General features: G+C 38.0%; 9 protein-coding genes across 15 annotated transcripts; 7 read left to right on the forward strand and 2 right to left on the reverse strand.

Annotated features, from left to right (window-relative positions):
• Window positions 1-324: 324 nt before the first annotated feature.
• Window positions 325-5127, reverse strand: coa3b (cytochrome C oxidase assembly factor 3b). 2 transcript variants are annotated; one of them, XR_013328912.1, is made up of 3 exons: window positions 4934-5127; window positions 4470-4631; window positions 325-386 (listed from the first exon to the last, which is right to left on the reverse strand). XR_013328912.1 is itself a non-coding variant. In XM_077734726.1 (2 exons), exons 1-2 carry the CDS (start codon window positions 5079-5081, stop codon window positions 4525-4527), a joined length of 255 nt encoding a protein of 84 aa, XP_077590852.1. In that variant the 5' UTR covers window positions 5082-5127; the 3' UTR covers window positions 3882-4524. The 2 variants fall into 2 exon arrangements, 1 of the variants encoding a protein (XP_077590852.1); XM_077734726.1 differs by lacking the exon at window positions 325-386 and having other exon boundaries at window positions 3882-4631.
• A 447-nt stretch (window positions 5128-5574) lies between these two features.
• On the reverse strand, window positions 5575-8902 carry nags (N-acetylglutamate synthase). The gene is made up of 8 exons (XM_077734827.1): window positions 8579-8902; window positions 7850-8121; window positions 7256-7469; window positions 6967-7147; window positions 6777-6816; window positions 6573-6704; window positions 5952-6128; window positions 5575-5803 (listed from the first exon to the last, which is right to left on the reverse strand). Exons 1-8 carry the CDS (start codon window positions 8879-8881, stop codon window positions 5635-5637), a joined length of 1488 nt encoding a protein of 495 aa, XP_077590953.1. The 5' UTR covers window positions 8882-8902; the 3' UTR covers window positions 5575-5634.
• A 6851-nt stretch (window positions 8903-15753) lies between these two features.
• Window positions 15754-17617, forward strand: LOC144208847 (homeobox protein Dlx4a-like). The gene is made up of 3 exons (XM_077734884.1): window positions 15754-16148; window positions 16799-16995; window positions 17315-17617. Exons 1-3 carry the CDS (start codon window positions 15848-15850, stop codon window positions 17555-17557), a joined length of 741 nt encoding a protein of 246 aa, XP_077591010.1. The 5' UTR covers window positions 15754-15847; the 3' UTR covers window positions 17558-17617.
• Window positions 17618-23214: 5597 nt separating this feature from the next.
• On the forward strand, window positions 23215-26252 carry LOC144208749 (intercellular adhesion molecule 2). Its single transcript, XM_077734751.1, has 4 exons — window positions 23215-23363; window positions 24151-24423; window positions 24832-25164; window positions 25663-26252. The coding sequence occupies exons 1-4, from the start codon at window positions 23309-23311 to the stop codon at window positions 25914-25916; spliced, it is 915 nt and encodes a 304-aa protein (XP_077590877.1). The 5' UTR covers window positions 23215-23308; the 3' UTR covers window positions 25917-26252.
• A 155-nt stretch (window positions 26253-26407) lies between these two features.
• LOC144208947 (hsp90 co-chaperone Cdc37-like) lies at window positions 26408-30803 on the forward strand. Of its 3 annotated transcripts, none has more exons than XM_077735049.1 (9): window positions 26408-26529; window positions 27384-27536; window positions 28195-28476; window positions 28544-28649; window positions 28722-28837; window positions 29284-29406; window positions 29477-29659; window positions 29738-29809; window positions 30179-30803. In XM_077735049.1, the coding sequence occupies exons 2-9, from the start codon at window positions 27429-27431 to the stop codon at window positions 30338-30340; spliced, it is 1152 nt and encodes a 383-aa protein (XP_077591175.1). In that variant the 5' UTR covers window positions 26408-26529; window positions 27384-27428; the 3' UTR covers window positions 30341-30803. The 3 variants fall into 3 exon arrangements, with proteins under 3 accessions (XP_077591175.1, XP_077591174.1, XP_077591176.1); XM_077735050.1 differs by lacking the exon at window positions 26408-26529 and adding an exon at window positions 27178-27228; XM_077735048.1 differs by lacking the exon at window positions 26408-26529 and having other exon boundaries at window positions 27168-27536.
• Window positions 26472-26859, forward strand: cmc4 (C-x(9)-C motif containing 4 homolog (S. cerevisiae)). Its single transcript, XM_077735051.1, has 2 exons — window positions 26472-26529; window positions 26620-26859. Exons 1-2 carry the CDS (start codon window positions 26472-26474, stop codon window positions 26754-26756), a joined length of 195 nt encoding a protein of 64 aa, XP_077591177.1. The 3' UTR covers window positions 26757-26859.
• Window positions 30804-31220: 417 nt separating the features above from the next.
• tyk2 (tyrosine kinase 2) lies at window positions 31221-41744 on the forward strand. Its single transcript, XM_077734316.1, has 24 exons — window positions 31221-31370; window positions 32092-32290; window positions 32864-32987; window positions 33051-33189; window positions 33256-33419; window positions 34077-34437; window positions 34516-34686; window positions 35312-35469; window positions 35556-35673; window positions 36281-36464; window positions 36690-36805; window positions 37261-37428; window positions 37511-37598; window positions 38168-38295; window positions 38376-38511; window positions 39133-39284; window positions 39360-39510; window positions 39767-39858; window positions 39939-40128; window positions 40596-40714; window positions 40790-40962; window positions 41035-41152; window positions 41231-41341; window positions 41418-41744. The coding sequence occupies exons 2-24, from the start codon at window positions 32104-32106 to the stop codon at window positions 41511-41513; spliced, it is 3444 nt and encodes a 1147-aa protein (XP_077590442.1). The 5' UTR covers window positions 31221-31370; window positions 32092-32103; the 3' UTR covers window positions 41514-41744.
• Window positions 41745-42165: 421 nt separating this feature from the next.
• On the forward strand, window positions 42166-51377 carry raver1 (ribonucleoprotein, PTB-binding 1). Of its 2 annotated transcripts, XM_077734318.1 has the most exons (15): window positions 42166-42574; window positions 43463-43529; window positions 43924-44393; window positions 45196-45387; window positions 45737-45857; window positions 45947-46047; window positions 46660-46731; window positions 47618-47696; window positions 47775-47953; window positions 48119-48200; window positions 48679-48815; window positions 49260-49331; window positions 49442-49564; window positions 49741-49803; window positions 50782-51377. In XM_077734318.1, the coding sequence occupies exons 1-15, from the start codon at window positions 42197-42199 to the stop codon at window positions 50926-50928; spliced, it is 2283 nt and encodes a 760-aa protein (XP_077590444.1). In that variant the 5' UTR covers window positions 42166-42196; the 3' UTR covers window positions 50929-51377. The 2 variants fall into 2 exon arrangements, with proteins under 2 accessions (XP_077590444.1, XP_077590445.1); XM_077734319.1 differs by lacking the exon at window positions 46660-46731.
• An 8135-nt stretch (window positions 51378-59512) lies between these two features.
• On the forward strand, window positions 59513-100848 carry pde4a (phosphodiesterase 4A, cAMP-specific). Of its 3 annotated transcripts, none has more exons than XM_077734397.1 (15): window positions 59513-60440; window positions 87426-87611; window positions 88661-88697; window positions 88785-88855; window positions 89290-89339; window positions 89886-89998; window positions 94977-95070; window positions 95179-95342; window positions 95440-95538; window positions 96274-96438; window positions 96514-96613; window positions 97222-97376; window positions 97453-97575; window positions 98117-98299; window positions 98974-100848. In XM_077734397.1, the coding sequence occupies exons 1-15, from the start codon at window positions 60130-60132 to the stop codon at window positions 99451-99453; spliced, it is 2331 nt and encodes a 776-aa protein (XP_077590523.1). In that variant the 5' UTR covers window positions 59513-60129; the 3' UTR covers window positions 99454-100848. The 3 variants fall into 3 exon arrangements, with proteins under 3 accessions (XP_077590523.1, XP_077590524.1, XP_077590525.1); XM_077734398.1 differs by lacking the exon at window positions 59513-60440 and adding an exon at window positions 86552-87188 and having other exon boundaries at window positions 98974-100847; XM_077734399.1 differs by lacking the exons at window positions 59513-60440; window positions 87426-87611; window positions 88661-88697; ... (1 more) ...; window positions 89290-89339; window positions 89886-89998 and adding an exon at window positions 91953-92487.
• Window positions 100849-101258: the final 410 nt, after the last annotated feature.

Below are 101258 nucleotides of genomic sequence, written 5' to 3' on the forward strand. Positions count from 1 at the left end.
TTTTTTTTCCCATCAATGGAACGATTCATTTTGGTAATTGGATTCCATGCATTGAAAATGATTTTACAGCTTCAGTGTGCATACGTTTGCACACTCTTTCAATGCCCGTTGGCCTCGGAGGCAAATGTTTTTACGCAGCAAAAGATCAAGGGGGCTAAGAGGAGAACCTGGTGGGATACCTGGTGGGTTTACTGCTTCCTCAGAAACCAGAAACTCATACTGGGAGTTTACTGTGTGTTTGTGTGAAGTCAGCAAGAGAGAGTAACACATTGGGCCAAATGACTACGTTACCAAAAAATATGGCAATTTGTTTTTATTACTCACTTGATTCCTTGACCGAGTTTTTCAATTTTTCAGCTGATTTGGATCATCCGAGTACTCTGCCACTAAAAAAAAAACAAGACAAAGAAAACACACAATTAATAACTGAAAAACTTTGGGAAATGATTTGACCGTTTGATCATAAAGTTTGCATTATTTTCATTAGCAAAACTACAGTTTAAAGAAGCAAAATGTAGGATTTGTAGGCAAAAATGGTAGCACAAACAGATTCAAACTATGGAATAATGATTGGGTAGATTTAGATTAGATTAGATAATTTTATTCAGTGCATATTCGGGAAATTTCACTGTCACAGTAGCAAGAGGGTGAGAATACAGACACAGCAAAAGACATTTTAGACATAAATAAATAGGTAATAAAAAAGTTAATAAATAATAAATATATATACACACATACATACATACTAATATTTATACACATACACACACTAATATATATACACATACACACACTAATATATATACACATACACACATACTAATATATATATATACATACACATACATACTAATATATATACATATATATACATACATACACATACATACTAATATATATACATATATATACATACATACACATACATACAAATACATATACTAATATATATACATACACATACATATACTAATATATATACATACACATACATATACTAATATATATACATACACATACATACAAATATATATATATATACATAGTACATACAAATATGCATACATACAAATATATATATATATATATATATATATATACAAACATAGTACATACACATACATACATACATACAAATATATCTACATACACATACACACAAAAATATATGTACATACACACACACATACATATTATTATGTTAAAGAGGTTGGTGGTTGATATACTTAGTACTATATATGTATTTTATATAAGTACATGCAAGTGGTAGATAGGCATGAAACTCCTGTAGGTATCAAAATGTATAGAAATAATTTCATGTACAAGCATTATCCGATTTCAATTAACCGCATCATATTAAAATCATATTTTACAATATTACAGATCTTTTTCCAATGGGATATTTTGCAAATTTTGCATTCTTTCAGTAAACGGCGGTGAAATACGGCATGTTAATTATCTAGTAAGGTAGAATATAAAAAAACAAACAAATTGTGCTGAGGCGTCCCTGCCAGTCCAGTATACCCTCCTAAATGCCTTTATGGAGTAGTTTTTAAAGGGCCCCCCTCAAGCATTTTCCAGCATGACATCAGGGGGTCCCCCAAATAATTTCTTACTTTCCTTTCTTCTCTTTTCATGTCCCTCTTTCTTTTGCTCTCAGCAATTTTTAACCAGTCTTTCTGTCCATATTAGAAGCTTAAAAAAGCCAATTAATGTAGTGTTGTGGTGCTGAAAATCTCAAAAACTGCTGGTTCCTGTTAGCACTTAGCCACATTAGCAGGGGGTGTTAAAGAAGCAGGGGCAGAAATGCTTACACTGAGTACTGTTTTGAAGTTTTATTGAGGTCTTTTAAACAACACGTCTGGGGAATTCCTTATAAAATGCTTAGGTTAAAGCAATTTAATTTTTTGTATGTATAGAAGCTGTTTTTAACAAATGATGTGAACTAATTATTGCTAATTATTGTTCCGTAAAATGACGCAATGTGCTTTTATAGTTATTTTATAGTAGTATTGGGAGATATTCAGTTTTACTATTGACAAATAGTTTAATTTTGAATTTATATGTAGTACTGTAACTGTTTTCGAATTCTGGGTCTTCTAATAATTTAATTAAGGTTTTAGTTCAAGTGTTAAGTTTAGTAAATTTTTAGGAAACTGGGAACTTAGATCATTTAGTTTTTAAATATTTCCATAAAGCATGTGTTAAACATGTGTTCTGGTTGCCACGTCAATTTGTCTGGCCTGTTAAAGTAAATCATATGCAATGAAATATTATATTAAAATTTAGGTTTAAAAAAAATTGTAGTACATTAAGCTGAAAAGTAAGTAAAAAAAACTCTTGCTTTATTATTAGTTTTCCAAGTGTAATCTTCTGTATTTCTGCATTTTACATCTTTTGTTGCCTTGAATTATGAATATTACCTTTGCTAAACATTATAATTTTCTATTTTTCAATGTGAGCACCTGCAAAAATATTGTTTGGCCTTGAAATTAAAAAATATCCAGTGCAAACGTGTCTTTTTAAAAGTCCTTAGCAAGTCAAGGACGTATATGATTTAAAACCCATTTCTGTAGACATATGAGGGCGGAGCATAATTTTCAGGAGGCGGGCTTATTGATAGTCTACGATGATGATTGGCTACTAACAATAAAAGCTGAATACTATTGGCTGCTATGCTGTTGGGTCATTTTCAGAACTACTGGAATTACAGCTATGATGAGATCTGCAGAAGATGAACAACCCAAGTCAAAAACTGTACTACTTTCCTTTTTTTTTTAATGCTAAACAGTACCACGAATGCTAATCCTCAATGCAGATTTTTGGGATGGGAAATGGGTAAAAGTCCAAGTCAGTCAGTCCCTCTAAAATGGAGCACATTTCATAATACTTACCAGGATTTAGTTTTTGACGGAGTGGCATGTCATATGCTGAAAATCTAAAATAGACGGTATTTCAATGGAGCAGATCAGCTGAGCAGTTGTATTGCTGTAAACAGGAACTAGATAATAGTCCTCGCTAATGTTCAGGATGACAACATGAGATAACGTACCCTATTTTGGACGACAATTATTTGCTCAAAACTAATTTGTAAGGCAGAAGGCCAAGCAAAATTCCTACTTTTAAAGTCCATATCTTGTAAAATTGTTTTTTCTGATACATTTGAGTTCATAAAAGTAGTTTTCCCAACCTTATGGATGATACTTCTATTTTTGGAGGCACATGCATGTTCTCTGTTTAATTTTGGTAGAAAACAACCGTTTTAGCGGGCTCTAGCGGCCTAACTATGTAATGTTCTTCCCCAACCAGAACTCCCTTTCGTACACATAGACCCTGCTGCTCCTCCATTTCAATGACTAACCTAGTAAGTGCTTAAATTGTATATAAATACACATATAAACAAGTAAATTCTGAAAAAATAATATATAAGACATTAGATAATAATTAGCAATCACTTTAGGAACATATGTTGTGTCAGTTAAGAGCGAGGGAAGGGAAACTGATGGCAAAGTCGTGGACTAAACAAGGGGGCGTGGTTTATAATAGGGCGGGGTTAGGATATTTTGGCTGAAATGTGCCTTCAGTATCGTAACGATGCATTTGTAATGTTGACACTTAATAATGGAACATGATTTTGATAATTAATGGTGGTGGATATCTTGAAATGTATTTTGATCAATTTTTGGTTCCCCAACAAAGAGGTTGTAGGTTAGATTTCTCCAGATCGGTTGAGCTTTGAGGAATATTGAAGCAAATGAGGAAATTAAGCACTTAGAGTATCATAAAGACAGAAATTTGTTAGCCCATTTCCATAGCAAAATCAGGAAATGTTAATTTTAAGAGCTTGGGGGATTTCACTATACAACAGCGCACACTAGTGGTATCATGTGGGAAAACAGTTAAGCTAATTCTCTGGCAGTGCGCATTATGGGAGTTTGATAGTGAACAAAATACAATTGTTTTGGTCGCTGGATCTTTATTTTTGCATTTAGTTTGAATTTGTTTCATCCTACAGATGTTAGTCAGTACAGGATTTGAAAGGGGAATCTGATCATGATCGCTTTACATGCATAAATAACAATTAAATGGAAAAACATCCCGTATGACAATGTTTTCATTAGTGGATAGCGGGGTGAAAAGTTTTTTTTGTTTCCGTATAAAACCAAAGCTAACAATATATACTTAATTTTTGATAGATCCGTATATTATTATAACATGAAACATAACATGTCAAATGTTTGACATTGACAACATCAATTTCACTTACTTGGAATAAAGTGGATTCCATTTCAACACAACTTTTCTATTGATGTCCGTATGTAGTATAGTATAGTTTTTATAGTTTTCAGTAATGAATGTTGCCTATAGTGAGTGATATTTTAAATGGAACGTTATCATACAAGCGCCATTTTGATAAAGGAAAGTGGAGGTAGCCATCAAAAAATATCATTAGCTACCAATTGTATCACCTTGTAAAGGACACTTGTACAGATGGGGATCCCTTGTCGGGCAGAAAGTTCTTGTTCAGGAGTTGGCACCAGTTCTTGGACCTCTGATGATGCGATTCCTGGCTTCATCATCTATTTCGTCCAGGATCCTCTCTTGCTTGACGGACATGATGGTGTAACCAACTGGAAAAAGTATATTTAAAGAAAAACATGCACATGGGGAAAGTGCCAGAAAATGGGTGCACCATTTGCAACCTTGTTATTGGGTTTATATTGATTATTTAGGGGAAATCTAAAATCTTAAAGATGGATATTAGCGATCGGCTACAATCTTACATATATATACTCATTGACATCAATAGAAATGTATGTTTATTAGTATGTGATGTCCCTTGTTAAATAAATCAAACTAAAATGTATTGCTCTATAGCGTTTGGCGTTCCGACACTGAATAATTAAGGGCATTTAGGATTAAAAAAGGATACACATCCCGATCACAAAGGCACCGATACACAAACCGGTCACAAGGTTCTTGCTGCGGATCCGGGATGCATTCTTCTTCCAATAATCTAGTCTTTGTCTTTCCGCGTTTAATACCTGTTTCGTCGACCTTGTTGCTTCTTCCTCCGGCATGGTTAGTTAAGATGACGGCGCGTAATGATGACGTAATTTAGTGGCATGCATTGTCATTGGCTGTTTAAATAAGCAGTGCCGAGAGTTAAAAAGATGGGTTTTAGCGCTCCCTGTGGATGAATAAAAGAATTCACTTTGAAATTGACTGTAAAGAGGGCAGTTATTTTACAAATAAATGTATTTTTTTCCAATGAATTTGTATATTGACCACTGGAAACGAACATAATTCCCCAAGCTTCAATTACTAACAACTAAATAAGACTAGTATACAGCCTGAGAAAAGAAAATTAGCAACATTTGCAACATATCTCTGATTTCTAATGGATTAGCTCATCATTTACTCAATATTAATTTCTCTTGCTTTGAACCAATCACTGAGTGCAGTACATCAGTGAAGAAATCCAAGCTAAAAATAGTCAATATTTTATGGCATTGCAAATTCTTAAAACACTAATCTTTGAGTTCAGATTACAATATGTGCAATGAAAAACTCTTTTAAAATAGAACCATCAGCAGCTGAACATTTTATGCAAAGTGAGCAGTTACATGGTCTTCATGATGCTTTCAGATTATGACTTGGCAAGAGAGGAGAAGCACAGAAAGAGTCTGGCAGATTCTTAGCATACTCCACCAGCTCATATGACTCCCGAATGTCTGTCAGGCCGCTCCAGAAAACGATCCATTCCCCATTTGCAAAACTGCCTTCACAATGCTTGTAATACCTGAACACCCAAAACAAAGAGAAGAAAGAATTTGAACAAAACTCAAAATTACAAAGGCAAATACGTGCAGTTCATCTTTTAATACTCTAGGTAGGAAATTAGTGTTGTATGAAAACATCAAGGTGAACATGTTTTTTTTCATATTTACCAGGGATTAATTTTGTTGTTGGTTTTGGATCTCCAGAAGAGTTTCCCCAGATCTTGTCTCAAACACTCCCACATGAGGTGACCAGTTCCCTGGCCTTGTTCCGTCGTGCTAACCACTAGTTTATCAAGGTAAGGCGTGTTCGCTACTTCCATAGTGACAATAGCTGCAGCGGTGTAGCTGAACACAAATAAAAACAAGCATTTCAGTCTTTACATTCATTGTCCACTAATTTACATTTACATTCTATAGAACATTAAAAAAATTAAAAATCATTGACAAAACATCCCCAAAAAGTGTCGGTGAAAAGAGCAAGTCTTGTATTATTTTAAATTATCTCACTATACTTACAGATGTTGACTAATACTTATTTATGTTGACTACAGTAATCCCTCGATTATCACGGTTTCACTACTTTTCGATTTTTTCCGCTATTATTATTATTTTTTTTTTTTTAAAGTTTATTGAATTTAAACATCCATGCTGAAACTTTTGCTACTAGGACTCAACACTGAAGAAAATAAAAGTTATAATAGGAATTACCCTACTTGTTAGGCCATGTTTCGTCTACATTAACCGCAATATTCCAGGGATTACTGTATACTAGTACACAGTGTCACTCACCCTTCAGATAAATAGACCGAATGCAGCCTCCCTTTGAGAGAATCCAGATAATCTCTCTTCAATGTTTTATTGAACGTTTTGTTAATCAGCGCTAAAAGGCGATCTGCATCAATCCCATCAAAGGAATTATACCTACAAAAAATGCATATAAATCAAAAGATCAGCCATTGAACTTGTCATTTTATTAAACAAACCATGTTTTACCTATGTATTGGTTCTCTGTTTTTAAATAGTGACCCAGATCCTAAAAATAGAAGGATATAGAAGACACTCAGAGACTCAATGCAGTATAGCAATATGCTAAAAAGTAGCTATAGGAAGGAATAGCAACTGAAAGTTGTAGTGTATGCGCTAAAAACCAAAACAATAATAAAAACCATGAGCTACTCATTACCTTTGTGGCTAAAAAGCTCCGTCAGCAGTGTGTCAGCAGAGGTGATGACTGCAGAGGACTCTGTAGGTAAACAGTTAAGCAGTCTAGCTATTCCGGTCACTCTATAACGCTCTTTAGCACTTAGCCACGGAGCTGTAGACAGGTGAGGCAGGTCGCCAGGTAACGACACGGTACCCAAAACCTGTATGGCAAAGAAACCCTCGATGAAAACCAGAGTAATGCGAGGAGTTTTTGCAATATTTTCGACCAAAATACAAAACTTGAACCATCATAATGCAAAGAGTGGTGCCTCATTTTCGCCGTTTCGCAGGCCTCCCATGTCGGTTAAAAACATGACTTTGTGGGGTTGTAAAGCATGAGAAATGGCCGCCGTCACTTCCATGGAGTCTAAGATGACTGAGCGGCCTTGCTCGTCTTTGCCCACGGGGCAAACTAAAGGAATCATCCCGCAGTTGAGAGTCCATTGGAGGAGGCCCGTATCAACGGAGAGGGATGATAGAGCACTGCCATGACATGAAAAACTGCACTTAAAATGGAGTGTAGATATAAAATACAGATTTATTTTTAGGTCATTTTTATGAATTGTAAGTTGGAAAATTTCAAGCAATTTTTTCTACGGTCATAATTAATTTGGACATGTATACATAGATACAAATTAAACAGAATACAACTATTCCAGATGAAGTAAAACTTATTGATTTGTGGTTTAGAATAAACTCCTACCTCAGAAACATTTATTTCAAAGTTAGCATCTTAAAGTTGTTGTTTTTTTAGGCTTATTTTTTTCTCCAGGCAAAATATCCCCCAAATTGCTGTCAAAACAAATTGGAACATGTACAAACAAATATGAATTGATCAAAATAATGAATTGTTTCTCCCTCACCTGCTTCCATATGGAACTTTATGCCGCTTCAGGAAAACTTCAGCTGAGAAAAATGGCAGGACAGAGGCCGATTGTTGTTGAAGAGCCTCGGTCAGCTGTTGACTTTGCTCTACCGGTCCTCGGGAGCTCGGTAATTCACCTAAAGTGAGATTTTTGTCATCCTGAGACATGCCCATTACCACCAGAGGCTTCATGTCCATTCGCTGTAGGAATGAAAGTCCAAAGGCCAGATTTTGGACCATTTCCTTGCTGTTGAATACAGAACTTTCCACCTGCATGAAAAGGACAGAAATCATTCATAATTAAATATATTTATGTTTTGGGAGAGAAGTTGCTTTGTTTTAATACAGGGGTGGGCAAACTTTTAGGCCCGGGGGGCCACACTGACTTTAAAAATTTGACAGATGGGCCAGGTCAGCAAAAGATACGATACATATAAAAAAGTGCATCTGTTAACAGTACATTTGAAACATAAACAGAAAAATTGACTAAAGTATTAACATACTCATCACTTATCATTAAAGTAAAAAGTATAAAGTACAAAGAAAAGTAAAAAGGAATGCATTAAGAAATACATTATTTGGACAATGTCGACGGACCGGATTAAAAAGCCTAACGGGCCGTATGTGGCCCGCGGACCGTAGTTTTCACACCCCTGTTTTAATATCAAATTGTAGACATGCCCCAACCTCCCCTCCAAAAAATAGAAATAAAAAAACATAAGCATACCTCTATAACTGCAAAAGGAGAATTGCCCGAAGCAGCCCTCTGAAATTGTCCAAGCCAGTAGCGAGCTTCCCGGGGGTCTCCACCAATTTGACCGAGAAAAGCTTTCACGTCCCGGTAGATCAAGTTGCTTTTGGCCGAGGCAGAGAATGGACGAGACGCGGAGCTCGAAGCACGCGCCGGAGGGCTCATCGTCCTCGGTTGAAAACCCTTGGTGGTCGACGCCTGGGGGGACGTTTTAGACAAGTATTTACCAGCTAGAACCACGGCTCGACGTCCGGAATGTCCGCTATTCACGTTGGCCATGGTGTCCTGTCTTCTGACGGGACTGGGACAGTCCCACTAGTGACACTCGCTTGATGGGACAAGAGGACAAAGGCAGGGTAGTGGTGGGAGAAATAAGAAATAACATTTATTCATATATATGTGTAATAAAAAAAGTGTATAAATAAATAAATAAGCAAGCGTGTTGCTGGGAAATATATATACATATATAATATTTTCAATGTGTTGCTGTAATTTCTAGTTTTTGTCCATAGATGTCACTGTTGTCCCCTTTTCGATTTATAATACATTAATCTTACCTACCACTTTTTTTTAATGTGTGACAGTTTTAGAAATTACAATGTGTACGTATATGTTTTTTATGTGTGACAGTTTTAGAAATTACAATGATTACGTATATATTTTTATGTGTGACAGTTTAATAAATTACAATGTGTATATATATTTTTTTCAATGAAAAAGTGAATCAATTGTATATTTAAATGCCAAAAAAACCTGTCATACAATATCAAACCATCAATTTCCTTCCATTTATTTTCTTAAAAGCGTGCCTCAAACAAAAAAACATTTGGAAACCCCTAATGAGTCATTATATCCTACATGTACAAGATTATAATTATATATTTGTGTTAATTGGGCAGTTTGAAGATTAATGCTTTTCATATTTGACATCAGGTTTGTGGGTGTTTTTTGTTTTGTTTTTGGAAGCATGTGAATGAAGGTATGGCGTCCGAGCACATTCCCAACAAAATACGCCGTTTCAGTTTTTTCGTGATTTATTGCTGTAGAGCAAGTTTGTTTTGCCCCAGGAAAAAAAATATGAATCTGATAAAGTTTCAAGCCCCCCTTCAGCCCCCCCATCAGGCCAACCCTGTTTAAGGTGTGCATGGGTGTCTCACACTTGATTACAGGTTCAGCCTTAAATGGGCGGAGCTTTAACAGGTGTTGGAAATGTTAAATCTAAACCAGTCAGATCAGAAACCAGATAATGTTTGCAGGTTATTTGATTCCAATCAGATTTCTCCTCAAATTAGATTTTTTTTTTGGGCCTGACCGTTTACATACTACCCGAATCCGATCTGGTTCTGATCCGATTTGGCAATGTGATTGACATATGGTTGGGTTTCATGGCTAAACATCAGTAGAAGTGAGTAAGGGTACATATTGGTAGGAAAAAAGACCCCCAAATCGTCAGACGGCAAGCATCTGGCTGCAATTAGCTAATAGCGTGGGTTAAATTAAAGGCAGCCAATCAAACGCGGGATAATTATCTGCCAACGTCGGGATGAAGCCTAAAATAGCAGTCTTATTTGCACTAAAAATACCATGTCATTTCAGCTTTTTAACATTTGACCTTTGACATCAGACCCTGTCCCATAAAGGACAAAGGTCAGCCATCTTGGATTTTGATGTTAAAAATAGAAGAGCCTTGAACCTGATTTTTGTTAAAACCATCATAACATAGTATTTAGTAGTATTTCCCTTTTATAGTATTTTTCCCTTTTGTTAAACTGCCATTATATTCATAGGGGTTGGAATATATTTTTTAGCTATGTATTTGCAACAATATATGTATTTCTGGTACTTATTAGCCCATTATGGTTCTTTGAAGGTTTTTGGGACATTAAAATAAACCTGGAGAAAACCAACATAAACCTGCTAACTACTAAATTTACCACCTGTTCACCAACCAAACACTCTACTTCACCATTTTACCACCAAAAAAAGCTCCTGACCCTGACCTATGATTAGGATATTCTGCGATGGACCCTCAAAACATAGCGGATGCTAAAGCTGGAAGTCTTTTGACCTTTGTAATAAGCTAAATCCAGATGTGGCGTCAACACATAGGCCCGTGTGTTAGCTCAAAGTGGCTAACGAACCTCGACCTGAATATAAAAATGAACTAAGAAGCATTTATCATGGCAGAGTTTTAAATGCGTGCTAAGCAATGAACAAAGTAGATCTTTGTAGAACCAGTTTTCACAAAAACGAGTGAAGCAAGTCACAAATTATTGTACATAGCTATTAGCCTCCGGCAAAAAAAAATGTGGCTAGCAAGGAGTGGCCACTACAGAGAACGTATTTAGTTGAGTTGGTTAACGCTATACCTATACATCGACACACTTGTGGCACCAATATTTAAAAATTAAAACACTAAATTATAGCTATTCTCATCATTTAACCTTTTTGACAGAGAGAGCCATAAAACTTCATATTTTAAAATTAGTTAATATCTAAGTAATGTCTAATATCTAAGCACTGTTTAATATTTAAGTAGTGTTTAATATCCAAGCACTGTTTAATATCCAAGTACTGTTTAATATCTAAGTACTGTTTAATATCTAAGTACTATTTTATATCTAAGTACTGTTTAATATCTAAGTACTGTTTAATATCTAAGTACTGTTTAATATCTAAGTACTGTTTAATATCTAAGTGCTGTTTAATATCTAAGTACTGTTTAATATCTAAGTACTATTTAATATCTACGTACTGTTTAATATCTAAGTACTGTTTAATATCTAAGTACATTTGACCAAAAGACCGGCGACCAAACGTCCGGTCATGAGACTCACACCCAAACCCATACTTAGGGGCAATTTAGAGTGTCCAGAGTACCCAGAAAAAAACCCACGTAGAACATGCAAACTCCACATAGGTGTATGTCACCTGGATTTGAACCCAAGACCCCAAAGCTGTGAGGCGGACTGATTGTCCCCATCGAGTGCAAAAAATTCTTGCAACTTGGAACCCAACCAAAAGCCACGTAAATACCGCCATTACTTGGCATTTGAATGAAGACACACATTATGTTGTCAATATATCCACATTGTTATAATTTAGAGCTGGCTGATAAGCGGAATGAATAATTGCCATGTTGTAGGAATGAAAATAGGCAGATATTGTTTTTAAAATGATTGCAGTTTGACGGAATGCCGTCTCAATATCATTTCCCCCAATAAATGGAATCCTGGCATTAAGGGTAATTTCAACCCGTGTTAAAACCTGAACTAGAAACTTGAAGGTCATCTGATCTGAACTTTGTCGTCAAGCTCGCGTGATGTGAAAAAATGTAAAAAGGAATCTTAAAGGACTTGCCCTTCCCTCCAGTCACAACTAATTAGTACTTGCAAATACTTCTTTAACATGAGTCTGTATATTTGTTTTCAATAACATCCTTGTTTTTGTCCTTGGAATTGACATGCGTGTGACAGACAAGTTACAAGCTGCAATTAAAATGACAGAAGATTTGTTTTGAAATTTTCCGTTTCATATTTTTCCAAAATAGGACAATATTTATATCGTGTTTATAATTTTAAGAGAAATGTTGAATCGTTTACGACGTCGTTGAACATCCTGGTGTATTATGTTAAAAATGTTGATTGGTGTGATTAAACACTGTATTCAAATAAGCTAACAAGTTTATAAAAATTGTTTATTACGCCAATAATTATCATTATTATAATTGGAGATTAGCACAGTTATACCATTGATAATTATACTTAGTTTTGACACTGCTGTTGAGTTATTGAAAATGCCTTTGCTTTCACCACAGTATGTATTTGCAATCATTTATTTTCTGTACCGCTTATCCTCACAAGGGTAACGGGGGGTGCTGGAGCCTATCTTAGATGACAGTTAATGTATACCAGACATGGCTGCGATAATGGAAAAATCCCAAAGTAGTGAATTTTCAATAAGTGAAGACACAATAATTGAGGGATTACTGTTGTAAATAAGTACAACTCAACATGTGTAAGTATATATATATACATATATAAATATACATATAGGATATATACATATATAAATGTACATATAAAATATATATATACATATATAAATATACATATACACATATATACATACCTATATAAATATACATATACACATATATACATACCTATATATAAATATACATATACACAAATACATGCTTATATAGAAATATACATATACATATATATACATACCTATATAAATATACATATACACATGTATACATACCTATATATAAATATACATATACACAAATACATGCTTATATAGAAATATACATATACACATATATACATACCTATATATAAATATACATATACACATATACATGCTTCTATATAAATATACATATAGACATATAAACATACCTATATATAAATATACATATACACATACATACATAAATATATATAAATATACATATACACATATATACATACCTATATATAAATATACATATACACATATATACATACCAATATATAAATATACATATACACATATATTCATACCTATATGTAAATATACATACATATATATAAACACATATATACATACCTATATATAAATATACATATACATACATACACATATATACATACCTATATTTAAATATACATACACATATCTACATATATAGATACAGTTAGTCTTAACATTCACACTCAATATTTATTCCTTTGGTTACTTAGTTAGTTCAATTGATTTTTAACATTTGATTAGAGAAAGACGAAAGAAACTGAATTTTTTTTATGTTTCCCCAGTAGATCCGATGTATGACAACAGCAAAACAAACAAACAACACATGTAAGCAGGTGTGGTCGACTTGGATGCCACGCTGTCTGCGTTATGTTAAGGAATAGCTTATTAACCAGGTTCTGAAAAGAGGCAGCGACATAAACGCTCCTTCCATTGAAAACTTCATAAAGGCACTGCATAATTACAGTCTTTGCATCACCAAAAGGGCGCTTAAAGGGATTTCCTCAGTGGAAATGTCTTGCTAGTGGTTCACTATGCTTGCACTCCATCACAAACATGAGAAAAAATGACATGACAACAACGCATTTTCATCATTGAATTCATTAATATTTGATTCAATACTAAAAAAAATACCATTCGATAAATAATAAAATTCATAATGATAATTCGGGAAATTCCATGCTTTTATATCGTGGGAAGGAACCAGAATACCCAAAGAAAACCCACACAAGCATGAGGAGAACAAAGAAAACAGTTTTTTTTTGAAATCGCATGTCGTGAAGGAGAAGTTTCCAAGTGTTCTTTCCTGCTTTGTTATTTGCACATTTGCAAATGAGGCGTTGTAAGCGGATTTGTTAAACGTCCAAGACAGCAACACACTTTCTTTCATCTGAGTCCAACATTCCTGCGACTAACTACCTAGCGACAAGGCACGCCCTGGTCGATGTGCCAATGTGAGATTTTGACATACGTCGCCTTTTTCTACCTCATTTTCATGGCTGAAGGTGAAAAGGTCAATTGGGTCATTTGACTCCAGACTTCCCTTTGCACATTAGACACTTCCCATCACTGTGCATTTCAAAAAGTGGTTTGAAAATGTACTTTTATTTACTTCATGCATGAGAATCAACTCTTTTAACGATGCCCAGTTTGTCCTTTGTCTTATTTTACTTAAAAACTTGAAAGCTTGACCAGATGATTGGTCGCTGGTCAATTGTACTTAGATATTTAACAGTACTTAGATATTAAACAGTGCTTAGATATTAAACAGTACTTAGCTATTAAACAGTACTTAAATATTAAACAGTACTAAGATATTAAACAGTACTTAGATATTAAACAGTACTTAGATATTAAACAGCACTAAGATATTAAACTGTACTTAGATATTAAACAGCACTTACATATTAAACAGCACTTGGATATTAAACAGTACTTAGATATTAAACAGTACTTGGATATTAAACAGTACTTACATATTAAACATTACTTAGATATTCAACAGTACTTAGATATTAAACAGTACTTAGATATTAAACAATTCTTAGATATTAAACAGTACTTAGATATTAAACAGTACTTAGATATTAAACAGTACTTAGATATTAAATGGTACTTAGATATTAAACAGTACTTAGATTTTAAACAGTACTTAGATATTAAACAGTGCTTAGATATTAAACAGTACTTAGATATTAAACAGTACTTAGATATTAAACAGTACTTAGATAATAAACAGTACTTAGATATTAAACAGTACTTAGATATTAAACAGTACTTAGATATTAAACAGTACTTAGATATTAAACAGTACTTAGATATTAAACAGTACATACTTAGATATTAATGTCTCTCTTAGATATTAAACTCTCTCTTATGAATATAATTTTGAGAGCTTTTTTTCAACAATAAACTCTCTGTCACCAAAAGACCAGTGATGAAATGTCTGAGCACTGTGGTAAAGTGGTTCACTCGCCTGACTCGGGTAATGGTGTCCACGGGTTCGATTCCCGCAAATGATCATTTGTCTCAGTGTAGGCCCTCCAATTGAGTGGTGACCAATCTTGGGTGTACTTGGTCTGCCTTTTGAGGAAAATAAATGAGTTTTAATGGTATTTTAATGATAGTTATTGAAATTTGTTTGTGTCACGATGACATGAATATATTAGACTAAATATTTTATCTGAATAGATAGGCCCTTCTTAAAGTTCATTTGAGGTTAAAATGAAACAATGACAGACAGAATGAAGGGCTGGCAATCGAAAGCAAGCACGATTTAGTTGGCTAATTATAATTGCTCGGCGAACATTGGAATTTAAGTGGAGATGATTAAAAGCAGTTCTTTGGAAAAGCTACCTGTGAACCAATGAGGGCGCAGCGTGTGCTTCCAAATTGAGCCGCCCTTCCCACACACGCTCACACACTCCCTCACTTTACCTTGACGCATGCATGCAGACGCACCACAGCAGTCGACCCGATGCAGAATTAAACCTCCAAAAAAGCATTTTTTTAAACATTTTTTTACAACTTTTTTTTTTAATTATTACCCTCCTTCCCCCAAAATTATCACTAGAAATTCTAAGGATTCCAGCTCTGCCATTGAAGGACTTTTAAGCCACATTTATATGCCAAAATAGCATTTTTTATTGTTAATTTCATATTAAAAACCCTTTTTATTATATTTGTGGTGCTGTTTTACGATCGACTGTTGTGATTGGCCGCCCAATGATGACTATGAGCTCCCTGGCCGAAACTTTGGTCTCCCCCGAGCCTTCCAAATCGGCTTTTTTGGAATTTGGCGGCGGCGGTGGCAGTCATGGTTACCCTGGACACCAGCAGCCTTCCTCGGGATTGGCCCATAACCACTACCCGTTCCACAGCCTGCACGATGGTGCGTTCCAATCGTCGGCTCCCTCCTATGGGCGTCCGCTGGGGTACCCGTCCTATCACAGCTCCATGAGTGCCCAGCAACCTGGTTCTTATTTAGCTTACCCGCATGTGAGCCACAGCAGACCACAGGAAAAAGGTGGGTTTATTTTTCACTATTTTTGATGCATTACAAATAATGAATAAAGAAAATAATTAAAAAATGTCCCAAAAAAGGTGGGTTTGCTATTTGCTCCTTTTGGTGCATTAAAAATAATGAATAAATAATAATAATAATTTTAAATTCCAAAAAAGGTGGGTTTAGAGTTCACTCCTTTTGATGCATTAAAAATAATAACAAAAAAATAATTTTAAAAGATAAAAAAAAGTTGCTTATATTTTGATCCTTACAGAAATCAGATGCATCTTATATTATAAATTATTTGAAATGTGTGATGATGAAATGTTTGCAATATATTGTCAAAGAAAAGTAATAAAACTGGAAATTAATTGAAATCAAGAAGAAATATGAAAATTGAAATAAGTCTGGCCAGTGTGTAGTTTACTATGGGTATTTTTTTACATCTCTTCACATTTGATAGTTTGAATGAGTAGTTTTCCCCAATATTTTTTACTATGTAGTATTGTATCAAACATAATCTGTGACTAATAATAAATGCTCACTGTTGTGACCACTTTACATTAAGTGGGTAAAATACTTCAAATTAAATGCTGCACAACTCCTCAGTCAATCTATATTTAAAGTCATTTTTGCTCACCACTTCTTTGCTTCCTTCTTTCTCCGACCAGAACACGAGAAGCCCGCCACCATATTAGAAAATGGAGAGCTCCGACTCAACGGTAACGGCAAAAAGATCCGGAAACCTCGGACCATTTACTCCAGTCTTCAGCTGCAGGCCCTCAACCAGCGCTTCCAAGAAACCCAGTACTTGGCTCTTCCAGAAAGGGCTGACCTGGCTTCTAAACTGGGCTTGACGCAGACACAGGTAACACATAATCCTTATGAAGCATGATTTATGGGTGTATGTTAAGATTCTCTCGCTACGTTTGTCTAAACTGTGCAACATAGATAGTTGAAATTTTTTGCAATAGTCAGAAACAACTGTCGGATCCCAATAGACACTTTTTTTCATAGTGAGTATGAAAATTATAGTTATATTTAACTATAATATTCCTTCCCTGTCCTGAAAAAGTCACTTAGAGTTAAAAGGTCATTATTAATAACAGTTATTCTAAGAAATATATCTAGTTTTAAGAATGCTGTGGGGCTCCATTTTCATATTTGTCTATTTTTTTCATTTTTAGGTTAAAATATGGTTCCAAAACAAACGATCAAAGTACAAAAAGATCATGAAGACAGGTCCTTGTGGGTCAGACGGAGAACCCAGGTCCACCCCACACCAGTCCGCCACCTCCCCCTGCTCTGTGTGGGACATGAGCATGCCTTCTAAAAGCACACCGGTCCAGTCTGGGGTCTATGTGAACAATTTTGGCCCTTGGTACCCAGGACACCCTCAGGAAGCCATGCCTAGGACTCAGTTGATGTGAATCAAAACAAATGAAAAGGTTGTTTTTATTATTCATCACCATGAAAAGAACTCCCCCTTATCACAGACATTATTTACAGCGCGAGATCCATTTTTGGGTCAAAATGACTCCTTTTTTGGTTGAAATGACTCATTTTTGGTCAAAAGGACTCTTTTTTTGGTCAAAATGACTCATTTTTTGTTCGAAAATACTCCTTTTGTGGTCAAAATGACTCCTTTTTTGGTCAAAAATACTCCTTTTGTGGTCAAAATGATTCCTTTTTCGGTCAAAAGGACTCCTTTTTTGTCAAAATGACTTTTTTTGGTCAAGCATCTGTAAATATTCAGAGATACAGACAGGTACTGTACATAGATTGCTTGGTGAATGGTGTATCTTTGAGTATACTATGTGCTTATGGATACATCATTATGAACCCAAACAATATTTATTAAGATGAACCAAAGTTGACATCATGGCTCAGATACAAAACTTAAGATATTGTTAGCCAAAGTATCAATAAATAACATCATTAAGATAGCAAAATAATTTGCACTGACGCTAACCTCGTTAGCGTGTTATGAAGTATGCCAAAATGTGAGTTTTTTTTCATAATGAACTCAAATGGCCTTATGTCTATGGACCAAAGGATTTTTTTCTACTAAAATAGTGCAAAAAATACTTTGTACAAAACATACACCTCAGGTTTTCTCTCTTCTTTATTTTTTTTTAAAGAAAAAACTGTATAATATATTTTGAGTGGGATTACATGGCACAAGTTTTGGTGGAAAAGGGCTTCCTGCAAAGGTTTTTGTTTTGTTTTGTGAAATTCAGGTTTTGGTAAAGTGTGACAAACAAATCTAGTTTAAAAACAAATTGATTTTTTTTACCCACTTTAATAGCCATTGTAAAGTAATTATTTAATGAAAAAGTGGTATAGTAATTGGACATTTAATGAGAACATTTATGCTACAATTTTTACTGTCATTACCATTTTTAAAGTATTATGTTTCACTTAAAGAACAAGACTTAAAATAAGAATGTCATTATTGACAAAAAAATTTAAATATATTTTTTTTGTTAGTTTGTCCAGTATTTGGACATTTTGGTAAAAAAAACGACAAGATTGTGGCAGATTGGATTGTAAAAATAAAAATAAATACTCACTACTTTACAAGAATAAAGTTGCTGTTTTTTGGTATCAAAATATTTTCACTTTTTCTTTTCTTAACCAATCAGAACTCTTTGCTCTTTCATTAATTTGAAATGTCTTTTGATTGGCTGCAATTGACACCGCTGAACAAAACAATTAGCATAACAACATATCGTAAACATAACTTTTCAAGCTCTCAAACGAAAACTATGCCTCCAATTACAATATACACGTCGATTTAGTGACAGCTAAAATGTAGCACTACATTATAACACATCATTCAATAACAATTGTATCTACTTAAACCAATTAAAACATCCCAATCGTTAATGCTAATTCTCTGTCATTAGCCTTCATCTATTGTCAAACTATTTCTCGTTGTTTTCAAGTTAAACTGCCATTAACATGTTGCTCATCAATTAGCCATTAACGTAACTCGTAGCTTAACATCAGTTTGACGATTATTGTGACACGATGTTAACGAGGATGGAATACAAACTAATCATACATTTAAATTAGTATTTTTCTTAAAGGCACTTAATATACAGCATGTAATAATACTTAAAATTGACTGTCTGGAAAGCAGATGAAAAATGTATAGATATTATTTAAATGATAAATCAAAAATTTGCCATTGAAATGTATTGAAAAAAATACTATATTTTTTTGTATTAGTGATTGGTACAGAAAAAAACCTTCTAAAATGAATCAAAATTGCTAAATTTTGGATAAATTACCAAAAAAAACAGTAATTCTGGGCTATAAACATTATTTTTGAGTGGCCATAAGTACATCCAGTACAATTAAAAACAATTAAAAAAGATATATATTCACATGTGATTCATATTTATACTTATTTGTGCTTAAAATTTGAAAAAAATGATCAAAAATCCTTATATTTTACTGCTGTTTAAATGAACAATTATCCTCACTTAATCACAATTCCACAAAAAATCAAATAAGAAAATAATACTGCATCACCTATTCCCATGCATAAATTATGACTATATATTTCTTTTAACCCTTACAGAGCTCTTATTTTATAATTCAGCTACCATTGACTTCACTTGATGTTCATTTTGACTGGGATTGTTGAACAAAAAAAACAACAACAATAAATCTGCATGAAACGGTTAATGACGCCACTTTGAAGGTCAACCTGTGGGTTTGGTTTTGTGAAACATGTCACACACAGGCCCATACCTGATCACACACCCAAGCACACACACACCCAAGCACACGCACACCCAAACATACGCATACACATATACACGCACATGAACATGAACACACCTCCTCCCATTTCCAAACGTGTACCACATGAAACAACACCGTTTCACTGGCGTGTTATTAGCATGCCAAGACTCCAGAGTGTCTGTTGTGCTGACACCACCCAAAATCTGCGGTATAAAAAGAGCGCAAGACGTCAAAAAGCTGAATATTTTCTCAATTATTTCACCAAAAAAAGGCAAACCAAAAATATTTCAACTGTTGTACAAAATATGACCCCAAAATTAAACACTAACAATAAAACATCCTCACATGGGTCGCATGGGGTGCTGGAGCCTTCCCCAGCCAACTCAGGAGACTTTGAATTGGTAGCCAGCCAATCCCAGGGCACGAAAAAGACAGCCAACCAATCATAGATAGAGTCAATTTATAGTGTTTAACCAGTTAGCCTAGCATGTTTTAGGATTGTATTTACCAATAGAAAACCCCCATGTGGTACCTACGGATTCGAACCCTTGATCTCAGAACTGCGAGACCGACACGCTAACCACTTACCCACCGTGTTACAGGTAAATATCTTTGACATAATCTAATTGAATTGAATGCTTATTTTGTCATTATATAAGTAGAATGAGATTTAAAATGTCACTACAAAGTGCACAAATAAGAAAAACAAACAAATAAATAATGATTTAATCAGTGATAAAGAATAAATTAATAAATAGGCAGTCTAAATAATAAGTTGTAAAGTAGGTAAGTGCAAAAATAGCCACAGCAAACAAATGAATATGTAAATAATTAATAAATAAGTCATAAATACATAACTAGTTTACATAAAAAGTAGTCAACAACATAATTAAGTAGTCTTGAACAACATAAATAAGTAGTAAACATCATAATAAGGACGTAATCACATAAATAATGTAAATATAGACATTTATCTGACTAGCATTTGCTCATTATGCTAATGTTCATTTTTTTATGGAATTTTAATCAATTAAAAAGGAAGATAGTGCAATTTTAATATTTTTTAAGGTTAGTTCAAGCAGTCTGGAAGCTTTTAATAAGAAAATAAGCTATTGTGTGACTTTCATTTGAAAATGAACGCAAAATATTGTGAATGTTGTCATGGCAACGTAAAAAAAAACATTGCTAAATCATCTTTTCTCTGCAAAGTGTCATTGTCTTACCCCCAAAAATTCTTGTTCCTTTTCCACAAAAAGGCTTACATCGGAAATTGTGCAAGCAAATTTGAAATTGTGAGTAATAGACGACGGCGGAAAAAAAAAAACTAATACAATAGCACAGACGTTGGCAAAAAAACATGCCGCTGTGCTTCAAAGATAATTCCAAGTAAATGCATCCTCATACCTAAATGACAAAATAATTACACCGTGAATGACACCACCTGAAATCTTAATTGTTGTAGAAAGTGAAACATTTTCTGAGTTTTCTGTAAGCGCCCTTGTTTTTTGTTTAATGAGTGATGACAAAGTCATACACCTGGATTTTCGGTTTCTTTAAAATGGGCTTAACGTTAAAAAAAATGAATCAAATGAAAAGTGGATAGATGGCATGCCTGTCAAATGTGTTCATACTTTCTCACATTAATTAGTCTTAGCTTGATGAGTGTCTTGAATTCTGCGCCCATGTTATGCTGGTATGATGACTTGGAAGATGACTCAGAGTTCAACTACAAACAAAAGTCATAAAATAAAAGTATTTTGCAAACTTTAAAGAAGAAGTTGGGTTGGCGGGCCAAATGAATGCCAACTAGATCTTTTAAATGGGTCGAACAGGTTTATTTTTCATTTTTTTTTAGAGTTTTTTTGCAGTTTTTTTGTACTATTATTATTTTTTATTATTATTTTTGGCTACCAATAGGTTACTAAATTCTGGGTCACTTATACTTTCATTTTTGAGTGACTTTTTGGCATATTTTTTCTTCGTTTTTCAGTTCCTGCTGATTTTTGCACAAAATTCACAGTTATTTTTTATTAGTTTTGGGTTATTTCAAGGTTCCTTTTTACAAACCCATGGGCCAGATCACAACCTTTATAGGGGCCCATTTCCAGCCCACAGGCCGCATGTTGACATCCCTATTTTTTGGGACACTTATTTTTTTGGGGAAATATCAGTTTTAATCTATTCTGCATTGATATCTTAAATAAATAAAGTAGGCTGTATCATGATTATTCATGCATAAATGTGCCAATTATATTTTCTGATGCATATTAAGGTTAAATATTACTATTATTAATACTATAGCCTAACTATATCAAACCCACTGAAATATAAAGTATGCCTTAAAGCACAAAAACATATGAATATTAAACTATTTTTACGAAACTTGGGCTTGAACTCAAAACCTGTGATGAAGAATTTGCATGCCCTCTACAGGCTAACTTGTATACTACAACTAAACAGAAGGCTGCGATTTAATCAGCGCAATTTAGTCGCCTACGATTTTTATATCCCAGAATGCAACTGGCAAATGTGTTTTTTTTCTCTGTTCTTCTTCAAATCTTGCTTAACAAGACCAAACTTACTGTACTTGGTATACAATATTTCTGTGTATAATACATCTCATCCTCACTAGGGTTGGGGAGGCACTACATGAGTATTCTGTCTGCTCATTGGTCACAACGCAGGACGTTTTCTTCTTATATTATAAGTATTAGTTCATTCTACCAATCGGATAATGTTTCCCAGTTTTATGGTTTTAAGAACAATATATTTTTCTTCCCGAAAATGGTCCGATTGGCTTTTTTTTTTTTTTTAAAGGGACAGTTGGCAACCCTAATGGCAACCTTTTATTGGCCCCATTTTGGCCTGCCGCCGCTCTCATTCACTGGAAGGCCGTGTTGAGGCTGCCATACCAATTAGAAGTGAATGTAAAGTTCGCTTTACTCCACTTGCATTTTTATTTACATTCATTCCATAGGAAATCTTAACCAAACAAACTCAGTGGGATATACGTCCAATCCATTGTGGAATAACTTTATTCCACATAGACTTGAGAAGTGGAGAAGGCTTAATTTAAGCTTCTTGTGCGTGCCATATTCAATAATATGCTCATATATGATAAAACACTGTACCAGAATGAGATTTTAATGTAAAAATGAGTTCAAAATAAGACAATTGCTTAACATTTTGGTCACTTTGTCTCAAATTCTTCTTTGCTGAGGCCTTCCACCTGTCAAATGCCCCTTTTTGTCCCCTTTTTGCACCCCCACCAGCCATTGCACACACATATATGTGCACTCACACACACACACACTGAAGTCAGCTGGGATGAAGGAGGCCCTTGTGTCCAAGTCGCATTGTTCCCTGCAGAGTTTGCCAGGATTGTGCAACTTGGGATTTCTCTTTGCTCCAAGCGGCAAGTGAACATGGCCAATGTGGATTTTTTGCAGTGGATTGCGACTCTCTGCCTATTTTACTCAGGTAAAATTTTCTTTCATTCCTTCAGTCCTCAACCATAACGTTTGCGCATGTCAAAGAAGAGTGACTAATGAGCATTTTGCATATTCACAGCCCTAAAATAGGCCCTTATAGCAAGGCCATTGCTTGTAATACTGACTACATCGGGGGTGTCCAAACTAAAGCTCGCAGGCCAACGGCAGACACGTGTTCAGCTGTTATTGGTCTGCAACAAATGACGCAAATTTTATTGAATATGGCCCGCACAAGAAGCTACAGTTTACATGCATTCTGTTGTGCTTTTAGCTAGGCTTAGTAGCTTCAATAGTGCTAACTAGATGCTAGCTCAAAGCCTGATAGGTTAAAAACAATGTAGAAATGTAGAATTTTAGAGTTTTGTTTTGCATATATACTAGATTTGTATATACATATTTTTTTTCCATTATAATTTTTATATATATTTTTATTTTTTTTATTTTATATATATATACATATATCTTTATTTAATTTAATTGTATTTTATATACACATATATCTTTATTTAATTTAATTTAATTTAATTTTATATATACATATATCTTTATTTTATATTGTATATATGAAAAATAATAATAATTTTTTTTACACATATGTCTTTATTTAATTTAATTTAATATATACATATATCTTTATTTTATATTATATATATGAAAAATATATATAGATTTTTTATTGTTTTATTTTAATTTAATTTATTTATTTTATTATGTATGTATTTAAAAACCTTATCTTTTTTTTGTTTACCCAATCCCAATTGGTTATAATTTTTTAGTTTCAGTGTCAGGCGATGGCTGCTCGCTCATCATCAAGCCAGCCCGGGCGGTGGTAGGCTTCGGAGAGCCGGTGTCCGTCAGTTGCGAAGCCACCCGGCCAGTGCGCGTCCTGGGTTGGGAATCGGCCATCAGTGCCTCGCACACCCAGCGAGGTCCCAGCGTCCAGTGGAAGGTGGACAGCCTCATTGACTGGATCGAGGAGCCCATTTGCTACGGGGTCTTCTTCACGGCGCCGCGCCAATGCGAGGAGAAACTCAATCTAGTCCTCTACAGTGAGTTCTGATAACCTTTTAAAGTTCATTTTGTTTTTTAAATTTTCATTATTTTAATTATTACTTCATTGATTTGAGCATTCATTTAGGCAAATGTTGTATTCAAAATGTTATATATTTTCTATATATATATTTAGATATTCTCACTAGTTTCCTATTACTTTTAATAGTACCATTACTATTACTTTGATTGCACTTATTTTTTTTACATTCAGGAATTTTAAATATATATTTCTTGATATTTTTCTAATTCTAATGGTTTGTATGATGTATTTATTCAACAAATTTCCGTCTTGTTTTGATGCTGAATTACTTATAGTTTTAAGTGATGAATTCCCAATTAAATTTGTTTTTTTTTTCCCGATATTGATTTCAATCACTTTATTTATCTAATTTTTTTTCTTATAGAACGTCCAGACAGCGTCACCATCAAAGTGGCAAACCACACCGGTCCAATGTTGGCAGGAAAGGAGTACCATCTGCTATGTGAGGTCCAGAACATAGCTCCTGTTCAGTACCTCAACTTGAGATGGTACAGGGGACGCAGTGAGGTTTACAACCGCTCCTTCACCGACCTGACTTCTCCCTCGCCCGTCCAAATATCATCCATCCTCGTCATTACGCCATCCGGAGACGACGACGGCGCCCAGTACAGCTGCGTGGCTGAGCTGGAACTCGGACCGGAGGGGCCTCAACCCTCCCCAACCGTGACCTCTGACCCATTGAAAGCCTCCATTTATTGTGAGTCATTTTTCCATTGGATTTTTGTCGCCTGATTTTAAAGATCTGTTATATTTTTATCTAATAATTGATTTCATTTGTCCATAACCATGTCAATTTTTTGTCATTTGACATTTTTTTACACATGGGTGGGGGTTTGTTGTCATGTCAAAAATGATTGGATGTCGACAATATGCGAGTAATCACGAAGGTTGTTGGATAGCGATCAGGCTGCATTAGCAATTTCTTAAGCGTCCTTCCAGGTCTGCATTCTGGGGTAAAGGTTAGTCCTATCTTCCAGTAAACAGTCAACAAATTGAAGAAGCTCTCATACGAAACTGATTAAATGCACACAGACATAATAGTATTACAGAATAACTCCAACAGAGTCCTATTTTTTCTCATCTTCCAAAAAATGACATGGTCAGGACTGATTTTTCCAATCATGTGATTAAATCGAGGCTATCCCTGAATTCTGTAGTATGGAAAAACATAATCCATTATATTTTCCCATTGCAGATCCACCAATGTTCCAAAATCCCAATGTCGAAATCATTGAGATCGAAGAAGGCGGCGAAACAGCGTTGAACTGCACCGCGGCGGGGAAGCCGACGCCCATCTACAGCTGGCAACCGGAGATGGAGGATGGCCATCAAGCTGTTCTGGCATCCTCTTCGCTGATACCTGGAACGTACACCTGCACGGCATCTAATGTGATGGGGAAGAACAGCAAGCAATTCATTATCAAATCCAAGAGCAAAGGTAGACAGTAAGTGTACAACAGGAACATATTTTTACAACAGGTGCAGTATTTATGTCAAATTTGTCACAATTTTAACATTTATAGTGAATGGTAAGGTAATTTTAGTTGATTTATGTGACAATACTATGCGTTTTTGCTTATAATATTATTTTATTTCCAGTATGTGATGCTAAATTGTTTTTCATATGGATGATATCAATCTGTGACACATGATTTTAGATTTTGTCAAGATAGTAGTCAATGTAAATATCACTTATACATATTTTGTTAATTAACAACATGTTTGTCAATGTAATCCTTTTGTATGGATGAACGTTTGTTTTATTAAAAATAGGGGGAACCAAAAGAAGAAGTGGGTGTGTTTGTTTGTCATGATTCATGTTATTTCATATTCTGTCATTTAGAAAAGTATCAGTTTACAATGAAACACTGTTTATGTACTTTGACTGCACTCAATGTCAACCAAAGTATAAATCCTATTGGCCCACTGTGCATCACGTGACAACAACATTGCTGATAAACCCGGAAGCAGAAGTCTCCAGTGACATTGGGTGTTTTCTAAGCGATGCCAGAGAAGGATCCTTGTCAAAAGCAGGCGTGTGCCATCCAAACGTGTTTGCAAGGTATATTTCTGTCAAAATGTATGGTAATAAACGCTGCAGAATGGTGCAAAACGACGTGTTAACATAACTAGCGTGGTTACCTTCTGGCAGCTAACAAGTACGTGGCGAGTATGTGCGAGGATGTGATCGAAGATATGCGGCGGTGTTGCCGGACGCATGGCGCAAACTCCATCTGCTGTTCTGGGTTTAAAGACCCCAAAGACACAAAACAGAAGCCCAAATCGTAGCCCACTATGCCACATATGTAAAATGTATACGGGACAATGACTGGAACAACAGACAACATGCAGACTGCATCATTTTATTAAATAAAGTCAATATGTTAACAAATTCGGTCACGTTTCATTCTTCTGGTGAGTCCTAATTTTAAAGTTTTAACGTTAAAACAGGGATAAATGTTCCCTTAAGAGGAGGAGCATCAAACACTGTAACCAAAGTTGCCAGATTGAATACAATCTTTTCACTTTCAGTCCCCCCATTTGCTCACATTTTTTTCTGGTTATATTCCGAAAATTAGATGAAACTTATTATATAGAATTTTAAGTACTATGGGCCATTTTTTGTATTGTAATATGTTTATTTTACGACATGCCTTTGGTCTTTCGACTTTTCCAACTCGCCCAATCTGGCAACACTATACACGACGTATACGCACGACGTGCGCCGGAAATGTACAGCAGTACTTTCTAGAATTTCTCTGTAAGCTATCGTTAGCTTCTTCCTATTATTAATTATTCCATCAAAAAACAAAGAAAAAAACAACAAATTCAGAAGCAAACACAGTGTTTAGCTTCTATTTTCCTAATTTGTGATCCTCAGCTCAACTTCCATTCAACCCTTTCGTTCTATCCCAGCTAGCCACCAGGCTAACTCTCTACCCGCCTTGTGAGTGTGCAATCATGTCCAAAATAGACTACAGCGTGTGGGACCACATTGAAGTGTCTGATGATGAAGATGACACCCACCCAAACATCGACACACCAAGTCTCTTCAGGTGGAGACACCAGGTACACGGTTAATATTAAGATAAGACAAGAAAAGTGCCGATCTCGTTGCCTTTTAACGTTACAATGATTTGTCTTAGATGTCACGAGCATTGTAGTCATCCATGATGTGTCGCCATGGACGATTAATGTTGATACACAACTAGTACTAAGTCGAGTACATTAGTGCCAAAAGTTTTAAGATGCTTTCTCATTGCAATGGATAGGGAAGTGTCTCAAAACATTTGCTTTCGACTAAAGTGATACACATTTTAACCCTTTCATGCCCGAATTATCTCCCAATTACAATATTCAATTGCAGTATTAGTCTTGCCCGAATGGGTAAAAAAAAAAAAAAACGTTCAATTGAAGGAGCCAGTTTTCCGAAAAAGTCATTTAAAATGCAAATGAAGCAAAGAACGAGTATAAATGTAAATATATTTCAAATGAATTTGTCTTAAATATGAATTCAACTTTTCAACTTAACGTTTTTAACTAGTTAATTGCTATTCTACTCTTTTTTTATGCTTTCAATTGAAATTCTGATGTCATGAGTTCGCATTTAGCTCATGCTAACGAATAGCTAGAGCTGATTTGCATGTGGTTTATGTGTTTGGGAAGTGAAAAAAAAATTGTAAACATCCACATCCCGTCAAAAGCCATCATCATGTGTCATCTCCAGGCCCGCGTGGACCGAATGGAAGAATTCCATAAGAAAACAGAAGACCTAAATAAGGGGGTCTCGGAATCCCGACGCAAGGTGACGGAAGCGCAGAAGAAAATCCAGGAGATGAATCTGTCAGGAACGGACGACAAAAAGGCCGACTTGAGCAAAGCGCAAGCGGAGGAGAAGAAACTGAAAAAGGAGCAGCGTGACTGGGAGAGAAAGCTGGAAGATCACTGCCGAGATGAGAAGAAAATGCCGTGGAATGTGGATACGCTCAGCAAAGAAGGCTTCAGCAAGGTTAGTAAATTTTGACAAGATATTTTATCCCATTAGCACTTAATAAAAATAAAAAATGTGTTTGCAGAGTGTCGTCAATGTCAAACCTGACATAGTAGAAGACACCGAAGAGGACAAAGAGAAGAAGCATAAGACCTTTGTGGAGAAATATGAGAAGCAAATCAAACACTTTGGTGAATATCGCTGCCTGGCTTGATGCTGATGGTGTACTTTCTGCTAAAAGTTGTGCTAAATCATTCGTTTAGGTATGCTACGACGTTGGGAAGACAGCCAGAAGTACTTGTCTGACAATCCTCACTTGGTGTGTGAGGAAACCGCCAACTACTTGGTCATTATGTGCATTGACCTTGAAGTTGAGAAGGTATGTGCATTGGTACCTTGATTTTAAAGGTTCAATGTGGTCACTTGTGATATACTTCAGAATTTGACTGCTGCTAGATGCTAAAGGTTAATTAATATGTCAATATACAGCCGATTTAATGAAATATTTGTTATTTAATGCTCAGTTTGGGTATTTTTTCTTAAAATGTTGACTATACATGGACTTTTATCGAGAGAAGAGTCAATATGAAAGGATTTTTTAGGTTAGTTTAAGATTCGCTGACTTTGCACCCTCTAGTGGCCAATATTATAAAAGACAGAAAAATAGAATAAGGTCCTTTTCTAAATGAGCATTTATACAATGTGTTTCTTGACTTTTGAAAATCCAACATTGGTTGACATCTAGTAGAGTCCTTACAAATAAAAGTTTTATTAGATGCTAGCTAGCTATTATACAGGTATTTTAGTGTTTTTTTTCTCCCATAGAAACATGCGTTGATGGAACAAGTGGCTCATCAGACCATCGTCATGCAGTTTACTCTGGAGTTAGCAAAAAGCCTCAAGGTGGACCCCCGCGGATGTTTTCGGCAGTTTTTCGCCAAGATCAAGGTGCGTTTAAGTACTACCAAAAAAAAGAAGTAGTTTGGCCACTCAAATAACCTTTTGGTGTCCTCAACAGACATCAGATCAGCAATATCAGGACGCATTCAACGACGAGCTGGAGTCCTTCAAAGAACGCGTACGTGGCCGGGCTAAAATCCGCATTGAGAAAGCCATGAAGGAGTACGAGGAAGAGGAGCGACAGAAGCGATTGGGACCGGGAGGACTTGATCCCGTTGATGTCTATGAGGGCCTACCAGAGGTCGGTTTTTCACATAAAACAAAAATGTAAACACATTTTTTTTGTCATCCAGTAACATTTGTTTCTTTTCAAACGCAGGAGATGCAAAGGTGCTTTGACGAAAAGGACATCCAAATGTTACAAGACGTAATTAGCAAGATGGATCCAACGGTAAGGGAATACTGTTTTGTATCTAAGTACTGTTTAATATCTTAGTACTGTTTAATATCTAAGTACTATTTTAATATCTAAGTACTTTTTAATATCTAAGTACTGTTTATTATCTCAGTACTGTTTATTATCTCAGTACTGTTTATTATCTCAGTACTGTTTAATATCTAAGTACTGTTTAATATATAAGTACATTTGACTGGCGACCAAAAGGGACCAAAAGACCGGCTACCAAACGTCCGGTCACGATTTTTTTGGCTCAGATGAAAGACAAACATTTCTCAACACATTTTTGATAATATGCGGTTCTGGAAAGGTTAAATTCATCTTGCTTGCTTTGTTTTTGTTGCATTTTGCCGGGTGATCCAGGTGGCTAAGGAACACATGAGGCGCTGTATCGAGTCCGGACTTTGGGTCCCCAACTCCAAAACGGGCGACGGGGATGATAAGGAGGAAGATGCCATTTACGAGGAAGCTAAAGAGGAGCTGGATGAAGGTAAAGAGGAGCTGAAAGAAGCTAAAGAGTACTGAGGAAAAAGGGAGACCATTTTCTGTGTGAATGTACTCGACCCACTGCAAGCTCATGGCAACCCTATTAGGTGTGCGACTAGTTTGCCATGTCAACAAAACCAAGAGCTAGACACGCTTACCCTTAAAGGAATGGCTAATTCCTCAGTTGTTGATAAGTTCTGCTTGGAGAAGTAACCACCGCTTTTATTTTGAAATGCTTTTTCTTTTGACCTGACTGTGGACACAAAAACATTGTTCTGTACACACGAGTATTATTATTTACTCTTAATTCCTCATGAACACAGGTTTTCTTTTTCTTTTTTTTTTAAATGTAGGCTTTCCACGGTTATTGTAGTCTGTAATTTCCCTCAGATTTTCTATAAACTGTTTACCCAATTTCTTCAGACTTTTTATTTTTGCATGTGGTACGTAGATGTATGTCTTCCAAGTTATTATGTATTGGAAATAAAAGCAATTAAGTATATGGGGGGTTTTAATTGATTTTTTTTCTTCAGCAGGTTGAATATTACGGGCATATTTCAGGAACATCTAAATATGTTGTTTGTTAGATATGGTAAGGGGCTTATTATTCATGTGAAACATTAGCATAGCAGCTAACGTACACAATAGTGTTACCTCGGGTGTTGTAATTAATTAGTAATGCAAAAATTCAATGGGTGTTTGAGTAATATTTTATTCCGTAAATTAAAAAAAAACATGTATGTATATTTAGGTATTCCTTTTCTAGCTTGTGGAGACAACTTTGTAATTCCTTTGGGTGGTTAAAAATACTGTAATGCTTAACAATTTATGGTTATCCTGCATGACCTGTTGTGTATGCGTGGGGGGGAGTGGTTTGTCTACGTCACTTCGAGACTGTTGGGGCAACGTCACTTCCGGACTCTGTTTAAGGAAGTGAACTTCAGCGAAAGAACGAGACGTACAATAATATTGTATTTGTGACATACCGAGTTTTAATTTTAGATGGAATTATTGATACAGTTTACAACACTCATACCGGGATAGCCCTTTAAACGTTCGTCGTTGAACGGTAAGCCATTAACTTGACATTCGTCATTACGGTGTTACAACGTTTACGTCGAAACTGACGAGGCCTGATACTGTAATTTTTTTGTTGATACACAATATATAAACCGTCATGCTATTTTGCTATTACGTTTTACCAGCTCCTCCTTGTCAAAGTTTGTGGATACTGCCACAAGGCAGTCTATTTTTTTAAATTAATTTTTGTAACCCTTTAGTGATTGTAGCATGTGACTGAGTTTGTTTGTATTTTTATATGATTCCTGAATTCACATTTGCACCAAAGCCATAGTACTCTACTTAGTACTTGTAATGTGAATATTTTTCCCCTTAATTTTATTTTTCAATTACAATCTTCACCTCATAGTGGAATTATAAAATACATTTTGTAAACTGCTATCATTCCCCCAAAATATGTATTATGCAAGGAGTTTTCGGTTGACGAGCTTAGTAGTTCCCTTCCGAAGAATGTGTATTTAAAAGTTGGAACGGGTAGTTAACACTTTCCACCAACCCACGCAAATGCTGGAAATAAGTGATAACAGCAGTTATTTTGACAAAAAAATCTTTATCTAAACCAAAAATGTACATGACAAAAAAGAGGATTAACAGATAAATCAAGTAATAATAGCATCAACGACTATGGGCATAACATAACAAGTTCTTTAGTACACAATTGTATACACTAGCCTAGATTTGCACACGTCACTAATGTATTTTCTTGTCAGGTGTCCATCGTGATGCCTGGCCGGAGGTGGCCCAAGCTTAACAAACAAAAATCCTTAGCGGAATCCTTAAATCCTCCTGAGGACAATGGCATCCACGTGTACCTCTTCTGGACCCCCAGCGGAGAACGCTACTCATCCCATACGACTGCAAACGAGATCACCGCAGAGCAGCTGTGCATTTCAGCCGCAGAAGCTGTCGGTGAGAACAGCAACTTTAACCCATGTGAAAAGAAATGGCGTCATAAATTAACATATTTTCTCACATATAACCCATTTGCAACAAAATAATAACAACTGAATCAAGTGTACATCTTATATGTGCACAAAACTTGGATTGGATAACTTTACTCATCTCGTATTTTGAAATGTTGTTGCAATACTCCTTTTAACCAGTAGAGGGCAAAGTAACATTTACTATTTCTGGGTTATTTTCTGTTTTGCAGTAAAAAAAATTACTGGATGAGTTATTTCCTTATGATATTAACCCTAATGTGCTTTTTTTGATTTATAAAGTATCTCAGAAATACCACATGCAATGATTTTTTCTTAAGATTTTCCCTTCCAAGTAACATATTTCTACTCCTATTAAAACCATGAATATGGAGGTGAAAATTCTGAATCAGGAGGCGGCTTATACCCGAGAAATTGTAAAATTCAACGATTTTAAGCCAATTTTAAGGGTTTACCTCATACGTGGGGGCGACTTATATGCGAGTATATACAATTTGGTAGGTTATGTGACATGTGTAACCCAATTATTTGTTTCAACCAGGGATTACACCCCTATTCTCCACATTGTTTGCTCTTTATGACCCCGCGTCATGCTGCTGGTCCAATCCACAAGATGTTTTTCACCCAGAGGAGGGATCCCGGCTCATTCTTCACTACCGAATGAGGTAGGTAATATCATTATGGCACACAAAAGGCGCGGCCGTGTCACCTCGAATTCTTATGTACAGGTTTTACTTTCGCAATTGGCACGGCTTTAATGAAAAAGAGCCAGCTGTGACTCGTTTCGCTGTCAAAACCGAGACAGACGGTAACGCCGATGGCCTGCCGCTTCTGGAAATTAAATCAGTGGAGTATTTATTCGCTCAGGTAGGTGTCGGACATCTTGGGGTGTCTTGCCTTGTCAGTATAATAATTGTGCCGACTTCCCGATAGGCGAAATACGAGTTCGTCAATGAACTCATTCCAATGGAGAATGGCAGTTCGGAGGAGGAGCTGAATCACTTTAAAAATGAAAGTTTGGGTTTGGCTATGCTACATCTTATGCACCTGGCGTTGCAGACGGGTAAAACTATGCAGCGGGTGGCAAAAAAGACAAGGTGATTGCTGTGTTTGCAAAAAAAAAACATAATTATGTTTTTATTGCATTGACATTGACTGTGTATTGTAGAAATATATGTAAATGTGAGCATTTTTACTTATAAAATGTACTGATTCATTTTTTGAAGAACAAGTTTAAATGATTAAATTAAAGAAAGATTTTAAAAAGCCATTAGTAGTAGGAATACGTCTAAATTAAATTTGTGAAAAATATTTAAAATACATAAAAATCCAATAAAAAAATTTAAATAAGTAGTATTTTGCACTGGGATTTCATTTTAGAATTGGAGAAATATATGTAAATGTAAGCTTACTTACAAAATGTACTGATTCATTTATTGAAGACCAAGTTTAAATGATTAATTTAAAGAAATATTAAAAAAGCCAATAGTACTAGGAATAAGTCTAAATAAAATTTGTGAAAAAAATTTAAAATACATAAAAAGACATTAAAAAATGTAAATATGTAGTATTTTGCACTGGGAATTACTTTTTTTTAAATACCCTGTGACTTAATTGATCTAAAAGGTAAAAATCACAGATGTATATTAATAATAATAAGATAATTAAGTCTAACTAGTAGATTTTAACTGCTACATTTCTTTATTTCAACTTTATAGTCATTTATTTTTTATCTTCCCTGTGTGACATTCTAGTTTTGAAAAGTGCATCCCCAAGTCTTTCGCCAAACACATTTCAGAAGACAAAGTCCTCACAAAACTGCGGATCCGGTGGATGTTTGAGCGCTCCATGCGTACCTACCAGCACAAAATGGAAGCAAAGCGACCGGACACCAAGCAGCTCATGTGTAAATACCTCTGCGCTCTCGAGTATTTAGCACCGCGTTTCGGCACAGAGACCTTTTCCGTGCGCCAACTCCGAGTGAGCCAGGACGACCAAGACGGGAGTCTCAACGCCTCCAAAGGCGACGGGGGTGCCGCAGCCATAGCCACGCACGAGCTGATGGTATCTGCCATTCACGGTCTTCAATGGAGAGAAACGACATGCTGCGAGAAGGTTTTTGTAACATATTCGCAGGAAATACTGCTACTCCTTTACTCATTTCCCTTTTGCTCATTTTGTTTCGTGACTCAGGCTAACAGCTTCCCAAACGGTGACTGCAAACGGAAATCGAACCAAGAACCAAGCCCCCCGAATGAAGCTGCTCCAATTCAGTGGATGCCATTTTGTGACTTCCCTGAAATAATTCACATCGCCATCAACAATGCTAATGTTAGCATTAGCACTGAGGACAATAAGTGCATGGTACTACATTTTTTTATATTTATTCTAAATACCAAAGATACCTAAATGGTGGTGTGCTTCTATTGTTTTGTATTTAGAAACATGATGTCCAAAAAAAGAATACACATTTTTCAGATTTCATATAAACTTAGTCAGACTGTTGCACTTCTCAGCTTTAACACTAGATGGAGATTTAAACTATCTTCATTATCGCCAATACGTGCAGAAAACCAGAATGTCACTACAGTAATCCCTCGAATATCGCAGTTAATTTAGACCAAACATGGCCGTGATAATTGAAAACCCCTATTAATTTTTATTACCGTATTTTCACGACGATAAGCCCACACCACATTATAAGGCGCACCCTCAATGAATGACATTTTTCCATATATAAGGCGCACTGTATTATAAGGCGCACTGTCTATTTTGGAGAAAATTTAAGACTTTTAAGTGCGCCTTATAGTCGTGAAAATACGGTACTTGATTATTTTTTTCTTTAGTGCTGAGTCCCACTATCAAGAATACCTTACGCTTATGAGTTTTAGTAGATTTTCACATTTTAATGAACTTTGAAAAAATATATAATAATTAAAAAAACAAATTAATAGCAAAATAGTGAACTGTAACCCTTATGTCCATATAGGAGGTTGAAATGATCTCCAACAAGGTGGCCCGCTCCTTCATCTCTCTACTCGATGGATATTATCGACTGACCGCCGACGCCCACCACTATCTTTGCCGTGAGTTGGCGCCCCCTAAGGTGTTGCTGAGCGAGGCTAATGGACTGCACGGACCACTGCAGTGAGTTGTTGTTGTCACCTACTCTTTGGGGCACTCTAGTAGCTCTCGGGGAACATGTTATATCACCAGTGTGCTGTTTTTTGCAGTGATGGCTTTGTGCTACACAAGTTAAAAAAGGAGCTAGCGGAAGAAGAAGCTTGCCTCGTACGTTGGAGTGTTCTTGACCATAACAGACTTGTCCTAGCCGTACCTAGTAAAAGTCAGGTGAGTCATGCCTTCTTAAAGTCACTACACTATCCCAGTTCAGCTTAAAAAATGTTTTTTTTTACTTAGTCAAAGCCTTTATTAAAGTATTTGGATCAAATCAACAAAATAGGTGACTTCCTTCTATATGCAGATGCTACCTTAGTTTACAAAATCGTCCAAAATAAAGCTCCTCCTACTATGCAAGATTATATACCAAAAAATCCAATACGTCAACAAGGGCTGGCTCTAGAGGTGACTGTGTACTTCCCTTCGAAAAGAGTATTTTCTTTCTACATACCTGGAGCTCAATACCAATTAACAAATGTCAACTTATGTCAAAATTGCGATCACAAACCTATCTAAAACTGTGCTAGATGTGTGTATATGTGTTTAGTATGGGTCATCGTTTATCTTACACAAGGGACTAAAAATGGAAATTAGCCTTTGGCTACAATCTTACATATTTACATAAATATGTTTATTAATATGTGCTGTCCCTTTATTAAATAAAATCAACTTAACTTAACTCAACATTAAAGTCAAAACACCCTTTTTTTTAAACCTGGACTATTGCTGCGAGATATTTTTTTTTTAATACTTGTGTTTTCTCTTCATTGGCCCACAGAATGGACCAATGCTGAGCCAGAAGCTGTTTTGCATCCAACATAAAGGTTCCGTCTTCGCCCTGGATGGATGGCAACAGGAATTCACCAGTGTGAATGAGCTTATAGACAACCTTAAAGACTATATACTCAAGTCTGACACTGAAAGCTACACCATTAAAAAATGCTGTCGACCCCAACAAGGAGGTTCGTGCTCACTTCAGTTCAGCTCTGTTTCTCTCATTGAATGCCATATATCTACTTTTCAAGGAATTAACCTTCCAAAATCACTAAAAAAGACAATATTATTGTAATGCGATCTACTAATAGTTCTGTAAACCTCCATTGGTACATTGCTGTTTTACTTACTTGATGGACGGCATCATTCACTGCATATCTTTTGCTACTAACCATTTTTTTTTACTTCCGTAGAACTGTCCAACCTCCTCGTGAAGAGGCACGGTACACAAAACAAAGCAAACAGACGCCTGCTATCCCCTAATAAGTTAGATCTTTGCATCCAGATCAAGTACAAAGACATCCTTCCGGTGAGAAGACTGCTCATTTTTGCCCTCGAAGCTTTGTGAGCTTGTCAAAAGAACTTCAAAATACATTTTAAAGGGTTAAAAGTTACAGCTCTAGATTGAAAGCACTATTGCAAACTACTCTTATCTTCTCTGCGCAGCAGCAATCATATGGCGCGCAGTAAATAAAATCCAAACATCATTTTTTTTGTACCCTTTTCCCCATGATGGTGCTGTTTAAGTGCCAACTAGTGGCAGTAGCTCTGTCCAATCTTATGTTTTTTGTGTTTTAGCGCATGTTTTACATGAAAAATTAGAAGGAACATTGACATGCACCTGCTTAAGGCAAGTGTGATACTGGCGAGTAATGATGATGTCACTCACACTGGTACTCAGTGCGCTCATTGAGGTTGTCTTTCTGCCCAGACTAATGAAAAATTAGAGGGAACATTGGTTGCATCCATTTTTTTTACGGACAGGGACACCAGCATTTAGGGTTTGGCACACGGACTCACGTCTACTCGGCGCATTTGCAAGTCATGGCGGCGGCCAATGAGCTGGACGATGACGAATTCAACGGCGATAAACAAAAGAAGGTTCGAGTGGTGCTTAAGGTTCTTGAGGAAAGCCATCAAGATATTACATTTGTAAGTGCACGTGACATGGCTGTGGGTCTAGGGAAGCTTTGGTTATTGGAATGTAAATACTACTTTTATTTGTTTATTTTAGGCTTTCTTCGAGATGGCGAGCCTCATGAGTCAGTTGGCCCACCGCCATTTGGCAATTGTCCATGGTTTGACTGTCAATGGACATGAAAGTGAGTTCCTCATCACATATAAACACCAAAAGTTCAAATTCTCTATTTTAGTGTAGAATTTAATTCAAGTATTTGTTAAATCCTGACTGTTATCCAAGCTTGGACTCACCATGTACTTAAATAATATAATAAAAAATATATATATATCATCAAATCAAGTACATGCTAACATCTTGGATGAATTACGTATAGCATTACCTTAATTTAGCAGTTGAAAAAAATATTTCTGTGACCTAAATTGAACTATATTTATATATAAATTCAATTGAGCAAATGTTAAAGATGTTTAAAAGATTCCTAATGAACACTTTAGATAATTGACACCAAATTAAAATGTTTTAAACTCAGCCTTTTGTTTTCCCTCGAAAACACAAAGATTTCCAAAAAATCCCAAATGTAATTCTTCACAAATTTGTATCATAGTACAGTTTTTATTAGGGGAAAAATATCACATTTGTTTTAATTCACATTTCAAATAAGTTTGGCAATATACGGTTAAAATGCATTCATATTTGCCTCTCCGAAACACAAATGTTTTATAAAAATAGCACTTTTTTATTTCTTCACAGATATCATGGTAGAGGAGTTTGTGGAATTTGGGCCTTTGGATGTTTTTCTTCGCAGAGAAAAATCCAAACTGACATCTTGGTGGAAATTTCTTGTCGCCAAGCAACTTGCCAGTGCCCTAAATTACCTTGTAAGTTCCATTTATGATCAAAATGTTAATACTACTTCTACACCTAAAGTTTATGGTGCCTGCAATTTGTATTCTTATAGGCAAATAAAGGTCTGGTTCATGGCAATGTCTGTGCCAGGAAGGTTCTTGTAGCCAGGCATGGTCTGGGGGAAGGTGCTTCTCCTTTAGTCAAGCTAAGTGACCCGGGGATACCTGTCAATATGCTACTCGAAGAAGGTCAGAATCACAAATGGCAACCATGTTTGTGTAAAAAAATGTTTTGACTTTGTTTGAGGTCAATCTCAAGTGTTTTTCTTTTTTTTAAGTGCATGGCTTTCTCCACTAAATCTGTCAGATTCACTTTAAAGTTTCCATCTAGTGGATTTGAAAAATAGCTATCTACCTGCTATCTAGGCCAGTGATAGGCAAACTACGGCTCGCGGGCCATATCGCGGTCCGCTAAGCCTTTTAATCCGGCCCCTCTATTTTTTTTAAATGACATTTTAATATTTTTTGATACATTCCTTTTAACTTTACTTTGTACTTTATACTTTAATAATGAGTGACGAGTATGTTAATACTTTAGTCCTTTTTTAATGTTTATGTTTCATATGTACTGTTAATGGATGCACTTTTTTATATGTATCGTATCTTGTGCTGACTTGGCCCATCTGATATAAATTTTTAAAGTTAATGTGGCCCCTGGGGCCGAAAAGTTTGCCCACCCCTAATCTAGGTTAACAGCATCCAATCAATTTAAAATGGGACAATCTGACAGTCTAAATGGTTTGAATGAGCATCCCTACCAATGGCAGCAAATTCTAAACTTGGCTATCCCTTTTACCGTCTGGGTTTCAGAACGTCTGGAGCGTATTCCCACCATCGCTCCCGAGTGTCTGTACAGTGAGGCCCCCATCACCCCCGGGGTGGACCAGTGGAGTTATGGCGTCACACTTCTGGAAATCTGCAACGATGGTTGCCTACCCTTAAGCGGCGCCTCATTGAATCAGGTCCAGTTTTCCCTCTGTCCATCCTCTCCGACCTCTCGGACAGCAGAATAACCTCCGTCTACCTTTCCTCCACAGAAGAAGGAGTTTTATCAGCAAAAAAGAAAGTTGTTGGACACATCCTCATTGGGCTTGAGTACCCTCATCATCAGCTGCCTTTCCTATAAGCCCTTGGAGAGACCTTCCTTCTGCTCTTTGCTCAGGGAACTCATCGATATCATGAACAAAAGTGGGTCTCCAGAGATATTAAAATAATAAATTAAAAAAATAGCCGCCAGTCCTCCATAAAACAGCCATAAAAGTACATTTTTGGCAGAGGATAAAGAATACTATCTAGCTATATATGTGTTCTTTCCCCATTTATGTTAGACTATCCATTCCTTTGTAGGTTATCAAACTGTGACCATGATGCCTATGCTAGCCTGCACTTGGCTTTTTGACATATCTGTTAGCATTTAGCTATGTTTATTTAACCCTCTGTACAGATCCTAATATTGCTCCCAGTGAACCTGCGCATCTAAGTCAATCTACAGTGTACCTCAAGCGTTATCTGAAAAAGAAGCGCATATTAGGAAAGGTGAGTAACGCTTCCCGCAGTTTTTTTTTGGTTCCCCCGTGTCGCTAAACACACAGCTCAGTCGCCTCATCTCATTTCAGGGTAATTTTGGAACCGTGACTCTGTACTTGTACGACCCTACCAACGACGACACGGGAGAGCTGGTGGCGGTCAAGTCGTTGAAACAAGAGACCAGTCCTTCGTCCAAATACTGGATGAATGAGATTGAGACCCTGAAGTCCTTGGATCATACCAATATTGTCAAGTACAAAGGTTGCTGCACTGAAATGGGTGAGTGCAGCTTTTCCAGGATTGCAAGCGAGGGCGTCCATATGAATTTTTGGTGCTTGGACATTTGGTCACCGGTCTTTTGGTCGCCAGTCAAATGGTGACAGAGTTTACTGTTGATACCAGCTCTCAAAATTATATTTATAAGATAGAGTTTAATATCTAAGAGAGAGAGATTTTAATATCCTAGTACTGTTTAATATCTAAGTACTGTTTAATATCCAAGTACTGTTTAATATGCAAGTACTGTTTAATATCTAAGAACTGTTTAATATCTAAGAACTGTTTAATATCTAAGAACTGTTTAATATCTAAGTACTGTTTAATATCTAAGTACTGTTTAATATCCAAGTACTGTTTAATATCTAAGTACTGTTTAATATCTAAGTACATTTGACCGGCGACCAAAAGACCGGTGACCAAACGTCTGGTTTACGGAATTTTTAGCCACTCTTCCCATGCCTTGACAGGAGGGAAAGTGACACAGCTTATAATGGAGTTCCTACCACTCGGCAGCTTAGAAAGATACCTTCAAAAGCAGGCGCAGAGTACAACCCAGTGCCTGCTTTTTGCTCAGCAGATCTGCCAAGTGAGTCAATGAAGAAAGTTGAGCATATTTTAATAGAAAATTGACAAATTGTGTAATTCCTATTCACATTTCTAGGGGATGGAATACTTGCACTCAATGCGATACATTCACCGGGATCTCGCAGCACGGAATATTTTAGTCAAAAATGAAAGTTTGGTAAAGATCGCAGATTTTGGACTGTCCAAATACATCCCAGAAGATGTCTCCTACTACCGCGTCAACGAATCTGGTGACAGTCCAGTCTTCTGGTAAGATCGTGACACACAAGTGCATCAAATATTCTTGAATATAAAACTTCCTTTGCAATTTTTATTTTACAGGTATGCCCTTGAGTGCCTTCAAGAAAGTAAATTTTCATTTCTTTCGGACGTTTGGTCTTTTGGGGTCCTGCTGTATGAGATCCTGACTCGTTGTGACCCGAGTCAAAGCCCACCACGGGTACACCATGATTCACAGAAAAACACACATTTGGGTGTACTTTGATTTAAACACCACATCTTTCGTTTTTTTTTGTAGAAATTCGCCGAAATGGCGGGATTGCCTTCCAAAGATATGAACGTGAGCACGCTCATCAACTTGTTGCAACGGAATCGCCGATTGCCTTGTCCCAGGGACTGTCATCCTGGGGTAAAGAATATGATTGTTATGATCTATTTTAGAACTTTAGTATTAATAATAATACACCATTTTCTTTTGCGGACAGCTGAGGATCATAGTCGAGCAGTGTTGGCATCAAGATTCTGCAACAAGACCATCATTTCAATGCTTGTATGAGAAGCTCGAGGGTGTCCGAACATAGAATTGATTTTTTTAGTCGTTTACTTCATAATAGTTCTTTTTTTTTTTTAAGAAAAAGAAGAACATGGGGGAAGCCCAGTAGGCTGAAATTCTGTAAATTTGTAAGTACAGTGAATCCTGTGAATTTTCCAGATTTCTGACTACACTGCTGTGTATGTTGAGAGTAGGATTGTATTGCTTTAATGTCAGTTACACTGCTCTTTTGTAACTTTATTAATACATTTGACATAAATATGTCGTGTCATTATTGAAGGCATTATAAGACTTGGTTTATTTGAGGCCACCTTAACATTCTGTTTGGTATTTGGTCAAAACAAGACGATAATTGGTACTCAAAATGAATAGAGTATTTTTCTTTATAAGGATTTATAGTAGTATTTGATTATTTTCATATTATAAATATATATGCCTGGATTAAACAGTCTTCTCTAGGCAGCTAAAACACCAAATCAGATGCATTGAGCAAAGTAGAAACCCAGAATGTTTATAATAATCAAATAAATGATAACATTTTACTCAAAAATTTAATTGAGAGTCCCCAGCTCATGCCCGTCACATTCATTGGTAACATTGAGTAATTTCCGGATTGGGCCAAACAATGTAGCCCCGCCTACTGACGCAATGCATCTTTCCTCCAATCAGAGACACCGTTTGGTCCATGTGTGTATTGTTTAAACTGCTCAAATGCGGCTGGCTTTTCCGGAGCAAACAAAACTTCCACCAAGTCGACTGATGGCGTCCGCCGTGTCTGTGAGCGCTAACGCCAAAGAAAAAAGCACAGACACAGCGATCGGATTCGTCTCTCGTCCGCTTCATGATAATTACGACCTCGCTACACCCGCTGATCATGAAAAGTGGAGGCCCGGAGACCGCTGGCAGTCGGAGCTCGATGCCGGTGAGGGGGTCGCGACAGGGGGACGCGAGGGTCAGCGGAGGGCCGGCGAAGACTTAACGCCACTGAGCCCACAAGAGATCCGGACTCGCTTGGAAAGAACTCGGCGAGAGTTCTACAACCGTAGGAAGATTATCATTAAAAATCTTCCACCTGACGTCAGCAATCAGGTAAGCAGAAAAACATTTGGGTGATTGATTGACTGGCGTCATTGGCTCATGTTAGCTTAGCAGCCAGTGCTGTGCCACGCTAGTCTAATTAGCATTTTGCCCATCTAACGCAATAATTGAGTCATGTTAATTAGTTCCTTATTTAACCATAACTACCCGTTACACAGGCTTACTTAGTTTTACAAAGTGTAAAGTAAGTAGTTTAGTGTGTGCTTATGGGTGACTTTTACTAAACTCTAGCCGGCAAGTGTTAACTGTCAAATGTGGCCTCAGCCGTCAGTCAGGCCTCACCAAAATCAATCCCAGCTTTAAATACATTGAACAACTGTCAGTCACACTTGACATTTTAATGGCTTTTATGATGAATTGGAGTGATCTTTGACCATATAATGTCGTCTAAATTATACCCTTAATTCCATAATGCCTGCCCTTTCCATCTCCCCCTTACTTTGGAACGTGACTGACCCATTGGGAGCGGTGGGGCCTTAGGGCGAGACCATTGTTCAGAAACAGGGGTGGTAGTAGTTGGTAGGGTTTCGAGATGCGAGTTTCATTCTAACAAAAGGTGGAAGGTGCGTGGACAAAACGCTTCAGAAAGTGCTCGACAGCATCGCAGTTCGTATGTGAATGGACAAACGCAGCGTAGAACAACCCCCCCTCACAACAAAGAGCCAGTCATTGGCCTGGGTACACCCCCCATGCCAAAACTCCCACAGGTGCACTTTTCCAGTTTGTTGTACACTGATCATGAACCAATCGGTGACATTTGTACTAAGGACTCAAAGGCACATTTGATTTATATAGTCATGATTATCTGTGTTTGTTGTTGAAATGTCATATTGGATTTTTGTTATTTTTATACTTGATTGTACAATTTTTCTTTTCTAGGAGGTGCATGAGATGCTGGGAAACTATGATCTGAAATACTGCTTTGTCGACAAATACAAGGGAACAGGTTGGTTATGTAGTGTATAAGGTCAAAGGTTAATGTAAGATTGTTTATACAAGTGGAATTTTACAAAGCAAGGTGGGGTGGAGTGTTTTTTGGCATCTATTAGTTTTAGTCTTCTGGACAAAACTGTTTTTTTTTTTTTTCACATTTTAGACAAATATTTCCTTTCCAAAAAGTACTTTTCAAAAAGCTTAGTTTTTAAGATTTGCTTCATTCATCACATGGGTTATCACATGAATAAACACCCTGAATCAACTTAAGAAATGTAGTATATTGGACAATAAGCCCATAACATGATCAGGCGAATAGGTTTTAAAAAGTAATTAAAATAAAACAATGTCAGTTAGTTCAATGTTGGCACTGTTGACCAATAACAATTTGTCATCTTGTCTCACAGCTTTTGTAACATTGCTCAATGGCGAGCAGGCGCAAAGTGCCATCAAAGAATTCCACCAATACGTGCTCCGCGATCGGGACATCTCTGTCCAGCTACAGCCCACCGACGCACTGCTATGCATCGCCAACCTGCCGCGCTCCTTCACGCAGCAGCAATTCGAGGAGCTAGTGCGTCCATTCGGCAACCTGGAGCGCTGCTTCCTGGTGTACCGGGCGTCCAGCGGTCATTCCAAGGGCTACGGCTTTGTCGAGTACATGAAGAAGGACTCTGCGGCCAGGGCCAAGTCAGAGCTGCTCGGGAAGCAGCTGGGCTCGCGCATGCTCTATGTTCACTGGACTGAGGTGGGCTCGCTCACGTACCCCCTGCTGCACTCAAAGTGTATCTGTGTGGACCACCTGCATCAAAGTGTATTGACCGCCCAAGACCTCTGCAATGCACTGGCTGATGACCCCCCGCCTGTTTTCTGTCAGGTTTGAGCTTCTTTTAAGTATAAAAAAAACACATTGTATTTCTAAATGTGACAAAAACTTGCCATAATATTTGAAATGACAGGCTGGTAAAAATGGCGACTAAAATAGTTAAACAAAATCACAATTATCGTCCATAAAATGGAGGAACCCAACCAGACTAACAATATTCACATACTTTCTGAACTGCCTGTGTTACAAAATAGCTGTATTACCGTTTAATTAGCACTTCTACATTTTTAAAAAGCTTATTTTTTGGGCATGGGTGTGACACTGCCCCAAGAGGCCAAGGTACGCACTGCAGCATGTTTTCTTATAGTACTTACAGTATTTTTAGGCTATCCTAAAAGTTAACTATTAAAAAAAATGCCTTACATTAACATAGCAGTGTGGAGCCATTTTCGGTAATAGTGTCTCATACTGGTTTGGCCTGCATTTAATTAGACTGCTAAAGTAAATTTTTATGTGCACACATTTTTAATTAAGTACATTTGACTTGGTAGATTAGAATATTGTGGTTGTAGGAGGGGAAAAATCAATTCATCGGTCAACCCTCACTGCTATTCACCTTTAGCCCAGATTTGGATGTGGCCAGCCACCCAGGTCATTGCTGGTTTCCACGGTGATGACCACCTGACCCACCCAGGTGGTGTCCCTTAGCTGACAGTTCTGGAATGACAGAGCGTGTGCCTCTTTTAACCACATGGAGAAAGCTGGACAAAAGTGGAATTAATGTTTAGATTTTTTTTCCTTTTTGAAGAGGAATTTCATAATGGATATTCTCCAACCCCCCTATTTATTATAGTTGGCTCAAGGACAAGATGGAAGTTTTCGGCGCTTTGCAGTGTTGGAGTTTGCCACGGCTGAGTTGACTGAAGAGGCCCAGCAATTGTTGGATGGTTGCTTGATGGGTGGCACGCATATCAGGGCATCCTTTTGTGCGCCGGGGCCGCCTGGACGGAGCATGCTTGCTGCTCTCATTGCAGCACAAACTATGGTAATTTTTAATTTTTTTTTTTTTTACATTGTTTTTTTTTATGGTGTGATGCCTTAGAACAGGGGTGTTAAATTCAGGTCATTAAGTCATTTTAAAAAGGGGAAAATTAGGAAATATAATGTACATCTATAGCCATTTGAATTTCATCCTAAAACAGAAAGATGTACTTTCTCGGGCCGCACAAAATGATTGTGGAAGGGGGCAGATTTGGCCCGCGGGCCGCGACTTTGGCACCTATCCCCTTAGAGGTCGATTGTTGTTACTACTTTCTGTTAGTGCTTGTGTATTATGCTTGACCTCCCACTTGTTTACCTTTCCATCATAAAACCAATGATCCGTCATTCCCCAGTCTGTGAACAGGGGCAAGGGTCTCCTCCCGGACCCCACCGCCATGCAAATCCTGTCTGGCCTCAACAACCCGGCCGCTCTCAAGATGCTACTCAACCCACTGTCGCACGGCCACAAGCAAGGTCAGCAGCGCATCTGGACAATTTTTCTTTCCCGTCTGCTCGGCGGCCAACTAAATTCCTAACCCTAACCCCCCCCCCCCGCTTGACAGGTCTCCTCGGAGCAGCCCCCGCCATGCCGCTCCTCGCCAACCCCGCCCTCCCGGCTGTACTGCTACAGTTACTCCTTCAGAATCAGGCAAAAGCCCAGCAGGTACTACCTTCATTTCCTATCAAAACATCACTTATATGTACCGTATTTTCACGACTATAAGGCGCACTTAAAAGTCTTACATTTTCTCCAAAATAGACAGTGCGCCTTATAATCCAGTGCGCCTTATATATGGAAAAAACTGACAACCAAAAACAAAAAACCACCACTGTTGGATATTAAAAAAAAAAACACAAACGCCTGAACTGAAACAATACTGTTAAATATGCAGATGCCATCTTAGTTTACAAAATCTTCCATCATATAGCTCTTCCCCCACTGCATGATTTTATACAAAAAATCCCAAACATCAACAATGGCTGGCTCTAGAGGTGACTGTAAAGTAGTGAGTGCTTCATACCTGGAAGTCAATAGCAATTACTGTATTTTCACGACTATAAGGCGCACTTGAAAGTCTTACATTTTCTCCAAAATAGACATTGCGCCTTATAATACAGTGCGCCTTATATATGGAAAAAATGCCATTCATTGAGGGTGCGGCTTATAGTCGTGAAAATACAGTACTCTGACCACTTTTTTTTTTTCTTCCTCTCGATTTAATTTGTTCATACTCATCCTTTCCTCTCATTCCCACTTTTTATTTTTTGCCATCAGCAAGTATTTCTGGGAAATCCTCTCCTTTGGGCTCAGGTGCTACACACTCATGAAGGCCCGCTTGTGCCCTGTGTGAGTGCTAATGGTGTTTTATGACTGTGTGAAGTGTTTTCTTTCTGTTCACACCTAAAAACACCTTCCCACATGAAACTAGAACATGTACTAACCTGCCGCTTCATTAACCACAATCAAGATAAATAATGAGATCAGAAAGGTGAACTGTGACAAATAGATCTTTTTTTTTTTAGAATGGTGGTGTTTTGTATGTATAGTTATAGATTGAAATGGGCTTCATATGGCTTTTGCTGGGTGATTTACCTTAATTTAGTTTCATAATGAGAGAGCTATAATATTCAATCATGAGAGTCATGGTGGCTTTTGAATATAAATTGCCTCTTAGTTAGAGGTGTCAAAATCAACTTTGTAGATGAAACGAGATGGATGATTGGGTATCTATTATTGTCAATGTCACTCAATAAGATGATATCAAAGTATATATATATATATATATATATATTCTTTAAATTAAGACAAATAGAAGAACAAAAAGCACTACCTTTTTAAAGTTTATTTTTTGTAGTTTTTTGGTAGTTTTTTGTGTTTTTTTTGTAGTTTTTTTGTGTTTTTTGTATTTTTTTTTGTAATTTCTTTGTAATTTCTTTGTATTTATTTTGTAATTTTTTTTGTAATTTTTTTTACAAATGTTTAAAAAAGAAAAATACACTTTTCATTGAGAACTACAGACATTTCACTTTTCCCAAAATGTTATGGGCTCAAAAACTGGCCTTGATATTTACACACCTTATAAAGTGATGCATGTTTGACGTGTTTGCTGACATATAACTTACGACCGCTTTACTACTGCTGCTTACCCACTGGAGTGACCTTCCAGCTCCATTTAACGTCTGCTTTTTCAACAACAACAAAAACTATAATAATATCCCCCCTACCCCCACAGGCAGGACTCTTGGCAGAAAATCCTCTGGGCCCACTGCCCGTCCAGCAGGGAATCCATATGCTCGGCGAACTGCCCCCAAGTATGCAACGTCTAGAATCTTACCTACTCCATTGAATTCCTCCTTTAAAAAAATGCCTTTTATGTGTTTTAAATACAGCTGGCGCAGTCTCGGGTCTCGACCCATTACCCCCGTTGAAAGCGGCACCTCTGAACCGAGCGATGACGAGGGATCAGGAGTCTCCCGGCTTCCCGCTGACTCCCTCTCCCACTTTACCGGGTTTATCCGGACCCCTGCTGGGTGGCATGATGGGACCAGACGGCTTGGCGGCACAGGCGGTAAAGACACCGCCGTAACCGCACCCCACGAGCCGTCACGACTCATTTGGCTCTTAATCTACCGTTATTCCCTCATTTTCGGAGTACAACTACCCGAGGCGGCTTCAATTTAACATGAAGACTCTGAAGGATTTATATGCTAATACTGGGATTCTTTTTGTCCAGGTGTCTTTCTTAGGAGACCCAACCAAAGATGTGTCTCCTCCCCAGGGTTCGTTTCTCCCGGTCAACAATGGGTTTCCTTCAGGTTTGTATTGCCAATTTGGCCCAGTGGTTGTTTAACCCATTATTGCTAGGGTGTCAAAGATTGGTTTGCGGGCCGTATTAATGTCAATTCCATTTCATGTGGGTCAGACCATTTTAGATATAATATTTAGATATTATTTAATGAGTAGAAATGGATAAATAGTCAGGTTTTTTTAGATCTAAATGTTTATTTGAGTTTTTTTTAAATAGATTTTGTTCAATATTAAAGTGGGAAACAGAAAATATTTTGTAGATTTATTTTTAGATTTTACCAAATGCTTTGTGAACTAAAAAGAAAGTAAAAAATTGATTAAAAAAATGCAATTATTGTTTTTAAAAAGTGGAAATCCAGGAAATTTATATATATCTAGACTCTTCATTTTAATTTGATCCTAAAACAGAAAGTTAAATTAATTGGATGGCTATGATTGTCAATGGCTGCCAGTGAGTTATATTGGCTTTATCCACACCACCTCCAGAAACCACCTGCAGACCTCATCCGTATAGGAAGAGAGCTACGCTAACTAATGTGTCCAACCAGCATCCCAGCATGCACCCCAGCTGCAACCCGCGCTATCAGGACTCCTACAGTGCCGACTATCCTCATCTACAGCAGGTAAAACTCACTTTCAGTTTTAACATCATCCACATTGTTGCCTACTGTCCTTCAAAATCAGTAATCTGGAACCTCAAGTGTCATAAACTAATCATATTTTCAAATGTTATTCATTGAGAGCCATACTCAGAATTTAAAAGAAAAAATACCTGAAATGTGTGCATTTTTTAGTCATTTCACCTCTTTTAAAGTACCAAAAGTCTAAATTCTTTGGATATAACATTGTCATGCTATTGTTAATCAATGAGTATCAATGAGAGTATGCATGTAGAAAGGTCAAATAAAAAAAAATGTGATTAAAAATACATTAGATGTCATGTCAACACTCCTATTGGTACGTCTCATCAAAATTTTCCATATTTTACTCATCAAACGAGCCACATATGGCTCCCGAGCCATAGTTTCCCAACCCCCCCTGTTCTACATGTTTTTGTTTGTTGTCAGGATCAGATGCAGCACATGTACGAAGAGCAAGAAAACCACCACATGGGGGACTTGACAGCTTTCGGACAGCAGGTATTCCCGCACTCTAATTATCCAAATGAGATGAAATGGATGGGCGCTCGCCTTGGTGGTGTGATACAATTGTTTTTAATTATTTTTGTTTTGTTTTCTGGTTCCCACAGCTCGCTCGTCCATCAGATTTGAGCCAAAACCATTTCACTTTCCCCCCTAGTATACCAGAATCCTCATATTTCAGCTTGGACGGCTCTGCTAATGGCTGCCTGCCTCCAAGCCAGCTCAACAGGGTGAGTCCAAAACTGATGTCACTTTTTTTTTCCCCCCTAAGCTTGTATCACAGTAGTATTGATTTTTTTTTATATACATTGTCAGCGTAGGAGGGAAAAAAGCAACCTTGTTCAATGGCTAGTGCTGATGTTTATCTACTAAAGTGCTTACCAGGAGAATACTGTTTTGTCCTCAGGCCGTAGGGATGCCTCCAGTGAGTCACACTCCTGCCTTTCCTACAAGTCTCGTCAACATGAAGGTAACTTATTTTTGGATAATGATACAAGAGGAAACACCTTGGCCTAAGGGTTTAAAAAAATGCTTAAATAGTTTTTGATGGTGAAAATGACAACACCTAGTCACTAGGGATTGCAATCAAGTGTTTTGGCAAAATAAAAGGCGATGTTAGGAAGTAAAATCAGGTTTAAATGAAAAGGTGGAGTTCATTTCTAAGATAGAAAATTCAATATTTAATGTATTGAAATAGGTGATTAATTTTTTTTAATTGTAAGGTATACAAAATTAGTTTTTAAGGCTGTTTTTCCATTCATTTCTTTTGGTCTACTGCTACTCGTATGACAGATAACTGATTATAAAGTCACAGCATAACTTTCAATACAATGGTGTATAAATACAGTTGCGTTTATTAAAAATATTTTATATATATAATTTCCCCATGTTGAAGCACTTTACATTGATACTGTATTTCAAACTTTTAGTGATAGTGGTACTGAGAAAGTCAAGTACTTATTAAAAATATTTATATATATATTTTCCCCCCATGTTGAAGTACTACGTTATACTCTATTTCAAACTTTTAGGTATAGTGGCCCTGAGAAAGTCAAGTACTTATTAAAAAATATATATATATATATATATATATATATATATATATATATATATTTTTTTTTTTCTTCTCCCCATTTCGAAGAACACTACGTCAACACTTTTTCAAACTTTTAGTGAAAGTGGTACTGACAAAGTCAAGTACTACTCTAAACTGTACTTTTACAGCCATAATTTTAGATGTCTGAAACATCTATAATCAAAAATGTACATTTAAGAATCTTCACTTATTGCCGTTTAAGCAAAACCTGGAGATGGAAAGAGATTGCCAACATGGCATTCAGCATTGCCACTGATTAGAATTGGCCAATATATATAGGAGGACCCCCCCACTATATTCTTATTTGGTTCCACCGGGTGTCAACGCCTACCTTCCCTAACCCCACTTTAGACCCCAATTGGGAGCCACAAGCGTGTTTTCTCCCGCCTCATCCCGTCTCCTGAACCCAGCCCCGAGGGCGGCTACGTCGGCCAACACTCGCAAGGCCTGGGCGGCCATTACGCCGACTCCTACCTGAAGCGCAAGCGCATCTTCTAAAAAAAAAAAAAAGGGAAAAAGAAAAGCACACAAAACGGAATCTCTTCCTGCAGGGAATGACTGGCGTTCCTTCCATTTTTGTCTCCTATGAGATTTCTTAAAGGTTGCCTCCGTTTTTTTTCTTTTCTGTAAGTGTATATAATTTTAGTGTGTTTATACCTTACTTTTTTTGTTTGTTTTTTTAAAATAGCTCTTTTGAGAAATTCTTGTTGGATGTAGTTCATCATGTTCACCAGCAGGGATTTTAAACCAAGTTTAAGCTTAATCAAGTCACATTTCTTTTTAATTTTTTTCCCTTTTTTTATTTTTTATTTTATTTTTTTCCTTCTTCTCCGTGTGGTGTGTAAACAAATACTTTGGCCAGTGTTGTATATCATATTGTCACTGAAGTGACGTCTTTTCACACCATTCAAACAAAGGGATGCCTTTTTCATTGTCATAATCCACCACTTCATTCGCGTCTTGTCATTTTAAAGACCGCCCACTTGTTTTACTTGTGGTTTTTTCCACTCTCCCTCCACAGCTAAGAATCACATGTTTAAAAACACCCCCCAAAAAATCCACATCTTATCTTTTGATTCGCACAATGGACTAGTCTCTAAACACTACCTTCTGCTTCCACTGTTTTGGAGCACAATGATCTCACTACTAGTGCTTTTTCTGTCTTTACATGTTCAAATCTGCTTCCAATGATGGTCCGAACAATGCAATGTGTTTCAATCTTTTTATTTTTTTGTCATTTTTTTTAACACCTCTTTTAGTTTAAGTGAAAAGTTTGAGTATGAAGAAACCAATACCTCCTTGCAAGAAAATAACTGACTAGCCTGAGCCTTAACGCCGTTCCCGCCCAGCGTTGGCCCCGTTATGTCTTGCCGTGTAAATAGTTTGAACCCGTTTTTTTTTTTCTTTCTCTCTTTTCCTGACCATGTCTGTGTCTTTCGACCAGAAAGTCTTTGGTCATTTTTTTGTGATGAATGAATTTGCAGCTCCTCGTTTTATAGAGTGAGTGATGGTGGCCCCCACACCCCCCCAAAAAAACGCTCTTGGTCAATCAATTCCATTGACTTGATTGTAACTATCGTCTTTTCCACGATCACTGCTGTTTGAAAAAGGATGGAGAGAAAGTAAATGTTATTTAAAGTCATTCAGCTGTCATTTCATTTTCTTTTTGTGCTTGTTTCTCACATGGAGGGAAATTCTGAACCTGTATTTGGGCAGGAATGCTTTTGATTGACAAGGGATGGGTAAGTGGGATGTACTATAGTTTTCATTTTAATTTGGCAGGCTTGTTAGCGCAGTTCTCTGGTGTGTTGAATTAAGATATTCTGTTTTTTTTCCACTTAAAAGCAGCGTTAAGCTTGTTTTTACCCACACAATTGTCTCTCAGCAAAAAACATGTGATTAATACTAAGGACCAGAAATGAATGCACTGTTTTTACATTGACTATGAGCTAGCTTTATGTTAACACACACTCAAACAATTTTAGGGACAATTGTGTCTCAGCAAAAAACAAGATTAATAGTAAGGAGCAGTAATGCCTGTTTTTACATTGATCATGTGCTAACTTTATGTTAACACACACAATTAATTCCTAGTGCTAATTGTCTCTCAGCAAAAACACAATTAATACCAAGTAGCAGTAATGCATGTTTTTACATTGACCAGGTGCTAGCTTTATGTTAACACACACTCAAACTATTTAATTAACAATTATCTCATCAAAAAACAATTAATAGTAAGGAGCATTAACGCATTGTTTTTACATTGCTCATGCGCTAGCTTTATGTTAACACACACTCAAACCCTTTTAGTGCCAAAGGGATTTGATGGATCACATTAACCCTTTCAAACTGCCTTAAAAAAAACCTAAACCAGTCAAAATGAATTGGGTGTTTATCTTTATTAGTGGAAGAGGACTTAAAACCAAATTTACAGGTTTTCATCTCATTTAAACTGGAAGAACTGGCATTTAATGCTCATTTTTTTCAGTGCCATCGAGGAAAATCAGTCAGGGCCTTTTTAAAGATTTAAATTGTCATAGAGTCCTAGAAAAACATCTGAACAGTAAACAACTGCTGCTCCCGTTTAAGTCGAACATCTGTTTAAGGTGCCCTTGCCCTCGTTTGCGCGCCAGGCTTACCACCCTGTTATCAGGCGGGGGGCCCGGGGCCACCTTTAATGGGGCCATTAGCCGTGTGCGTTCAGGGGGGGGGCTGATATGAACATTTAGCAGCTTGTTGCAAGGATAGAAAATTGCCTACAATGACGATAACAAGCAGCGTGAGCCTTTAAAATGGGAAAGTCGGGTTGAATTAAGGTTTTTGTCAATATTTTTTTATTAATTTTAGCCTGGATTGGATGTCTAAAACCAAGATTTTAGCTCGACATGAGCTGTGTGTTGACATGTGTGACATGAGGAAGAAGCCCCAAGAGCGCCATGGCCCGTTGCCCCCCCTCTTTCAAGGAGGTGTTGATGGGAAAGCGAGTTGTTCTTCCCGGCGGATGAACGATTTTGATTAAGTTCTTCTGCAGGCCAAACTCGCTCACACTCGTCATTTTCTTTTTTGGCAAATAACGTGGAAAAATGAGACAGGTTGGTTTATTTCCAGACCGGCTGTCATTAGCTTCTCGGCGTTACCCACCCCCCACACACACCCCTCTTGAGCTTTATATCTGTAGTATTTGTCAGCTGGCGCGCTTTCATACCTGCCGCGGTAGCTCGGAAAGACGCAAGTCAGACGCATTGAAATTTCTTACATAGTGGCGCCCACGCTGAATGCTACTCAAGGTCAGGGTTGTCCCAATGCTTGGCTTTTTTTTTTTGTTGAGAAGGTAGCAAAAGTGAGTTATTCACGCCAGGCCTTATTTTTCACAGGGATAGATGACGATGAAAACCTCAAAAAAATGCTGGAAATGGAAACAAAGCGGCGTATGTGGAGCGCGGGGTGGCTGTTTATAGCAGCATTAGTCAGAGGGAAGCAGCCCACTTGCCCTCAGTGACAAACACTCCATTAAGCAGCACAGCGTGGAAGGTAGCTACCGTACGCTCTTTCGCATCGTCGGACTCCATTTGGACTACTTTTAATGATGTTACATTTAATTGTATGCCAGAGGGCTCATAGCATTCTGCTCGGATGACAATGCAGCAAAGCGATAGAAATTAAGGGGTGGAAAAGCATCCATTGGGATTGTTTTCAAGAAAGACTACTTAAAAGGGGATAGTCTATTTTTTGATATAATTGACACCCGCCGTCCACTTGGCTTTCGATCCAGTGGCGTGACGTCACTGTGGGAGAATTAATGGATGTGAAAATACGTGCCCCAAGCAGCATTTTTAGCTCATGTAAAGTGGCAGTCTGGATGTTGTCAGAGATTGAAGTGGGAATGCGTAGAGATGTGCATATTAATTTTTTGGTGACTTTTGGGGTTTTTTTTGGACTACGTTTGACGTTAATACGACACTGAACTCGATGTGAACCGCACGTGACAAGATTGAACTGCAAACGTTTCATTTGCATTCTTGGGCTGACAACGTATAGGATTGAACCATCAGCATTAAAAGGCAACTCAAGCGCCTTACCTTTTAAAGACTGACATAATTTATTACACACATGCTTTGAACATCTAGGGTCCCATTAAGTCATTGACAGCACCGTTAATGGTGATCGATGAACCAGAGCTTGCTGTAAAAACAAAACCACACTGTTATTACATTAACCACACGCTCACGTTAGAATGTTAACACACACTCACCAACACGCTGACGTTAGAATGTTAACACACACCAACAGTCAAACCCAAGAAACATGTCAACAACATCCCTCATGCACTAGCTGCTAAAAAACAGTTTTACATTGACCACACACTCACGTTAGAATGTTAACACACACCCACCAACACACTGACGTTAGTATGTTAACACACACCAACAGTCAAACCCAAGAAACATGTCAACAACAACCCTCATGCAGTAGCTGCTAAAAACACACTGTTTTTACATTGACCAGACACTCACGTTAGTATGTTAACACACACTCACCAACAGTCAAACCAAAGAAACATGTCAACAACATCCCTTATACAGTAACTTATCCTACAATGCTATCCATTTCTGAGCTATTGAATTTGCTCTCTATCAAATATGAATACTTCATGGCAGACATTTTATACCCCATTCTGTATTTTCAATACAAAATATATGATATAAACACTGTATGTTACAGTCTTACATTTCCATACGAAGCTGTCTTGCTTTCTAGAGAAAAAAAACATTAATGCAATACAGTCAAATGCCGCAAAACACACCGACGCAAACGCTTCTTGAATCTAAATGTATTTCCCGACCCATTTTTGTTATCTTTTCCAAGCACTTGAAGCTCAAGTGTAGACACCCAAAGATTCTCCTTAAAGTACCTCTCATTGTCATTTCTCAGCCTGCTCGATAACAGTCTCCACTTTCCTTATTTTTTTTCATTTCCTCCACTCGTCTGGCACCTGATCAGCATCCAATTACCCGATATTGTCAAAGCACTGGGCGTACTTGCTATTTTTGGTAGACAGCCTTGTTTTCATTCTACATACGTAAGAACTCGGCTATGAAAAACCGAGGCACGTCACTTTGTCCAAATACTTTTAAAGTGCCTGGAAAATACAAGACGTCCTGTGGCATTTTTTTTTTTTTGCGGGAATCCTACTGTTTTCTTTCAACTCTATCAGCTGTCATAGATTTTTTTTCCCCTCAATCTGCTCTTGTGGAATTGAGTTTCCTGGTGTCCTGTGACCGTTAATCGTTTGCAGAGCCTGCAGGGGGAAACGACCATGTGGTCACTCAGACATTTGGCCTCCCTCTTCTCGGGTTACCGCACTTTTAGTTGGCTGATGCCATTATCGGCGACTTTCTAGGGGAAACTCTGGAAACCAGTCGGGGTTCGATGTTCTTTTAGGCCTCCAGGGGGAATAGTGGAACCTCTCCAGCCCAACGGGTTTTAGGAAATGGAAATTTCTGTCACAACCTTCAAGGGAATTACGTTATATAATAAAACCTTGCATGCATGGAGTCAATTCACGGACACCAAATGCCAGTTTTTTTAGTAAAATAACAGTTTTTAAGACATGTTCACAACAAGATAGTCCACAGTTTGCTTTCTTTTCACATTGTAATGTTCAAACATTGTCAAATTAGAAATGGTAAGATAGAGACGTAAAAAAAACATCATTTTTAATATTTTCCAGCTAACTTTTCATGTTACCGCCTGCTACAATCTCAAATACACATTATGTTTCTTCGTTACTTTATACTGATGTATGTTAAGCGCAATGCTGCTTAACATAGTGATGCCAACCATGCATCATTTCCCATAATGCCTCTGGTTATGGGCCAAAAAGTGTGGTGAAATAACACACTTTTTGGCCTAAAGCCAGAGGCATTGTGGGAGATGATGTTCACACTGAGGCCACCTTGCATGAATACACTTTTTTTTTTAAAAATGTGCCATATGGGAGTTTGGTATCACAACTGGAGAAAAAATCATTTTTGGCAAGACATTTGTTGTCAAAATGGAGTGAAATTTTAAATGCCGTCAGTGAGTTAAATAAGGGAAATAATTTATGTAACAAGCCGAAGGTCGACGACATATGTGGGGTAGCATGAATTTTTAATGAGTTCAGATCCATTCCTGGAATTCTTAGCATTTGACGGTAAAACGTACAAACTGGAATTGACCGGTTTTGAATGAAGAGGGACTATATTTTCTTAGCGGAAGCACCCAAAAAAAAATAAAAAAATAAAAATAAATCTGACATGTGAATGTATTATTCATAGGCTTAGAAGGAGGAAGGTTGACTAGAGGGCAGCTGAACTTGCAGGTCCACTTAAAACCTCCGTCAAGACCCCTCTGTCCTCTTGGCGTCCCCCCGGCTACGTCGTGACTCACTTGATTGAGTTGAATCGGCGAAGATATTACTCATAACGGAGTAGACGGGGCCACTTCACAAATACGAAGGCCGCTTGACATTTCAATTATTGCTGGACCACACCAGCAGGAGACATTTTGGGATGGTTGTAAAGAATAGGGGGGTGCTTAAGAAGTGACTTCAGTGAGTGTCATTTTTCACTTTGACTGGGGAAAAGTTCCAATGAGCCCAAAAATCAACTCTGGGGAATTTTCCCATCGACCCTCCAAATTTTCTAACTTACTTCTAGTTGAGTAATTTTGATAAAAAATGGAAAATATGTTTTTTTTTTTTGGGAATCACCCATAAAATGAATTTAAAAAGACCTAAATACATAAAACAGTGATATTTTTAATGATAAAAAGTTCAAAAAATATGAATAATTGACTAAAAAATTAAAAAAATATTTTTGATGATATAAATAAGTATAATCAGTTATAAATGTTTCAAAAAAATGTTACTTTATGGAGCAAAAAATGTTATTACATGTAGAAAATAAACAGAATTCCATTGCAAGGCTTCAATAAATTAAAGCTATATTAATAATGCCGTTATATAAACATTTTTTTCTATCCATACACATAGTTGATAAAAAAATTAACACTATATGTGGGATGAATAAATGTATAAAGGCCAGTTAATAATTTTATTTAAATACCCCAATGTATTATCCAATGAATTACACTGTTTAATTCATTTAATTATAGTTTTTTATGACTGTTTGTATTCTGTATATTACACAAAGATTTTTCCTTCCCTACCCAAATAATGACGTTATTTTTTTTCTTCCCCAAAGTAGAGAACAAAATGACTTTGTGGTGTAGAATCGATGCTTTTGCCTGGCATGAGGAAAATAGAAATAGAAATAATGATTTAATTTGTAGAGTGGAGGTGGCAAATGACAAGAATGGAAGGGGAACAATCCCTCCGAGTGTCATTTGTTAGCTAAGGACATTAATTACAGTGTGGGGGAAATTTGGGATTTAATGCTCGTTGCACACAAAAATCTGCAATAAATGCTTTGTGTATTCCAAAAAAACATATTAGTACTACTATATCGTGTAGAAAAAGGGAGTTTTTACCTTTAAAACTTGATAAAACCATCTTTTAAGTACTACTTAGGTTCTTATTGGGTTTTTTTTAGTGGAGTTTTTTAAATGTTGATGTTTTCTCAGGGTTAAAGATTAAACACAAGATATGGCATAGGTTAATTATTATTTTTTAGCTATTTATTTTTGTCTACTATGACTTAGTGTTAGTTTTAGTGGTGAAATACTGTATTATTTTTATTGGTGGAAGCAGAATCTGTTTATATTGTGTATAAATGTTTTGCAATCTATTTAATGTTTTTTTTGTAGTTTTTTGTTGTAAAATGGACCAAAAAAGTTTTAAAAAATGGTTTAAATCTCATTTTTATGTTGGCTATGAAGTTAATTACTGCAAGTCATGTATATAGGCTTTTTTTATCCATTTAGTTTCATTGTTTTTTATTGTTGTTGTTGTTGTTTTTTCAGAAAAATTCAACTATATTACCAGAAATTTGGTTCAAACGTGAAAATGCTTCTACAAAAACACTGCTGACATAATAAGCCTCCTTTTTCTACCCAAACTGAGTGGATTTTGTGCATAAAATGACGCGGGGCAGCCGGTAAGTCCACTTTTTTATTTCAATTTATCACCCTTTAAAAACCACCAGTCTCAACTACACTTTCCCATTGAGTCAAACATCCTTATAATACAAATATAGTAGTATTTATTGCACAATTTCAATAGCCATGACTCTGTGTGAGTCTTGACAATAGAATTTTAATACTCTATAACAACATTAATACAATTTAATTAGGCGTAAAAACCTAAAAAGTGGGCGGGACTTTGTCTATTGCTGTCAGTGACCCTGAATGAGTTTTGCCATTTTTTTAGTGTTTTTTTAATGGGAAATATGCTTGAAAAACATATTTTTCACGTCTCAAATAGTACTGCTTTTATGTTTTATGATATATTTCACTGAAATTTTGGATTTATGCGACTTTCACGAAAGAGAATGATCAACTTTTATGGTTCAGTGAATGTATGTGTTGAGTTTTTAGGCAAAGTTTTGGAAATAGTTGCATTTTGGGATGAGGAATACATTTTTTTGCGTTTATTTCTCCAGTAAATGCTCGTTTTTTTATTGTCGTCCGCCATGTGACTTAGAAATTAACGTTACGGACATTTTTTTGCGCTATTTGGAGGGACAAAGAATTTCTCAAATGTCCATTTGTGACCATTTATAGTCCATTTGAACCTCCCATTTCGAAATGGATTGGACAAAAAAAAAACATCATGGTGAAGGAAAATCACTGCCAGAAGTGATTTCCTGCCATGTGCTTTAGATGTCACGGAAGCGCGCCTGCAGCCGCTCGCCGTCGACGTCATTTCAGCAAAATTTTGCAGTGCGAGGAAGAGGAGGAGGAGGAACGAAAAAAAAAAGAAAAGAAAAAAAAATACAACCCGAATGGATAAGCACACAAAAGCTCGAGCTGACAAATCATGGACGAGAACAAGCAGGCAACCAACCACCACCAAGGCCAACAGACAGACGGGGGAGGGAAAAAGAGAGAGAGAGAAAAAGGGGGGAGTCAGAAAAAGAGAGAGAGTGGAAGAGGGAAAGGCGATCCTCCAGGAGAACTCCAGCAGTGAGGATGAGGACGACCAAGTGATGAGACCACACTGAAAAAGAACCTCCTTTTTTTTTTTGTTTTCTTCTCAGAGGGGGTTGGATGTGAAGAAAAGGGGAGCCGCATGGTGTGGAATAAGAGGAAGGTGGCGCTAGCGGGTGGGATGGAAGTACGTTTAATTCCACCTTTCGTCCAAATAGGAATATCAGGAGCTTCAATTGCGCCTCCTCAAGTGGGAATTTGTCGGATTCTGCTCTCTTCTTTTCCTCATTGAGAACTACTAAAGTGTCTCCTGTTTTTTTTTTACAAGCCTTTTTCCATCCGCCGGTGCGCTATGAAACAAGCGGAGGCGTTAAAGTTGAGAAGAAGCGGCTCCCCCCTCAGCCCAATGAGAGAAAAAGACACATAAAACGACTTGGGATGATTTTCCAAACGCCAAAAGCGCTACTCCAGTATTCCCATTTACGATTTAACGGACTTTGAGCTCCGGTGTGGCGACATGAGGCATCGGAAAGAAGCAGTCGTCGCATAGCGCTTGAACTTAAACCTTCCTCTATTGAATCATCTTGGCTGCCTTTTCCGCCGGCCACGATGATGGAAGCGCCCACGCCGTGCTCCAAGAAGAGCTTGTCCCTCTCATTGCCGGTACCCCGTGAGGGCCAGGCTACCCTGAAGCCCCCGCAGCATCTATGGAGGCAACCAAGGACCCCCATTAAGATTAAACATCGTGGTTACTCGGACACGGATCGGCATCACCATCAACGACATATGGAACGATCGGACGCTGTGGACACTGGAGATCGTCCCGGGTTGAAGAAGACACGCATGTCCTGGCCGTCTTCTTTCCATGGAACCACCACCACCACACATACGTCCATTGGGAATTGTGGTGGAAATAGACGGTGAGATTTGGGTTAGAGTTCCAATGCGTAAAATGGGGGTCCTAAAATTGGTTTAATTTTCTATGTACCGTATTTTCATGACTATAAGGCGCACTTAAAAGTCTTCAATTGTCTCCAAAATAGACAGTGCGCCTTATAATACAGTGCGCCTTATATATGGAAAAAACTGAAAACCAAAAACGAAAAACCACCACTGTCGGATATTAAAAAAAACACAAACGCCTGAACTGAAACAATACTGTTAAATATGCAGATGCCATCTTAGTTTACAACATCTTCCATCATATAGCTCCTCCCCCACTGCAAGATTTTAGACCATAAAAATCCAAAACATCAACAATGGCTGGCTCTAGAGGTGACTGTAAAGTAGTGAGTGCTTCATACCTGGAAGTCAATAGCAATTACAGTATTTTCACCACTATAAGGCTCACTTAAAAGTCTTAAATTTTCTCCAAAATAGACAGTGCGCCTTATAATACAGTGCGCCTTATATATGGAAAAAAAAGGCATTCATTGAGGGTGCGCCTTATAATGTGGTGCGCCTTATAGTCGTGAAAATAAGGTAAATAACGCAGTGTGAGCCTAAAGGGTTTATTTAGTAGACGTGAGGGATTTTTTTTGTCCCCCAAGGAAGAGGGGGCGCGTGGGTTTAGTCCATTTTTTTTTTTATGTTATGCGTAATAGTGTGTGTGTGAGTGAGTGTGTTTTTTGTGTTTGGCTGGCAGGTGAAATCCGCCAACTCATATCTTTTTCTGTTCTAAGCTTTTCACCTTGATTTTTTTTTGTTGTTGCTTTTTTTCGGACTATGCGGAGGAATTGGATTCGGAAGAAAAATTGGAGTTTAGTAAAGTGAGGAGGGGTTTTTGTGGAGAAAAGTCATTAGAGATACATGTTGGAATGGAATTGGGGTTCGTGTTAATCGTGAGATCGGGATTTTCCTTAAGTGGGAGTCAGAAAATGATGCACTTTTTTGGTACAAATATGTGACCGGATCTCCATTGATTCTATTTCAAATAAGAACTGCTTTTTTAGTTGGACATGTTCTCAACTTGTGTAAAGTATACTTTATATAGTACATAAAGGCCTGGATATTATTGGGGCAGGGGTGTTCCCAACTATGGAATGGTACTTGGCTCGCTGCCCAGTTATTTTTTCCCATAGCAAATATAAATTGATTATGGCCCGCACAAGAAGCTTCAATTGAGCCTACATTGTCTTGTACTTGCCATATTTAGCACTAGAGGGAGCTAATCATGTAAACAGTACTTGTGAGGTTGGCTTAGGGCTCAAAACCAGGCAACAAGTTGAAATCAATTTTCAGTGCTTTATTTTATATAAAACCTGTGTCAAAGTGGCGGCCCGGGGGCCAAATCTGGCCCACCGCATTATTTTGTGTGGCCCGGGAAAGTAAATCATGAATGCCGATTTTCTGTTTTAGGATCAAATTCAAATGAAGAGTTTAGATGTATATTAAATTTCCTGATTTTTTTCCCCCCTTTTAAAACAATAATTGTCATTTTTTAATATTTTTTTTCTGTGTTTTTAGTTCAAAAATCATTTTGTAAAATCTAAAAATATATATACAAAAAGCTAAAATAAACTTTGTTTCAGATCTATAAAAAAACTGAATATTCAGGGATTTTAATCCAGTTCTTTTAATCCATTTATGAAAAAAAAAATCTAAATATTATATCTAAAATGGACGACTGAAAGTAGTAATATTTTAAGTTGGCCCTTGCATAATTTGATATTTGTCAAAGAGACGCTCAGAGGAAAAATGTTTGGAAACTTTATCTTTTTTTGTTGCTTTTTGGACCGTCACATTTAAGTCCAATAATTACTGGTTTACAGGCAAAATATAATCTTATTACCCTTGTAGTCTGTTCAGTGTGTATTGAGTAGTCCACAGATAGTGTTTGTCACTTTTACTGGACTTAAGCCTACTGGCAACATTTAAAGGAGTGTGACTTATAGTATTATCTGCAGTGGTGTGCAAATCTGGACCAAGTGAGGAAACATTTTGGATCGTGTGTTAGCAATTTTGCTCACATGAATGCTTTGCCCCACTCCAACAACCAATTCCATTCGCTGCCTATCACAGCCGACCCTCTCGCCCCCTTTAAATCGACACATTTGCGGAAATCCATGTGCGACTCGAGCAATATCATCGCCATAGGCAACAGCAAATGTTCTCAATAATTGAGTTTGAAATGCCTCAAACAAACATTTTGGAGTATTTTTATATGCCGTCTGACTAAATTATTTTTTACTTAGATTTAAGCATGTAAAATGGAGATATTAAACCAGGGTTGGGCAAACTTTTGGGCCATATTGACTTTAAAAATTTGACAGATGGGCCGGGTCAGCATAAGATATGATACAAATAAAAAAGTGCATCCGTTAACAGTACATATGAAACATAAACAGAAAAAAAGGATTAAAGTATTAATATACTCATCACTTATCATTAAAGTAAAAAGTATAAAGTACAACGTAAAGTCAAAAGTATAAAGTGCAAAGTAAAGTACAAAGGAATGTATTAAAAAATATTAAAATGTAAATAAAAAAAGATAGAAGGGCTGTAAAACACGAAAAACAAATAAAAGTGGACAGAGCAACTGCCACTGGCTTCCGCGTGACAGCGCCATCTTGGGGTAAAAAAATAAATATTTGGACAATGTTGGCGGACCGGATTAAAAAGCCTAACGGGCCCATATGTGGCCCACGGACCGTAGTTTGCCCACGTCTGTACTAAACCCAATAAGGCACATTTTCCTGGAAAACAGCTGTAAAAGATAGCCTCCAGAAAAGTAGATACTAGCTGTAAAAATAGCCTCGGCCTTGGTTAACATCCCTCCCGCCTCCAAATCAGGGTGATTATTAACCCGATAACAAATCCCACAGAGCTGCGGGAGGGTTTCTCCGACGGCTGGGTCGAAAGCAAGAGGCCCCTTTTTTTGCATTACGATCTTAGGGACACGCCGTGGGGGGTGTCGGAGCCCGCCTCTCTCCTCGTGTGGGTGGTGATCATTTGATTCCTACAAGCGTACCGAACTGAGTTTGTGGGTGTTGGAATGGAGGACGGCGCTTGAATGTTGCAACGCTAAGAGCTAGGGTGTGTGGATTTGTTGACGAGTGGGTGGGCCGGCGTCTGACCCTCGGACCGCCTGGACCGACCGACCGCCAAACGCCTGGTGTTGTTTGTCTTATCTCTCTCTGGAAGGCCGTGGGGGATTTTTTTTTTTTGCCTCGTGTTTTACGCGCCATTCATTCGTCTCCCGCATTTTTTACAATAAGCGTCTACGCCGCCGCCTCCTCCTCGTTCACATTCGGAAGAACGCCGCCAGCCGGACGCTTCATCTTCTCGACTCTTTTATCGGGGAGCGGTCGCCGGGTTGATGGCTCGGGGAGCGTGGCTCCGGGCGAGGCGGATTCGTGAGAATCTGCTGGCACTTACGCTTCGATGGTCGTCGGCCCGTGGGGGGCGTTGGGGGAGGGTTAGGGGGGTCGTGATGGAGGCAAGGCGGCGGAAGGGGGGGGGGGGGCGATGGACTGTTGTGCCTTAGTGACAAGGTTCATTGGGCGACAATGTGTCCGTGAAGAGGCGTTTTGATGTGAAAAAAAATCACTTAGATGACATTGTAGAGCAAGGAAATGGACAAAATGCATTTATTTTGTCTGAGGGCGGCACAGTGGTTTAGTGGTTAGCGAGTCGGCAGCACAGTGGGGGACTTGGGTTCAATTCCGGGTTGGAGTTTTTTTCTGGGTACTTCAGTTTCCTCCTACATTCCAAAGAGATGCATGGTAGGCTGATTGGACACTCTAAATTGACTCTAGGTATGGTTAGTTGTCTGTCTTCTTGCGATTGGCTGGCTACCAATTCAGGGTGTCAGTGACTGGACGATTGGTCGCCAGTCTTTTGGTCGCCGGAGACAGAGATTTTACTATTGAAACCAGCTCTCAAAATTATATTCATGAGAGTTTAATATCTAAGTACTGTTTAATATCTAAGTACTGTTTAATATCTAAGTACTGTTTAATATCCGATTACTGTTTAATATCCAAGTACTGTTTAATATCTAAGTAATGTTTAATATCTAAATACTGTTCAGTATCTAAGTACTGTTTGATATCTAAGTACTGTTTAATATCTAAATACTGTTTAATATCTAAGTCCTGTTTAATATCTAAATACATTTGACCGGCGAGCACCCAGGGTGTCTGGCCCGGCACCCCCCGGGACAAATGTGATGATAAGCGATATATAGAAAATAAGATCTGTGAGATGAAATGATGTATTCCCCCATATTGTGTGGATGCTTGTCGGACGCACGTGGCTACTCTTATTGTCTATTTCACAAGCGTCTGGCCTGTAAAGATTAGTGTGAGTCTCCGGGGTGCGACCTACGTTGTTTTCCCCTTTACGGCGCTTCCTCCGCCCGTAAATCGCCTCAATTGTTATATCCTCGCTAGTTCTTACGAGGGAAGTATTGTATTTCAACTATTTTGCCTTTCTTCTTATACATTACGGCCCCCAAAAACAAAAGCTTTAGTCCCTACCCCCCAAAAAATAGTAATTACCATGGTAACAAAGGTCAACATTATAACAAGAATGGAGAATCGAGTTGTGTGGCCGTAATAGTACGCTTAATGTACAACTAAATGCTAGTTAAAAAAAATAGATTTAGGTTTTTAATCCAATCAGGTGAATCAACATGCTAACGCTGAACATATGTTAGCATTTGGGCTTCAAACTTTTGTTGTATTGGGATATTTTGGTCCTTAAAAATGACAAAAATGAACCTGGAATGTCTGTTATTGCATTTCAACTCTGTATTGCGACTCATTTCAGAGGATGAACATCTTTTCTCTTTGCCACTTCCAAAGACTCCCAGTGCAACGCGTGCGTAGACGCATTGTTCTCGTATTAACTCAAGAGTGCGCAAGATGGAGTGAGCACTTGCCGAGAGGAAAGTAATTGCTCTTGAATCGCTCCACTGCCGATCGACCTCCCCGTATAACCTCACTCCGGCCACTATGGAAGTCCGTTCCATCATTGGCTCCGCCCACTTTCGGTCCAGACCTCATCTAAAGCTCACCGGCATCAAACCGGGAACCACGCCGAGGCCAAAAAATCCACTAAACGTTGGATTTGCGAGATTTGTTTTTGGGTGGGAAGGGGACTAATCATCTTTGACAAAATGGCGCCCCCCCCCATCCCATCTTCCGCCGCGATCCCCCCCCCCCCCCTCTTTTGTTCGCCACTTGGCGGAATATGCAAATACCAGCGCATCAGTCACAGCGTCCCGTGGCCACCGCGCCGCAGGAACTTTCAAAGGCGAGTGTGTCGATGTACCATGGCAAAATACGACCCCCTCCCCAACTATTCTGTTGCCATGGTTACATCGATTTTTTTTCACACTTGAAAATCTCATTGAGGTACCCCCCCACACCCCCCAAAAAAAGCTCAGTGGGATCATTTGTCAAGTTTGTGAATCATAAAAAATGGTGTAGGACGTGAAATACATGGATCGAGATTTAGAGGGTAGGCTTGCTTTGAGATATGAGTATTAGAGGATTTTTGTAGAGGATAAAGAATATATTTAGTGCGCGTAGTTTGGTTTTAATGTTTGTTTTTGCTGGATTTTTGTGCTGTCTCTAGATATTTTTTCTTCGCTTTGCAATGTTTATTTCAGGAGTCTACCTATAAACTTTTATGTATACATATATACCATATTTTCTCGCATATAGGCTGTATTTGTCGCCCCAAGAAATGATGACCCAATCCAGAGTAAAATCAAGGCTTATATGCAAAAAGTATTTTGACATCTATGATGAAAATTCAAGAAAAAAATATCTTGCATGAAATGTTAAAAAACAAACAAGACCGCTAACGTGACTGGACGTTTGGTCGCTGGTCTTTTGGTACTGTTTAATATCTAAGTAGTGTTTAATATCCAAGTACTGTTTAATATCTAAGTACTGTTTAATATCTAAGTACTGTTGAAACCAGCTCTCAAAATTATCTTCATGAGAGAGAGTTTAATATCTAAATATCTACTGTTTTCAACAGTACTTAGATATTAAACAGTACTTAGATATTAAACTCTCTCATGAATATAATTTGAACTCTCTGTTTACAAACCGGCGACCAAAAGGGACCAAAAGACCGGCGACCAAACGTCCGAGCACCGACCGCTACACACACACACACACACGTCCTGGTTGTACCGCTCACATGACTTCCTTTTTGAATTTGTCTATATGCAGCCAACACATAAATACGTCATAGTATTTACATTTGTTTTTTCTTCACCTGATTCCAATCCTCTTAAACCGACGTGATTGGTCCCGATTTCTCACGTCCAAACCCTACCGCAAATCTCCTCTTTTTGCTTGCCTCCCGGGCCAGCTGCCATCATTAGTTAGCTGCTAATGAGTTACAGTTAATTAGCACAAGCTCGGCATTTCCTTGTTGATTTATACTTGAATCGACACGGAGGAGCACGACTCTCTCCGAGTGAGCGTTTGGGAAAACTACCCCGACAAATGCCAGTCATTTGTGTACCTCGCGTAGCCATCTGTTGACGCCACGCTCTGCGCTAATTAGCTTCCGGAGGGACGGGGATTCCATGGGATCTGTCCAAGGTCCGTCTTTGGTGTTTGCTGCCGGCTCTCGCTGAGCGGCTTTCAACTTGGATGGATGGCGTTCTCACGAGCTCCGCCTTCCTTCCTTCCTTCTTTCGTGATGGGCCTCTTAGCTGCCGTGCAACCGCTTTGACTTTGTGCCTCGAAACTTGGAATTCAAACCTTTCCAGCAGTAGGAACTGTCAGAATGCATATTTTCAGCTTTATTCGCTCCAATACATTTCTTCAAGTTCTATATTTTTCATCTTGCGGCGTACAGTCAAAGATTTGGGTCTGTATTTGTGGGTTTTTTTTTATTTATTATATCCAGTATATCTATTTTTTGTTTGTCTGGCAAGTACTACGCAGATTCATTTATTATTTATTTGCCGAATGTTTTTGAGACGGTTGGCTGCCGCAGTCAAATATGCTCAGACAGCAGTGTTCACTCAATGCCAGCCTTCCCATTCCAAATGGATTTGATTGCTAGGACTGTCAATGGCAGGAAGTCAGGGAATTATTCCATTACTGGGGAACATTTTGCAGGAAAAAAAAGAGAACATGTCCAACAACAGCAAAAAAAAAACAAAACAAATAAATGAACAAAAACACCAAGACAATAACAACCTAGGTAGCCCAATGGATTATTTTTCTAATAACTATATATGTATGTGTATATGTATATATATATATGTATACATATGGACATCTACTCATATACATATGGACATATATACATATACATATACGTATACATATACACATACGTATACATATACATATACATATACATATACATATACATATACATATACATATACATATACATACATATACATATACACATACACATACACATACAAATATACATACACATACACATACATACATACACATACACACAAACACACACACATGTACACACGTACACATATACACATATACACATATACACATATGCACATATACACATATACACGTATACACATATATACATATATATACATAGATATATACATCTATATATACACATATACACATATATACATATATATATACAAAGATATATACATCTATATATACACATATACACATATATACATATATATATATACATAGATATATACATCTATATATACTCATATATACATATACACATACATATACATAGTACAATTTCCTGAATATATTAACTTTGCTTATATTGCAACGAAGCAAACGGATCATTTCATTTTTGATATTTTCTTTCCCCGAGCTCTCTAGCAATGAAAAACTGCAACTATTAAAAAAAAGATGAATGCGTTATATTGCAGACTTGCGGCTTGTTAGACTCCCTCCAAAACGCTATACGTACCCAGACTGTAAATGAAGGAAGAAGGCACCTCTGGATCTTTTCAAGCAGAACAACTTGGACAAAGCCAAAAAGAATGCGTGGCTTCACAGACACATTTCTAGTTCGCCACCTCACAAATACTTGTTTCATTTCACACCTGATAGCCGAGCAAAAAAAAAAAAACTCGGAAGAATCCAGCGTCTCTTTATACGCTAACATTTACGGCCATTATAGTACGTTACGCTTCAATTGCCAATACTTGGATTTAGCAGTAACATGAAAATAGACCAAAAGCTTCTCCTTCCTTTTGTAATTTAACGATGTATCGTAAAGGTGGTCTCGGCTCACTTGAACAAAATGATTTTTTGTTTAGTGGCGCCGGAGAAGAAGTGTGACTGGGCCACAATCCCGGCGAGAGGAAACAAAAGCATAAAAAAAAAATCACAAGCCAAAGCCACCTGTTCCTCTAGAATTTGCTTTGGCGTTATGGCGCCTTGCAAATCCATCCTATACGACACGGGTTACAATGGCGCCATAATACTATCCAATAATGAGACTGGACCGCTGCCTTTTATAACTCGCAAAAAGGCACTCGGTGTGATTGCCCGGGCACTTTGTGATCATTTGGATTGGGCGTAAATGACTGGCATTGATTACAGCGCCTCTCGCGTTTTCTCGCCTCGCCGTTCTATTGTACGTCGTCTCGTCTGCTCGCTCGGCGGGATCTTCCCGCAAGAGCTTTGTTCTCGTTCACGACTGCACGCCATTAATCACCATAGAGCATCACAGTCTTAATCTGTGATTGGATTTAAAGTATCGTCATAGGATCTGAAATTCATGTTGGAAAACTTAGCCTGACTCAATCTGCAAATTTTCTTCTCTGTTTTGTAAATGCTTTTAAAAACACACTTTCATTTTTTTAAATTTAGGCGTGGCAAGAACTAATCCGACCCTGAAATAATCAGTGACTGGACGTTTGGTCGATGGACGTTTGATCGATGGACGTTTGGTCGACGGACATTTGGTTGCCGGATTCACTCGCTCTCAAAATTATAATCATGAGAGAGAGAACTGTCCGGGGACCAAGTGTCCGGGGACCAAGTGTCCGGGGACCAAGTGTCCGGGGACCAACTCTCCGGGGACCAAGTGTCCGGGGACCAAGTGTCCGGGGACCAAGTGTCCGGGGACCAAGTGTCCGGGGACCAAGTGTCCGGGGACCAAGTGTCCGGGGACCAAGTGTCCGGGGACCAAGTGTCCGGGGACCAAGTGTCCGGGGACCAAGTGTCCGGAGACCAAGTGTCCGGAGACCAAGTGTCCGGAGACCAAGTGTCCGGAGACCAAGTGTCCGGGGACCAAGTTTCCGTTGACCAAACGTCCGGGGACCAAGTGTCCGCTGACCAAGTGTCCGGTGACCAAGTGTCCATCAACCAAACGTCCGGGTACCGAAACAATCGATCAATTGGTAGGATGAGCCGTCACGTCAAACGCGTCCCAGATGGAAGACGCTCTGAGCTGCTGTCTCTTCACTGAGGCTGCATTTGAGTGACTGAGGCTGACAAACATACCCGCGCACGCATCCACATCCACATCCACATCCACACACACACCCGCACACACACGAATCAGCGGCGCGGAAAGAACAAACGGCGTACACCTGTCGAGCACGGCGTCCCGTCACACTAATGTGAGCCGTGTCAAAGCAGAGCGCCAACTTGAGCGAATGCTTCAAATCACGCTCAAAGCGCTCAACACAAGCCCCACCTCCAAAAAAAAAAAATACACAAACTCATTGGCTCCCTGTCAAAACAGATTGGACCTTTTTTAACAATTTCGTCATACGCAGCCGAATATGATGTCGAGTCAATTATGATGACACAGCCTATGTCCAATTATTATTAATATTATTATTATTACCTCCCATTGCCATGTTGGAAAATCTACAATTGGCCACCCGCGGGTCGCCTATTGGACGCCGTTGTTGGATAAGGTCTTCCATTTTGCGAGGACGCCTTGAGCCGTACACGCGCCGCCGCCCAAAATGAGCTCTTCAAAGATTAGCCACAGATGGCGCCGATAGCGGCAGACCTCCCTTTACACGAGCGCAACCCAATCCAATCACGCTTTGTCCGATTTGTTCACCGGGCGCGCTCCGATTCCATTATTTATTCTTTTAGAACTACCTCAAAGGTCAGTTGGCCTTTTGTCTGTGAACCGAACACACCCGACCTCGTTCGATTCCCTCCATTTTGACCCACACTATTGGACAGGTAGCAATTTAACACTTTCCACAATAGCAATTTGGCGACGATTGGCAAATTGGAAACGACGGGGTGGGGATGTCCGACAAGGGCGCCCGCATTCTTCATTTTCATCGTCAAACGGGGCTCTCAGATGGAACATATCGCCGACGTGGCGGGAGATGATGCGCAAATGAGCACAAGTGGAAACGTGTAGGAGGAAATGATGATACTGAGGAGGAGGAGGAAGAGGAGGAAGGCCCTGAACGTCACCGCCGCTCGCGGCTAAAGCTTCCTGCGACGGAGCATCTGGGAGCGATTGGAGCATGAAGAGTACATCAACCTTTGCTGGCATAAAAAATATATAAATAAAATACGCAACTCCCGCTCTGTCGATTTTGTGGCGTCGAATTTGGATTTCAGATGGCAACGACCTTTTTTGGACGCCGAGCCCACCGGCGGTTGACTTCATTTTGTTTGGCCGCCAGAGTAAATAAACTAGGGCCGGATGCCAGGTTTTTATTGGCTGACAGCGAAGTTTTTGGAGGATTTTTTGGGGATATGGCCCGCACATGAAGCTTTAGTTCAGGCTATGTTGTGTTAGATGTTATATTGATATTTAGTTTTACATATATAGTACTTATATATATACTATATATTTATATTATTGACATATCAAATAATGGTCCAATGTAATGAATTGAAATATTTTGGTTGTGAGTTTTTTGACGTTTTTTTTCTGGTAATTTGCTCTTTTTAAATATAAATTAACGGCAAATAGACGTCCAATCTGTTCTGATTAGGAAGTTAGCAGTGATTGTTCGATTGGTCGATGGCATTTAGTAGATTAACATAATTTAAAAATGTGAAGTTCGTTGACGTAAAAGGATTTATTTACTAGATACTTTTATTTTTCATTATTAAATATATTTTTGGTGCATTAGAACGGCCAATTTCATCAAAAACAATGTAAAAAAATAAAAATATAAACGGAACATACTCTATGATAACTATTCAATTCCAAATATGTCACGTTAACCTCAATATGTTATGCTAACCTCAATATGTTATGCTAACCTCAATATGTCATGCTAACCTCATCCCTACAAAAAAAATCACATTTTCTCCTGACTTATTTAGAATTTCTAAACAAGCATTTCCCCAAAAAACAAATTCTGACTTCATCCCCCTTTCCACTTCTAAATCCTATAAAAAAACCAAAAAAAACTAACTACTATCTGCCATTTAAAACAACAACAATAACAAAAGCAAGTACAAAACAAAAACAGGAAGTGTTACATAAACAAACCCACGCTTTTGAAAACAGAATCATCATCTTGGTGAAGGTAATTAACTCTCCCCGTCTGAGTTTTTCTTCTCGTTCCGCCAGCGAGCGTACATCTCCGTCCGTGTGCACGTTTATGTGTGCACATTCTGTCGTGTGCACAAATGTGTGTCCCCGGGCTGATTGTGTGATTACTTGTGGGAAATGAGGGCTTTTGTTGTTGTGAGAGGATCAAAATTGAGTCTTTTCCAAGCACGAGTGGCGTTTTTTCTTCGTTTTTTTCGCCAAGGTGACCACTCAAAAGTCGCCATCCTTCAAATATCACGACTCTCGATGTCGGATGGACGCTAACTCGTAGGAATACCTGGTTAGCGAGGTCTTATCTGGCCATTTTGGGGGTCTTTTTTACCCGTTTTTTGGCTTGCAAAAGCAATGGCGATGGCGGGTATGATGGCGACGTACATACGAAGGCCAGCCAAGCCTTCCTTTTCTCTTTCAAGCTGCTATAAATAGGGCCGAAGGAGCCTCAGGGCTGGCAGTGTAATGAGATTAACAGAACCAGCTTCGCTTCTTGCTCTTTCATTCAGATCCTTTTCACTTTAGCGCCTCTAGTCGTTGGGTGTCCACAATCAGCATGTTTGTTGGCTTTTTGTTTTTTTTTGTTAAGATATTTTTAGTGCAAAACACTTCTCTGATCTTCTCGAGTTCATTGTTCTGTCGGTAGTAGCCTCCAGTCGAATGGGATTGGTCGTCTGAAGATGTGAATGGAAGTGGAAATGTGGTTGGTGGAAGTTGGAATGGATTTTTTGATGGTTGTAATTGTCAGTGTAGAAGTTTTAGGGAAAAAATTGATCTCAATTCAGTTCATTAGACGCTTAATCATTGTTATAAGTAAAAAAAAACATTCAAACAGAATTCTACTTACGAAATGTATTGGTTCCAAAACTTTTTTTGTAAGTAGAGGTGTACTTTATAAGTAAATTCTCTAATTTGTTCCAGAGTTGTCAAATAACTTCCATCTAAACCCTTTAAAATTTGTTAAAATTATCCCAATTTTGTATGAAAGATGTGAGGAAACATACAAAAATTAGAGAAAATTATAAGGAAATGATTTATTAATGTCTTAAAATAAATAAAGCATAGGAAAATATGCTCTGGACCAATGAAATATCTCCAATATGGCCGTTATAGATGTAATACCCAGAAGACGTACACTTTGCAGTACATTTTAGACTTTTACGTGTGCCCTATGTGTGTGAGTGTGTGTGTGTGTGGGAAAATATGTGCCTTGTTGCATTTGTACAGTTTTTAATAGTTTAATACGAAGAATTCAAAATAAAATAACTAAAATAAATTACTTTTTGGGGGTATTATGTAAATAGGATCTTTTTCATATCTCAAGTCACTCATTTGCATATACAATGTGTTCGTAACCTGAAACCTTCGTATATAGAGCCATTTGTAAGTAGAGGTATGACTAGTTTGTTGAGTTATCTTTATCAAATTTGAGTAAAGGACTTTTGGAGGTGATTTTTTTCCCCTCCTTAGCAATCGAGAGGAAATCGCTATCTTACTCAGGTGCAAAAAATATGTGAGACCTGCCAAAATCCAACACATTTCCTCCACATTTGTCCCAAATCGGAGCTATTTCCCCGAACTTCATCGGCCGAGCACATTTCAAAGCGTTTGTCTCCGTCACGCATCTAAAAGCGCCGCCGCCCTTTGTGATGTTCGCATGGGACCATCTGTTGCTGCCGCTAAAAGAGCAATAGTCAAACACTCATTGGATGTGGCAGCTATTGTGTGTTTTTGTGCGTTTGTGAATGTGTGTGTGTGTGGAAACAAGCCAACGCTCCACCGTTGCTGTGCATTAGCGCTCGATTCTTTGGTGAAAAAGATGGTGGCCACTTTCTTCTTCAATTGACATTAACAGTCGGAATCAAGCTACCTGCTTTAAAAATTGGGTGGCAATGTTTTGCTTTGTGTCCATTTTTTGGTCACGTTATTTTCATTTTGGGGCTTTTTTTTTTTAAAAAAAAAATCATATCCTGGTTAACTTGATGGTTGGCGTCCAATCCATTTTGGAACAGGATTGGACGTCAATGACCTAATTGCTGCACATTTCCATTTTTCAATTGATTGTTTCTATTGTTGTCAATGGCGAATAATGTTAAGTTTAGAGCACTCCATTGTTAATTTTAGGGTTTTTGGTGGTCACTTTCTGCACTTTTTGGGTTAATAATTTTCTACCCTGCCAATACAAAGTATACAAATCAGTTAAAACCTGAAAGTACTCCTTATTTCTGTTTTTACTGGGTCTCATTTTACCTTTTTGTGGCTTCCAAATACTTTTAACTAAGACTTTTTTGGTCAAATTCAGGTAGAAAAAAAGGCAAAAACCTTTTTGATTTCTAAAACATTCGAGTTAGATCAATATTTTTTCTCCCCCCCGTCCACATAACAGCCATTTTTTTCCCAACTGTACACATTAGCTGCTAAAAAGTGTGTTGCACCAAAAAAATAGACAAAAAAATGATAAATCTAAATCAAATAGACAATAAATACATTAATGACCGTGTTCCACGAAATAGACACAAAAATAAGATAAAAGACTAATATAGTCACTATACATATATGTTTTTATGTCATTATGTAACGATAGATTAGACGGTGATGCAAATTCATAAAAAAAGTCAAAAAAAGCAACTCTATTCAACCTCCATCGACAAAAATTCACCATTTAAAACACACACATAGTCTAGAAAATCCCCCTCAGTATCTCGGGGGTGTCACAGTCTACTTCCTAAGCCACTCCTTTCAGCAAAAACAGACCATCTTAAAAAAAAAAATCATTAAAAAAATACACCTTTCACTTTGATTTAAACATTTCCCTGCCTCATTTGGCACGGCCGTTTTTTCCAGACGCCTCGGACGGCAGACGGTCAGCGTCTGGCGCGGCGAATTCGAGCCAAGTGGAAACAGAACAGGCACGTTTGAATTATGGAATGTTTTTTTTTTTAAAGGAAAAAGAGAGGCTATTAAGGCGAGCGATAGGGACAGACAGCATGAGTCAAGGGACTCACGTCAGGATGCTTTTACACTTTAACAAGCAGCCAATCGCTGTTGTCGGTTGGATTCCTCCTAATGGGATTCTCCGCTTACGGGAATTGGACGCTAATAGCGGTGTACGCCATGCTAATTGCTACATTTCATCTCAGGGGAGGCTAAGAAGGAGAGTAATTAGGCGCTCCTATTAATTCTAAACAGAAAAACAAGATGATTGCAATGATGCATTCAACGGGAATTTTCTTGCATTATGGATTAGAAAATGGAGAAATATGAAGGCTTTTTATCCTTATTTTTTGATACGCTTTTGTGGACATTTTGGGGTTTATGTTGGTTTAATTGTGTTAATTATTTGGCAATGGTTAATCTTGATTTTAATGTCATTTTTTGGGGGCTCGTTTAGGTTTAATTAGAGGGCAAATTAATCCAATTTGGAAAGAATAGTTGTGTAATTTTTTATTTTTTCAATTGGAATTTTGATTATATTTTAGAGGGATGGCTCATTAGTATCTGGTTTTGAAATGTATTTATTCATTTTTTTGTATTAAATTAGATGTATAAGGGGAAGATTGATCTAACTAATTTTTGTGTCTATTTGGTGGAACACACTTTTTTTATTTATTATCTATTATATTTAGGTCTACCATTTTTTGGTTGTTTTTTCTGGCTATTTTTTTGGTGCAACACACTTTTTTTGTCGCTTATGTTTACAGTTGGGAAAAAATGGCTGTTATGGGGAGGGATTAATCAAACTATAATATTTTACAAATCCCAAAAAGTTTTTGATCTTTTTTTCTACCTGAATTTGACCAAAAAAAGGCTAAAAGTTTGGTGGCAACAAACGACCAATCCATTTTGATTGGAAGCAAATGTTCAGTCAAATATGTCATTTAATGAGAGGAAACAAACTGTATATTTGATAAAAAAAATTAATTATGTAAAATTAAATATTTAAACGTATTTTGCTAGCATTTTTTGGTGATTTTTGTCAATTAATTAAAACACAATCCCAATAACTCTCACTATAATGTTCATATGACTTTTTCTCATATTGGAAAAAATGGCCGCCAATAGGTTATTAAACTTTGTATTTGATAAAAATGTAGTTCCATAAACCAAAATATTTAATATATTTTTCTTGCATTTTTTGGTGATTTTTTTTCAATTAATTAAAACACTTACTATACTAATAACTCTTTATCTCACTATAATATTCATATGCATTTTCTCATATTATAAAAAAAAAGATGGCTGCCAATAGGTTATAGCACTTTATATTTGATAAAAATTTAGTTCCATAAACCAAAATATTTAATATATTTTTCTTGCATTTTTTGGTGATTTTTTTCAATTAATTAAAACACTTACTATACTAATAACTCTTTATCTCACTATAATATTCATATTCATTTTCTCATATTATAAAAAAAAGATGGCTGCCAATAGGTTATTGACACTGTCGGTAGGATTTGGCGATCAAGTCGCCGTCCAAATACTAGACACGCTATCGTGCTTTTTGATTGGCCCAAATGAGAGGACAGTGGCGGGCGGGGTGACGCTTTAAGTGGAGTGTTTTTGCTGTCAAATCAACCTTGAACGCTTTCCCCCTCGCAAGGCCGCGTGCCGGCCAAGGCTTATTTGCGTGCGGCGTCCCTATAATTAGCCCTTGTTTTTTTTTTTTTTTAGTAACGCTCGAACCGTCGTCTTTGTGACAAATTTGATGCAAAGGCTGCTTAATTAGGGCGTCGATTGGATTCAGTGTGCCGGAAATTCCGATTAAAGAAAAAAGGATCTGATGATTGAAAACTCTTCTCGCGTTTCCAAAACATGCTTGATTGAACAAATCAAATTGTTTTTGAGAGAGTGGGAATTGTTGTATACTCTGAGGATTGGTCGCCAATGGATTTTTAGATCCCAAGAACCTCGTGAGGATAAACAGTCTTTTCCTTCTCCTTCAATTAGCGATTTCGATGGCGATCAGTATAATGTTAAGTCATAGATTATGTTAATAAACTCCAAAATCTAGACTGTTTAGTGGGTAATATGTGGCTCACAAGCCGCATTCGGCTCCTGGCCAAAAGAAATGTGACTCTTTGCCTAAATTTGTGTTTCTGTTATTTTTATTCTCTTTTAAAACACACTCAAATTCATTCAAACACATTAAAAATAAATTATAGATTATGTATTTACATTTTTTTGTAAGGGGAAGAAAGTATTAAGGAAAACTATATGGTTTTAATTGTGTATTTTGTATGAGTGTGGCTCTTTGACTCTCACAATTGAATATTTTGACTCTTTGACTCTCACAATTGAACATTTTTGCTCTTTGACTCTCACAGTTGAACATTTTGAGTCTTTGACTCTCACAGTTGAACATTTTGACTCTTTGCCTCTCACAGTTGAATATTTTGACTCTTTCTGTCTAAGTTATTAGCTACCTCTGCGCTAGCTACCGTACAAAAACACAATAAATGATTCCATCTACAGTACTCGAGATGGGAATCTAACCCGATCGCTTTAGTCTATTATTGCTACTCTGGAAGTAGATGAGGAGCCGAGTCACTCTTGATGAGTCACACTCGTCTCTCCTCTCAAGGCTCGTGTCTTCGTCTTTTTCTCTTTTTTGCTCAGAAAGGAAAAAGCCTGCAGAGAGGGAGTCACCTTCTGCTTAAAATACGCACTGGCTCGTGGGCGCTGGAAGTCAGACGTCCACCTCCCTTCCACTCGTTTGCTTCACGCGTCGTAATTGGCTGGCTGGGAAGTACGCTTTGACGCTTTCGAGGGAGACTGGATAGACCAGCTTAGAAAAAATGGCTCATTACACTTTGGTGGTGGAATTCGGACATTTTTTTTAGGGAATTTGTGGAAGACAGAGGCTGATTGTGGCCTAAGGGAGCTGTTAGTTAGTTAGTTTGACATCTAACATCTAGTTTGGGATGGGGAATTTGGGAATATTATATTATTTTGAAGTAAAATGAAGGAATTGGAGGACTCATTTTTGAGGAAAAAAACTATTTTTTTAAATTGTAAGTGAAAAATACTTAAATGATATATGAAAAAATGGTGTAAGAAAATAGAAATGATTCAAAATTAAAATATTTTTAAAAAATCTTCCAAAAATATGTTTTTCTGCAAAATTTGGAAAAAAATAGAAATGATTTAAAATGGAAATAATCTTAAAAATGTCTATTTTGGGTGGGGAATTCTGTAAAATTAAATATAATTTTTTTTAAAGTAAAATGAAGGAATTGGTGGATTCATTTTTGGGAGAAAAAAAAATTCTATGCAAAATAATTAAATAATATTTGAAAAAAATTGTGTAACAAAATAGAAGTGATTCAACATGAAGATATGATTAAAAAATGCTTCAAAAATATGTTTCAGTAAAATAAAAATAATAAACACAAAATAGAAATAATTCAAAATTAAAATAATCTTCCAAAAATACATTTGAGTAAAATTTAGGACATATTTGTGCTGCCATTTAAAGTCATAGATGTCCAATCCCAATATATCTTATTTGATATTAATTTCTTAATCTTCGCCCATCCTAAACCATGCAAAAAACCATTTTTCCATGCAAAAAAAAAACTTGATAGATGAACACATAGTGTCGCTAAGGATGTAATTTTCCGGCGTGTGAGCTGTAGGGAACTGCACAGGCGTGTCAGACAATCTGTTTCCAAGACAGGGGAGGGCAAAGAAATGCTCGTTAAACAAATGGAGACTCCTTGGGAATTCCCAATGGCAGGTGTAAACACAGCGGGGACGCTGGGAATCACGACTTCTAAATGTCCTTTTTAACAATGGACGCTCGTATTTGTTCAACCTGAGCACCTTTTAATTAAAACAATATTCAGTTCAAGGTTGAAACGCCGTGGCGTCCATCAAACGGGCCTTCGGAAACAAGCCGTGACATTTTAAAGAACGTTGGACAGCTGCCGAAAAGCCGAAAATCCGAATAGCGATTTGACCTTTTTTGACGACGGCGACGCCCCTTGAATGCTTTGTGCTTTGCCTTGCATATATAAAGAAAAGAATTTATTTTAAAATGTCAAGTCAAGTCATCTCAGTTTATAGTTTGGGAAGCTGGGAATGTTGAATAGATGAGCTAGCTTAGCCATTTAGAGTCAGTAGGGATGTATTTTGTTTTAGGCAAAAGGAAAAAATGCTAACGTTGACTTTTTGTAGTAAGTACAACTTCAAATGTACTCCAATTCAATCAAAATTTTCGATATATTTGGGAAGGGGATATAGGAGTAAGTGGGACCATCATTTAGGAGCTAAGATTGGTCGCTGTGTCCATTTATTATTAGTATTATGTTCACTCATAAGTACATGTTGTAAATCCACTGATTTACTATTGGGTTGACAAATGAAACTTGATTAAATTGCGACCATAAAAATGCCACTTCAGACATCAGATATTTCCGTTTATGCGCGTTTATATGTCTCAATCAGTGGTGTCGTTTTTTACCCTTCCCTCTGACCCAAACCCTACTGAGTATTAAACCTGATGGTGCTCGGACGTTTGGTCGCCGGTCTTTTGGTCGCCGGTCAAACAATTTGTTGTTGAAACAAGCTCTCAAAATTATATTCATGAGAGAGAGAGAGTTTAATATCTAAGTACTGTTTAATATCTAACTACTGTTTGATATCTAAGTACTGTTAAATATCTAAGTACTGTTTAATATCTAAGTACTGTTAAATATCTAAGTACTGTTAAATATCTAAGTACTGTTTAATATCAAAGTACTGTTTAATATCAAAGTACTGTTTAATATCTGAGTACTGTTTAATATTTAAGTACTGTTTAATATCTAAGATATAGTTTAATATCTAAGTACTGTTGAAAACAGTAGATATTTAGATATTAAACTCTCATGAATATAATTTTGAGCTGGTTTCAACAGTACTTAGATATTAAAGAGTACTTATATATTATAGAGTACTTAGATATTAAAGAGTACTTAGATATTAAAGAGTACTTAGATATTAAAGAGTACTTAGATCTTAAACAGTACTAAGATATTAAAGAGTACTTAGATATTAAACAGTGCTTAGATATTAAACAATACCTAGATATTGAACAGTACTTAGATATTAAACAATACTTAGATATTAAACTGTACTTAGATATTAAACTTGTATGAAATGAGTAATTTTAATGGTAGCCGTTGTTTGTTCTCGTATTTGCAAACAATTTAAGGACTGCTGTGCCTTTCCATGTCCCACTGCTGGGATTGGACAGCCAGTCCTGGAACCTGGACGGATGTGGCCACATTTTTTTGGCTCTCTCATCACGTCCCCCAGGTCTTCGTTTGACATAATTTATTCGGCAGCGTGTCTTGAAGCCATCTGTCCTCGTGACCCGTCATCCAAAAAGCCACGTTGGCAGCCGCCGAGCCGAGCGCTAAAACGATCACATTCGCCTTTCATCGCCACTTACCTATTCGGCGGCGGCGAAGGCGGCGAAGGCTGTTCGGCGCCGTACCGTGGGCGACAAACACATAAAGGATGAAGGCGCGCCACCAGCGACCTTTTCCATTATTCCACTTGCAGTGAAAGTCGGTCATGTCGTCGGGAAGTGGATGTCTGTCGCCCGTGGCGCTTCACGTGGCGGCGACCCGTGTTTCATTATACACTGACTCACGGGGAAACGTTAATCCTTCATAAGTGACAAATAATGGCGGACAAAACCATTTCACGACATCACAACGGTCACATACATCATTTTAATGTCAAAAAAACGTGACTGTCGGGCCTATTTTTTTGTGGGGGAGAGTCCGGGAACTTCAGTCCGTTATAGCACGCTCGTCATCTTGGTGACAGGAAACTCTTGACGTCAAAATGACTGGTCGCTCATCCTACTTTTAGGTGCTCTCTTTAAGCCTCAAGTGGGATTTAGTGTAGATTTAGATGTGATGCTACTGAAAACTGAAAAAGCCATCTTTTAAAATGTAACAGTCACATATCTGGCAACCTTGGCCAATTGCTCCCCTTATTAATCATTGCTATTCTCTGGTAAAAACCAGTAAAAGTGCAATATGGTATATATCTACTCACATAGGATGCACTTAAAAGTCTAAAATTTAGAAAAAAATGGATGGGGTGCCCAATTAGTTTGCACAAAATTCTAGATTTTTTAGATGCTAACAGCTTGATTGTCTGGGTACATTGCTTACTGACGTGCTATATTTATATGGTGAAAAGTGACAATATTAGCATGACGTTTTTGACTACTACAACAAGACCATCCGATTTAGAGACGAAATAAGTAAAAACAGATTGCTTTTAAAAAAAAACTTTAAAAAAATTCTGTACAAAAGTTGCTATATGGCGTATAGAATTTTAAATGATTAAAAAAATGTATAAAATACAAGTTGATAGATATAGAGTGTCAGTAAGACAATCAAGGGCCAATCAGAGCCAAATAGATTGGGTGTTTATGTCCGTCACTGTTTTTGAATCATTTACGTCGCTAGCTAAAATCTTCTGAAAAAAATGGCGGTTGTTTTCATTTTTTTTTTTGTTGAGAATGACAGACTTGACATAAATGGTAACATTGTTCCTAAATATTTGAAAAGAAATCGTTCCTTTTTGTGCATGCAATATGAAACCTTTGTAGTTTAAGCACAATTAAATTTTAATCTTGCACTAAAGTAGCATGAAGATTTAATTGAGTCAGTCTGCATACTATTGGATCAGATCCCCCCCCCCCCCCCCCCCAGGGGTGAAGAATATGCGAAGAGATGAAAATTAAATTGGCAAAATTCCTTCAATGGCAATGACGACCATTTAACAGCCGTATAAAATGGTATAAATCTTACTGGTGAGTGGAGGTGGACCCCCTTCTCCTTTAGTCAGGGGAGCTTTCAGGGCAATTTCCTCAAATGAAAAGACAATTGTGCCAAAAAAGAAAAAAAAAGTGTCTCATCTGGACTGCCAAATCCAGGTGGAGTTGAGGGAGCATTAATAGATTTAAAGGATGTTAGGTGACGGCTGTCTGCCAGGCGTTTTCCAGCCTTCCCATAATCCCCTTTGGTTTGCACATCAAATAAAGCCATTTTGCGTAGAATGGAGCAGGTGTCAGCTCATGGCCGACACCTGCCGTTTTGTAAATGTGCTGACCGTCCCTCTGTGCTCCAGTCCAGCTGGGGAAGGATTATCCATCCTAATCCTCGCTTTTTAACATTTTTTATTTATTTTTTTTCAATCTCATGCTGCGTTCAATTCGGCTACGTTTTTTTTCCACTATCGGCTCAAATACAGTTTCTGTTATTCCTAGAATCTAGCATAATTATATGCATAATATGTTCTATATTCCATGTTTTATTGCAATTTTTTTCAAGGGTCGCAGGGGGTGCTGGAGCTTGAATCAGAGGACGAGAAGACACAACTATTCATGTTGACTCTCATACCTAGGGGTAATTTAGAGTGTCCAAACAGACTATAATGCGTGTTTTTGGAATGTGGGAGGAAACTGGAGTACCCGGAAAAAACCCACAAAGGCCTAGGGAGGACATGCAAACTCCATAACAGGTCAACCGACCTGGATTCGAACCCAGAACCCCAGAACTGTGAGGTCGATGCGCTAACCACACAGACATGAGCTCTTGGTCTTTATCTTCTGCATAGAGCACATGTGTATTTGATAAAATAAACATTGTTTTAGATCTATAAAAAAACGGAATATTCAGGTCTTTTAATCCAGTTCATTTAATCCATTTATAAAAAAATATATCTAAATATTATATCTAAAATGTTCTGGCCTACATGAAATCAAGTTAACATCAAATCAGTCCGCAAACCAACCCGAGTTTGACACCCTTGTACAACATAATGACGGGTCTGAATCATCCTGCGCGTTGGCTATTGAGCACGCCAGGCGCTTTTATTCCGCAACGACTCTCCGGGCCGGGCTTTCGGAAGTGACGCATCGCCGGCGGGCGCTTTTGCCTCGACTTGCCCTTTTTGTGCTGCTCCAGCAATGACGGAGACTCGCTTTCTTTGGCATTTACAGTGCGATGCACATTAAGAAGAAGCTGTGGGTCGCGGGGGTGCTGTAGGCTAGACACGGGTCGGGGCGAGGCCGGGGCGTTGGCTTAATGGAGGTCGGATGATAGCGAAGGAATCGAACATGGGATAGTCAGCATTTGGCAAGGGGAGTCTGGGAAGTATGCCAGTGAAATAGTGATTTAATGTTGTTGGGTAGACATCTTAAGAAGAGGCAATTCATTTATTTAATGGGTAGAAATGCTGGGGCCGACATCTCCCCAGAACCTTTTGGCAATCCAATCAAAGCTGCCCTGCTTCCGGGAATTGTTTTCAAACACGATTTTGTCGACGTTAGACGGCGGCGTTCATTGCGTTTTCTAGCTTGAAAAGTGCTCTTTAAATAGATTGCAAGTGGACGAGGGGAGTTTATTATTGAGATAGTTTTACGGGGTGATGGAGATGAGACTTGACAAGGAGATATTTTGAAATACAAAAACGCTCAGATCTCAATCATCCATTTTAGATATAATATTTAGATATATATTTTTTTATGAATGGATTAAAAGAACTGGATTAAAAGTCCTGAATATTCGGTTTATTATAGATCTAAAACAATGTTTATTTCAGCTTTTTTTATATATATTTTTAGATTTTACTAAATTATTTTGAACTAAAAACTGAAAAAAATATTAAAAAATGACAATTATTTATTTAAAAGGGGGAAAATCAAATGTAATATACATCTATACTCTTCATTTTTATTTGATCCTAAAACAGAAAGTCAGCACTCATCATTTACTTTCCCGGGCCGCACAAAATGATGCGGCGGGCCAGATTTTGGCCCCCGAGCCACCACTTTGACACCAAAGCGGTATATTGTGTGTGTGTTTTTTTTTTTAAATCCTAAAACAGAAAGTCGAAATTCATAATTTACTTTCCCGGGGCGCACAAAATGATGCGGCGGGCCAGATTTCGGCCCCCGGGCCACCACTTTGACACCTATGCCGTTTGCTGACGATTCCCCTAACGAGCATTTGACTATGGCTATTTTCTTTAGTTTCAGGCATGTAGTTTTCTCCAAGTTTTTCAATCTTATGGGGAAATCCCACCACTTTAAAACGCATCCTTTTTTCATCCTTTTTGGGGTAAGTTGATCTTTTTTTTGTGATTGATAGCTTGGTAAACCTCCGCGACAGGAGCTGACCAGACTTTTGGCAAAACGCTGATGTGGCACAGACTTGCTTCCTCATCATGAATAATCAATAGCAAGACCCAAAAAATGAGAAAAAAAACAACTGGCAGTCCAGGGTTAGAGGTCATCAGAGGGTGACAATGTATGTAAATCCCCCCTGCCCCCCTAGCGGCCCTTTCTGTGGTGGAGCTTTAATCAAACTAATCGCCGCATTGACTCGGTGCTCTCGAGCCCTTTGAAGACTGCCGTATTAATGACACCTAATCCACCGTCTCCTCTTTGAGGCATGAACGTGTGCGGAGAGAAAAAAAACGCAGTAATGCAGTTTCAGCCTGACGTTTCCAGCTTTTTTTTTGCACTCTAATTGAATAAAGTCTGCTTTCAAAAGAGCATTTACATTCCCCAACAACCAACAGTTCCCCTGAATGTAGGAAATGAAGAGTAAACTCTCATCTCAGACAGTTTCAGACCAAGAGTGACATCCCAAAGGGTCATTTTGTTAGTAAAATTGTCTAAAAAAAGTCGAGAAAACATTATTTAACATTTATGTACAGTTTAATGGTTGACCTTATGACCTTTAACCCCTTGTAGGCATTTAACTTTTTGCCAATGAAAAAATTGCACCATTTTGGTGAGGAATTGTTGGATTAGGGGAATTAAATAAATCATTTGGATCACAGGTGTCAAAGTGGCGGCCCGCGGGCCAAATCTGGTCCGCCGCATCATTTTGTGTGGCCCGGGAAAGTAAATCATGAGTGCCGATTTTCTGTTTTAGGATCAAATTAATGAAGAGTATAGATGTATATTATTTTTTTTTGATATTCTCCCTATTAATCAATTATTGAAATTTTTAATCAATTTTTCTGTGTTTTTAGTTCAAAAATCATTTTGTCAAATGTAAAAAACATTAAAAAAAAGCCCAAATAAACGTTGTTTTAGATTGATAAAAAAAAACTGAATATCTAGATATTATATCTAAAATATGTAGATCTTTTTAAACATCACAATCAAATTAATTGCATGATAAAATGATTAAATAAATCAAATAGTAGTAAGTAGTAGTAGTAATAATAATAATAATAATCCAGACTGATGATCATATAGTAGGCGTGTGTATCAATCTGAACCTCAAAAAAAAATACTATATCAATTTAAGAAATCAAACAGACGACAAAGTTGCGAAAGTCTAAGTACACGCACAATTTCCTCTAAAACCGCCCCGACCAAATCCGTCAACCCTACCAACGTCATCTCCAAATGCCATACGGGCAAAGTATGACCGCAATGTTGTCGATAAGCATCGACGCGGGCTCTCGTTATTGACGTAACAAATAACAGCTCAGCAGCCTTCTGGTAAAAAAAAATAAACCTGTATTCAAACACGCATCCACACAAAAAACACAAAAAAACAAAAAAACAACCCAAAAAAACAAAAAAACAACCAAAAAACAACAACAAAGCCCCCAAAACTACAAAAAAACCCAAAACCCCAAAAACAACAAAAAACAACAACAAAAACCCCAAAACTACAAAAAAACCAAAAAACTACAACAAAACACCAAAAACAACAGAAAACACCAAAAAACAACAACAAAAACCCCAAAACTACAAAAAAAAAACAAAAAACTACAACAAAACACCAAAAACAACAAAAAAACACCAAAAAACAACAACAAAAACCCCCAAAATACAAAAAAACCCAAAAAACTACAACAAAACCCCCAAAACAACAAAAAACCAAAAACAAAAAAACATTTAAAACCCCACAAAAAATAAACAAATGCAAAAAAACAACAAAAATCCACCGTCAAAACCCAAGACAACAGAATATTCCCATCTCCTCTGTCATCACCCAATTAGTCACGCTCGACCACTTTGCACCTTGGCAGAAAAACCCATTTCATGGTCTAATTGTCGCTTGCCTGAAATGACGACGATGATGATCATCATGATGAAGTCAACGTCTTTTTTTCCCGACAAAAAGGTTGAGCCGAGTGAGCGTGTTGATGTCAAAACACCAAAAATTGTTTTGACCGCAATGCCTTTAGTGGAATATGTAAACATTAGCTGGGTGAGTCAAGCGTGTCGCCTTCCAAACTTTCCTCACTTTTTTTTTGTTCTTTCTGGGTGGCTTTCTCTCTTGCTAATCCTCATTGCGCAAAAAAAAAACACACACTTACACACACACACACACTTTGAGTGTTGTTGTGTTGCCTGTGGTCTGTTACTGATCAGCTTTCCTGTTACTGCAGAGCAACTGCGAGACGTGAGATAAGGACAGTGAAAGCGCATGCTCTCGGGGCCCAGAGGAAGGGAGGTGAGACGGGGGGGAGACAGGGGAGACGGGGGAGAGACGGGGGAGACAAAGCCACTTGCAGATATATTCATTTGAAGGGCGTCAAGTCCATTAATTAGGGAGAAGAAAGCTCTCATCTTACCTAAAGACGGGTAGGGCTGAGTTCAGGGGAGGTTGCCAGGTGCTGAAATATCCAGCTTTACTTTTCTTCCTATAAAACCGGTTGCCAGACCCCGAGCGACACCCAAACGGATTAAGGAGACTCGTGGAAATCCTGACAACAAAGTCAAGAGGAGAAGGATTTAAAGTATCATAGGCAGAAGGACTTCGGCACCCCCTGCCTTGTTGCTGTATTTTGACTGGGCTGGCATGTGGTGGAGAGGAAGCCTCAGGGCCTTGTTTTTGGAGTTGACGCTTTGCAAGTCCAGGCTAAGGTAGTTTGGAGGAGTGCTTGTTGGTGGAGATGGAGGATTTTCAAGGGGGTGTTCAAGTGGAGAGGGGGCCGAAGAAGTTGACCAGGCAGTTGACGTTGTGGGATGGTTTGGAAGGGGCACCGACGACGACGACGGCGGCGGTGGTGCCGGTTGCAGCGCTGACTTCGCCGTTGTCGCCGGGAGAGTATTCGCGTGGACATGGAGGATCTGTGTTGTTTCGACGGCTGAAATTGAACCGGAGTATTCGGGAGCGAAGGCGCTCGTCGCAGTGTTACTGCAGGTATATTTTGGGATGTTTGGGGAATTTGGGTGGAGTTTTTAAGGGTAAAAATGGGCAAAAGTTGGATTAATTGCAATAGAAATGGGATTTTTTACTCATTTGAGAAGACTGATTTGGCATTATGAAGGTCAAAGGTGATTTTTGGGTGAAAATTGGTCAAAGTCAATCAAGTGTTTTGGATTAATTGCAATAAAAAATGGGATTTTTGGCTTAACATTTGCATTGTGTTTCCTTCAGCTTCGATTCGGAGAATGGACCGTCTCCGGGACGGAGTCCCATGGATTCGCAGGCGAGTCCCGGCTTGGTGCTTCACCCTTCCTTCCCCCAGAGCCAGCGGAGGGAGTCTTTCCTCTACAGATCCGACTCCGACTATGACACGTCGCCCAAAACCATGTCGCGGAACTCCTCCGTCAACAGTGAGGGGTAAGCACTGATATGTTTTTTTCGTGTGTTAAAGTGGTAGCCCGGGGGCCAAATCTGGCCCGCAGCATCATTTTGTGTGGCCCGGGAAAGTAAATGATGAGTGCCGACTTTCTGTTTTAGGATTAAATTTAAATGAAGAGTATAGATGTATATTAAATTTTCTGATTTTTACCCTTTTTAATCAGTAATTGTCATTTTTTAATCCATTTTTTGTGTTTTTAGTGCAAAAATCATTTTGTAAAATCTAAAAATATATTTAAATAAAAGCTAAAATAAACATTGTTTTAGATCTATAAAAAATTGAATATTCAGGGCTTTTAATCCAGTTATTTCAATCAATTTTTTTTTATAAAACCGATCTGGTTTTATCCATTTTGGCTCTAATCCAGATCGTCTCAGTCACTGGTAGCATACAAAAACGTCATTTTTGACTGTTAACATTAATATGTGCATGCTAATTCCTCTTTTCACTATATAAATATAGCACGTCAGCAAGCAATGTACCCTGAAAGTCATAAGGGAAATTGCAATCTTTAATAATGGGAGTAATTGGCCGAGGTTGCCAGGTTGAACGTCTATCACCGCCAATTCCAGCCAAGAAGTTAAGACTTTCAACAAAAATGATTGGGATAATTTGGAGCCCATGATTGGTTGATAAATTGCCATTTTGTAGGAAAACCCAATTTTGCTATTTTTGGAATATCAAATTTAGTCATCTGCCATTTTTTTCACATGCTTTTTACCACTGCTGTCAATCAAACCTCTACACAAGCATTCTCTTTCAAAACCAAAGATTATAAACATGCATCGGATATGAAGTACAAAAAAAAAACCTTTGTCTGCTAACGCTAGCAATATTTTCCCATATTTTGGGTATTGGCAAAGTAGAATATTTGGATAATATCTAATGAGGACATCTCCAGATTGTGAGTAGCACAGCATATTGCGTTCCGTGTCATCATGGCAATCTGATTGGAGGATTAATAAATGCTTTGATCATCCAGCAATGCCACACACAACTTTTTTGACCAATTTCTTCTCATCCGCAGGCATGCCGAAGACATGATCGTCACCCCTTTTGCTCAGGTGTGTTTTTTTGACCAAAAAATATTAATATCTACAATTTTTGACCTAATCCTAATCCTAATCTGCCTTTAATTTGATTTTTTTTAGGTGCTGGCCAGTCTACGATCTGTAAGAAGTAACTTCACCATCCTCGCCAATGTCACCACCCCCACAAACAAGTCAGTTTTCACGCAAAATTCATATCAATATGATAAAAAAAACAATTATCGGCATTCTGTAATCACACAGCTGCGTCCTGAAATTATCTCCTGCCTCGCAGTTTCATTATTTAAAGCAAAACTGCATGATTTGCATCAAAAAGAGAAATTTGATGTGTTTTAAGGGAATGGGGGAGCAAATAGTTTTTCAGTGATGTTTTGTGTTGTTTTTTTGGGGTGAAATACAAGCGTGAAATTCGGATCAAACTGGCGTGTTGGCCTCATTGTGTCAAAAATCGACAGAGGGCAGCAGTGGGCGGTTTTTGCTTTTTTATGTAGTGATGTTTTTGTCCACAGGAGGTCGACAGCATTGTGTTAAAAAATCGACAGAGGGCAGAAGTGGGCGGTTTTTTTTTTTTTTGCTTTTTTTGTTGTAATGATGTTTATGTCCACAGGAGGTCGCCAGTCACCAGTCAGCCTACCGTTCCACAAGCTACTCTTTCTGGTAAGTTTGTTTTTGAGGAAAATGTTATTATATTTTTTAAAAAATGCACTAAAATTACATCATATGTAGTGTAGGCAAGTCAAAATCAATACTTAATTATGTATTCTGACACATTATTAATAAGTTATATCCATCTATTTATTTCCTACATTGATTTTATTAAATATAAACACAATTATGAATAAGTAACACACAATTTAATGCAAATTAAAATGAAATGGCTGAATAATAATATAAATATATTTTAAATTCATTTGAAAATGAAAACTTTTTGAAAGAAATAAAACTTTACCTAAACCTAATCCCTTAAATAATAACCATAAAATACCATGATAGTAATAACAAGACAAAATAATAAATTGACTTACTATATAAACACACAATTTGATAAACTGTTTATTAAGAGAGCCACAATTAGCTTTAATTTCAAAATTTCTGGTATTTTCATGTACAGTTTGTTATTGTCTTAATATAATATTGCATATTAACTACCCATTGACTGTGTTATATATATGTTTATTCCTATTTTTTTTAAATCCTGTCCAGAGGAGACATACCAGCAGATGGCGCGAGAGACTCTAGAAGAGTTGGACTGGTGTCTGGACCAATTGGAGACCATACAGACCCATCGCTCCGTCAGCGAGATGGCCTCCAACAAGGTAATGTGTGTCTTGGCACAATGTACACAAACATGACATGACATACGCAATCACCAAATACATCCAAGCCTGTGAGATTTTTCAACATTTTGCATGAAAATCGAGATTTTTGGGCGCTAATGTCCATCCATGTGTGACCCAAAATGGGACGTCAACATGTGGGGATGTCAATTATTGTTTGGAATTATTGAAAATGCGTCATAAATCTGCTTTTTAAATCAGAATAATCTTAGTGAAATGACCTAAGTTAGTTGAGTTTAATAGTGAGCACAGATAGGCTCCGGCACCCCTTGCGACCCTAAAGCAATTCAGAAAATGAGATGAGATTTAATATACAGTACAAGTTAAACAATTAAAGGTATTATTTATTCTTTATTTAGTATAAAGTTGAAATATCAGTACCAAATAATTCATATCAAATATTTTATTAATCTAGTAATATTTTTTTTTAATAAATAATCTGAATAATACTTGATTTAATTGTGTTCTTAGAAAAAAGTAGTTTGAATTATATATTGGTTTTGGCCAAAAAAAAATTATATTGCAGTCGCTAATCATTAGCATTTTTTTTGTTTCATGATTAATACTTTTTTTCATTCATTTTTATAAATACATAAATTTATAATTGACCATTTTCTAGGACAACAGTCACTATTACTGGTGATCAATAGTCAAAATTTAGACAATCATAATTTATTCATGTAAAATATAACAACTACAATGTTAAAAACCAAATAATAAACAAATAAAATTACATATTAGTCCCATTGTACTTTAAAATGCAGTATCTTCATTTCATAGTATTGAAATTTTAAGTCCATTTTTTCCCACGTCATTCTTCAGATTGGGATACAATCACAGTAGTTAGTGTGTATTATGCTTTACTACGTCGTCATGGCAGTGGGGTGCACGCAGCAATTGAGGGGGCCGCCAATGGTGGTCCTGCTTGGGGTGTGTGTAGTGGTCCTGATGCTGTTGTCTTGGCTGTAACCTTGGTTGCTATCGAACTTTAGCAGGCTCTGCCTCTGCCATGTCATCATTGGCTGGCCATTCTGACCACCAGCCATGTGGTCTAGCCATGAACCAATCACATCTCAGGAAAAGCTCTCGTAGTATCATTCTGTCTTAAAGCGACAGGCCACCTGTAGTTCATCATTCTAATATGCCAAGATGTAAACAAGCTTGGTTCAAGCGTGTTTTTATTGGAATTTAGTTTCACCATCCCTAAATTGTAGAAACGCCAAAATGTAGACATAGGATGGACGTATAGTCGTCGTTAGACGTAGACACCGTCTAGCCACGCATGCGCGCCGGGACCCCCAGTTAGGAGCCAGCCAGCCAGCGGGCGCGCGCGGCAACGCCGCCTGATTAGCTTGCGCGAGCCGTCGGGAAAAAAAAGAAGCGCGAGAGGCGTCGGAAAAGAGGAGGAGCGAGCGTCTAAGACGCCGGGGATCGCTCTCCGACATCCGCGAGTGGGACGCCGGGCTCGGACGGAGTAAACGCATCCACCAAGACCGGCCCTCTCGCATCCGGACCGTGGGGGAGGGGCGGTCGACGCAGGGAGACGGACGGAGCCTGTTTTTTTTCCCCAGACCACCGCCGATACGAGGAACTGTCCCAGATTTGCTTCCCTTGTTTGTTTTCATCCCCCAAGTCCCCTTCTATCCCCCCTTATACCACAGTTCTTGCTATCTCCATTTCTGGATACTCGCCCCAATCTCCCCATCTGGTCCACTTCCGTCATCTAACCCGTTTTTCCTTCCCATCTTGGAGCGTCCCCACCACCATTGACGTGGACCTTGGTCTCCCCCTCCAGGCCGGACGGAGCGTATGCCCTTCAGACGTTCCTTTTCCCTGTTTACCTCCATCTTTCTTCTCCCTCGACCTACATCCATCCCCCTCGGCATTTTTATCTCGGCGCGATCCCCCCCCCAACGGGCTGAAATGTAGTCGCCACAGCATCCAGATCCAGGGGGGGCCCATCCCGGGCCCCACGCTTTGGGGTCCCACTTCAGGGTCCCGCATGTAGGCCCCCGGCTAGTCTACACCCATCCTCCCCCCTTTACCTGGAGACCCCCTTCTTCAAGGGGGCAGCCTTCACTCTGGAGTGCCCTGGCCTCTCCCCCCGGACCCTGACGACGCCCTCATGCCAATGGGGCACCTGTGGCGGCGCCCCCGCCCCCTTACACTACCGCGCCCCCTGCCTATGTCATCGGCCCAAGCCCCCCGTTACCCTGGGCATGGGTGCGGAGGAGGAAATTGACCCCGCGCCGTCCACATGCCCCTCGCCTGTACCGGGGGGCTACCGGCTGTCCCGCTCCTCCAGCTACAGCCCCCTGCAGGGGAGGGCGGCGGCAGAGCTGGACCTCGGCGAAGCGGCCGGTGGCGGTCTGGAGGGGGGCGGGACTACGGCGCAACGTAGGACACCTTTGGTGGACTTGTTCTGTGAGACCTGCTCCAGGCCCTGGCTCATCGGTTGGTGGGACCAGGTAGGGTCGATCAAGGCCTGGTAGTGGCCATCTTTAAATGACAACCAATCAGTGAGCGTCCTAAATGTGTGTGTGTGTGTGGAAGGTTCGGTTTCAGGATTCCAAAGGAGGGAAGATTGTTGTTGTTGTTGTTGACGTGATTGTGTTTGTTTTCCATACAAAAAAAAGATATCAGAACAAATTGCAAAGGCTAAAGTTAGCATTACATTAGATTTACATTAGATTAATTTAAACTGACTTGGAGTGATTGGATGTCTAATTGCAAGGAAAGTTGTTCTTCTTATTCTTTAGTTTTGATGTTGTAAGGGGTAATATGCTAATGTTATTGTGTCTTTAATATAAAAAGAGTAGTTTTTTTCTGGGATTCAATAGGTTTTGAGGCAATATTTGGAGGAAAAAGGCCAAACAAATGTTAATGAGTTTGAGTATGAATCAAATCATGCAAAAGAGTTCTAAAAAATGTGCTGTTATTAGGGTTATTTTTAATCAAGTTGCTGTGAGACACAATTATCTTCAGATTTTGCGATTTTTTTTTATTAGAACATTTTAAAATATGTATTTATGAAGAAATAGGAGAAAAATCACAAATACTTTACCATAAGTTTATTTATATCCATTTTTCTGCATAGCACAAAGCTAAAAGTGTAAACAATGCAAATTATTATGACCCTAAAAATCAAATATTCTCTAAATAAATAGTCAATAAAAGTTACCATGAACTAATTAAGCTTCACCAACAGGAATGGAGATTTTTTAAGTATTCTGTCGGACCGGCATACCTTGTCATAGTAGCATACCATATACGTTTATATCATCTTATTATGAATAATGGCTATTAAAAACATTACAAAGCATTCATGTTAATATATGAACAATTTTAAACAAGCAATATAGAGTAAATATGTTAGTATTAAGACATCATTATATGATATTCATTTAATAGATGAACAAAATTCACTTTTTTGTCATTTTTTATTATTACTTTGTCACTTGTCACATTTCATGCGAGCCTAGACACAATGGCGTGGATGTATATTGCATTTTTTTGTGCCCAAGTGTCATGTCTCTGCAGCGTTCGCTTCGTTAGCCAGTGTCAGAGGAAGTGTTGTTTGTCCTGGCGCCGCGAAAGTGTCGCTTGGCGGCTATGACTCAGCGTCACAGCATCGGCGAGAGGAAAAGGCGAGAGCGAAAGCCAATGGAAGAGTGACAGGGAAGGTGGTTCAGTGGGGGCTCGAATGCCGTCCGGCCTCCCCTGATCTCACCCGACAGCCTGTCAGGAGTAGCTATTTACGTGGCCCCTTCATCACAGTGAGTCAAAGTAAATAAAATGGCGGCTTTGCCGTCTTACGACCCGAGTCAGGAAGCCTAAAAAAAAGGGGGAGACGATACCGTGGGTTGACCTTGGTAGAGGTCAGAGACAATCTACCCTACCGCTTTTGGAATTGTCACCCGAATAAACCGTATGGAGCTGGAGTGGCTGACTATGAGGGTGTTGCCATGGCAACCCGAGCGAGTGGTTGCCTAAGAGATTGTTATGTGTGAGGGATCGGTCAGTAGGACATTGCATTGTGGTTTTTTGTTATTTAGATGGACTGTTTTGAGCTTTTTTGGGGGATTTTTTTAAAGATGTCATTGATGGTGATGATGCATTGAATGAGGAACTCATTGAAATTCAATGTGGAGGGATGAAAAGTGTCATGTGATTGGATTGTCTGGCGTCATCATTGGCGGCCAAAATGGATGAATTTGATGCGTTATTGTGGGGGAAAATGAGGTGTTGTGAATTGGAATTGATTTTATTAGCTTTTGGGGGATAAGGATGTAATGATCTTGGTAGGGGAATTGAATTTGGACCATTTGACTCCATGTTTTTGTTTGTCAAATTTAAAGGTGATGTGTATGTGTGGGACACTTTATTAGGCACATTTGTTCTATTTATAGTTCATGTAGATTGATGTTTTAATTGAATTTATTCATTGGGGAATTGACAAGCAAAAATGATCACTTAGACCAAGACACAGCCTATTATAAATTAAATATATATAATTTTATAACCACTTTGACAAAGACATTTTTATGTATCATTATAAAACATTATTTTTAAAACTATTTTCATGAATAAATAAAATTAATACTTTTTTAGTTTGCATTCATAACAAATAACATTTTGAATGAATATTGCATTATATGTCACCTTTTATAATTGACGTTATTTAGACTTTATATAAGAAATTTAAATAAATGAGAGAATACATACAGGTTTTTCCCCTTTTAAAATTATTTAAAATTAATAAATAAACTTTGCCCTTGACAAAAAATAGGTCTAAACTGGAAGGACAGCCTACAAATGTTCATATTTCAATGCCCTTAACGTTCATTGTCCCAAACAGATTGGATACCGTCAATTAATTCTCAATAAATCGTTAACAAAAACCCATCATCTATCTAATCTAATAAAAAAAAAATGTCTATATTTTGGTTTCTTCTAGTTCAAGAGGATGTTGAACAGAGAGTTATCCCATTTGTCAGAGATGAGTCGCTCAGGGAACCAGGTGTCCGAATACATCTCCACTACCTTCCTAGGTAAGCCCAACCTGGCAACCCAAGGCTCCCATCTAACACCTGTCCGAATCCTATTGGCAACTTCTAGGATGCCCCGCCTACTAACATGATGTCATCTTACTCTGTCAGATAAACAGAACGAAGTGGAGATCCCTTCCCCGACCTCTAGGGAACGCGACAAACCCATGTGTCACATCAGCGGCGTGAAGAAGCTCACACACAGTTCCAGCCTTTCCAACTCCACACTGCCTCGCTTCGGCGTCAAGACCGAACACGAGGACGCGTTAGCCCGAGTGAGTGTGGAGGAGAAAACAAATAAGTTGTCTTATTCTCCTCTTATCCGGATATTGTTCATATTTAATTGTGTTTGTCCTTTTTTGTGTCCTTCAGGAGCTGAATGACTTGAACAAGTGGGGCCTTAATATCTTTCATGTGGCAGAGTTTTCTAACAACAGACCCCTGAGCTGCATTATGTTTGCCATCTTCCAGGTATTTATTTATTACCTTTTTTATTGCTTATTTATGTATTGGTGGTATTTATTGATTATTTGTTGTTGTTGTTATTTGTCCAGTTAGTGTTGAAACTTTAAATCTCATTATATTCTTGTGGAATAATGATAATAAAAGCATTTAATTTAATTTAATGCTTAATTACAACTTAGTATTCAACTGTAGGCAATATAATTTAAATTAAATATTGTTTTATTTTTACAAATGGATTAAAAGAACTGGATTAAAAGCCCTGAATATTCAGTTTTTTATAGATCTAAAACAATGTTTCTTTTAGCTTTTTTGATATATATTTAGATTTTACAAAATGATTTTTTAACTAAAAACACAGAAAAATTGATTAAAAAATTACAATTATTGATTTTAAAAGGGGGAAAATCAGGAAATTTAATATACATCTATATACTTCATTTTAATTTGATCCTAAAACAAAAAGTCGGCACTCTTACTTTTTTTGGGCCGCACAAAATGATGCGGTGGGCCAGATTTGGCCCCCAGGCCGCCACTTTGACACCTGTGGGTTAACCAGTTTGGAAAATGAATGGTTGATCTAAATTGTTGTCAGGAAAAAAAGCACAAAATGGTTATTAGCATGTCGCCTAATATTGTTCTGTAAACTTGAAATGAATGTTACATAATAACCAAAGCAAAAGAGCCAAATTAGACAGTTACAATTGGAGATGTCTAATCCGAATTTGTGACCACCGGCGGCAGGAGCGAGATTTACTGAAGACCTTTCGGATCCCAGTGGATACGTTTGTCACCTACGTGATGACGCTGGAGGACCATTACCATGCCAACGTGGCCTACCACAACAGCCTCCACGCCGCCGATGTCACTCAGTCCACACACGTCCTGCTGTCCAGTCCAGCTCTAGATGTAAATACTACTTGATACTTCATGGTTTTGTAATCTGGAAGAGATTCTCATTGGTTCTATGTTCCCTTTTTGCAGGCCGTGTTCACTGATTTGGAGATTTTAGCTGCTTTATTTGCAGCCGCCATCCACGATGTGGACCATCCCGGAGTGTCCAACCAGTTCCTAATAAATACCAGTATGTATGTGCACAACACAATAGACAAAAAACAACAAATCAATGTTAGCTGCTTTGTGTAGTGGTCAAAAACATACTTTAATTAAAAAAATGTATGTATATATTTATATATATGTATATATGTATATATTTATAAGTATGTATGTATATATTTATATGTATGTATATATATGCATATATGTGTATATATATATATATGTATATATATGTATGTATATGTATGTATGCATATAATATGTATATATGTATATGTATGTATGCATATAATATGTAAATATGTATATGTATGTATGCATATAATATGCATATATGTATATGTATGTATGCATAGAATATGTATATATGTATATGTATGTATGCGTATATATGTGTATAATATGTATATATGTATATATATATATATGTTTCAGCAACACGCTTATTTATTTTTATATATTTATTCATGTATTTATTTATTTATTAACTTACTTATTACCTATTTATGTCTATAATGTCTCTCCTATACCTGCATTCTCACCCTCTTGCTACTGTGACAACGAAATTCCCCGAATAAGGGATGAATAAAGTTATCCAATCCTATCCAAACACACTTTTCGTACTCACCACAGATTCTGAACTGGCTCTCATGTACAACGACGAGTCAGTTCTAGAAAACCATCACCTGGCTGTGGGCTTCAAACTCCTCCACGAGGACAACTGTGACATCTTCCAGAACCTCAGCAAGCGGCAGAGACAGAGCCTGAGAAAACTGGTTATTGACATGGTGAATTGGAATTTTGGTACTCTTCTACATACATCTTCTTTCCTCGATTCATCCATGACAATTTTTGTGTGTGCAGGTCTTAGCCACAGATATGTCCAAACACATGAGTTTGCTGGCAGACCTCAAGACCATGGTAGAAACCAAGAAAGTCACCAGTTCAGGCGTTCTACTACTGGACCACTACACTGATAGGATACAGGTAACACTCATTTAACATTATTTGACTATTGGCAGATCACCAGGTAGCGTGTTGAAGTAAATAACTTGAAATCGGCTAGTCTTTTTATCCTTCTTTCCAAGCTGAGGAGAATTTTTGACCGCTTCTAAAAGTAGGTCAGCAGAAGTGTGCTGTGTGTGTGTGTGACATAATGTTACATAATTCCATTACCAAGTGTGTTTTTCCTAGAATCCAAGTAGGCATTGTTCTGTGGGGAGGGTCAAGATGACAAAAAGTGCTTTTTAAAGTGACCAAATGAGAGAAAATGGTGTTTTTTGATTGATTCCTGAGCAATTGATAACGATAGACTATTGATAAAAATCCTATATAGTTTTCCACATTGATTTTAACATGTTAACTGACACCATTTGGTGTTAAAATTGAGAATTGTAAGAACCTAGGCTGAATTTAAGCTTTTTGTGAACCATATTTACTGATATTTTTGACTCAGACTGGTCTGTAATTTAGTCACTGCATCTTTAGTTGATCTGGAAGGCGTATATGACATTGTCTGACTATGCAGGTCTTAAGGAACATGGTGCACTGCGCCGACCTGAGCAATCCCACCAAGCCATTGGACGTATACCGACAGTGGACGGAAAGAATCATGGAGGAGTTCTTCAGGCAAGGGGACAAAGAGAGGGAACGAGGGATGGAGATCAGCCCCATGTGCGATAAGCACACTGCCTCTGTGGAGAAGAGTCAGGTAAACCAAGGATAAGAAACTCATTGATTAGGTACTAAGTGCAGAACTTGGGAAGAAACTGTCCTTGAGTCAGTTTGTCTTGGCTGTTATGATTTTGTAGCACGTTGAAGTCTATGTCTGCCAACATGGCTGCCATGATTAATCGACTAATTATCAAAGTATCGGAATACAGTATATAAACATATATTATTCAAATTCATCCAAATACTTTTTTAGGTCTCATCTTTAATTGGCTACAATAGATTAGATTAGAATTTTAATTTTATCCAGTATTTGGGAAATTTCTTGTTTGTAGTAGCAATAACAAGACACAGAAGACATTGTAGATCTAGTTGAGAAAACTGGAGCCACAACACTTCTGCAGACTGGGACTGAAACTGAGGTTACTACACAGTCCTTCAGTAGTCTGGTAGTACCAGTATAGTACCAGTACTACTAGTACCAGCATTGATAAACTGACAATTACTCCTTTCCTGATTTTTTTTTATTTTATTAAGATTATACTCCATTATTTCACATCAAAATAGGAACCTCTATGTTTTTACTATGTATTCCCTCCAATGAAATGCACAGGATTGAAGTAGTATTTTTCTTATAATGTGGAAAATAGGGTTTCTGGTGGGTTATAAAAACTGGAAAACATTAGCATTAGCATGTTTTCCCTCTGCTCACAGGTGGGCTTCATTGACTACATCGTGCATCCTTTGTGGGAAACCTGGGGAGACCTGGTCCACCCTGACGCCCAGGACATCCTGGACACCTTGGAGGACAATAGGGACTGGTACCAAAGTACCATCCCCCAGAGTCCATCGCCTCCCCCCATTTGCCAGGACAAGGAACTCAACGCCTGTACGGATAAGTTTCAATTCCAGCTTACTCTGGATGACGGCACCCAGGTCGAGGGCGTGGATAGGGACGTAGGTCCGAGACCCAAAGAGGAAGACGAGGAAGAGGAGGACGTCCTAGCCGAGGAGGAGGAAGAAGAAAACGAGGACATCATCGAGGAGGAAGAGGACGACGAGGAAGTAGCGATGGAGGAGGAGGAAGAGGAGAGGAAAAGCGAACTGGAAGTCCAATCCAAGACGGGAAGACTTTCTGACACGAGTCCTGTAGAGGAAGAGGAGGACTCTTCTTCACAAGCTGACGATACATGAGCATCACTATGGTTTCTCCCCAATCCTTCTCCTCACTTGCACATCTTTTTTTTCATCTTTTTTTCTTCATCCTTTCACCAGGCCAAATCGAGAACAAGAATACTCATGGCAGCGATGATACAAACCTTTAAATCTATTTTTCAAAAAAAAAACGAACAAAAAAAAACTAAAACAAAAAAGGGAATCAAGAGGAGTTGATCACACAACAACTGTAGATTGGACAAGCCGGTGTAGCACTCTGGCCCTGCAATGCACACAAAAATAAACACGCACTAAGTCATTTTTTAATGCAAAATGTGTGTATGCCCCCCCCACCCTGCGTGCATATATGCAGAATTAACATTGGAGCATTTGAGCACCCCCCCCCCCCTTCAAAACCCCCCCTTTTGACCACCTGGGCTGCCGTTTTCCTGCAAACGCAAACTTTGACTGTATGTTTTTACCTGTGCATTTACACACAAGGGATTATTTTTCTTTATTATTATTATTTTCTTTTGGAAAAAGCCATCTCTTAAAACAACAAAAAAGTGTTTAGTCCACATTAGCCAATCACGTTTGAGTAGAATATCCCAGCAGGAAGTGATTTTCTTCAGCAAAGCAAAGCAAAACAACTCTACTCTTAATTTTTTTTCTTTCCATTTTTGTCGGAAAAGAAAAAATTTGACATGTCGCTGCGGGATAAACGGACGCTGCTGAAGGGGGGGGGGGGGGGGGGGGGGGGTTCAAATCCGGGTTCTGTACCCCCCCTTTTTATGAGGAGAGCGCTTAGCTAGAAGATGGCTCTGTGCCTTTCTGACTCACCAGCCTCCGAAATGGAGTGCTGTGGTGAAGCAATGCATTGTGGGATGGGAATGCGTATGCTTTTTTTTTTTTTTTTTTTGTTCTCACTTTTTTTGATTGTCTCTGGTGGAAGCTTGTGTCCATGCTATTGTGGTTGATCTGTCTGTGGTGACACGTTTTTAAGCCGTCAAGTCTTCCTTTGTCGCTCTTCTGCTGGTATTACAGAGCAATCACCACCATCGACACAAACGCTGACCGACTCTTGTGTTTTCACGACTGTAAGGCGCATCTAAAAGTCTTAAATTATCTCTAAAATAGACAGGGCGCCTTGTAATCCAGTGTGCTTTATATATCAGGGGTAGGGAATCTATGGCTCGGGAGCCACATGTGGCTCTCCACTAACCTGTGAGGTAAACTAATATGGAAACTGATAGTGAGAAAGGGTAGGAATAGGAGCGTTATGTTGGTATTATGGCGTTGAGGCTAGCCAAGGGGTGGGCAAACTTTTGGGCTCGGGGGCCATATTGATTTTAAAAATGTGACAGATGGGCGGGGTCAGCACAAGATACGATACATATAAAAAAGTGCATCCGTTAATAATACATATGAAATATAAAGAGAAAAAAAGGAGTAAAGTGTTAACATACTCATCATTAAAGTAAAAAAGTATAAAGTACAATGTAAAGTAAAAAGGAATGTATTAAGAAATATTAAAATGTCCTTAAAAAAGATAGAGGGGCTGTAAAACATAAAAAAATAAATAAGAGTGGACAGAGCTACTGTCACTGGCATCCGTGGGACAGCGCCATCTTGGGGAAAAAAACATATTTTAGGAAACGTCAGCGGGCCCGATTAAATGGCCTAGTGGGCCCGATGTGGCCCACGGGCCGTAGTTTGCCCATGTCTGCACTAGCCCCAGCATAAAGCATTTTTTTCATTACACTCTTTTGCATACATACATTTAAAAAATATGAATTGTTTATGGCTCTCTCCATCAAAAAAGGTTCCCTAACCCCTGTTATATA

Source organism: Stigmatopora nigra, chromosome 15 (assembly GCF_051989575.1).
Source record: "Stigmatopora nigra isolate UIUO_SnigA chromosome 15, RoL_Snig_1.1, whole genome shotgun sequence".
NCBI classification, from domain to species: Eukaryota; Metazoa; Chordata; class Actinopteri; order Syngnathiformes; family Syngnathidae; genus Stigmatopora; species Stigmatopora nigra.

Excerpts from the sequence above, each read along its gene's own strand:
- pde4a (XM_077734397.1), top strand. The coding sequence starts at position 60,130 with ATGATGGAAGCGCCCACGCCGTGCTCCAAGAAGAGCTTGTCCCTCTCA. Across the intron at positions 60,441-87,425 it reads AATTGTGGTGGAAATAGACG|CTTCGATTCGGAGAATGGAC; the intron begins GTGAGATTTGGG and ends TGTTTCCTTCAG. Across the intron at positions 96,439-96,513 it reads TGTCCAGTCCAGCTCTAGAT|GCCGTGTTCACTGATTTGGA; the intron begins GTAAATACTACT and ends CCCTTTTTGCAG.
- raver1 (XM_077734318.1), top strand. The coding sequence starts at position 42,197 with ATGCGGCTGGCTTTTCCGGAGCAAACAAAACTTCCACCAAGTCGACTG. Across the intron at positions 44,394-45,195 it reads CCCCGCCTGTTTTCTGTCAG|TTGGCTCAAGGACAAGATGG; the intron begins GTTTGAGCTTCT and ends TATTTATTATAG. Across the intron at positions 49,332-49,441 it reads TGACAGCTTTCGGACAGCAG|CTCGCTCGTCCATCAGATTT; the intron begins GTATTCCCGCAC and ends TGGTTCCCACAG.
- LOC144208749 (XM_077734751.1), top strand. The coding sequence starts at position 23,309 with ATGGCCAATGTGGATTTTTTGCAGTGGATTGCGACTCTCTGCCTATTT. Across the intron at positions 24,424-24,831 it reads ACTCAATCTAGTCCTCTACA|AACGTCCAGACAGCGTCACC; the intron begins GTGAGTTCTGAT and ends TTTTTCTTATAG. Across the intron at positions 25,165-25,662 it reads ATTGAAAGCCTCCATTTATT|ATCCACCAATGTTCCAAAAT; the intron begins GTGAGTCATTTT and ends TTCCCATTGCAG.
- tyk2 (XM_077734316.1), top strand. The coding sequence starts at position 32,104 with ATGCCTGGCCGGAGGTGGCCCAAGCTTAACAAACAAAAATCCTTAGCG. Across the intron at positions 38,296-38,375 it reads CCAGTGCCCTAAATTACCTT|GCAAATAAAGGTCTGGTTCA; the intron begins GTAAGTTCCATT and ends GTATTCTTATAG. Across the intron at positions 38,512-39,132 it reads CAATATGCTACTCGAAGAAG|AACGTCTGGAGCGTATTCCC; the intron begins GTCAGAATCACA and ends TCTGGGTTTCAG.
- nags (XM_077734827.1), bottom strand. The coding sequence starts at position 8,881 with ATGGCCAACGTGAATAGCGGACATTCCGGACGTCGAGCCGTGGTTCTA. Across the intron at positions 7,470-7,849 it reads AAAGTTCCATATGGAAGCAG|TGCTCTATCATCCCTCTCCG; the intron begins GTGAGGGAGAAA and ends ATGTCATGGCAG. Across the intron at positions 5,804-5,951 it reads AACAACAAAATTAATCCCTG|GTATTACAAGCATTGTGAAG; the intron begins GTAAATATGAAA and ends TTGGGTGTTCAG.
- LOC144208847 (XM_077734884.1), top strand. The coding sequence starts at position 15,848 with ATGATGACTATGAGCTCCCTGGCCGAAACTTTGGTCTCCCCCGAGCCT. Across the intron at positions 16,149-16,798 it reads CAGCAGACCACAGGAAAAAG|AACACGAGAAGCCCGCCACC; the intron begins GTGGGTTTATTT and ends TTCTCCGACCAG. Across the intron at positions 16,996-17,314 it reads TGGGCTTGACGCAGACACAG|GTTAAAATATGGTTCCAAAA; the intron begins GTAACACATAAT and ends TTTCATTTTTAG.
- coa3b (XM_077734726.1), bottom strand. The coding sequence starts at position 5,081 with ATGCCGGAGGAAGAAGCAACAAGGTCGACGAAACAGGTATTAAACGCG. Across the intron at positions 4,632-4,933 it reads TGCCTTTGTGATCGGGATGT|TTGGTTACACCATCATGTCC; the intron begins GTATCCTTTTTT and ends TACTTTTTCCAG.
- LOC144208947 (XM_077735049.1), top strand. The coding sequence starts at position 27,429 with ATGTCCAAAATAGACTACAGCGTGTGGGACCACATTGAAGTGTCTGAT. Across the intron at positions 28,650-28,721 it reads GAAGCAAATCAAACACTTTG|GTATGCTACGACGTTGGGAA; the intron begins GTGAATATCGCT and ends TCATTCGTTTAG. Across the intron at positions 29,407-29,476 it reads AGTTTTTCGCCAAGATCAAG|ACATCAGATCAGCAATATCA; the intron begins GTGCGTTTAAGT and ends TGTCCTCAACAG.
- cmc4 (XM_077735051.1), top strand. The coding sequence starts at position 26,472 with ATGCCAGAGAAGGATCCTTGTCAAAAGCAGGCGTGTGCCATCCAAACG. Across the intron at positions 26,530-26,619 it reads CATCCAAACGTGTTTGCAAG|CTAACAAGTACGTGGCGAGT; the intron begins GTATATTTCTGT and ends ACCTTCTGGCAG.